The 144,179-nt window shown below is 33.7% G+C and overlaps 2 long non-coding RNA genes and 1 other non-coding gene across 4 annotated transcripts; 2 read left to right on the plus strand and 1 right to left on the minus strand.

Moving 5' to 3' along the window:
• The first annotated feature begins 1,063 nt into the window (after positions 1 to 1,063).
• Positions 1,064 to 37,115, plus strand: LOC140596451 (uncharacterized). Its single transcript, XR_011998422.1, has 3 exons — positions 1,064 to 1,133; positions 10,202 to 10,271; positions 34,879 to 37,115. It is a non-coding gene; the product is annotated as an uncharacterized lncRNA (long non-coding RNA).
• LOC140596450 (uncharacterized) lies at positions 3,889 to 92,018 on the minus strand. 2 transcript variants are annotated; one of them, XR_011998420.1, is made up of 4 exons: positions 91,787 to 92,018; positions 31,661 to 31,762; positions 6,190 to 6,262; positions 3,889 to 4,063 (listed from the first exon to the last, which is right to left on the minus strand). It is a non-coding gene; the product is annotated as an uncharacterized lncRNA (long non-coding RNA). The 2 variants fall into 2 exon arrangements; XR_011998421.1 differs by lacking the exon at positions 6,190 to 6,262 and having other exon boundaries at positions 91,787 to 92,014.
• Positions 92,019 to 141,214: 49,196 nt separating this feature from the next.
• On the plus strand, positions 141,215 to 141,356 carry LOC140596458 (U4 spliceosomal RNA). Its single transcript, XR_011998435.1, has one exon. It is a non-coding gene; the product is annotated as a U4 spliceosomal RNA (small nuclear RNA).
• The last annotated feature ends 2,823 nt before the right edge of the window (positions 141,357 to 144,179 follow it).

A 144,179-nucleotide genomic window follows, 5' to 3' on the forward strand; every position in this document is an offset into this window, starting at 1 on the left:
GGAAAAATGCTTCTTTTTTTAATAAAAGGTGTAAAATACCACTGGTATCCAGTTTGAGCTAATACTAAGATTGGAAACTCATTACCCCTAAAAATGTCAGTTCTGATGAAGCATTTAAAAAAATTCTAAGAATCAAATTCAAAATGTCTTTACTAAGCTGTTTTATGGTAGCGTGTACCATTGGAAGGAAATGTGATGAGTCTTCATGTAAAAATGCTGATTTGAATTAGATTTAGAATGTATGTCATCCTCAATTAGCCTTTCCTTCATCAAAATGATCTCACAAACACGGAGAATGAATCTTTATTTCCTCCTTTGCACATGGGAGGTCATTTGTCAGATTTAATATACTTCTACCTATGTCTTCCTACATGCTTGGAGTTCAAGATGGATGACCATGGACTTCCAGAAAAAGTTTCTAGCTTAAAACTTAAATTTAATTTTAATATAATGCCAAAACCATTCATACTGAGACTGAAAATTAGAATAACATTTACTAAAATAACATTGATTTATTTCCATTTGGAGGAAAATTTTGTCCCCCCTACCATGAAAGTTTATAAACTATTAATTATCTAGGTAATCTAGGGTGAGAAAAAGTACATGGTAGGCATTTTTTTCTTGAAACATTTATATACTTTTAAGACCTAGACTAAATTAATACTACTATATTATATAAATGCACTTATTTTATGGTTGCTTGTTTAAAATTAATTAGTCTAAGGAATTTTATAAATAAATGTCCAACTTTGTACAATTATGGTGACCTTCAATACAGGTATCAATTTAGAGATTATTAAGTCCGACAAAAATGTAGTCTGTTTAGACTGGCGGTATAAGATTTATACTGAATAGTTTTCCAGAGAACGAAACTTATACATCAATTTCTTAAGGTGCTGTTTGCAGAGCCTAATATTTACAAGGACAGTCCCTGAGGAATTTGGCTGTTTACGAGAACTTTTGAGTACCTGCAGTTATAACTAAGAACTTTACTTCTCCTGTGGATATTTATTTACACCTTGGCGAACACTTAAAACTTGTTGTGTTGGTTTGCTTGAAAGGTAAATAACCACCTCCTTTTGCAAGTCCTTATTGAAGACCTTCAAGGAGTTAAGCCTAATACTATCTTCAAGGTAAGACAATAAAACAAAATAATGGTAAAATTTTCATTCCCACTTTTGTAATAAAAATGGTGGCTGCAAAATTTTGTCTTGTAAAATAAATGCTATTGACACCATAAAAGTAGATATAAAATGCTATATACTTCATGCTCATGAAACATTTAGTTCTTTATCAACAAAAAATTAAAACAAATTTTAGCATGTTACAAAAGAATGCTTTGAAAAGTTCACTTGTGTATTCAAAGGAAATAAATAGAAGACTATCTATAGAGTTCCAAAAGGATGAATAGAGTGGCATGTATATAAATTTTTACAACTCTTAAAGATGCTTTATAAATACAAAGGCAAAAACAATTACCTACAGGAAAGTTGATATGGATTACAATTACAATGTTCATAGTAATTGCTTTTCAAAATTTCAGGCAAAATAGTTACAAAAGAACCCTAAAGCTTCTGCCTTAACATGCAATCTATTAAAATGATTGTAAACTGCAGTTGCATGTTAAGTTTCTACTTCTAATTAATGAACAAATGAATATTGTGCCAGTTTCTATTTCAATAGTCATAACATTAACCCTATAACCCAGTTTCCAGAGAGTATAATTGTAATGATTATATCACTTAAATATTATACTAGTTTATAGCTCTTTATGTTTATAATTTTCTAATTTTGTACTCTAATCAATTTGTATAGTCACATGCATCAGCTTCATAGATAAAAGTGTGTTTGGGCAAAATCTGTAGCAGAAGATGAACCTCACACTTTGGGGGAAAAAAAAGATATAATGCCTTATGGTGAATGTTGCAATAGAAATTGGAAGGTACAATTTGAGGATAAGGGACGCCTGGGTGGCTCAGTAGGTTAAGCATCTGACTCTTGATTTCAGCTCAAGGTCATGATAGAAGAGTGCGAGACTGAGCCCCATATCATGCTCTGTGTTGGGTGTGGAGCCTGCTTACTTCTCCCAACCCCCACCCCTGCTTGTATGTACTCTTTCTCTTAAAAAAAAAAAAAATGAAGATAAAGAGTCTTGGCATGGTTTCTTCCATGTATATGTATATGAGCACAATACACAAAACAAAATAACATTGAATTTATTTGATATTAAACAGAATTATTTCCTTTGAATTCTATAAATATCAAAAGAAATATTTTTGGATAATTATATACTTAATGGTGAAATATGCCATTAGATTAAAAAAAATTCTGTGTATTGTTCAATATTGTACTATATAGTCTCTTCTCCTATGGAGCTTCCATAATAACCAAGGGAGAAGGGTAACATAAAATAATAAGATAACTTCAGTAGTGGGAAAGGATACTGTGAAAACAAAACATTGTAACAAGGTAGAGTTTGGATGCAGAGAGCAAACAGAGATGGCCTCTGCGGAAGTTACCATTAAGCCAAGACAGAAAGCAGTCATGAGCAAAAATGTGAAAATCGCTGAATGACATCCCAGGTGCAGGGAATTGAGATATAAAAGTGCTCAGAGAAAGGAGCTGGGTATTTGAGACAGAGGAAGGCCAATGTGGCCAGAAGAGGGCATGGGAAAGAGGAGGTAAAAAAAACATGCTGTGATCAAACAGCAGTGAAGAGGACAATTCTGACTTGCAGTAAACATTTAATATGTGTCAGCACACATGGTTGTAGTGTTTAACATGTGGATTCCAATGGGCCTTATCCTCAAGGTAACACATTTCATTTTTATTCAAACTGAAATGGGAAAAAGAGCGGTCTTTGAGGAATATTCCTGACAGTTCTCTCTGGTAAAATCTATCAGCAGAGGAAACAGTGGGAAATATGGTTCAAGGGAGTTATCCTTTTTTTTTTTTTTTTTGAGATTATTTATCTTAAGCTGTGTATGTATGAAAATGAGGAAATAAATCTAGTGAAGGAAAGTCATGACTCAGTTTCTTCATCATTAAAAGGGGGAAAATAAAATCATGGTTTGTTGTGAGAATTGAACAAAATTTGTGTTTAGTTCCTGACCTAATAATGAGTATTCAAACAGTACCTATTAAGATGGTGATGGAGGAGGAGGAAGGAGAGAAGAAAAAAAAAAAAAAAAAAAAAAGGAAATTAGCATCACCAATCCTCGAGTAAAGGTATTTAAGGCTTATATCTCTCTTTACTAAAAACTAAATGGTTAAGTGTAATTGACTTAAGTTGTGTAAAGTGGCTGCAAAAGATATTTAAAAGAATCCCTTGGGTTAGCAGTCCAGAAAAAGTGCTGACCATCAACAAGAAGAAAAGACAATTCAAAGGACAAATTGTCAAAATTAGTCAAATAACCTCAACATTTTTCAGGACTATGTTTCTCAAGGTGTTTGCTTTATAAATATTGATATCTCACTTTCTTTTATATTTCCATGGCATCAAAGCACAATCACCTATGTTTAGGCTTAACAACATGCATTTTTTCAGATAGAACAAAAATATCTCCGTTGATTATACCTCTCTTAGGTCTTAGAAATGAAAACCTAAACAGAATGTACTTCTGACTGCTTTAATACCTTGAAAAAGAACAAAATATAAAAAAAGGCAATCATTAATACATAGTGATATCTGCAAACTAAATTGCAAAGACTAAATGTTTGGTGTTCCTGTAAGCTGCTAAGATTCTGAACAAAAAATGTAATCATGATGAAATGAATATTGTCAGAGTTTGTCCCTACTAAAAGACCTGCCTTAAAAAAGAATCACAAAAAGACATACATTTCTTTCTTTTTTTTTTTTTTTTAGAGTTTATTTATTTATTCATGAGACACAGAGAGAGAGAAAGAGACAGAGACAGAGACAAAGGCAGAGGGAGAAGCAGGCTCCATGCAGGAAGCCCGGTGTAGGACTCGATCCCGTGACTCCAGGATCAGGCCCTGGGCTGAAGGCAGAGCTAAACCACTGAGCCAGCCATCCGGGCTACCCAGACATACATTTCCGATTCTGGAAAAGAAACAAATTAACTTAAAGAATAGCAAGTACAATTTTTGTTTGTTTGAAGTAGTCATGCTTTGCTCTAATCTGATTTGTGATTTGGCAATATATGACAATAGACAAATTATTTTTTAAGTTAAAATACACAGAGGTGTGAGCCATCGAAAATTCAGCTCCCAGTATTAGAAAATTTGAATGTGACACGCTTATCAACAACCTGTTAAAGACTTCCATTGCAGTCAATGTATAAACATATAGTTGGAGTTTGGGGAAGTAACAATTAGAAATAAGAAGTGAGACAATACTACTGAGAGCTTTAAGATTAGGTTTGATCAAATTGTAAACCTAACTTAATAGTATCCTCAGGTCTACCACCTATCTTTTGGTCATTGCTACTTCACTAACATGTCCTTTTTTCCTTGTATTCTCCTGTTGTTAGGTTTTTCCAAGTAAGACAGAATTGAAGACAGTAGTAAAGCTGAGGCCAGGCGTCTTCCAACAGCTATTCTAGCAAATGAGATCATGGAGGAATGGGTGAGGAGGGGCCATATTCTGTGTTCCAAATTATGAGTTTGGACTCTCAGTGTCAACAGGCAGTTGATTAAACGATAGGATTAGTGACAACTGCAACATCAATTCTGGTAGCTCAGCCCCTTGACTGCAGGGTATGCTTAAATGTATTTCTTTTCTAACCCTTCCAAAAATTTTGTAAACAACCAAATACCCCATTTTAACTTCCATTCCACCCAAAATATCTAGAGTTGTTTCATTGTTGTTTCAATTACTGCAATGAACTGTGATACAACAGTTGTCCTTTTTTAAAAAAATCAATTATCTGGGATCCCTGGGTGGCGCAGCGGTTTAGCGCCTGCCTTTGGCCCAGGGTGCGATCCTAAAGACCCAGGATGGAATCCCACATCAGGCTCCAGGTGCATGGAGCCTGCTTCTCTCTCTGCCTGTGTCTCTGCTTCTCTCTCTCTCTTTCTCTCTCTGTGACTATCATAAATAAATAAAAAATTAAAAAAAAAAAAAATAAAAATCAATTATCTTGTTTTACCCTACATTAACATATTCAACATAATTTATTAAATACCAAAAATGTAGGGAAAAATTCTAAGTGGTTTATATTTATTATCCTTAATACACAGAATGATCCTCTTTAGTAGTTATTACTGTCATTATTTTACTAGTATGAAAGCTAAGACTAAGAACCGTTAAATAGTTTCTCCCAAAGTTGCACAGCTAGTTGCATCTGAAATTCATCCCCAGGTCTATTTGATTCCTAAGGCCACACTTTAACTTATTTGATATACGGATTTTAAGAAAGGCCCAATTATGGAGGTGATAGGACAGGGAAGTTGGGAAGAAGGGCACAATTGATGTAATATAGTGAACAAGTTCGAAAGGCTTAGCCTAACTGTTCCAATTCTACTGCCAATACTTTCCATCATTGCCTTTTAGGTAAGTTAAATATTAATTCACTTTCTACGTCTAAGAAAACACTAATAATTATTTCCCTAGGAGTATTGTAAGAGTTAAAATAGTATACATGCAGTTTTCAGATCAGAAAAGGTACATGTATTGGTTCTTTATTCCTCTCTCTACAGCTCAAGAGCACATATTAGTAAATTATATCATATTTAACAGTAGAGCATAGCATATTGTTAGCAAAATAAGTCCACATTGTTAATCATATCTGTTTTTACAAAACTTATATTAGTGTGTTTCTCTTCTTTTCACAATCACCTGAATACGTTGTTAGCTGAATAAATCAATGTTCCAAACTTGAAAAATTGTGATTGCAAAATAGATTTATTATTGAAATAGAGATATGGCAGAGGGGTTTTAATGAAAGGCAATTTTATTTTTTTATCAAACTAAAAGTAGTTATTAAAATGCAAAAAAATACCAATCATTAATTTCATTGTAGATGAATTAGTATAACTCATTCATAGCATTAGATGTATTATGAATTAACAAGAATGATCTTTAGCTTTAATAATGAATAATCATAGGTACTGAAATTAATAAAAAATATATTGTCTTGACCCTAATTTCCAATGAAAATTTATAGGTTATATTTTAAAGGTAATGTTGTTTTTCCTATAAGAAGGTAGAATAAGGAACTTACATACCATATCAATAGGAGTAACTGTTTGTCTCTCCCCCACCCCAGATATCAACTACATGTTTCCTTTGTTTTGTTCCCTGTAAAAAAAAAAAAAAAAGAAATGCTATTCTGAAAATTAGCTTTATTTTTTGTGTTCATATCTGCCTAATGACTATTATTCAAGGCTTCTTCAGTTTTAGGCTACAGAGGTCAGTGGAAAACAGCTAGGAATTCTGACTTTGGAATCAGGTAAACTTGGATTAGATTTCTCTCTTCAATATGGACTATTTTTAATGACACTAAGAAAATTATTTAAACTCTATGACTCTTAGATTCTTCTCTGTAAGTGGAGATAACAACCTCTGCCTCCAACTATTCTGTGGATTAAATGAGGCCACATACACACACACACACACACACACACACACACACACACACACACACTGTTTATCACTATCTAATTTATAAAGCTTAAAATATTAAGGAGATTCAAATTTTTGCAATACTCTGAAGAAAATTCTTTTGCAACTTCCTCCTTTACTGATTCTTTAGAACAAGGTTCATTCAGGTTTATAAAGAAGTACTTTTACTTTTTAGACTTCCACAATTGGACAATAATGGAACACTTAGGTGGAAGTTCAGGATTTTTTTTTTCTTGTTCTCCTTAACATGCTTAAAAGGGTGCTAATACTTGTTTCGGTAAAATCATGGTGGCTTCTGTTCAGAGACTAAAATGAAATAAAACTTTTTGATTATGTACTCAGGAACATTTGTTCTGGTGGGGTTTTCATATTTAATGGTAATGGTAAAGCAAATGATAGAACCAAATAAAGACTAGAGGCACAATCTAACCTATTACAATAGTACAAAATCTAATAAACTTAGTTTCTCTCAATCATATTGCTAAGCATGCGCTTTCTTTTGCCAATTTATCATACATGCTTTTTGCATGGCAGTGATACCCTACATTCAATGAATATTTGATACATTGCCTCTAATGCTTTTTTGTGGCTCACCTAAATGCGATACACAAGTTCAGATTTCTATTTTCATGTTACAAAATATAAAGGCATTTAAAGATTTTCAATAATTGTCCCTTTCCCTTCTTATATTGTCCATTTCTCCTTATGTTTGTTAATGATATAGTTTAAATCTTTATTCTCCAATGCTATGGCACTGAAGATTAGCAAATGGCTAAGGCATCACCAATATAGGCCCCCAGAAATATCAATCATGGTTAAGGTTAACAATCTATGATAGCTTATTTATTTTGCAATTCCTCATAAGAACAAATCTTTTATGATCACTAAAATGCAGAGATAGGGCAAGACAGGGAGGGGCTAGGAAAAAAAGAAAAAGGGTGCAAAAAGAATGAAGAAAAGACAAATATAAAAAGCTACTTCTTTCCACTGTTCTCCAGAGGACGAACAACAGAGCTTCCAGTCATATATTCATGACCTGACTGGTGAATTTGGGGGCATGGGCAGATACTCTCATTTCCACTCATGTCTTTCTCATCATTTTGGATCTCCCTGCCATGAGATAGGGAGCACCTACCTTTGTACTCTGCCCTGAGTGGATAGGCCTAACATATGACTTCCTCACTCTGGCCTTAAGTGAGCATTTCAAAAAAAAAAAAAAAAAAAAAAAAAGCTGCTTCCTTTCACATCTGGTTCTCAACTAGTATCTTATTTATATATGGGAATGACTCAAGCACTGGAGGACATTATCACTCAGCACTCAGATATTAAGTAACAATAGCATCCCCGAATAACTGAGACAATGTCAAATATTCCTTCCCCACATTTCAAAAGGTTCTTTAGTTGAAAGCTTCATTACCATACTTTGATTCTTTATAAAATGAAAATTATGATGTTAAAATGTAGACACTAATGCCATATTTGGTACGAAAATATTATTTAGGAGCCATAGAAATTATTAACTCATTTAAATCCGTATTAAAAACATACATCCAACTCGAATTTATTGTAATGCTAGTAATTCTACATCCAGCAATCTATTTCCTGTGTCCATCTGTCAGGTGGCTCTAAACTTGAACAGGAATGTTCAACAATACATTTCTAGAGAAGGGTTATTTTCTATATGGTGAATATGTTTTCCATAAAAAATATATCTGATGATATAAAATGTATCAGCTTGAGATACAGAGGAGATATTTTCTAGTCCTTGTCTTCTAAAGTAACTGATCATCAATAAGTCACCTAGTCCCTATACATCTCACTTTATTCATCTACACATTGAATTTACTAGACTGCTTTTTTACATTATTTATCAGACCTAAAAAACAACACATTTAATTTTAAATGTCATATACTTACACATCAGATACATTTCAAATGAGTGAATTTGGAATCTTGCTAAGAAAGAAAGTATTCCAGCATAAAAGAATTCAAGAATACATATATGCTGCAAAGACCAAATGTTTTCTTTGAGGAAACATGAGTGAGAAATCCTGTGTAGTATTTTAATAGAATATATTTAGCTAATTCCTTTAACTTAACACACATCCTGTTTTTTTGAAATGCAAACAATATAAATAAGCTGGTGAGCTCTGTAAATAAGAGAAAAACAAAGCGATGGAGTTTTTCTCTGACCTGAATGAAGCTAGCAAGTGTTTGAATTCACATATTAGTATTGTCCATACTGTACCCTACTCTGTAACAGTGACATAGAAGCTGTAATTAAGAAATGATCTTTAAGAGGAAAAAGTAATGAATCCAGAATGCATTTTGTTTAGTCGATCTAAATGAAGGGGTGGTTGATTATCATGTCCAAAGCAAGCAACCAGGAATACCACTTCTGATTATCAACAAGTGGAACCTCTATAATGATCTCAACACACACACACACACAGCTTTGGATCAAGTGAACATGGTAAATATTTAATATCTATGACTTTTTTTTTTCCAAATAGGCTTACCATTTTACTTTCAATAGAAATTTAGATACAGGTTGCTGACTTAAGAGTTAATAAAGACATAGGCTCCACTAGCAGAATTAATATTCAAATGGCTACATTGTCTCTAAGGCACTTGAATATCAAAAAGGAAGAGGAGATTTTATTGATCTGGGAAATGGCAGCAGGTTATGCTTATTGTATATAATAAAGACTATTGATTTTGTTAAGCAGAAAAATGGCACTTTAAAAAGCCCATTTCATATCAACTGCAACAGAATAGTGCTTTCCACCAGTCTGGAAGTTTTCAGAATCATTTTAATGGAGGAAAAAGTATAATTTGCCAGGGACATCCTTTATACCAACAGAATGAGAGTTCATTGCTATAATGAAGGTTTTCCTCTAATATCTAAATTGAAATTGCAATCTATTCAACTATCTTAAAATTATAGGCAATGCTCTCCCTGCAATAAAAGGACCACATATTAAAGAATAATTTTTTCAGCCTATACACCTAAGGAGCTTGAGAAGGAAGAGGTTTCTTCCTAAGGAAATATGGATATGTTCAAAAGTTGATGATGGCTTGAATAGAAAGCCAATACACTTTACTTCAGTAAGTTTTAATTATTTCAGGGAGTAGTAAAACCTAAAGTGCTAGAGGCCTGGAAGTTACTGCAATCTACCACTAAATCACTGTTTATTGATGTTTTATAATGTGCTGATGGAAATGACAGAGCGTGCTACCACATTTATACAATAACTTGGAAATAAGACTGATAATTTTTGTATAGTTCCACAAACTAGTGAGTATAACTACTTGATATGGTCTACTACAAGGTATTTATTTTGCTTTTGAGTTTTATAATTCACAGATTTATTATGAAATAAGTTGTTGGCAGACAGGCTAGAGTCCAAGTTTCACTTAATTCACCATATATCTAAGACTGATCACAAATTTTGCCAGGGGACAGAGCTAGACTACATTTTCCAAAGTCACTGATGGTAAAGTATGACCATGTGCCTGAGATCTAGCCAATAGACTGTGAAAAGTGATGTATACCAATTTCAGGGCTACCACAGATTTCCCTATGTTCTTATCCATGCTCTGTTTCCTTTCCAGCTGGCTGCCGTAAAGATTACCAAAATAAAATATGAAGACAAATGTTGGAAATGGCCTAACATCTACCTTTGTAAGTTCCTGATTGATAGTGTGGAGGAGAATTGCCTGGCCCTGCTGTCTTTTTTGCTCACTTAGAACTATTATATCAGCAAGAAATAAACTCACAATATTTGAGCTATTATTTTTACCTATTATGTGTAAGAATTGCTATCATTATTTTGACTGATACAGAAGTTTGTACCTTAAATAGAATATATTGTTGTAAAAACAATCAATGTTGAATTATGTCGTGCTTTGAAAGGCAGGCAGCAGACAACAAGATCACATAGTAGACTGGAAAGCTTGAGAGGTTTGCTGTACTTTTGCATAACACCTGGTGTAACTATTGCTACTAACAATTTGAAAGAAGGACAAGTACTTACCAAATCTGTGGCTCTAGAGGAAAATGTTCGTAAGAGTCAAAATGGTATTATCTATCATTCTTTCTTGTTTTTAGCAAAATATTGCAAGAAAGAAATGATTTAAAAAAAGAATTGACCAGATTGCAAACAAAAATGAAAGGGAACAAAGAATAGTCACAAAACTGGAAACTCTCAGGGTTAGAAGAATCAGCAGCTCTGGATTCTAAATAGTAGGATATAAGTCTAAAGAAGATTTGTGACAAATTCCATAAAGACCTCTCAACTTAAAAAGTAAACAGGAATCCACCCCTTGAGCAAAGATCAGATGCTTAGTGGAAATTGGTACCTTCCCATTAAAATCTCTTACCCATGTTTCACCAGGATGAGGAGAGAGAGATAAGCAAAGAAGTCGTATTTAAGAACGAGGCCAAGTAAAATGCTTTGGGTCTGTTCATAGGTCCAGGAACTGCCTTGAAGCAAATTGGTCAAAAGCATTCCAGATACGGGGCGGGGGGGGGGGGGGAGTGTATTTCCTTGACTGTGTGCTGAGAAAGCCTGTGTGGGCAAACCAAATCAAGTTTTGATTTGCAAACTCTCATCAGAAGAAAGCAGATCATGTAAGCTGTGAGGCCCTCAAGGAGAACACATGCCCAGTACCTACGTCAGAAGTGGCTGTTAGGAGGCAATGGATGAGATAGGACCTCCAAGTAGGCAGGAACTAGGGAACAAAAGAGAAAAACTGGTAAGAGAGTTTATACTACAGCAGAATCTGAGTACAACAAAGGAATGTTCTCTGGGAAAGAAAAGGTCTTCACAATGCCAGGAGGCTATGTGTCCAGCACAATTTTATGACTCTTATTATTCCTTGTTTCAAAATGGAACACATATAGTTTACTGTGTATGCACTTTTCCATATTTGTTCCTCAGTTGTGTGTTAGGAGGGAAATGGAGGCAGGTAACTGGTCTAGTTTATGGATCTTCAGCCATGAGGAATTATGGAGATTCTGGATTTTGAGCTGTATGCAGTTATTCACTTTGTATTAACTTCCTCAGAGACTAGGTGATTGATTTTTCTGTGTGGGAAACTAGGCATATATTTTAGTTATCATGAAAGTGGCCAGATAAAGAGAATGCTTGTTGTCACAAAATCTACATTTTTTCCCCTTCAACTTGAATACCCAGCTAGCCCTATTTCTAAGCCAAATGTGCAGGTATAGACCTGTGACTGACCTCTTAGCCTTAAGGAGCAGGAACGAAAGTGATGTGTACCACTGCAGGGCCTGGCCCATAAAACTACCCTAAAATCCTCTTTTTTTTTTTTTTTCCAATCTGGTAATTGGCAAATTGGTAGATGACCATCATTTTTTAGAAGTCAAAGATGACAGATCATCTCCCGTCTGGGTTTCTTCATAGTTTTGTGGGAAAGAGTCTCTCTCTTATGACTTCTGCATCTGCCCAAGATTTTAACGATCATGATAAACTTCTAATGTTTTTAAAAATTAAAGATTTATAGACCAGAATTTCTAAGCACTTAATATTAATCTAATGCTCATGTTCCTTGGTTTCCCCTCTACTGAAAAATACTATAAAATAGAAGTATAATAAAACAAATTCTGAAGAAGGATACTAGGACTCCAAGCATAAAACTTCTGATGATTAAACTTCTACTTCAATTAAAGAACTTATAAAAAATAAAACTGATCTAAGTACTGAAATAGATAAGAAATGCTATTTTTTATGTTTTGATGTCTCAATGGTTCAGAATTTGTGTGAAATGCTGAAATTTATATAAAATATGGAGATACGAAAGATTTATATTTTGGCATCCTTTAGATTCTAATTCCTGTTTACCTGCATAAAACACTGAGTAGATTTTCTTCCCCAAATTAAGTTTTTTACATGATTTTGTTATTCCTAATTTAAGCTGGAGAATTATCTTTGCAATCTTAGGAAAACTTCACCTAAAAATCAATTTTATTGCAGTCATAGAAAGTAACAAACATTATTACTTGCTAAAACTCATTTCTTCCTATCAGCCCAGTTTAAGTAGATGAGTTCTATGATTATGCCAGCTAAGTGATTTATGTTCTTCTTGAACTTCTATGGCAATTAGTAATTTTATATTACTTTATATTTTCTGTCATATATTATAGTTTCTTTTAAAGATTTCCTATTATAAAACTCTCATTGAATGTTTTCACTCAGTTCCTTTGTGCTTCATCTTCAAGTCACTACAATATATTAAAATTAGAAATTGTGTTTTGCTCAATAATATATGCTATTGCACCAATTCCTTTATGGGGCCTCTTCCAGGTCCTGTACTATACCAGGGTATCACTGGAGCCAAATCTTCAGGAGTATCTTCCTGACTCATGAATTTCTATCTAATGTAAAGTTTGCCTTTCTGATCCTATTCATAGTTCCCATCTCCTAAATTTGGTAGCCACTGACTCCCTGTGAATCCACCCAGCTTGAATTTCCACTTGACTAAATTTAATATGTAGAAGGAAAGTAAAATTTCAATTTACTAAGGGCCAGGACCATGTACAGTCAATATGAAATTGTTTAAAGTAATATTTGTGTATATAAATGAAACAAATGTAATACATTTTTCCTACTTTTAACAAATCTGTTTTACATGTAATAAGTACAATTCTCAAGAAGTTACATAGCTTAAATAAAGACAAAAAACAAAAACCCATGAGTCCTTCCAGGAAAGCAGCTCTGAAACTAAACCAAAAGAAATAAAAATAGCCTTTTCTTTCTTAGAGTATGAACACAGAATCAGAGTGAAATATATAAAATATTAATAATAATAACTTCTTTGAGAAAAAGGGATATATGAACATTGATCTCTGAAGATCTTATGGTATGTATGGGGTATCAGAAACAAAATTTATATCCATAATCTATACCTTTTTAACATATATCATAGATACATTTTGAGTTAAATACGTATATTAATGTTTTTTCAGACATGTATCACTAGAAACTGCAAGTGCATATTACCTTCAGACAAATATATATGCTCTTTATGCCTCAACATTTGACACTGAGTAATGTACAGAATTGTTGAATCACTATATTCTACACCTAATACTAATAACAGTCTATGTTGAATTATGAAATTAAAAATAATTTTTAAAAGCCCTGAAAAAGTAAAATATAATTAGAAAAAGAGAATAGTTATGCGTTTTCCCCCTAAAATCTTTTGCTAATAAAATTAAGAAACAACTAATGGGTTTCTTTTGTAAAGAAAATTGTGAGGGAAGTAGGTCCACGAAGAGAGGCAAAATAGGAAACTGGGGTTATCAAGAGGCATTCGTCACTCTGGCATCAGTGTTAGTAGATGAAAGCAGTTGATTCCTTTCTAGGTTGGAGGAAAAAGAACATATTGTGCAATTATGTCCTGTGCTGAATATATTGTTGGCATTCAACCAATTAATAATAACAAGAATGAAAACAACTCTGTCTGCGATAAGAATAAGGCTTCCAATATTAGTCACAGTCTGCTTAGCTTTAGGTTGGCTTAGATAAATGTAGTAAAGACAAGGAAAACATCCCACTCCACACTTTTTGGCTAATTTAATCTCTTTGCTAAGTGCTTAGGTAGTACGGTGACAGACATAAAGAAAAATGCATGGATTGATTGCACTGATAGATAAATAGAGTCCATTTTAGCACAAAGAAAAACCTTTATAATTAGATGTGAATACCTGGTTTCTTGCCATCCATCACATATGCAAGTTTAGGAAAGTATTTTTGTAATGAATTAGAAATGAGTAATATTTCATAATACTCATGATGCATTATACACATCCTGCCATAAATGGCTCAGTCTGTACAATCATAAGATTCAGAAATGGTTCACCTCATTTCAAAGGCCTTTCCACATACGTCTCTGCCAAAATTTTTTGAACTTAGTATTTTTCAAACATGTGAATCATCCAAATTTCGCAAATGTTTTGTGCAATTTTCCTAAAGCAACTACTGAAGTCCTATGTAATTTCTTGGCAAACGGAAATCCAATGGTTTGTATTTAGTCAGCCCATAAATTGAGGAGATACAACCTTCATAAAAACGTTCTGGGGCCCTAATTTAACCAAATGATACCTAAGAAAATAAGCAAAGTGAGCATTTTAAATAAAATTTAGTTTAGTGATTAAAGCAACAATATGCATTCTAGTTTATATACAGGTCCTAATACTGAACCCAAGGGGGAAAAAAATCAAAGTAATTCTGTACCATAGCCTCTAATTTTACAAGGAAGATAAAAAACACAAAGAAAAAAAGTAAGAAGGAAAGAGAATGGAGAGGGAGACTAAGAATGGACCAAGATATTTGATTAATTCTGCCCAGATCTGATCAGCACAAGAAACATGGATCAGATACACCAAAAATACCAGAATAATGACTGGAAGAAATAAGGAACAAGCCTATAGTCTAAAACAAGCTTGAGATTTTATTGTTATTCTGGAATAAATAACAAAATTGTAAAATAACTCTGAGTTTATACAAAGTTAGGGGACAGGAGTGGCTATCTTCTCTAGGTCAGGGGTGGCCTCTCAAGTTTTCCTGAAAAATAAGGGAAAGCAGAGAGTAATTTTACCAAAAAGGTTTGTGTGGTTTTATTTTAGGGGAGATGTCTGTTTATTTTGGTTTGTGCTTAATTCTTAAATATTGTCATCCAAAGTTCCAAAGTAAATGAAGCTATGACAAGGACTATAATGATGGAAACCAATACAGTAGATTATCTCTAAGAAAATTTACTTAATATCAACAAGACAGTTTGCTCTCTTTCCCTTAAGCTTCTCGCTAGTATCAGCACAATGAAGCCAATTCTTGAAGTTCTATTTTTAAAATGTTCATTTCTTATAACAAATACAAAAGGGGATTTGCCTATTTTCATTCAATTTCACAAGAATTTGGGGAAGCATTTAAAAGGTGAGTTTTAAGAGATTTTTAAGTATAAATTTCTCTTGATTTTTAGGAAATAACTACTAACATGACAATAAAGACAATTAATAAAGGGTGTATAAAATTATTAATGGATCTGCATTGCTTCATATTCTGAACTCCCTGCTTCAGGTAAACCTTGACAATAAAAATGTACAAAATACATTTGGACAATTAGAAAATAATGAAAAGCATTCAAGAATGACATTTGACAAAGGCAGATAAGGGAATATTGTACTTGAAAAAATGAGCATTTATAGATCAGCTGCCCCTGAAGTGATAAATCATAGATTATTAAGAAAATTGTATACCAGTATATTGAATCACTTGCAATTAGTTTGGGGATAAAAGGAAAATGGACTACACCTAATTAATTATGACAATGAAAGATGTTGATTCAATGGAAGACATTTATAAATTATAAATAAGATAAAAACATAAAATTTAGAAATTAAATTTAGAAAATAAATCTACATTTATGTTTTATATATATTTTATACATATAAAATTTAGAAAATAAATCTACATTTATAACTATATATGTATATATTTTATGCATGTAAACCTAGCAAAGAAGCAATTATAGAAAGACTACTATTGAAAGAAAAATATACAGTAAACAGACAAAAAAATTTGTAGCACAGAATGAGCTATGAAGGAGATGTGGAAGCAATGTGTCATGGAGTTGTAACAGGATGGTACCAATGACTAGGTGTACTCTAGCTATGACTTGAAATAACAGAGCTCAATTTAAAATCTCAGCTTCTTATTTACTAGCTGCAGGACTTTGGGCAAGCTGCTTAATATTTTTGATCTTCACTTTCCTCCCCTGTTGAAGACCTCAAGATCTATACCAAGAGTTGATATGGTAAGGTATTAAAGGCCTAGCTTACAAGGAGAAACTGATGTATGGAATCAATTCAAACCTAAAGTGAGTTAGACTAACTCAATTTCTTCATACATTCTTGGAATTATCTTCCTTGGTTACTGTGATTTCTTTGCTAAATTCCTCAAAATTAGTGCATCAGAAAATATATCCAATTAAATAAGACACACACAATAAAAGAGGATATAAACAATACTCAGCAACTGTTTATCCCAATTATTATAATCAATTATAATTATAACCGTTTTATTTAAAATTGTAAACATAAGGCTAGAAAAAGCCTTCATGTAAAATATAATTTAAAATAATCTCTATAAAATATAAGGTTTTTAAAATTTGTCTTGTTTATGACCATGCCTTAAAAGTTGTTTCTTACAAAGAAAACAAGATTTTTAATTTTTTTTGATACTTAAAAAAGTTCCAAATCAATAGAGAACATAATTCTTTCATGCACTAAAATTGGCCTTTATCAAATGATTATTTTCTTTCTTTGCAATATGTACCCTCTGATTTTAAGACATTTTAGGTTTTAAGTTTTAGAGTAATATAAATATTTACAAAGGGATGGAAAAAGCAAGAATGCATTATACCTATTTTGTTTTGTTTATAATAACATTGCATTAATCAAGGCTTCGTTCAGATAAATTGAAACTGGTTCAATTTCTTCTTGTCAAGGAGAAGAATATAAATGTTGTACAATTGTATAATTGATTTTGTGATTCAAAAGGGGCTCTTTAGTAGAGATAATTTATCAAAGATGACAAAAATGGTAAATGAGTATTTCCTCGGAATTTGGAGAATTTTCTCATTGAAATGTTGAATTTACAAATGTTCAATGATCTAACAATCAAAGATTTTTCTTGTAAAACATGTTCCTCAAAAGCTTTCTTCATATTTACAGTTTTTAATCCAGATCAATTCTTCAACCTTATTTCAATGTTTGGTTTTCTTTCATTAAGAAAAAGAAGACTATGAAGAAAAGATATTGCTATGGTATATTAAATAGAAAGAACATTATTAATAATTAGTTGAGCTTACTATTCATCTTCTAAACCCCAAACCCACTGTCAATTTAGGTTGTAGTTCAAACATTATTTACAAAATAACATTGATGTCAAGAAACTGAAATAATACTGCTGAATTTTATATACGGGTCACATAACTTATAATAATATATTTATCAAAAGCTTTCATATATATACTTTTTTCTGGTTTATCATTCTCATTTATGTTTGTAGCTACATCTATTTTCACTGTGTCTACAATAATAATATTGGGAAAATAATAACCTTCAAGGCATCAGATGAAGTCTCTGGTGATGTCACATTCACTCTGACATTTATACTGACTTCATTTATGACAGACTGAAGGTGATGAACAGGTCCAAGCAAGAGGTCACCTTGTGTCAAGACTGGTATACAATCTGTCAAATGCACTGACTGTGAGTCTGCTAATGAGGAATTAACTAGACGGAATGTTGCTATTTGACTGTTTTCATGCACTCCAAACCTGTTAAACAATGCTAATCAGGTGTTTATTAAGTGAAACCATTATGCCAAACTTGCTGCAAACCTCACCATATGTCAGAGAGGTTGTAACATATTATTCATCCATTTTAAAGCTAGATTAATAAGAGTCATTTACTAAACTTTTCTTTTCTTAGCCTTTGGCTATGCCTTAGAATTAAGGTTATACTTTTATTTCAGTGTTTCTTTAAATGGACACACTTAACTCCACAAAACTATTTTAAGTGAGTGCCTCTTGGTGAAAAGCTCTTTTCATTTATTTTTATATGAAAATCAACTATTTTAATTAGGTAAAAGGACACTTATTTCAATTTGAGCAAAACTGGTCTAACCAACAATGTTTTTTTTTATAATGGAATGACTTGAAATATTTATTTATAAAATTACAAATTTTTGCCTAGAAGTGGGCACATTTTAAGGGTCTTCATCTTACAATTTAGTTAAAAACAAGAAGCAGTTGCAAATAACTTCTGATTGGATATAATTATACTTAAAAATATCTAAGGACTTCTAATTTATTTTATATTTCCTTTATATAAAAAGATATTAATTATGAGCTCCCTGTATATTGATACCTAAAGGAACATTTTGTAACCTAACATGATGGTATCTTCCTCTCTTCTAAGACAAGTGTCAGAATTTATTTAATCCATACAAAACTGCCATCTCTCATAATAGTTATTTCTATACTCTCTGTATGTTAATATGTTTCGCATTTTATAAGAAAATAGCTTTTAATTCATCAGATCTAAGTTTATATGCAGAAACATTAACCTACCGCCCATATGATTTGAACAAGTCGTGTACTCTATCAATTATAAAATTTGGATCAATATATTTGTCCAGCATGAGTTTTGAGATAATCAAATGATATTGGTCTATCATGCAAATTTTAATAGAAAAGTATTTTAAAATTAAAGCTAAAATCAAGGTTCATATTGATATCTAACAAATATTTTATATATGTGAAAATACTTTATAATATCTATGTAATAGCTTCAGTTTTACATCATTATCATATCCCTATCACTATCCTCATTATACCATACATACCATGTGTTTAGATATTTCTATCCAACTAGACCTCAGATGCTAAAAGCAAAAACTGCATTATCTTTAAAAAGTTGTCTTTTTATCAAAAACCATCTATATTATGTACAGAAGGCAATGACATTTTGTTGGTTGTCTACACATACAGGAGATTTAATGTCCAGTTTGCCAGCCTCAGCTGTTGAAGTTTCCTGAAGAAAATTCACTATTTCTCAGAAATTTGTGAAGACCCTTTGAGTTTCAAAATTAGAATTAGATGTCCTTTCTATGGATTACCATAACACTGTACTTCTTTTCAGAACACTTTCAATATCTCACTAAATACAAGTTCTATGAGGATAGGGACTATGAGGTATAGATAGATGTACAGATGTATGCATATGTCATTGTCTCATATATACACATATTTTGACATACATATACACGTATGTGTTTACATATGCTTAGAATAAGGCTGGCACATAGTATGTGTTCAATATGAAAAGTGCTTTAATTTGTTGAAGCAATGGATGAATGTGCAGTTTTTATAGCTGTTAGAAGAAAAATTCATTAAACACTATATAGACTGGAAAAAAAAAAACCTAATATGGACAATCATTTCCTTTTGGCTTAGATCTTAGGAGTCCTTTTGCTTGATAAAGATTGCCAGAGGTACACCCTCCTCTTGCTTCATCTCCCTACAGTAATTTGGGCATGGGAGCAAACCATAGATTATGTAAACTAAGATAGAAGAACAACCTCAGGATAATATACATTTCAGAACAAATATTTTTAGAGACACATGGAGATTTAAAGACAAATGAAAATTTTATTTAGTCTAATCTCTAGTGTATTAGTTACTTATTATGTAAAAACTGCTGTGTAACAACCAACACACCACAGAAATACAAAGGATTACAAGAGTTTATGAAAAATTACCTGCCAAAAAATTGGACAACCTAGAAGAACTGGATATATTCATAGATATATAACCTTCCAAAACTGATTCAGAAAGAGATGGAAAATTACAACAGACCTATTATTAGTTATGAAGTTGAATAAGTAATCAAAAAACTCCCAGGAAATAAAAGCCCAAGACCAGAGAATTCACAGGGGAATTCTACCAAACATTTAAAGAAGAGATAATATCTATTCTTCTTAAACTATTCCATAATACAAGAGGAAAGTTAGTTTCCAAATCTGTTCTACAAGGCCAACATTGCCCTGACACCAAAACCAGGTATAGATACTACAAGAGACAGAGAAACAGAGGAAAAGAAGAAAGAAAAATCTCTGATGAACATAGATGCAAAAATCCTCAAGAAATATTAGCAAACCAAGTCCAACAACACATTAAAAAAAATCATTCACCGCAATGAAGTGGGTGTCATTTCTGGGATTCATTTAATATTCACAAACCAATCAACATGGTATATCATGGTATATCAGATCAACAAAAGGAAGTATAAAAACCATATAATCATTTTAATAATGCAGAAAAAGCATTTAACAATGTACAACATCCCATTCATGATAAAAACTCTCAACAATATAGGCTTAGAGGAAACATGCCTCTACATAATAAAGGCCATATATGAAAAGCTCACAGCAAGCATCAGACTCAATGGGAAAAAAAAAAAAAACAGAGCTTTTCTCTTAAGTCAGGAGAGGACAATGATGTCCAAGTACTTTCCATAGATTTACATTCATGAATAAATTCTAGTCATATATGATAAGCATATGTAATAAACATTAGACATATGTTAAGTAAAACATATTTTTCCACTGCCATATTTTGGTGCTGAGCATCATCCCCTCAATTTCTTGTGCCACCTCTAGGCCAAAGGAATAGCTTAATGAAAAGTTTCTAATTCACTTAGGTTAATATTCATGTTCTTGCCTTGGATTCTGGCCATATACAGCCATGAGCATTTTTGTGCATCTCTTTTCTTACATTATTTAGTAATACCTGTGGCCTTCCATTATATTTGGTTCAACTTGGATTTTGTTTCTCCATCTGATATCAAAGTCATTGTATAGACTTCATGGCTTTGTCAGCAAGATCCATGCTCTTTCTGCTCTGCCTGTCAATGTGCATGCCATATGCTTGTGGGTATGTATACATATGTGCATAAATATGTGTGCATATAAGACAAAAAGTTGAATCTTTCAATATCTCCTAGGTTTTTCCCATATATAATTTCTTCTTCTAAATGTAATATCTTTAGTGTGCGTTGTAATAACAAGATATCTGAATTGAAACATATTAATTATGCAAAATTTCAGTCATTGGAGATAAACCTGAAATGTCTTAATATATGTGAAGAAACCAAGCAACTTCATGCTGATGCATACACTTTTTGTAGCATTGTTATGAATTTGTCCTAGAAACACAGAGATTGGGATATATTTTATTTTGGGTGATTCCCACCCACAAAATTTAAATGAAAACTAATTATATCAACATATTGTAATTTTGCAAATTTGGAAAGATATTACTATGTGAACAGAGGGCCCATAACATTGTTGGAGGCCCAGGCAATTGAAGATTATTGATAAAACTTTGCAACTTTATCACTAATCAGCCTTGCAGTGTGTTAAAGCTTTCTATTTATTAACGTCGTGGCATTATGATATAGTGGGAAATATATGGGATTTGGAGTCAGATACTCTTGAAATACAAATTGTAGTCCCCACACTTGCAAACTGTATGAAGCTCTAACTCTCAAATCCTGTTCCCTTCCATTATAACATGGGTATAGTAATACTATACAATAGGATCTTTGAAAGTTACTTAAAACATATGTAAATCTCATAACATAGTAGTTATCAGATTTATTTTTTTCACTTTAAACTCTTTATAATTCAACAAAATGTTCTATTAGAAGTAAAAAGATAGCTATTTCTAACAAAATGTCTGTGAAAATGTGGAGATTTTTCACAACATGAAAGATTATAGTTCCATATTAGAGACATTCTATTACATCCTATTCCCCTGAGCTCTTAACTCAAATGAAGCACTGAGGACTAATTAATATGATTGTTTTTCATATATTTTGGGGTTCTTCCTTTGTTTTTCTGAATATTTCACAAAGGTAAATATGTTGCTTACACTATAGACCTCTTGGTTATTTATCTTGCATCTGTTTCAAAGTGAATATAAACAAGGCATTCTCTTTGAAGTTAGAAAAACTCAGTGACTACACAGATCCTCTGAGTATAAAACAAGAGAAAGAGGTTTTTGATTGTTAGAAAAGTTGATAAAAATGTAGACAACAAAATGAAAGGATGGTAGAGTTTTATACCCCAAAGCAAAAGTATTGAAAAATATTTCCCTTTACACACGATAACCCCAGGGATATGATAAAGAGATTAACTATATCTAGTCTTCATTCTGATTTACAGCTTCTATTTCCTTAATTGCTATTTTAGTTTGATGTTGAGTTTTTTCAACTTTCAAATGTAGAAACATAACGTTCAGTTCTTTTGTGGGTATAAAAGTGTACCCACTTACTGGTCTTTCGGCTTATCATGTTTTAGAGGAATTAAAATTGATACTAACACATTATGATCTTAATATTTCTGAAGTATTTTTGTACTGTGAGTAGAAACAATATATTTTAGATTTTGATACAGAAGATTCAACACTTTAGACACTCAAGTTTCAAACTGAGTATCAATTTTCCTACCTGCTCATAGAAAGTTTTATCAGCAACACTTAAACATGTCAAAGCTTAAAATGAGAAATACCACAGGAGTTGATCTGAACTATCAATATTAAGGAAATTACTTTTTAAATTAATTGTATATTCATCATGCACAGCAGAGGTCTAGGCACAAAAGTATGAATATTAAGCTAAATAGTATGATCAAGAATAATTTTTAAACATTTTAATGGGTTGGTCACTAAATTTTATATTTATATCAACACAATTGAGAAATTTGTGAGGGCTAATTTGGAAGGGGCAAAAAAAACACCAATTTAAAGTATTTTATTTTCTTGCTAAAAACATGTCTGTTCGAATAGTTTCCATTCGTAATTTTTGAAAAAGCTTCTAGTAATGTAGGTATCAATGCAAAAAATAAATGTTAAAAAAACTGGATGAGAGCCAAATCCATCAAATACTCCCTCCAAAAGATAACTTCCCAGAGTCCATCCCAGATGACAGTGCCTTGAACATCTTTAACTTTTCCATCAGAACCATTTAGCATTACTATGCTTCTGCGCAGCTGGAACATCACTACCATTGTCAGAACCAGGCAAACAAATTTATGATGATGTTCCTGGGAATATGGAACTAATGCAGAGGGGATTTCTCTGTAGTTCTTCATTAACATTTTATTCATTACAACAAGGGAGTTTTAAGAGTTTCCTTTTAAGCAAATTAGGTCACTGGATAAAAAACACACAGCATGGAAACACAGTGTATTACTACATAGAACAAAAGATCTGGTTAATAAATTATGATAATGGGATTAGTCATTTGCTAATGTTGAAAGGCACATTTAAATATTTTGGAACTTATAAAGAGAATAATTTTTTCATGTATTTATATTTTCTTTGTCTATTTGAGGGGGAGGAAGAATTTTTCCTGAGTGTTCATAGAGTTCTTTAGATACTTCGAATTATTTAAGATAAATAAGTAGGCAGAAATTGTGTTTTAATCCTTAACTAAAAATGAAAAGTTGGAGAAAGCAATATAGGTAGATTAAAGAAACAGAATCTAGGAGTCAGTCTTCTCCATGAGAAGAATTTTTCTTTTTCACATAATCATTAAAAAATCCACTAAAGAATTATTTAAGATAAATAAGTAGGCAAAAATTGTGTTTTAATCCTTAACTAAAAATGAAAAGTTGGTGAAAGCAATATAAGTAGATTAAAGAAACAGAAACTAGGAGTCAGTCTTCTCCATGAGAAGAATTTTTCTTTTTCATGTAATCATTAAAAAATATACTAAAGATGGGTTTTTCCCCAAAAACAAACATGTCAGTTCTATGTATATCTCCCTTGATCCACATATACTTTCACTTTCTCATCATTTTTTAATGTACTTTGAAATGTTGAACATCCTAGGTAAGAGCTTTGACATATTTTCTTTTCCAAATCATTTTTAATTCTGTTCTAAAATGTTCTGCTCTCTCCAAAATGGATTCAATATGTAACAAGTAGGCTGAGAGACTTAGGAGAATATAGAGAATGAGGGGTGCTAATTCACATAAAGCACTGTCTTAGCTTGGGTTTCCTTGAAGTAAACTTGGAGATAAGGGTTAAGGAACTTGGGATATATTCAGATCTTGCTCTTAAAGAGAAAATGAGTGAAAAAAGTTTGACAGGACAGGTGATGGAGCTGAGCAAAGGCAGGATGTCCACATAGGAAGTGCAGCTCATAGTAATGCATACTTTGAAGGAGACCCTGCATCTTACACCCCTTTGTCTGTCAATTATTGTTTACAGACTGGGAGTGGTGGTATCCAAGCTCCCATCAGGAGCTGCTCTTGTTCAGCCTGAGGGAAAATTTGCAGAGACAGGGCCAGGTCAAGGTTGCCATTAACAGCCAAAGCTCATAGCAGCTGGGTCCTGGTACATTGGCCATCTGGTACCCTAGGGATCTGAAGAAGACACCAACAATGCAACAACTACCAGCAAAATAGTAACTCAAAATATCTGGTCATATTATGTTTCTATAATGCTTTATAATACACAAAATAATTTTGTGTTCATTATATTAAAAATAGAAACACTATATATATATATTAATAGAAACAGTATAATATGTGTATATATATATATACACATATATATACATACACACAAACTCAGTTCATAGAACACTAAATTTGAAATAGGAATCCTATGTTGGTATTACTGATGTCTACTATGTTTGGCACAGTGGTATCTTCAATTTTTAAGGATGGAAAAATTGAGGCACTGTGAATTCAAATAAAGCTATATAAGTAATAAGTAGAACTAAGGTTTGCATCCAATTATTACAGAAAGATTATGCTTTTCTATAAGTAATATTTGCAAATCATGATTTTATACTTATATACAATATTAGAAATCATATATTTCAAAAAAACTTTAAACATAAATATTCTATTAGTAAAATACTCAGTTATATAATAAAATGCAACCTATACAAAGAAAAAGATTTTAATAATATAAAGGAAACAGGGAATAGTTATATTATACAGTCTGCAGAGGGAGATAGTGAGAAGAATCTCTCTTGGTGAAGTGATGCTGGAAAATTAAGAATTTGCTAAGTGAAATTTTAGAAGGTGAAAGAATAGGCATTCCCAGGGTCTTATACAGTGTCCAACACATAGAAGTACTTTGATATATATTTTTAAATGAGTGAATTACTAATTTTAGATAAGTAGGTAACAACCAAAACTGAGATGACAAATATCATGAAGTATGAAAAGGAATACAAGTGGGGCAAGAAGTGGAGATGAAAATGGAGAGGAAAGCAAGGATCAGATCATGATGTTTTTTGTGAGGATCTTAATGAGTTTCTCTATATTTTGAGGCAATGGAGAGACAATAAAGTTGAATCAGGGAGGGAGTATCTTTTTAGGATTTTGCTTTATATAGGTCAATCTGGTAGCCTTCTGGAGATTAACAGAAAGGGACAATGGGACTGAATTCAGGATGGCAATGAGGAAGTCACTACCACAATCCTGATTCACAATAGCCTGAATGAAAAAGATAGAAGTTGATTTGGAATTGAGTGGATAGCGGTACCCAAGTGGCTCAGTTAGTTAAGCGACTGACACTTGGTTTCAGGTCAGGTCCTGATCTCAGGTCATAAGATCAAGCCCTGTGTCAGGCTCTAGGCTTAGCTTGACATCCTCTTGGGATTCTCTCTCTCCCTCTCCTTCTGCCCATTCCCCTGTTCTCTCTCTCCAAAATAAATAAGTCTAAATAGAAAGGAAGGAAGGAAGGAAAGAAGGAAGGAAGGAAGGAAGGAAGGAAGGAAGGAAGGAAGGAAGGAATAGTTGATAAATATTTGGAATCCAAATGACAAATTTTAGTCCAAATGCAAACTGTCATTGATGGGGCCCCAATGTTGATTACTAATCTGAGTCATTGGTAAGGTGGTATCTATACATTTGTGGATCTCAATTTAGAGGCCATATCAATGTGCCTCATGAATGAGCATGATTGGAGAGGCACAGAGTTGGAGTCAAACATGATGACCTAGGTATAGGAGTTGTACACCCAGATGCATAGTGGTTCTACCATTTGAATTGAATAGTGTATATAATGAAAGAATAAAAGAATGATAATTCCAAATTTGGAGGTCACAGACATTAAACACAGTGATAAATATGTGTGAAAGCAAAAATATTCTGGGAAGAATTGAATACGCAAGTAAACTTAGGCTAAGTGCTATAAGATTAAAGTAACTATTAAAATATGAAGATAAACATTCCTTAATGTCCGATTCTCTAGACAGAGGTGGAAAGCACATAGCCCAGTGCTATACATCTCTCAGACATGGAGCATTGGTCACAGTTCTGTCCCATTTTCCCAGAGTAAGAATTCAGGATCTCTTAATCCAAGGTTTTAGGAAACTATTAGCAATCATTTAGGAAAGGGAGGGAGATTGGATTCATATCTAAATCATTTGTGTATCCTTGTGTATCTTTGTATATCCCACACATGTACACACAGAAATGGAAAATTTGTTATATAAACATATAACATATCTAATATATGTGTAATATATGTACATAATACATATAATAATCATATACCAAAATATCTCTAGAAACAATATACATGCTTAGAATACTCTAGTGCAGAAACACTTCATCATGAAGTCACAGATACTGTACAACAAGATGGATGGAAATTAGTTTGGCAACAATCCAAGAGTTATCATTCCATTGGGATTATGTATTTCTTCAATAATTTTCTCCTTTCCCACTTCCCCTATTGCTTTCCCTACTCCAGCCCTTTCAAATACATGAAAAATAAAGTCACTCATAGAGGAAAAAACCCTACAAAATCATGCAAACATGCAAAACAGATAGCAGGACCTCAGGCACCATCAATTATGCTCTTCCTGTCTCAAATAAATCGGACCTCACTTTCAGGTGAACTAACTTTTGTGAAAAAAAAAAAAATCCCTTGCACTCAGTCTATTCTTGACAACCAGAGCAAATAAAATTTAGAATATTACTAAGATAACGAAAGCTAACACTGCTTTTTGTAATCTCAATTTTCTACTTTCATATAAATGTGCTTTTCATCTTAATTGTCTGGACTGACACAGCCAAAGACAAAGAAGCAACCTCACAGACCAGGGCCCTATCAGCCTTATTAGAAAATGGACTTAATTGTCCAGCACAAAAAAGATTTGTTGAAGGGAAAGGGTGGGACAAAAGTACCCAACACAGTAAGATAAAGTCATATCCAAAAAAAGAAAAAAGTTACACAGTCTTATCATAAACAGAATGAGCCACTTAAGAAACAGAAACACAGAAACACTTTACATGGAGGAGCTGATGGGAGACTAAGCACATTCCCTATTCATATAGTGCCTCCTTCCTTGATTTATACACTAATTTTTAGCCTGGTTATTTCTACAACTTTCATATTTTTTGGTTAAAAACTAAGTGGTCTATACTAAGTTTAAATAACTCAGATAAATTGTAGTCACTTAAATTATATAGAATATATGCTTTAAGAAAACACTTTCTAGGGCAGCCCAGGTGGCTCAGCGGTTTAGCGCCGCCTTCAGCCCAGGGCGTGATCCTGGAGACCTGTGATCCAGTCCCACATAGAGCTCCCTGCATGGAGCCTGCTTCTCCCTTGGCCTATGTCTCTGTCTCTCTCTCTCTCTGTCACTCATGAATATATAAATAATTTTAAAAAAAGAAAAAAAAACACTTTCTACTGATGATGCACACAAAATTTCCAATGTATAATATGATGAGATATTATGAAAGTATTTTATACCAATAACTATATTTAATTAAGAAAAAAATACTCAAATTCTTGTTTTAAACTGAATTTTTATACATCTTAAACAATTATATGAATTCCTTTCAATTCAAAAGGTGAGTGCCCAAACATTGGTTACTAGAAAAAAAAATAAAGATTGTATGTATTTGAGAGAGAGAAAGAGAGCATGAGCTGGGGTTGGGACAGAGGAAGAGAGAGAAACAGACTCCTCACTGAGCGGATGGCTTGAAGCCAGGGCTTGATCCTAGGACCTCAACTCCATGACCTGAGCCAAGTTCAGATGCTTTTAACCAAGTGAGCAAATCAGTGTCCCAAGGTTATTAGAAATTTTAATATTCACTATTTTAATATTCAAATTTTAATGTCCACTATGTGGACATTCAGTGATAGAATCTTCTTCTTTATTTCAGTTTTGTTTAAAGTTTAATAAATTGCAACTAACTCACACAAACAACTCAACACCAAATGAATCCAATTAATTTCACTGAATTATTAAATCTGAAAGTTATAAAACTTATAAAATCATTATGACATTTGATGAAAATACTTGTAATAGTAAATGTTGAACCAATACAGAAGGTGGAAGCCCCAATGGAGAGGAGATAAATTCGCAATATACTTGCTAAGAACATCAGACATCACACTAGTCAATATTTCTAAAATAATATATTTACTGGCGGAAACAATAACGAAGTAATTATTATTTTGTTATATAAAGATGAAGAAATGGGCAGAGTATTAATGCCAATTTGCCAATGTTCACACAGTTGTAAAGTGTTAGGATCTAGGCTGAAATGTAAAATCTGGCTCTAGAGCCTAAACTCTGAAACAATACCAAGAAAAGTACTGAGAAATAATTACATTTATGGGCTGGAGTATCAAGGCTGTCATAATAGGAAAAAGGAGTGCTCAGAGAATGATGGAGATACAGTAGAAGCTCCCTTCATAGAAGTTAGGGTTTTGAAGAAGGCAATAGTGATCATATAAAACAGAGAGGTAAATAGTCATCACTGAATCAACATATTGTTTGTATCCTGTTGTGTACATGGTAGGATTTAGATTATTTTTCTATTTTTCTTTCAAATTACTTTATATAAACCAGAAACTAAGAGTTAACACTGTGACCTCGTCAAAACTATTAACTGGTAATAACAGCCCTAAAGAAATATTCAGGGTACTAAGCCCATGAAAATTATGTATGTCACACACACACACACACACACACACACACACACACTCACACACACACACACACACGTTATACTTTTCTAGTCATCAAAAACTAAAACAAAATTCATCCTATCTTCAGTAATGCCTGAGCACATCTGTATTTACTCATTCAATGGTCCTTCCAATTGCATTTTACATAATCATCAATAATAATGGATTTAAACAGGAGGGGAAATAAAAATACTATTTAAGATCAATAGCATAAGTAATGATGTATGTAAGAAAACATAGAGCGTGTTGGCCCTCCAAGCTATTTACAAGGAACTTACTCTTCTTAGTAAACTTAGTAAAACATAACGTAGATGATATATAGACACTGGCAATCCTAATGTTAACTTTTTGAAAATGTAAACTTAATTCCTTTAAGGCAGTCTGCTAAAATCCATACATTATTTTCAATACTGAATTACAGTTTTTGCAGGTCATTGAAGAAATATGAATTTTAATTTATCATATAAGGGTGTAGTGATGCTGCTAAGTTTCAGGTTTTAAAATTCATATTTAGATAAAAATGAAAGAAATAAAGACATTTTCTTTCTCCTCCTCCCTTGAAACCTACTAAGAGGAATTACATAACACATAAATACCCAATTACACAAACATATTCCATAAAAGACATTGATTGAATCATTAAGGTACCAAAGAATAAGTAAGAACTGTCTAAGGCTTATATGGCACAAACTATGCATCTTTAATGCCAGACAAGTGAATAAAATTGAATAAATGGTACAACAAGACCTGATTGTGGATGAGAAAATTCAATATTATCTTTCAGTTTTTCTTTGTGTCTAGAAAGTTTCAGTCTAGTAGGGAAATGCACAAAAATAGTCAAAAAGTATATTCCTTCATTAAACCACGTTATATGTACTTCATCTTTATTATTTCAATTTGACACAATATTGCAATAACCAATATTATAAAGAGGTATTCAATATACCTGCTTTGTATTTCTTTTTTTATTTAAAGATTTTATTATTTATTTGAGAGGGAGAGAGAATGCACATGCAAGCATGAGCAGAGCGGAGGGAGAGCATGAAATAAACTCTTTGCTGAGAAGGGAGCTCAACATAGGGCTTGATTCCCAGCATCACGACCTGAGCTAAAAGCAGATGCCAAATCAGCTGGGCCACCCAGGCACCCCTGTATTTCTTGGTCATAAGAAAAAGAAATGAAATCAGTCTGTGAAAAAAAAGGCCAGAAAAACCAAACTTTTATTAACTTGGTAACTGACATAAGAAATTCAATTTACTTTTTACTAACTTTGAGTTTATGATGTATCTCAAGAGGAAAAATATGGAAACCTTGGGAATGAGAAATAAACTTGATTCTTAAATTCTACATGCTATTAGCAGGTACCAACCATACTACCACACATTCTAGACAAGAAACTTAAAAGGATAGCTATTCATAAATGAATCTATATTTCTCTTACTAATTAATAAACACCATGCTGTGAGTAACTGGTGATAATGTACTATTAAGAAAAATCAATAAATTTACACTGAGGGTCAAAGTAATTGGTGTTGTGGAATAAAAAATGATGTATTGTGCATTGATCCTTTAGCAATCTTTTAACTAAAAAGAAGAGAAAGCTAATTACTTTAGCAGGTATCTGAAAATGATAAGATTAAAACAAGCTAATTATATGTTCTTGAATAATGACTTACTTTGATGAAAGTAAATTGAGGAAAAGCATACTGTGATTTAGGCAAAGAAATATTAGATTTTACTAATTACAACATAATCCTGATCCATTTAACTGCCCTTAACCTATTTTCAAGAAGCTTAAATAGAAACAGCAAGCATTATTAAACAGAACTATATAGCACATTTCCCCCATACTATGCAAGATAAACTGAAACGCCAAAGACATATGTGTATGTGAGACTAAAATGAAAATCTTACCAGGTAAATTGGCTAAAAAAATGTTCAATAAATTTTTCCTAATAACAATAGTTTAAAAGTAGTTTTATCGCATTAGTGTTCACTTACCTCAAACAACGTTGGAGAAATAAAACCACACAAGCTGATCAAGTCTTGAAGATCCTTTTATGTAAATACCACTTCTGATTAAGTTTTACAGACACATCGCCAAATCACTAATGTTTAGTTCTCATAACACATTTTAATTGACATTTACTCTTGCATAAATATTTTGGAATGAATACCGAAAACTACAGAATCTGACCCCATCTTTGTTTCTCAAAGCTTTGTTCTTTCCATTATTACTTGACTATCCAAAATTTTTCTCCTATCAAAAATCAATATGTGAAGAGAACAATTTGAGTTTATCTCCATTCCTCTCATCTATAACATTCAGCAATAAAAATCTCTAAATTTTAGGATCAATAATGGAATGAGAGTCAGTAGGAGTATTGCATCTGGTATACAGAGGGTACTCATAAATTGTACTGGTTGATGTAATTAGTGGAATTATTACTTTTTAAAGTTACATACCTCCTCTGGTTCTTCATCACAGTCAGCATCCTTCTCACAGTCAGAGAATGTGCAGTGAAGATGGAAGACTGCCTGCCTCATTCACAGGCTCTCCGCTTCACCCTGCAGGGATCACAAGAACAGGGAATGGGCTAAAGGCAACACACAAATCCTCTCCTCTTGTCGAGTTGCATAGAAAATGCATTATCGAATCAAGCAAATGGAGGGGAAAAAACTGTCCTATGTGAAATTTTCATAGCACAACAAAGGAATGTTGCTGTAAGAGATCAGAATATATTTCTTAAAAAATTATCCACTGATCCCAATAGATTAGAACTCATAATCTCCCTTAAAGAAGAGCAAAATTAGAGGAAATGGGTGAACAGAACAGAACAAAACCAAAATCAAAATTAAAGCAAAACCTCAACAGCAAAAGCCTAAGAGGGAAATAAGTCACAAGGGCAGATACTGGGTCACCTGGGTAGCTCAGTCAGTTAAGCATCTGACTCTTGATTTCGGCTCAGGTCCTGATCTCAGGGATGTGGGATGGAGCCTATTTCAGGCTCAGTGCTCAGTGCAGAGTCTGCTTGGGATTCTCTCTCTCCCTCTCATCATGTTTCTGTCTCTCTCTCTAAAATAAAATATTACAAAAAAAAACCCCCAAAATACTGGGAATGGAGTGTGAGAGGATTAATCCTGTATAAAAGACATATTTGAAATGCCAAACTTGATAGAGTAGAAAACCATGGATATACAGCTCACACTTGAGAAATACCAACAGAATTCAAATAACTCCATGGTAAAAATAGATATAAAAATGAGAAAATAATGAAAAAAAGTGAGATCTGCACTCAGGATCTGCATAAGATCCTATGCAGGTAAAGTAATATTCCTTTGAAAAAAATAAGGGGGAAAAAAAGAAGTCTATAATGGAACATTTTTGAGCTGAATAGGGTCCCAAGTGGTGCTCAGACAAAAAGGCCCCAATAACTGTAGCAAAATTAATTAAAGTGATTCCCATTTAGAAACTACTAAGAAAGTAAGGAATTCTAATAGGGAAGAAATATCTATAAATCACTAGATTAGGGCAGCCCCAGTGGCTCAGTGGTTTAGCGTTGCCTTCAGCCCAGGGCCTGATCCTAGAGACCTGGGATCGAGTTCCATGTTGGGCTCCCTGCATGGGGCTTGCTTCTCCCTCTGCCTCTGCCTCTCTCTCTCTCTCTGTCTTTCACAAATAAATAAATAAAATCTTTTAAAAAAAAACCCACTGGATTAAAAAAAATGCCTAAAACAAAACAAAAGCCAACTTCATTGATCTAAGAAAATTCAAGTCTAAAACAATACAAAAAAACCAAACAAAACACCTAAAAACAAAAACAAAAGTTTCATGGTACAAGAACTCTATGTCTAAATGTCCTCAGATATTCTAAGATTCATAGAATATGGTGACATGAACCTTACTGTCACCTCCCCTCTTTGCAACCAACTTTGCCAGCTTTAATTTTCTAGCAATTTTCTCAAGTTTTACTTTAGTACTACTAAAGAATATACGTAATCAAACTAAAAATATTCTTGGCCAAAGTACATCCTATTTATATAATGATTTTTGTATATTAATCCAGGCTATGAAATTTGTAAAAGTTCATGCAGTGGCTTAACTTTGTAATTTGGCAAGAGAAGTTGAACTTTGCTTTCGCCACAGTATAATTTATTTTAGAGGAGTTAAATTATGTCCACTGTATATCTATTACATGTTGTGAATTTAAGGACAGTTCCTGGGAGAAGGTAATCTATGTATGTAAATTGTGAGCTTTTATCAGGAACCAAGAGTTCAACTTGCATAAGGATAAAATGGATCTCTTTGCAAAACAGGAGCTTATCACTAATGAGTGGAACTTGGAACACTGGAATTATTTCTTTCAAAGAAGAGATGAAATGAAGGTAGCTCCCACTTTGGTATGGGGAGTGCTCCTTTATTCATAACATTCAATTAATACTTATTGAGTACTCAGGTTGATATTGGAGATGCCAAGAAAAACATCTCTTGCCCTCTGAGAGTTTATATTCCAGGGATAATATTCATAGAAATTTAAAATGTTGTATGGAGAGGGTGTATACAGCAGAGTTATTCACAGGTTATTATGGGAGTCAGCAGGCGTGGCATCCAAACCATTAGTGAGAGTCCAAGGACCACAGATCATGGAAGCTGGCTTTCTTCCTGTGAACTCTAAACTGTTATTTTTTGTATGTTAAGGTATATGAACTGTCACATGATCAACTTGGAGCAGAGGCAAAGGAAAATTTATTACCTCATACTTTTTCCTAGTCCATTACAAATTTATTCATTAATTGCCTCCTAAAAATACTTTATTCTCTCAAATAAAATCTTTAAAAAAAATGCTTCTCTCTCCTTCTACCCCTTCCCTCCTGCTCATGGCCTGCTTGCACACTTTCTCTCAAATAAATAAATAAAATCATCAAAACAAAAATACAACTTTATTGAGGTATGAATGACATACAAAAACTGTACATATTTAATGTATGCAACTAGGGAATTTCAGAAATAAGTATACATCCATGAAATCACCAATCTCTACCATAAACACAGCGCTTCCAAAATTATTCTTTTGTCCTTTTATTATTTTCTTTGGGTCGAAGTTGTATTTGAGGTCTACAAAGTAACAGAATACATTTCTGGATAATATATTTTTCTTATCTACCTTTCATACTATTTTAAAAACATCCATCTGGAAGGAATAGGTAATATTTTAAGTACCTGTTGAAATTAGACAGAATAGGGCTTTAGTAGTCAGGAGAGTTATATTCTAACCTGAAATTTTGCAGCTGTAGTAGAACAATGCCTGAATAGGAATAGTTATGAGACTCTACAACCAAAATGTTAAGGAAAAGCAATCTTAGACAAAGATAACTATATACAGGCACAGACGGAACGAGTATTCCTTAAAGACAACTTAAAATACTTTGAAATCCATTTTTTTTCACAATAGTTTTTAAACACTGTCTCTTTCGCTGAAGTGCTATAGAAAATATGTTTATCACTGCAGTATTTTGGCTTAGAAAAACTTGGATTGCATCTTTTGTAACATCAGCATTGAAATACTTGAAAATGTCTGAATATAATAAATTTACAATAAATAAAGTACCACCTAAATCTTCCCTAGATTAGCAATGAGGTCTCAAAAACTGTCAGGTAGAGCTTGTATTTCCCTCTTTTACAGACCCCTTCTGATCACCACTCAAGAGGTCTCAGCTAGACACTGTCGTGGTCTCCCAGCATGTGCCAGAGTGATTCTCAGGTGGGAAGCGCACAGCATCTGCCTTGAGAAGTGATGCTTGGAAGAAAAGCAACAACCCTTTGAGAGGGCTTTTATTTTTCACACTCTACATTAGGCAGTGGGTCCAGAAAGGTACGATTTATACCATTTACATGTGGGAATCCAGAATTCTAAATAGGAGTGTTACAGACCACATGGGCAAAATATTATCCAACAGGTTTAGATTTAATATTGGGGTCTTATATTTTATATAGATTCTTCTGGGATCAAATAATTGTTTATACATCTCAATATGATTTACAAACTTTGTTTTGCATAGAATAATACCCAGTATTTAGTTCGTGTCACTTGCGTTTAGCTTTGTTATTTTCTCCCTTTATGATTGATGGTATCTTAGTTGTCAGCTTGGGCCAGCACATCGACACAAAATGAAAATATATATTTGATCATAACTGAGCTATTGACATCACTAGATTATGAGTGTTTTAAAACTTATTGCCATAATACAACACAGGTGACTTTCTTCATCTGCTTTCATTCCTCCGCTTCTGTAATAACAATCAGTTTTTCTGCAGGTGGAAATGCCTTTTAGTTTGCATAATTCTGTACTGCAATATTGCACCATATTGAAATATATGAAACTTTTGTTTAAGATGAATAGGTGATAAAATGTTTTACAAGGTTTATTTTTTCCATTGGCACCATAATGCTTTGTTACAAAAACAAATAATGAAAAACATCATCATTAACACTCAAAAAAGCACCATAAGGTTAACATGTTTGCTTTTACTGTGATATACTGTATATGATTTGACATTATAACGGTAAAAAGCAAATGAAAACCAACATAATGAAGAGTTTTCTCCATTCTCATTGAGAATCCAAACAAAACATAAACCTGCATAGCATCTTAGCTAAAATTGTTTACTTTGTTCTAATTTTCCAGAGTAACTTTGAAAGAGACTAAGAAATATAAGGTTGAATATGTAAGTTTCATTACGCTCCTTATGAATGTTCTTTCAGTTTTTTTCCCATAAAAACCAAGATTTGAAGTATTCATTCACATTTTCAATCTGCACTGTAGAGTTCTATTTTTTGACAACATAAATATTAACTTTAAGAGATTTGAGCTTTTGTTCCCAAGACAAAATAACACAAAGAGCCAAATAGAAATCTGACAATAAATATTCATGGTATAACAGATAATCCAGGTAACCAAACTTTTAGAAATGAATCCGTGACCATGCAATGCCTGCCAGAAACTGGTGCAATCTGTCCTCTTGCAGGACAGCTCCAAAGCTGGGGTCTTATATGTTACCAGAACTCCCACAGGAGTCCACTCCAGTTCCCCTCAATATTAACTTGCTTGACAGCACACATTTTGTCTCCTATTTGTTCCACTATACCACTCCCTAATAGTTTTTCCCAAACTTCATCTCAGGATCTGCTTCTAGGAAACCCAAAATGAGGCAAAAGATAAGAAACTGGAAATAAAGAGATGACTTATGGTGAGATATAAAGCCACAGAATGGACATGGAGACAAAATCATGATCAGTTTCTCATTGCATACAATGGAATTTAGATTTCATTGGGAAGGTGATGATTAATATGGAATGGTGCAGTTAATTGTATTTTAACAATTAAGAAAAATGTATTTTGGGATATAAAAACTGAGAAAATGCTCTCAAATGTCCATCTCTTGTCATGCTACAATTTATTTTTGACTAATCGTGAGCATGATGCAATTGCCTCTTTTCTGCTTGTCCTCTCAGCTACCATTGACACAGCTGGCCTCAATGGTTAGCTGGCCAATGTACCTGTCTATGGTCCAACAATGGTAATTACAGAAGGAAGAGCACTTATCCATACTTTGAAGTGTATTTGTTTTCATTTTTAACTAATATGCCATTTTACCATATGTCAGGATTTGGGAATTTCCCCACATAATCCTCCTTCATTTAATGATTGTTAGGAATATGTTAAGTCTAACAAATGATGAAATTGAGAGAAAGCAAAATTCTAAAACAGGCTTTATTATGGTTCGTTGTTTTTAGGTGGGAAAAAAATCTTTGAAAGGAACTAAATTTTTCATTCAGTGCAGCAAATATACAGAAGGTATGATGTTGGGAAAAAATGAATAAATCTTGATTATACCTTTCGAAGACTTCATAATTGTGTGTCAAGGGGGTAATATAAATTCTAAAATGGAAGAAGATTTCAATATGAGAAGAGTGAAATGAAATTATAGTTATTTATCATACAGAAATGATGAGCTGAAATTTTCTGAACTACTGGCAAAGGTAGAAGTTGTGTAAGAGGCAGAAAGGGAGAAGCACCTGTTGTTCTTGTCTGTTCAAAAGACCAACATGAAGTCCTTGCTCAAGGACACCTGCCTATCCTTCATTCAAGAATTCTGTGAACTGACTCAAGTATATAAAATTAAGAAAAGAGCCCAGAATCTCTAATCTGGTGTCTGAACTCTTTCATTCACCAAAACTAGAAGGTGCTTTTGTTTGTTTGGGTTGCTATATAAATCAAATGAGACTTCAAGTACTTTGCCTGTCACATTTTTTCCTGGGATCCCACTAATTCATTAGCCACAATCAAACACCTCAGTGTCAATTCATTTCCAGAGATGTAATTGTTCATTCCATTTGGTCTGTGACCACCAGGTTTTTCTACTAAGATTAAGAAACCGGGCAGCCCCAGTGGCTCAGGGGCTTAGCGCCGCCTTCGGCCCAGGGTGTGATCCTGGGGACCTGGGATTGAGTCCCACATCGGGTTCCCAGCATGGGATCTGCTTCTCCCTCTGCCTGTGTCTCTGCCTCCCTCTCTCTGTGCCTCTCATGAATAAATAAATAAAATCTTACAAAACAAAAACAAAAACAAAAAAACAGGTCAATTCCGGCTTATCAGGTGATTTTCCTTTGGTATGCAAGAAGAGAGCAAAGAAACTATTCTGGAAGTTATCTCTGCAATCTATGTCTCATAGGAAATTTACCTTTGTTCAATAGCCTGATTAAGAAAAAAATCAAGCTTTTGAATAAAACGCTAGAGTTAGAACCTAGATTCTGGAGTCTGTACAGATGAGTGGATGAGGAAATCTTATAAATATAATTGTAAGTAGTATATATAGTTCTCCTATAGTTAAAAGAAAAAAAAAAAAGGCAGGATGAAGTACAGCTATATCTAATCTTAAGGCAGTGGCTAAGGCTGTACAATGATTGGTGATAAGATAGGGAAGAGATTCATAGAAGTACACTTTGGAATAGCCCAGAATCTGAGATGATCTATTTCTGTTACAAATTCTCAAAGATGTACCAGGGATAATGTATTTTTAAATAATGAAATGGCCAGGATAACCCATACTAAGGATATTATTTACCTTTTTTGTCAGCCTAACTGATGTGGGAAAAAAATAGTTTCAAAAACAAAGCATCCATGGACAAAGAGATTAATATATTAATTCAAATATTTGAGTTCCTATCATGTGCCAGACCCTGTTTCAGGCTCTGATGCAACAAAGAAAGGACTAAAACAGACCAAAACAGCAAAACGGCTTATTCTCATGGAAACTGTTCCAGTGACTAAGGATCTTCATGGTGCAAAAAGCACAAATATTCCCTTACCAAGGATGAGTTCACTAGACTCCCTGCTGAGTTCTAAAATACTGAACAGTTCAGAGTTCCTGATAGAGTTCCACACTGCCAGTTTTTAGCATACTGGTTAAATTGGACCCTTCCAGCAAAGAAAAGACATACTTAGCAGTTCCTCACTGTAAGAGACACTTGTTCTTAATTTAGACTTCCTTTGCCTTGTTCTTTCCAGAAACACTCTTGAATGGTACCCTGCAAACCATAGCATCCAAATTTACTTCCCAGTGTGGATAATAAGATAATTCATTTAGAATTCACTGGCTTTAATATGCACCCAATTATCTAACATAGGACCAAATGGCCTTGTAGGATAGTAGATAGGCCTATTGAAAAATCTAGCTACTGCTAGGCAGAAAAGAAGTATCTTGTGAGGCTGAAGTGCTTTCTTATGACATATGGTATATGTTTTGTGACAGCATACTGGGTCTGGCCCAGACACAGGTAACAAGGAATGAAAGTTTGGGCAATGTTGCTCATGATTACATCTAGAGATGAGCTTTGATATTCAGTTTAGTGCCCAAGGGAGGAATAATCTGGTGGATCCAATAGTGATTCCACTGAACTGGGAAATTCTTGAAACTAGTCTAAAGGTCAATATGTATTCCTCATGCCATTGATAAAACAAAACATAGGGTTATTCTGATGGCTTGGAAAGACTTTATCAAAGAAAATGTTAATGTGAATTTCAAAAGGATATAGATGACAAGGTGTTTTTTGGAATATTTCATTTTATAATAATGAAATAAAAGGTGGTCTGCCACAATTCAGGTACCTTTAATTGATCAAACATTATTTGTACATGTCATCTCTAATTGGCTCTATCTTATTATAGTTTATTTGCCATAATGTTTCCATTGCAGATTCACTCTTGTATTCATTCAATCATTCATTTATTCACCTATTCCACAAACATCTCTGTACCTGATTACCAAGATAAGAGCTTTTTTTTTCTACAAGGACACAAAGATAATGGTCTTCAAACTTCTGAAGTTTAGTATAAAGATGGATAAATTAGAAAACAGTTATGATAAAATTTGGTAAGCAAATATATTACAGGATAGAGCTAGTGGATGCTTTGATGAGTAGCCAGCTGAAATGGAAAATACCATCACGAAGAAGTGATCTTAAGTTGTATTAAGAAAATGTGTTGGAGATAAAGCACAAGAGTCATTGCAGACAATCTCTGTTTAGGGGAAACATGTCCAAGGACTCACAGCAGGAGAACATGGTATACTCTAGAGCTTGCAAAAGCACATACTGGCTAGAGTGGAGGATATAACAGGTAATAATAAATTCATTACTACATAAAGAAATGTACCTATGACATAGTGCTCAAAAAATGAATATGTGGACTAAAGAAGGTAATTATGAAGTCCTGAAGATAGCTTTTCTCCCAGTCTTTAATGTTATTCGTGTGAATTAATGCCATGTCTTCGGGAACCTAAAAAAAAAACCCTAGATGACACCTTAATATAGTCCCTCAAAATCAACACTGCACATTTATCAAATTAAGTCTTATGGAAGAAAATAGAGTTCTGTAGAAATGAGACACACAACAGATAGTTTGGGAAGAGAAAGGAAGACATTAGGAATGATTCATTGAATGAAAGCTCATGAGAATAGGGTTTGTAGAAGTAGTTGGCCGTGGGCTCTGAATGTCTAGAAACCAGGAATAAAGAATGGAATAAGACAAATACAAGATTTTTTAAATTTTATTTGAGCCTGATTGTAACTTGTCTCCAGAACATTGTTGGTAGTTTTGTTTTCCCAGAGCTGTGACAAAAGTCATCTACAGTGGTACGTTACAAAGAGAATTTGCACTAATTCAGGAAAACATTTTGTAATACTACATGATTTCCTAATAAGAAATTTTGCTATTTTGTTTCACACCAGTATTTAATTTTCCTTCAAATAGTATTACATTCTTAATGTCTAATTTCTTAATTCAAGAAATGCACTGATTAGTTAACTTGAGATTTAACTTGAGAACATTATGTTTCAGGGCCTTTATTTATCATTTTACCCCCAATGGATCAATGCATGCTTATCACTTTTATTAACTCACTTCACATTCTCTTTAACAGAAAGAAGGATTTTAGTTGTTAGTAACTGTTTTTCTCTTTAAAAACCACACAGTGATCTTTAAATAAATTAAATTACAAACTTTATCTATTCCCATTTTATCTGCTACAAACTAGTCAACAGAATTAGCCATAGCATTCACACTCCTGTTTCTTCCTGATGCTACAACATCCACATATAAGCAACTGCGTTTTACAACATGGCTTTAGTCAAAAACTAACATTGCTTTTGCAATGTGTATGATTATATGGAGAAATGATAGCTTCTCCAAAACAGACCCCAAAGCATATGTCTCAAACACAAGTTTATTTTTTTTTTCCTCATCTAACCATTCAAAAAGGGCACTTAGGATAAGAAAGCAGGTTTCCTACATGTGTGATTCATGGGTCTATGGATCTAGCACCATCAGAAATTCATTAATAGGCCTAGGAAGGTAATCAAGAAAATTCCCCCTGGCAAGGAAAGTGCCTTACAGTGCCTGACTAGAAGTTCTGCTAGTGACTTCTTTGGATTGCACACTTTCCCCAACAAGTTTTAACTGCATTTTATGGTCCCTGCTTGACAGCTAGCTGTACATTGAGTGTTCAAGAAAAGCATACACTAGGGGCTGAAGGTATAAGGATGGGAGCAGGTAACAAGTCTTTTAGACTAACTCAAACGGAACCATAATTGGACCTAATGGAGAAAAATGTGATGCCAGATACTGAACCAAATTCACAGACTCAATGCAATTTTACATTGTATACTTTGTGAAAGGAGAAGTATTTTCTGTCTGTGGTAAATATAGTATGCACGGATAATTGTAGGTAACTATGGTAGAGATTTCTAAATACCTACCAGGATCAGAATTTCTACTTCTTGGATATGCAGCGAGATAGATTTCCTAGTTACCCTATATTAAGTGTGTTAAGTCACTTAGGTTTTGTGACTTTTAACTGTCACTTTACCTAAAGTAATGTGTACCAATAACAGAAATGGAAATGAGACTCTAAGGAGTTGCAAAAGGTAGGTTAGGAATTAGGTTAAGAATTTGGGTTCAAGTTGGATGAAAGGAAAAATAAAATATTTGACATTCCTTCAGGGAGTTCTATTAGCTAAGTTGTAGAACACTATCTTTAAAATAGCCATTAAAGAGATACCTGAATGGCTCAGCAGTTGAGTGTCTGCTATCAGCTCAGAGCATGATCCCAGGGTTCAAGGGATCGAGTCCCACATCAGGCTCCTCATAGGGAGCCTACATCTCCCTCTGCCTATTTCTCTGCCTCTCTGTGTCTCCCATGAATAAATAAAATCTTAAAAATGAATCAATAAATAAAATGTCCATTAAAGATTTCCTGATCCAATCCCTGATTAATTCTATAGTTTCTCCTTGTCTTACATTATTAGCTATAATCTTACCTTACCAGATTTTGTCTTTCAATTCTTGAATGTGGCATGATCCCGCATCCACCCACCCCATATCAGAGCCTAAACAAATATTTTCTCTGCCTGAAATGCAATACTCTTAATTTTCCCAATCACTACTCAAACTTTAGGTCTTTGCTTAACGTTACTTCTTTTAGCAGTATAGCAACAAGCTCCACATTATTAGATTGGAGCAGACTCCTCTGACGTAAGAGCAGAGAACCTGTTCTGCATTCTTTCATTTGACAAGTACTTACTAACTCTTCTACATATCAGGCATAATATTAGGGGTTTGGGATACTCAGGGATATGATGTAACAGGGTATCCACTCTTCTGGAACTTAAATCAAGGAGGATGCTAAGGTAAGGGTAGAAGAATCAAACTGAAGGATGTTATTCTTGGAGACATAGTGATCTGAAGGCAATTCCAGTGAAAACTTGTAAACTAAATTGGTATTTAAAGTTTTCGCTGAAGAAATATTAATGGGGGGCGGGTGAGAGGATGAAGAACATAAGGAATGTGCTACAGTGCACATAGTAATGTACCTCCTTGGGGCACATCTATTTTGCTTGTCCAGCACCTGAGTTCTTGAGTTTGGATTGATAAAATATGAGATAGTTTAAGTTTTACCCAACACAAATTTATTTTGCTTTAGGGAGGTGACAGGGTAGACAGGGACCTAAGTTTATGACAAAAGTATAGTAGAAGCCTCATAGCTGTTACATTGAAGCTGCCTACTGTGCCCAGGAGTAGGTTGGGGCAAACTACCTCATGACAGGAAATCAATATGCTTTGAGTCCCTCTGGATTTTATATTTTACAGTTCTGTACCCCTTAGAGATATGTGACTAGAATCCATTCTCCAGTGCAGTTGTAGCTCATTAATATCAGTTACTCCTCACTAAGTTACCTTAATAAAGGAGAGGTACTTGCCTCTGTATATCATATTCTCAGAATCTCATTTATTTGGGATCCATGTCTGTCCTTAGACTCCCCGATTTCACATTGCAATGAGGATTAGGTCAAAGAAAATCCTCAGACTTCTATGAAGCTAAAGGAATGGCCTCAAACGGGCTGTTTTGTATCTGGCAAAGTGAGCAGACAACATGGGAAAGCCCCAGTGTTGGTGGAAGGGCTAAGAAGCAGACATGCTATATAGTTCTAGATATCAGAATGAATCTCAAAGAGGCCAGAGGGCAAGGAGCAACAAGTAGTACAAGAGGAGACTGAAAAGATAAACATGGTTATGATCCCAAAAATCTTTGCCTGTGTTAAGGAATTTATTTTCTGAACAATGAAAAGTCACTGAGGGGCTTTAATGGTAAGATTTTATTTTGAAAGTTGCAGTCCAGCTGCAACATAGGTGCTTATATGAAAAGAGAAAATGCCCAGGGTTTAGAGATAATCTAAGCAAATATTAGGTAAGACTATATAGTAAAGGAAGTGGTGATAGACATGTATAAATTTAGGAGATATTTAAATGGTAAAATTGACAAGACTTGCTGAGAGATTGGATAGAACAATGGGAGAGGTATGTGGCAGGTAATAATTCCAGCTTGATGTTTTGTGTTATCGCTCGCCGTTTTCAAGAACACACACACACACACACAAAAAACAGTGTTGGGATGAAAATCATGATTTTTGTTTTGAAGTTTGGTTTGAGGTCTCTTTGAAAAATCCAAGTAGAAATATCTATTAACAGGAAATATAGGTTTCTAGAGCTCAGGGGTGATCTGTTGGATGGGACTATGGCTTTGGAAGCCATAAGCATGGATGAAGTTGCCCCGAGAGAATCTAGAAGAAAATATGGGATAGAATCAAGTCTTACAGATTTCTATTATATATCGGTCAAGAGACAGAAGGAATTCACAAAGAAATGTATAGGTAGTGACTACAAACAATTAGGGAAACCTAGAGAGTGTTGTGACAAAATAACCAAGAAAAGAGCATGTTTTACAAAAAAAAAGTGTTGAAGTCTGAGTAATGGACATTGATTTGGAGTCATGAAAGTTAATTACCTAGAGAGGCCTTAGTGAGAACTGATTCAATGGAGTTGATATAGAAGCCAGTTTTGGGCAGCCCTGGTGGCCCAGCGGTTTAGTGCCACCTTCAGCCCAGGGTGTGATCCTGGAGACCTGAGATCGAGTCCCACATCAGGCTCCCTGCATGGAGCCTGCTTCTCCCTCTGCCTCTCTCTCTCTCTCTCTGTCATGAATAAATAAAACCTTTTTTAAAAAGCCAGTTTTGTTAGAGACTGGGTAAATGAAAGCAACAGTGAGTGCAGCCAATTCTTCAGAGTAGTTTGGTTATGAAGGGAAGGAAAAAGGAAGTTGGAACAATATAATAAGAGTACAAGATATATATTTTTACACCACAAAGGTAACTGATAATGTGAAGTTTTAAACAGGGAGGAGGAGATGAAAGAACTTTTAAAAGTTCATTAGAAGTCTGAGAGTAACTTTCTATTTCATTTGCAAGAAGCTTGGATAGCCCTAGGCCCTAGTTCCTTTCTGCCTTTGGTTTCTTAGAGAGCTGGCTCAGTTGCAGTAAGCAAGTTTGCAGAGAGCAGTGGCCTTGGCCTGACTTCATCATTCCTGGCAGACAAGGGCCCTGAATATACACACCCTTTAGTGGTGTTTCTAGGTTTGGAGACTCCTTGAAGATATATTTCTTTTACTCAAGTATCGCCCAATCTCTCAGGCTAATGTATAAATATGTAAAGCAACCAGGTGAGTTTAGGGAAGCTGGTTCAAGATTTATTCATGAGAGACACAGAGAAAGAGAGAGGCAGAGACACAGGCAGAGAGAGAAGCAGGCTCTTCCAAAGGGAGCCCAATGTGAGACTTGCTATCTGGACTCCAAGACCAGGCCCTGACTAAAGGCAGATGCTCAACCATTGAGCCACCCAGGCATCCCGGAAGCTGGTTATTTCTTGAAGAGCCCCACTCCATTGTATGTCCCATCTCCAGCTGGTTAAGGTAGGCCTCATCTGCCGGAACCTTGATCATGACACATGTCAAACACCTTTGCCTGGTCTATACTACCCGATAATGAAAATTGAGAGGACTGTATGTGTGCTGTTATTTCTCTGCTTTTAAGTTTCTCTCCCTAAGAAATCCTATGTTTTACCTGTGCCACTAAAGTTGTATATCTGTAACCCTTTTGGAGTAGTATTTCAGAATTTCTCTGTGTCAGATGAAGTGGTCAAATCATCTGCCTTACAGATCAGCTGCTGTTGCTCTACATTTTATTTTTGTTTTACTTTTCACCATAATATGTTGTAGAATTTTTAGCCATTTTATGTATATTTTTCTGCCATAGTTAGAGTAGTAATTTTCAAATTTCCCTCAAGTTTGTGAACAATGAAAATCCTATACCAGAAACCCAGATATGAAGGATAATGCATAAGAAGGCAGAGAAAGAAAGCTAAAAAAAAAAAAAAAAAAAAAAACAAACAAACCCAAAAACCAAACCAAAACAAACCAAAACAAAAAAACCCAATACAAGAAAAATCCATACTTGCAATGGTCTTGCTGAGAGGGAAGCACTCTACATTCTATTATATCCCAATAGACAAATACCCATAAGATATCTCAAAACTCCCATTACAACTACACACACAACTGAGTCTCAAAGTCTTTCTGAAAAATGAAAAAGATGGAAATTCTTAATTTTTAACTAAAAAACAAACAATTCAAGCAAGCATTCTGTTCTATCTCCCACTTGTTGCATATAAATTCTTCATGGAAGAAATTCTAAGAAATCCCAGAACTGTTTAACCACGTCCACAACACAATTTACAGATCTTCGCAAACATTGTACTTAAGGTAAGGCTCCAGCTACTGTATATTTTCCTTTCTTCTGGGTCAGCAAATCATCTTGGTTGCTTCTATTTAGCTCTAGAAGTCTACTCTCCTGGTTGTTAATAGCAAACATACATAAGCAATCATGCAAGATTCATGAAAACTCAGAGAAAACACTTGACTTTTTTTTTTTTTTTTTTTTTTATTCCCCGTTACCAGAAGCTCTAGAAAGGTTGGTATATGGCATGTGCTTGGAGTAACGTAGAATTTGTGTGTCAAAGCAATAGTTGTAGCCACTGCTGGTTTCCAAAGTCATAGACACTGACTGGATAACATGAATTCTTTAATATGTCTCAAATATCCAAATACCAGCAATAAAATATGTTGCTTTTGATCAAATGCCAACTACATATTTGGGGATTTGTTATGAAAGCTGTTAATTGGTATATGATCAGACATAAATTGCTTTTAAAATAATCTGACATTTCTGTCATAAATCATCATGTCACATTCAGCTCTATCATGGTAGTTTATAAGAAGAGAACATAAACATGACACAATTTGTCAATAGAATCCAATACGGTAGAGTACCATATGATATGCCATAAGATTGAAGAAAAAAGATCAACAACCTCAGATTTGAGGCTGACGGCCAATTGCCATAGGAACTTAACCTGACTTTTCTGTGACAATAGCTAAAATATTCTTAAAGTGGAATCAAATACAAACATATTTTATAAAGTATTTTAATTCCTTCTGTGGAAATAATTAGAATGCTTTCCCCTTCTCCCTAAACTAAGTAAACTGAATCACATGTATCTTATTATTAGAAATATTATAAAATAGACCAAGAAAAAAGTGTCTACAGAAACTAAACATTTTCTGCCAGATACTGGATGAAAGAAAAAAAAAAGGTGTTTCTCAAGGACATCTTGATTTTATCTAATTTCATAAGCATGCTCATGGGGATGTAGGGAGGTCAAATTATCACACTGAATTATGGAAAGAATTATCTCAATCCTTTCATAGTAGGATGCAAAATGCTGTATGTTTTATCTATTCATTTGGATTTAATGGATATATTATTCTTCCTTTCTTTTTCTGGCTTAAATGAAGAGCTAACCCCAAATTATATAAAGAATACTAGATCATGAATGCACCAGATGTCTGATGCAATATGTAAAACCTGTCACATGAAGTAAGAGAAAAGTTATTTTTAAACGAATATTTGAGTATATAACTCCTATTCATCTCTTTTTTCAGACTATACACAGACTTTTATATAAATTATAAAAGGCGGTTCCATAGATGAAAGCTGTTTGTAATTTGTAGAGGCCATTTTCTTGTCAACTTGGTAGTCTTTCTCATAGCAGTTTCATTATTAGGCAAACCAATTAAGTGTGCTCAGAGTAAGCTACATATGCTAAGTACACAATTTGTATAAAATTCTAATCTGTTCATTACCTTTATACCAGTGATTTTTTTCTCCCTGACTTGAAGTAGTAGGTTCATTTTTTTTTAATAAGAATTTTGTGTTAAAAATGGCATGTTGAAATGCCTGACATGAGAATTCTCAAACTGTCTTAACTAGATTTTGGCATTTAATAAGCTGTAAACTGCTGAAGCTATTTGCAGATGAAGTCTCATTTTTGTCCATCAGCAGGGGGCTGGAAGCATAATTAATTGAGTGAAAGTTAAAAGACGGACAGCACGGTTACATTTATGCAAATATTGCAGCAGAACATCTAACGGAAGAGAAAAATAGCTTGCAACCAATTGGTTTGGTTTTGGACCAAAATCCACAGGGTCCATTTAAACATTGCAGATTGTGCATCTGACAATTAAGACCTAGTGTTTCTTAATGCTAGTTGTGATGGTAAGAATAGTAGGCAAAAAGTCAAAGTCCAGAGAGACAATTCTATTTCTGCTCTCTTTTTTACCTCTCATGAATGTTAAAATATCCTTGCAAAAAAAAAAACAAAAAATCAAAAATCAAATGATGCATGTGTGTGCAACCATATGCCAGGCTCTGCTGTTTGTTTCTTTTATTCATATCCCAGGCATATGTACTCTTGCACACCAAAGGTTCCATTTAATTAAAGTTAGTTAAAAGCTTAGACCACAGAGATCAGGACAGCTGCTTGAGATATTAACCTGGGTGCCGTCGGGGGACAGCATAAGCCTTTGCTAGTATTCTGTCTCCTATTACATATTTTGGTGGGGTTTTTCCCCAGTAGCTCTTTGCCTCAGAAGACCACTGACTTTTCCTTAAATGTTTGGGAAACATTAGCTTCCCCAATGATCACAGGAAATTTCAAATTGAAATTTTACATACTCCTCATCTGTATGTTTTTCCTCATGACTGTAAGGATCTGCATGACTACCTTAGTGATTGATTTTTGACTAGTTCCTTTGTGTGTGCTTTTGATTTTTGGCTATTCAGCAAAATATTGCTTCCCATAGAGAAATTTCTTAAATAATATTTTCTTCTTCTCATACTTCTGTTCTTAGAATTAAAGCCTCAACTAGACCCGCTTTTTTTAATGCTACAGTAGACTTATTAACAAAAATGGTTCTGTGTTACAGAATTGTGTCTCTTTTTAAAGTATTATAAAAAGACAACATTTAGAAACTTTAGTATTATTTCTAATTGAAGTTAAGCCTATTTCCAATCCTGTTATTTGAAGCTTTAGGATATAAAGTTTAATCCTAAAAATAGAATACAATATTTTTTGATGCCTGCAGGAGATAAAGATTTTAAAAACAAATCAAAACAAAAACAAGATAGATGTCCATGGCATATTCTCAGTGATTGATTGTAAAAGGTTTCTGAAGAATCTATACTTAAAGGTGTGTAAAAACATTAAAAGAAAGCATAGAAAACTAGCTTGAAGTAAATGAACTTACATGGAGACCTTCCATATTCAATTGAATGTCCTATATTACTTTTGTTTCATAAAATTTTATTCCTTATTATAAAGTGCATTGCTGTATAATTCTGTTTCCTTGCTTCAAGTCAAGATGCTAAGCCCATGATGAAAATGCTTTTTGTATACTGTCATTTTTGTATTGTCATTTTCTTCATAAACAGTTTTTAATCTTCAGTTTAATTTCAAATGTAGAATATAATTACATAATTTCCACTACCAAACACTTCATATTTCTAAAAATATGGCACCCCTTTATAAGTATTAGCTATTGTATACATTGATTTTTACAGTCCAAATCCTGAAAAAAAGTTTTCAAATTTATATTCTAGAGTGATAACTGAAATTTTTGAGCTGTATTTCTCTTTAGATGTTCATAAAGGTTGCAAAATTTAGTAACATACTTAGCAATATCAAGTGCATTACACGCAAAAAATAGATTTTAACATGAATTATATAAGAAACAGAGAGAGAGACACACATACACTCTTATACAAAGAACAGATCCAATTCCGAGAAGTTTTGTTTGCTTTATTTCATTGACGGGAGAATCAAGGAAGTCTTTCTAAAGTGAACCCTTTTAAGGAACATATTTGTCCAAACAAAAGTGATTTTTTATTATCCTAGTTATTATGGCTTTATATACCTTTTTAAATGAACTTCTCTTAAAAGTGAAGTATAAATATTTGTATGTGTGTTGGTAGTGGTAGTGGAATTTTTGTTTTGTTTTGTTTTGTTTTTTAGGCTTCCCATAATTTAATTTTTGTTCTGGCAGGTAAGAATAGTTTTAGATATATTGAGAAACTCCTGATTTATCATTCTAAAATTTCAATTGTCTAATAATTTGGAAGATCTCCTTTCATATAATACAGTTTAGTCCTCTATAATGTGAATCATTCTATAACGGAAGGAATAAGTTGCCTTTGTTGTTCTTTGGCTGCGAAAGAAAAAACCCTGTTTCCAAGAAATAAATTTTCTGGTTCATCTGAAAATGTTAGGAAGGAACTTCTACTTTTTTGGCTATTAACATTTTATTTTTACTTCTATATACTCTAATTACATAGGGATTCTTTTTCCTGGATATAAAAGAGAGGACAGTAAATTGAAATTAAGTTAAATACATTCAGAAAACATTTATCTTAAAAATAAAAAAGCAACTATTTGAAAAGAAAAAAAAAAAGTCATTTGTCCGGTAGTCAGTTCAAATGACCTGACAAACTATTTATGCTAAACTAAGAACCATGCCTTGTTTCTTGTTTTCAAAGATTTCAAAGAGATAAATTTACAAAGGTGTATAGTTTTAGAGTCTGAGTAATTAGTCAGTATATATTTTACCCTTGATTAATAAATAGAAAAGTTTCTAGCCTAAGGAAAAGAAAAGCAAAAAGAATCAACCAACATCTGTCTTTTAGTATATATCCCTCTGGGATAAGTACCAGTTAAAACTACTAAAAAAGAATGGCAATAAAATTTCTGCTGGTTGCGAGTTAGTCAAGCTTGTAACCCCTCTTTTCTTGGAAACCTCATGAAAAAAGGAACATGATAAACACTAAACCACTTCTAACAAAGTTGTTTGCCAAATTTACTCCACCAAGGTAGAATATGAAATGTTATAGACAGCATGTTGTGATGGGATTAAATATTACACTTATGGGAACAATTAGATTTCTGTATTTACTTTATTGAAGCTAGAGTGTTTCCAGAAGTATATCTGAAAAGGACCAAGTGCTAAGTGAGATTTTTGCTTGCTTTTCTACTTCTATTATTTGGTCATCTCTAATTAATTATATCAAACTGACATGAATAGGGGATGGATTATAACACCTAAGGATAAAAATATGTATTATGATTTATGTAAGTCTCCAATTTTGTTTTATCAGTAAGATAAAGAGGGTGTAGACATTGAAATTCATTCTATAATATCTTAAAGTATTTATAATATCTTAGATTAAAAATGGTCTATGCTTCAGAAGGAATAAATCCTTTTTATTGGAATGTTAGTCAATGCCTCTAAAAATAGTATCCTTGACTTCTGGTAGAAACATGTGTAATGAATGAGAGAAGAGCAAATATATTTTCATATTGGTCAGTTTCTTGGTAGATAGGAGAAATCTAGTCTCAAAAATAAGAGTTCTCATATATTTAACATAGCAAACAGCGTATAAAGTATTTTGTTTTCATTTTCTACTTAATAGTAATTTAACAAATTAGAAAACAGAAACACAAAGAGGTTAATTGTTGAGGTTTAAGGTAGTATACCAAGGAGAAGGAAGAGGCAGGATTTTAATTCAGATATTGGACCTCAAATTTCAAGCTCTTAAGTATAATAAAAGCTACCAATGGCATTTTTCCAGTGGGAAATTAGTCCTTTTGCTCATGTAGGCCATTTCCTATGTTTCAGATATTTCTAAGCATTTTCTTATTCTTCTTCCTGATTGAATAAAGTTATATACTGAGAATGTCAGCAATTAGAGTATTGTTTGAATTCTGGCCATGACACTCAGTTGAATCATAGAGTGAATGATTAATATTACTTTTCATAGAGATTATGACATTTTAGGAAAACTAAAGTGTATAGTGATGGATTAGATTCTCTTGAAACATAAGCATGTTTTCCTCTTCCAGGTACTTGATCAATGTGAGGTGGGCAGACAAAATTATATGATGTAGGCCTTCATTGAGCTTGTAGTCTAATGAAAGAAGGCCAAAAGCACTATTCAAACCCATGCATCCCAAAAGACGGGGACCGAAATCCAGAGTAGTAGACTCTCCAATCACAAGATAACTTGCTCAGAAGTAGATCCTAAAAACAACAGATCCCAGCTCTGGTGGAAACAAATTTAGTTACACTTTATACCAATATGCAACTCATGCTCTCAAGGAACTGAAAGAAGGGGAAGAGTTCATGATACAGAAATACTGAGATTTCAGACAAGCAGGTAAATCAGAAATCATGGAGTCAGGCTATAGGGGAACACAAAACCAAGGCAGGACAAGGACTAAAAAGTAAAAATGTGCAGACACAGCAGAAATAGAAAAAGAGCTCATGCTACCCATTTTAGTGAAATACTGGTGATTTCCTACTTGATGGTTTGAGGTTAAGTATCATCTCCAAGCAACTTGGTTTTCCTTTAACTAGAAACCAATTTTAGCTATGAACATCTGGAGCTAACAAGTAATATAAAGCAAATGCATACAAATAGTCAAAAAAGAAACAGGAAAATATTTTGAAAAGAGGTTCATATTGATTAATGCTATAGTTACATTTTTTCCTTCCCACCAAAAAATGTTATCTGCATTATTTGTAAAATTTAAGTGGAAAAGGTCATGAGTAATAGTAACATAATATGATTATCAAAATCCTGGATCAAATCCTACTGGATTTTAAAATATAATTATGGATTATTATTTTAACTATACTGTGGAATATTAGCAAATTTACTACTGAAAAAAATAAAATTATTCAAGATAGGTATGAATTACACTCTATCTCAATGTTGTCATGCCCTAAAAAGTTAAATCCAGAGAGAAAACCAATATCTTCACTTAATACAATTATTGTCCCAAGTTTGAAATTATATATGTGTTGATTATATATATATACATATATATTGATTACACTTGGAACTTATTTGAAAATGCAAGTTGGGATTTCACTAAGGCATTGGATTCAGTCAACATTTTTTTTTTTTAACTTAGAGGAAACAGATGGTTTCTAGCCTAAGTAAAGTCCTTCAGTTTCCATTCTCCTTCATTTCTAACCTCATTACTTAAGAAAGTCCATCTCTGGAAGCCCCAGTTTCAAACTATCTCCACATGAAGAAACTGTTCACTAGTGAAATGCTAACATGAGACTGATATCAGGATAGCAAGCAAGCCAAAGGAGTTATCACAATTTCATATATTGTTTTTTCTGAAAAGAATCTTGGATGAGGGAACAAACTCATGAATGAACTGGGGATACCTGGGATTCAAACTCATCTTTCCCTATTTGTAAGGCTCTATCGTGGGATCCTGACTGGAGCCAAAGAAAGCAACATCTTCAGCTTACTTCCGCAGAAGTCCAAACAATTTTGAGAGAATATTCAGCAAAGTAAAGGGAAAAATGCAAGAGAAATTTCTAATTGGATCCAGATAATAGAACTGAGACACGTTAAGCAGTAGTGCACATATATTAACATGTATACATATACATAACATCAAGTCAAAGATTAAATATGCTTTTTGCAAATGCCTTTCGTTTTAACAGCTCCTCACTAAATTGGATTACTTTCACTAACTGTATTGTGAAGAACGCATCGTTGAGAGCTCCTAAACCAAGTCTTCATATAAGACATACTGTAATTTCAGACCTACCTCCGTTAGGCATGAAGTTAAATGTGGTAGAATGATTCAAACTCTCGTGTTTAATACTTACTCTAACTGAATAAGATCATCTTTCTAGACTTACCCTTTCTATATAGACTAGATATGTCCTAAATTGCTAAATAATTCAGTCGAATTTAACAGCTTTAATGAAGTAAAAGCAAATGCTTCATTCTAGTTTCTATGATTAGAGTGCTTTGCTTTCGAACAAAATAGAAAATTACACTCAGTCCATTTATAGACAACCAATCTACTGCTGCTTGTGGAAAAGCAGTAAAAGGTTCAACATGAAAACAGCAACACATCTGGTGCTAAGCTCTAATGCCTAAGTGAGCATGCAAGAAATTATTATACGAGGGAAATATACAATATATTCACAGTAAGTGCAGTATATCAAAGGCCACTGGTGTAAAAGGTTGAGCAGGTAAATGATTAAGATGACTCTGTATTCACTATCAGCTTGTTTGTTTAGAAATCCCTCACCTACTTTCTACAACTTCTGTTGAATAATCTGGAGACCAACTAATAATTCCATGATACTATAATACTAGTTTCAATTTTCTAACTGGCTTATCTAGCTTAAATGTCTTCTTCAGGTTTACATAAGAATGCTAATGTTCTGATTCCAAAAGGCGCTGTGATGGGAAGATTCTCACCCTCTCAGCACTTGCTGATATTCCCCAAAGAAGTAATGATACGATAAAACAGAATAAGGGATAGAAAATTGTAATGAATTTATTAAACCATGTGTTATTACATCATCTGACAGAACTATTGCTTAATAAACACTTTAAGAACAAATACTGACCAAATGCTATTAGGTAGCTCACCTGACCCTATAACTATGTACTCTATATATTATATAACCTTGATTATCCAAGGAGGACATATTTTTATCAGTCTTATTTTGCACACAGAGAAACTGAAACTGAATCATAGCCAATTTCCAAAGCTATTCAGGTTATAAAAAGCAGACCAAACTATTACCTACTGCACTAATTCTTGTTAAATTCTATTGACACCCTGAGTTTTGTATTTGCTTCTATTCTACAGGAGGCATGAAATGGTGGGTTTAGAAATTGTTTGAAAGTATATATATTGAAGAGATGAATGTGACTAGTTCTAGAGCAGCACTATCCAATAAAACTTGCTGCAAATAATGGAAAAATTTGGCACTGCCTGATAATGGTAGCCACATGTAGCTACTGAGAACTTAAATTTTCATGTGAATTTCATAATGTAGGAAGAAGTGAAAGAAATATTCCTAAGAATTATATTATTTATATAGTACAAGGGGTGCACACATTCATAAAGGTAGTTTATGATGCCACATTTGGATCTGAAGAGTAACTTCAAAAGTAACTTCAAAACTCATATAACTAGACAAGGTAATATGAGTATTATCCCTATTCTTTGGCTATGTTACATTTAGGTTGCCTAAAAAAGAAATTTTCTTCCTTATCCTTTATTACTTCATTTACTATGTTATTACTGTATTTAAGAAAGGAATCCATTTCATGTATAGTATCATGTAATTCCATCCTTTTATATTCTATGTGGAAATAATTCATGCACGTGGTAAGACAATATTCTATTATAATAGACAACAATAAAATTATCTTCTTCCATTATTTTCCATGGCAAATAACAACTTACTTTGTTCTATTTAAAAGCTTACTTGTAGGGATCCCTGGGTGGCGCAGCGGTTTAGCACCTGCCTTTGGCCCAGGGCGCGATCCTGGAGACAGGGGATTGAATCCCACATCGGGCTCCTGGTGCATGGAGTCTGCTTCTCCCTCTGCCTATGTCTCTGCCTCTCTCTCTCTCTCTCTCTCTGTGACTATCATAAAAAAATAATTTAAAAAAATAAATAAAAGCTTACTTGTAGCCTTACTTTTTGGTAGTTCTGTTTTATTTAGTTTCTAGGATTCAAATTAAACAGGGCATATGTCTGTAAATAAATGGCTAATATAACTTATCTGTGCAGTTTTAACATTAGTTTAGGTATGAATATTAAAGTTTTGAGTAACAACGGTAAGAAAGACATAATATCCAATGACAACTTTTAATCTATCCCTAAGTGAACATGATTTACAGTGACTAGAAGAAAACAAAGGAAACCATTTGGAAAAAAATCTATAAGAGTTAGATAACTTGAACCCCAGCTGCTGAACCAAAAAATGTTACTCACTCATAAGCATAAAAATTGTGATAGTTAATAATAAGATTTAAAATCAATATAAAAACTGGGGTACCTAGGTGACTCAGCTGGTTAAACAACTGCTTTTGGCTCAGTTCATGATCCCAGAGTCCTGGGATTGGCTTGCTTTGGCTCCCTGCTCAGTGGGGAGGCCACTTCTCCCTCTCTCCCAACCCCAATCATGCTCTATCTCAAATAAATAAAATCTTTTAAAAAATCTATATAAAAATGTTTACTTTTCTCCATCCTGTGAACATAAGGCAGTGTCCTAAAATCATAGCTGCTGAGGTCAAATAAGATGACAGAAATTTAGAAACAAAGTAAAATCACCAAAAGCATTTGAAAAGTATTGAAATACCTACTAGCCCAAATTAGAGTATTCTGACTTTATTCCATCGTTTTCATGAAAAAAAGAATTGAGAAAGACAATAAAAACTACAAATACCAAAAAGCCTGACTCAGTATAATTATAAGGGTATACAAAAATCTACATAAACATTTTATGAACAATTTAAAACACACAAGAGAAAATAGGAGTTATACTTTGTTGATACTTATGTCTTCCAAATTCCAACTGAGCCAACTGCCAACAAGACGCAGGTGCATAAAAGATGAACAGGTGAAAGAAATAAAATGTTATTGTAGAGAAAATATTATCTTTGTCCATTATGCATTTACCTTAGGACACATTAGCACATCTGTTATATATTTACTACAGATACAGGTTTAGATGAACAACTTTAAAGTTATAATTCCAAGTCCATCTTTTTTCTTCCTCAGATCTATGTATCGCATTGAAGGTATAGTGTCTGAGTTAGAAATACATTGGAGATTTTACTAGGAATCTGGTTCATTTAAGACTTCATTCTAAGAGTCTTGAATTGAACATTTGGAATAGACAACAGTATTATGTGGTTTTGAAATAATGTCATGGGTTTGAATCCACCCACTCATCACTCTTATTGATAGCATCCTAAGGGATTTTTACCAACCCTAAAGAGGAATGCTATGTGAACATACTAGACTCAGGGCTACTGGGTACCCAGCAAGCCTTGAAAGAAATTAGCAAGGAGATCTAAATTTAAAGAATTACAACATTTGGCTTACTATTAAAAAATTTTTGTTCTTATCCTCAAGTACTCAACAACTTTATTTTGTCGGAAAAATATATGGAATGGTAAAAATTAATGAAAATTTACATTATTTATGTAGTACAATTGAAAAGAGGCTAGATTTTGAATCTAAATGTAAAGACTTTTTGGATCTCTCACCTTTGGGCTCCTTGACCTTGGGAAAGTCATATACTTTCTCTAGAGCTCTGAATTAATTGATTCGTAAGAAGTGCTCCAGCTTTTGCTATGTGTGTGTGTGTATACACATGCACATCTACATACATGTATACATATAAGTTTTAGGATTCCCATCTCATGTATTTTAACTGAAATTACATTTTTATAGTAAGATAGATATTTAGGTCTATACTGACCAAGTTTTATGCAAGAAACATTAAGTTTAAAATTTATCTCACTTGAAATCATGATTTCACTTATACATGAGTGGGATTTCTGCATAACAGATTTTTAAGAAATTCTCCCATTTGACATTCATTTCAATTTCTAAATCATTTAAACTGTTTTTTTATGCATTCTTCCAGAACATTATTTATTTATTACATCACATGGACTTAACCAATGCTGATACCATGCTTTCTTATGTAGCCAATTCCCTACCCATTATCTTCCAATGGATAGGTAGGAATTATTTTTTCCGATTATACTATTTGGTTTGATTTTACTTTTTAACCACAAGGTTCCAGATAACCCCAAACTTGGCCACATTCTAAGCCCCTATAAAATATTTCATAGTGTTTATACCAGACGAAGTAATTTTCTGCCACAGATACCAGAACAGTAATTATAATAATCACAACAGCTTCCTGACCTTGACACTATCTACAGTTCTTTAGCCCATACTTGAGTATCTGACCTAACAAGAGACAATAAGCTCAGTCCAGAACCAATATACCCAAGACAAAGAAAGGACTAGCTGAGCATCACAGAAAAAGATCTCTCAAGGTGAGAGATGCAAAACTCCCATGCTGTGGCTGCTATTTTTGTTGTTTAAAAAAAGTGTGTACTGAACCAATTTGTAGGGACAGAAAAGATGGAGGGAATGAACATAGACTTTTGGTGATACCCAAGGGCCTGGTTTATGATTTTATTGACCCTGAGAGCTGTATTCCTGGTCTTGATTGTGAATTGTCCTTGTGCTTTTATTTCGATCAGAATGAGAGGGGATATTGGAGGAATGAGAAAAGGATCTGTGTATAATAAGACATTTACACGTATCTATAATTTTGTGTATATGTAAAAAATAAGTAAAACTATGTTGTACAATTTTGGTCCAGTTAGAAATGTGTGCTGCTGGAGGAGTTGAATTTAAAGCCAAACTTTATAAAATTGTATAGGATATTTTAAACAAAATGTATAAGTATTAATACCAAGAAGCAGAAATAGAATTCAAAATAATTCTTCAAAGTACCAGATTATTGTCATATTTTCACAAGATGTCCGTCTAAGAAATTGATGGAAAATTCTCCAATCAGCAAAAAATTTCCCATTGGTAGATTTCTGAACTATAACCACTTCCAATAACTAGTCTCCAAAGACAAAAACACGGGATTTTACTTTTGGAAGGAAAGTAGAGGCTGAATTATTTCTTTTTACATATGAATTTCAGAAACTTAACTTTAGAAAAAAAAAAAAAAAGATGTAATGGTGACATTTAGTAGCCACATACAAAATTATCTGAAGTTAAAGTTGTAAATCTGTATTTTGAAATTACTAAAGTACTAAAGAGAACATTACTATTGTTTTGGCAGGACAGGTTATTTCCCACATACAGATTGATGGAAGAGGAAGCAGATTTTGACATTACACCAAAATAGCTTGTGCAAGGATATTTTTACAGCATGTTCTCCACAAAAAGACATTTCAAGAAAACAAAAATAGAGGCTATGCATTTGCATGTTTTACTGTATTTCACTTAATACAAGAAGGGTGTGATTTCTGCAACTTTAAGTCATTCTAACCCTTGTCATATACCTGCGGTTCTGTTTTTTTTCTACGTATTAGATATTTGAACAAAGCACATTTTGTGTCATAGATTCAGTATTCCAATGAGATTTCTGATTTCATTAAAAACCACTAGGTTTCAGAAAAAGATCCATGAATTTAATAAGTACGGGAAGTTAGAGCTCACAGAAAGTCTACCGTTCCTAGGCAGTTACCTAGGGGCTAGCCCCAGGCCTGTATTATTGGACTTTGCATTCGTGGACATAGTTGAATGAAGACACTTGAGTGAACATATGGCCCAAGATAAAATAATTACATGTTTTCCCTTGCAATGTGGTATTTTGAATATAGTGAAATTGAGTTAAGTCAATACAGTTCTTTTAATTTTTTTGGCTGGGACCACAATAATATAGAACAGAATCAGTATATCCAAGTATGTATTAGGAAAAATGCCCTACAAAATAATTACCCTAGGCATTATGGTAGAATACAATAGAAATAGGAAGAGCTATTATTTTAAGTACTGATGATGGTCTACCAAGTGGAATTCAGGAGCCACTAATGGAACATGACCAACAACACTATTTTGAAGAAAGATGCATACATTCCTGTTGCTGAAACTCTGCTCATTTTCATATCATTCCTTCACCCCTTGAATCTGTGGCTCAGTGGTTCCTGCAACTGTAAAATATTCCCGTATATTTCAAACAAATTTATGACAATCAGAGTCTACTTTTCCTGCCTACAAATTAGATATTAACCAATCTTAATCCTTCTTAGGGCTCATGAGTGTTCAATTTTTCTGTTGATTCTGCCAAATATATTTATACTGGAAACTCAGATAGAGAAAATTTTTTTTTTTAAAAAAGGAAGAGGCACTAGTAATTCCTCATTCTTTGGGCTGACATTTGCCATATTAGCAGTTATGAGGGTCACAGGAATTCTTGCGTCACTGCCTTTATACTCCATTTTAGAGTTTCAAACTGAAGAAGATATTGTTAGAAATCTGTTTATTTCTCTTGGTTAACATGTTTTATAAGATGTTAAGCTGCATCAGTGCTTTGGGATATGGAAGTTTAAGAGTTAAAAATAGTTCCTGGGAAACCAAAATCTCACGTATACTTGTTGACACCAACATTTTACTTATTAATCCAGATATTGATTATATATATATACAATACATAAGAATATGTGTCTATATATATTAAACACATATATACACATATTAAATTATTAGAACTTTGGAAAACTAACATCTGATAAGTATATAGGTACATATGAAGATTACTTCTATCATTTTTTAAAAAGTACATATAAACTGATGTCAAGGACATACATAGAAGAACATCATACTATGAAATCTAAATCCTAGGGCTTGAGAAAAGAGGTTATAGATGGTGGAACTTATATTTTTTACCTCTATGGAATTATCATTTCTTTAAAACTGGAAAGAAAAACAATCATTGTTAAAACAACTTTATGTTTTCTAATTAATTCTTCTTTCAGAAGTTCAGTATGCTCTCTTAAAATTTGGTCTTCAACTTAAGATGGATGTAAGGGTTATTGCCAAGTTCTGACATCATTTACCTCAACCAATTTTTCTTTATCAACTTTAAGAAACCTTATCAAAAATCAATAGAGATCAGAATACATCTACATGAAGTTAGAGCAAATGAAATCCTAAATTCCTATTCAGTCTTGTCCCAATACAAACTTGTACTCAACTGTAAAGGTTTCTCTCAGAGAAATCAACACTTTGCTTTTCTTCTCAAGAGTGAGAACTGTAATTTTTCGTTCAGAAAGATGATTAAAATAACTTTTTTTGCAGAACAAATGAAGTGATCTTCCAATTATATTTCATTCTGCTAGCAATGCATATATATACATAGCCTAAATGAAAATATCGTCAAATTAAACTCATTTGGGCTATCTCAAATAGGAGAGGACTTCTCACAAAAGGACAAATTCGAAGACATGAAAGGGAAAACCAGAGCATAAATTGCTACATGTCAAACCGAAAAACTCAGAAGTGCAAAAGTAACATGAGCTACATATTGAACTTTTACAATGACTACTGACCTTTTTATATAATACTGTCTCTGTTATTTTGGGGAAGCCTAAGCAGTGGTAACAAACCAAACTCAACTGACTCAGTGACCCAACTGATGATCATCCTTGGTTTCATAACAGAACAAGCATATGTCCCAATTGATAGCGATTCCAGTGCCCTTGTGTCTCCCTTTTTGTATCTCTACTATTCCTACTATCATTCTCCCCCATTCAGGTGGAAGGGGGAGAAAAAGGTATGAGGAGGCAGAGTCACTACTTAAATATCTTAACCTAGAAAAGTCACATACTACTTACTTTCACAATTCTTTTGTTCCTTGAAATGCCCACACCAAACCACAAAGGCAGAAGGAACACGTCTAGAACTATGCCCAATATAAAGAGACTATTTCTATGGATAAGCAATTTACAGACTCAGCCATCTTAGACACATTAAAAAATATTTTTCTCAAAATTTTTGAAGTTAGCTTTGAACGTATCACAAGAATCCTAAATTTATCACTGCAAGATCAGTTTAAAATATGGCCAAATTCTAGTAAGGCTTAATGACAGAAGAATTAAACACATGCTTGTGACCCACTTTATATCGTGCTGCACACTTCACTCTTTCAAGGATTGAAGTCTTTCCTGCTCTTATCTGTTCCAAGGACAATTACTAACGTGCAATCTAATATGTCCCCTTATTAGCTAAAACACTTATGTTTTGACATTAAGAAAGCTAAAATGTATTGACTTATAATTTAAATGGCAAAACATTACCATAATATAGGGGAGAAAAATCAGCCATATATTTCTAATGTAAAAAGTTGTATACTAGAGAGATATCCAAGATGAGCAGAATCAAGAAATTTTAGCATCTGGGGATGCCTGGCTGGCTCAGCGGTTGAGCATCTCCCTTCAGCTCAGGGTGTGATCCTGGGATCTGGGATTGAGTCCCACATTGGGCTCCTTGCTGGAAGCCTGCTTCTCCCTATGTCTGTATCTCTGCGCCTCTCTCTCTCTCTCTCATGAATAAATACAATTTTTAAAAAAGTAAAAAAGAATTTTAGCATCTGAAATATCTCCCTACTTTTTTTGATGTGCTTCATGCACCAAAATATTGTGAAGTTTGTGAACAGAACTGTCTTTACTCATGTAACTTGAGGAATATTCCCTTTGTGAGCACTTTAAAATCTACCTGATAAAAGAAAACTGCAATGGATATTTCAAAAACTGTTTAATTAGAGAAACCACAACAGATATTATAGGCATTTAAGACTTGAGGTCTCCTGCTGTACTCTATTTTGTAAGAGTATAGTTTTCCTGATTTATTGACAGCTGCCATGGATGGTTCTTTATTTTCAACTCATCCCAACCCTGGTCAAACAATACAACCCTCCTGCTTTTTTCAATATTTTCCTAATATCTCAGCTCATTTAATTCTATTGATCCACTGAAGAGTATAATGGCACTGAAACTAGAATTAATAGCACCTCCCTTTCCTAGTGCTAAGAGCTTTCCTATTGAGTCTGTGGACCATCACACGAAATCATAAAAGTAGACAAAAAAAGTAGAGTGACCTTTATCGGCTACTATTGTACTGAAAAATTCAGCAAACCTCAGAACATCATTTTCAATTTTATGGCACTGTTTTCTTAAATAATAAGAGAAGGGGGAAAAAAGGAACAACTGACCCCTGTTCAGCATTTACTTAAGCAGAATTGGCATTAATAGAGTATTCTGTCAAAAATTCAAGCTCAAGAAAATGTATGGCTTTGTCCACAGCAGCAGCTATCTTAGCAGATTGCACTGTCACTGCTTCACACAAAGCGCATTGCAACACCATTAGTGGACATAAATAATGCACAAGCTCTTATGCAGTACTCAGCTAAGTGCATGGAAACCTTGGGCTCCTGTTGTCAGAAATTCAATGGATTAGTACCTAGATTTATTTTAAGTCTGTAAAGCAGTTTGTTCTTGACAGCGTTCAAAGTAGAAAGAGTGCTATCCTGAATGTGCATCTTAATACTGTCATTCTTGTCTTGTAAGAGTAGATGATATATGGGCTGCAATATTTCGTTTTAATATTTAAAGTTTTCACTGTGCAGATGCAAAGAAATATATTAATAGTTATCTGCTGTTACTTTATTGATCTGGAAAAGAACAAAGATAACCTGCAAAGTTTCACAGTGAGACTAGTAAAATGGAGGCATTACAATCACATTTGGTAAAACAGATACACAAATTATAAACGTCATACATTGTCTTTAGAAAAATAAATGCACATGGAGATTTCTTCTTTCTAAACATTGTATCTTCAAAATCCCATTTAAGGAAAATTTTAGCACACTTTAATCTAATTAGTCACAATTACAGTTCTATAGTTCTTTCAACTGCATAACAGTATTGTTTCTTTTGTAAAGGCTCAGTGATTTTGCTGAGCGAGAACTATACTAAAGTTTCACTCTAAATTGTTTCCCCATAACTTCGGAGATTGAGGGCAGTTTCTGTCTGTAAATATATTCAGGATTTAGGTCCGATAATCTCCCAGGCACTCAAAGGATATGAGACACTAGTGTAGATGAAGAACACTTTTCTATTGATATTGGGGATGTAACAGAAGAACGAGATCTCCCACATGAAGGTCAATCTTTCTCAAGTCTACGAAGACATAAAAGCTTATTTTAAAATACTAACAGTTACCTTTTCACACAGCCTACACGGTCCATGAATTTTAATACGATTTGTTGAAATGTCACTCAATGAATTAAGTGTTCATTATCAAGCCTTAAGATTTTAAAGTTAAATATGTAGCTAATGACTATTTATAATTATACACATTAAACACATTAAGCTACATGTATGATGTCATGTCAGGCAATTCACATTTGACCTCCATCTAACAATTTCATTAAAATTTGATTATTTTTTTAAACACCAGATTCCCAGGATTATGAACACTTTTCTATTTATAAAGTTTATTGTTCAATAAAAAGGAGAGGTGTTTATGTTTCATTATTTCAGAAGATATCCAAACATACTGTCAGAAGCATTGTGATTTGCTGCTCATAAAGACAAGATGGCAAAAAATCAGTAAATAAAACCAATTAATACAGGATTTACAGATGCATTGAACATATACTTAAGTGCAATGATCATATTCCTCAGAATGAAAAGGACTTAGAGGATTTCATACCGAAGAGCTAAAAATACTCAACCTAGTGAGTTCTTTTACTCCAATGCAGTTTACATAGCTAAGTTCAAAGACCAAATAATTTGCATATTCTCATCAATAGGTGGCGCTTTTCCCCTTTGATTGTCTTGATCACAGAATTCTGGTAAAGTGTAACTTTTTATCAAGTGTTATAAATTTTCAATACTACCTATGAAATACTGAATACTCCAACTAGTTGAACACTAATTTTTAATTTTTACCAGTTTACAAGGATTCACATTATTTCAGGCTTTTAAAAATTATCTCTTGAGGTATCAAATTTTGCTACCAATAATTATATCTAACGAGAGGACTCTTATTTTCACTCTTAAGATGTTCATAAACTGTCCCTCAGTTTCCCTAATGCTTAAATTATTCCCTATTTGTCCAAATAGAAAACCTCTGAAAAGTAGCATTATGGTTATGGTATACCTGATATACAGGGCCTCTTAAAATATCATTCTCATGATAAATGTTACAATTTAACATATTTGTCAAAAAGGAAACACATTACAAAATGTATCTTAAATATGTAGCAAAGAGTAAATGTAAGCAGAAACTTTCAGCAAGAGAGACTTGAAAAGATATCTATAGATAGTGTAAAGAAATCAAATTCTTTTTTTTTATTTTTATTTATTTATGATAGTCACAGAGAGAGGCAGACAGAGACAGAGACATAGGCAGAGGGAAAAGCAGGCTCCAAGCACCAGGAGCCGGACGTGGGATTCGATCCCGGGTCTCCAGGATCGCGCCCTGGGCCAAAGGCAGGCGCCAAACCGCTGCGCCACCCAGGGATCCCAAGAAATCAAATTCTTATATAAATGGAGTCTTAAACTAAACTTCAGATTTACAGGCCATCTAAAATCTTTGTCAGTAGTAGAGGATAGTTTTTATACCCTGGAATAGAGAGATTTATAAAAATATTTTTCAGAAGATATATTAAAAAACACAGTCTATGAAAGGTGTTCCTTTTAATACAGAAGAGTATTTAAAGATGACCAAGTGACAAGTAGCCTAAAACATTTTGAGTAAAATGATAACTTCCTGATTAAAATGTTCATGATAAAAAAAGATATTCTATCTTGACTAAAAACCAGTATTTGGGTGAAATAAAAGCACTATATATTCTTAATGCATAATTACAATACCTAGACCTTTTTGTTAACATTGTATTCCTATTTTTATGTATCTGTTCTTATTTAATTCACCTGCTTCCACTACCTTTTTAGTTCAGTGGTATATTTGTTTTGATATATTTACATCAGAAACTCTTAACGTTATGAAGTACTTTGGCAAACGTATAGTCCGTAAGAAAAGTTATTCTCAGTAATCTTCTTTGATGTCATGAAGCTAGATTATATATTTAATGTGAGTTGTATGACAAAATTTGAATTGTTTTCCAAAGAATATATAGAGGACTTCCCCAGAATATCCTCTATGGCAAAAAGAAATGTTTTACAACTAAGTTATACCAGATTAAAGTTCTTTCCTTAAAAAAAAAAAAAAAAAAAAAAAAAAAAAAAAAAAAAAAAACAAAAAAAAAAAAACAAGAAAGAAAGAAAGCTAGCCTATAAGTAATTGGACAGTTTTTCCTTTCGGTAAATTCAGTGATAGTCCCTTCCTGAGCAAGACTGCCCCTAGAACCTTGTGAGCAGCTGTGAATGAAGATCTAGTGACTCCCCTACCACTCGAAAGAACAGTGTGTGGTTACTACAGAATTCCCTTACAACTCTATTTCATCACCTCTTTCTTCCTAAAGGTAGAATTAAAGTTCTTCAGAATTTAGAATTGCCTGTTTTCTCTCTTCTAAAAATTAAAGACTTCTCTAGAAGAAACTACATTCTGGAATTAATGTTCTTTTATGGTAATGATCCAGGAAGTTGTACTGATAGGAGGTACTACTTTAAGTAGCTTAATTAAGTTTCCTATACTTTGAAGCTCTTTTGGGAGAACACATTAGGTCATAGAGCAAAACTTTGGGAGATTTGTTGTTACACACCGGCTGTACGTTAAACAGAACTGCTCTTTGTGTAATTCTGGGTTGTGCTTATATAGAGTCTGACATTAGGTAATAGTATGTGATAGATGAAGTAAAAATTCTATACTCTCCAAATTTAAAAGGATCACTATAACTCTGATAAATGTCAAATATAAATAGTACTATGCTTAAACAGTCTTGAAGAGACAAAAACTGATATGATAGGCACAGCCCTGCATTATCAAGACAGCAGTGATAAAGTACAACACTTAAGTGGTTTTACTAACCGTTTAAGAGCTCTGGCACAGTATAGCCTCTGTATAATGAGGCTTCTAAATGTTCAGCTCACAGAACTTGCATTTGAAGAGATAAAATACTTTACAAACTATTTGGTTAATCTTTACGGTATCTCTGAAGAATTACGAACACCAACAGATTACAGAGTGACAGCACTGAAATATTGAATCAATTGCCAGGCCTCTCAAAGGGAACCTTGAAGATTCTCCTTACAATGAAGTTTTTTGTTGCTTTTAAATACCAATCCTATAAGACCAAGTTAATGTGTTAAACCCTATAAAGAATCAACATGCTGTGATTTGTTGGGCAGAACGAAAAGTAGAAAAGGCTTGGGATCTCAGCATTTTGAATTTAATAGGTTAAATCAATATCTCAATGCCATATTCTATAAATCTACAAAAGCTTATTTTCAAAAAACAGCATTGTGTACCACTGTGACTTTTAGAGGCCTACACTATAGTCGACATTAATGCCAGAGAAGAATTTCAATCTTGCAGCAAATTAGTCTAATCATGTTATTAAATATCCCATTCAAGTGATTTCAGAAGCACATGGTTTGCATTGTATTAACAGCTCCTCAAAGGGCAGACAGCATCATCATCAATAAATAGTTATTGATCACTTACTGTGTATTATTTGAGTTTTTGAAAGATCATAATGTTTCTAATTTGTTAGGCTAATTTTTTCAAAATGTTTCCATGTTGACAAACCAAACTTGCACCATATACATATGGCACATATTTGTCCAGGGGATCAAAAATATATACAAGCCATCTTAACAGATTTAAAGAATTCTTCAATTATTTAGAATAATTAATAGAAAAAGAAAGCATAGAACCAGTTAAGAATTAAACAACAAATATGACAAGTTCTAAAATAGGAATTCTTCCTTTTTTCTCTACCAACGTCCATACAATTAAAAAGCATATTTTTCTATTCTAAACTGTGCTTTGATTCTGCCAATTGTCACCATTTCCAATACCACCCGCTCCAGGCAGGATCTTTATGTACGGTTGTAGACTTCTTTTTTCTTGTACAACTCTACAGAAATCCAATCACTTTGCAGTCTACAAGAATGGCACCACATGGATCTGTGCAGTATGCACACTATACAACTGTACACAGCAGTCCTGCATCCAAGTCAATATCCTCTCATTAGGACTGCCACAGTAGCTTCCTATTGCATCTGCTCCAATTAGGCACCTTCTCCAATCATTGTCCACACTTCAGCTAAAGTGGTCATTTGAAAGTATACAGTACATTATGTTTTCCTATTCGAAACCCTTCAAATGGTCTCCCATTGCCATTTCAAATACAAAGCCCCTTACTTTTTATTTGCGGTATCTCTGCCTTAAAATTTACTTTCCCTGGCAAACTTTTTCAACCAGAAAAACTCAATTCAAATGCCTCCTCCTCATCGCAACAGTATTGTCAGACAATTCACTTTGAGTTAGAAACTCTTTCATTTCTCCCCAGTAATTTTAGGTCTCAACAACTATTTTCATGTATTTCTTGCTACAATTAACTCATCTTAGACCAAAAGTAAATATAAACATATATACATGGTTATTCACTTGTACACACCAGTCATAACACAATGGGTTACCAGTGTTATTTTCTGGATAAGTACAAATTGAGCCCATAGTGGAAATCATTCCATTATTAATGAAACTCTCAATTCTATAGTCTATCAAGGCTTACAGAGTGTTTTTACATTTATGATTTCTTCTATAAATATCTACATTCTATGCATAAAATACAGAAAATGTTATACCCATTTCACAGATCACAAAACCAGGATTCAGTAATGCTAATTTCCTGCTCAAAGTCACACAGATAGTAAGACTGAGTTGTGATTTGAACTTGTGACTCTTTAACCCACATCTAGATCTCTTCCTCTCATAGTAATATTAAAGTTTGAATGGTCACACTAAGATACAGCAGCAGCATGGCATTGTATGTTCAGCCTACAAGTAATGCATTACTCCTATAGAATGAAGCATGCAGTGCTACCATGGTCTTACAAAATATAGATTACATTGTAGAATCCTTGAATCTAGTACTGAATTTGGACACGTTTTTGAAAAGCAAGTGACCTGAAGAACTCATCTATCAATCATGGAAGTAGTCTTCATAACAGTAAAAAGTCCCTGGTATTATACTTAATATAAAAAGTGCACATAGCATTTCTGCCAATTACTTAATCTCATTTAAAATAGTTGTGTATTTGACACCTGTCAAAAACTTAGTTGACAGACTTTTTTTTTCTATTACACCTAAGAATCCAATCAATGTGTCCAATTTACTATTCATCATTTGCATAGCACACTTACAGCTTTATTCCATATTTATCTACTATTTTCTCATCAAAAATGTTCACTGTTCATCAGAAATATAAAGGAGAATTGTTATTTTGACCAAATTTTGTGTATATAATGCATTTATTCAAGTTTAAAAAGAAAGCCTTAATTTTGAAAATCAAAGCGGGAAAATTAAAGTAAAACCAAGGACAGAATTGTCCAAATTTGCCACAGAGTGCACTTTAAGTTAAAAAAAAATCTTTATAATATGAAAAAACACATTTGGGTTCAGCCCCTGTACAAAATGAGTACGGCTGGTCCCTTTTAAAAAAATTACCATTAATGGTACACATAAAACTTCTCTCCTTTCCTTGTTGTCTCACTCCCTCCTCTCCCATTTCCTCCCTCTTTCAACTTACTTTTTATTTGCTATTTAATATGGTTCTAAGAACAATTTAAATTAACATGGATTTTACCTTTCATTTTTACAGTGTCCAATGACAGGCTTAAATGGAAATAGAGTATTCCTCTCTATGCAGAATTACTGACATTACTCAATTCTGGTTTCCTGGGCCCATTGCTGGAGGGCAACAAAGCTATGCAAATAGACAAACCACACTCAGGAGATTTGTAAGGAGAGGCTTGTCCCCACCCTCAAAAACCCACCCTCACCCCTGAGAGGCAAAGGGAGGGGAGTTGTACTTGAGCCCAGGCTTCAGCTCTCACCCTGTTCATATTCTGCTGCCCCACTTCACTTAAAGCACAGATTCAAAGATAAAAGATAAGTATTTCAAAACATAACTGCAGAGATTAAATACTCAACATGAAACCCTTTTGATGGATTGTGCTGGTTTCAAGCCCATGAAGTGATTTTGGTTCTTATTATATTTGGCCACTATTCTGGATACTCTTATCCCCACTAATCTTCCCTCCAAAAAAATTACTATATTTTTATTATATTTATATTATATATTCCTTTAACATATATATTCTTTTAATATATTATATATATATTCTTTTAAGAGGTTTAGTAACTGGCTCAAGTTCTCGCAAGTGGTTACTAACATCAGGATTATTTTCAGGTCCTGTATGAATAAATACATACTTGAATTATTATATCCAATTTAGCATAAATATATTCATCTAGTTTTTCTACCTTTACTTGTATTACACATGCCCAACATATGTGTATGTATATAAGCCTATATGTGCATACACAGGTCTTCTCAAATAAATTTATGTACAAATTAGGTTATATAGTCTGTAAATCTACAGATATATGTATATTTATATGTACACACACAAGTTTCAACAAATACATACACACTACAGAATGGTTCGGTAATTAACTTGTTCCATAGTTTCACAGTCAACTGTAAATATTACTCCTATAAATAAGTTAGGAATATTCTTTGTTTTAGAAAAGTCTTTGCCTTCACAGATGCTATTTTAAAGTTTTATCAATATTCATACTTTTCTATTGCAACTAAATAGGATTAAATTTAAAATTTTTAAAGATTTAAAAATTTAAGCTGTCATCTTTCTATTTAATATTACATATAGCCTTCACATGGTTATATTTCAGTATATGGTAAAATTTGGACGTGCATATATTTATATATTTAAAAATATGTCTAATCTTATCAGAGTCATAGAACATGTATATTCATTCTATAAATTTAAATTCTCAAACATATTCATACGGAAATAAACACCTATTTTTAAGTTATGATTCATATTTGGAACAGATACATTCAATGATATTCCTTTTAATAAATTTTATGCAGGGACAAGAATCAAGCCTTCAAAGAAAAAGGTTAAATGACTTAAGATTTAAGAACTAAAATTTACATTATTATATTTAGAGGGTTACTTGGAAACCTGTGACACTGTAGAAAATTCATACTTTAGGATGGAATTAAAATAGCATCTCTAGTATACCAACTGACTTTAATAGCTAGAGGCAAAATAACATATTTCATGTCTTTGTAAAGAAAAATATAACCACCCAACATGTAGCCTTTGCTTTTCTCCAACTTTACCATAATCCATCAAAAGTGACCTGACATGGACTTGTTCTGTTGGAGTGCTCAGTCAAGGGTAAGTTTTATTCTTGTAAATAAGTTGGTGTGTGTGCATGTGTGTGTGTGTGTGTGTGGTGTTTTTTTTTTTTTATTTTTATTTTTTCTGGTGCAGAGAAGAAGGGGAGAGAACTAATGGAATTCAGTCTTGTACTGCACAACATATCCAAGGATCTGTGTTATTCCTACATTACAATACACACTGTCATGTCTAATTGCTTAATTATATTCTGACAGAATAGAATGTAGAGAGGGACAGGACCTGTTCAGTACGTTCCCACTAATGTCAGCAATCTTGTTTAGAAGTTAACATCCTTCAATTCTGCAAGAATGAAATGTATTCTACTGATAAAGAGTAAAAAATGTTTAATGCAATTTGTGTGTGGATATGTGGTGCTGATTTAGGACATTTTGTCAATAGAAAAAAAAAGCTAGTTATAGTTCAATTGTTCAAGCAGAAAGAAAAACATGAGTTTCAAGCTAAACAAAGTAATTTTGTCATGTCTATATCTAAGTTTCAATTTCTAAAATGCAGAAAAAATCATGCTTAAAAACTGGACTCAAATTTGAAGAAATCATGATTGAAAATAAAGGATAGACTGCTACAGCAAAAAAGCTAATTTGGGAGAAGTTATTAAGTTACTTAAAAATTATTACTTTTTAGAACCCTTTCAGGGTCAGTTCATTTTTCCTAGTATTAAACTGATACACACATTGATATCTTGTGTCAATGTCATTGATACACACACACATTGAATATCTATGTTCCTCCTCTCTTAAACTTGGGAAAAATCTATCAGCCATGACATTCACCTCACCAGTTGGCATATTCACCTGTTTGGATTGAAAGTACCCTTTTGTCATTTGCTCTGTGGCCTTTGCAACTTCATTTCTCTCTAGATTTCCCAAGTATCTTAACTACTGGTGTCAAATACAGTTTCAAAGAAGAAACATTTACAATCTTTTGCAAAGACTTTGTTTAAAGTCATTTGATTTTCTATTAGAAAACAGTAAACAGTATAGAGGATAAATTCTTAGCCTCCATATGAGACTATCTCAACATCTGCCAGATGTGTATGTATATGGTCCTATCCCTTTCTTTTTTCAAGGCTATCCTCATAAAAAGAAAAGTTACCTTATAAAATTAGTCAGCAGCTGATACTATTTTGATTCTATGTTACTGTGATGGAGGTACCATTATTAACCTTATTCTATGTATATAGACACAATCTTAGAGTGAGCCAATTGTCCAAGGATACGTACGTAGTTGGCATATTAAAATCTTAAAATAGAGATGTTCCAATTTCAAAATATTTGATTTCAAATTCAATCTTAAACTCTTTAGTGCTTTATAATTTCTCTTTATTTTCTAATATTCTGCTTCTAGAGAGCTTAATTAAAGCCATTTTTTTTTTTTTTAAGGCACATACCACGCACATTCTCTCTGCGTAACTTACACTACTTTTTACCTGGATTTCTCTCTCCTGCCATTGTCAAGGAATATTTTCTTTAAGTTTCTTTTCATAAACATATTAACGTGGTCTTGCTCTCTTGTTACATATATAGTTCTTAATGTGTTTTGTTTTTTCATAAGAACACACACAGGAGGATATATATAGATATAGATATATCCATATATATATATATATATATGGATATATCTATAAAATATACAGTACACCCCAGTTACATTAATGGATAGATCATACAAACAGAAAAACAATAAGGAAATAGTGGTTTTGAAGGACACATTAGACCAGATCTATTTATCAGATAGATTTATCAGATCAGCATTCTATCCAAAGATAGAATACAGACTTTTTTTCTTCAAGTGCATGAACATTCTCCAGGATAGATCAAATGGTAGGCCATGAAACGTCTCCCAAGTCTTATCAAGAATTTTTTTCTGATCCCAACAATAAAACACTAAAAATTACAAACAAAAATCCGCAAATCTCACAATCACATGGAGGCTACTGAATAACCAGTGGATCAGTGAAGACATGAGGATGTCAAAACATACTTACCAATGAAAATGAAAAGACAATGGTCCAAAATCTTTGTGTCACAAAGAAACCGGTACTAAATGGAAGTTTATAGTAATACATGTCTCTTTCAAGAAAGAAACAAGCACTCTAACCTTACACTTGAAGGAACTAAAATAAAAACAAATTCCAAAATTAATAGAAGGAAAAAAAAATAAAGATCAGAGCAGAAATAAAACAGATCAAAATAGAAAAGAGCTATTTTTTCTTTTTTAATAAATCTGATAAAGTTTTATCAGACTTATTTAGTGAAAAAAAAAGACTTTAAAATTAGAAATGAAGAAAACTATGGGCCAATATTCCTGGATGAACAACAATGCATAAATCCTCAACAAAATATTAGCAAACTGAATTCAACAACACATAAAGAAGATGATTCACCACAATCAAGAGGGATTTATTCCAGGGATGCAAGGATGGTCCTTTATCTACAAAATTTATGTGATAAATCACACTAACAAAATGAAGGATAAAAATCCACATCTCAATAGACACAGAAAAAGGATTTGGTAAAATTCAATATCCACTCATGATCGGAACTCTCAACTAAAAGTGAGTGTAGAGAGAACATAACAACAAAATAAAGGCCACATATGACAAATTCACAGCTGACATCCTACCCAGCGTTGAACAACAGAGAGCCATTCCCCTAAATTAGTAACAAGACAGTCACTTGCTACTTTTATCCAACATATTAGTGAAAGTCCTAGCTGCAGCAATAAGAAATAAAAGGCTTCCAAATTGGTAAGAGAAAGAACTGTCACTATTTGTAGATAACACGATACAGCATAAAAAAAAAATAAATAAAAAAATTTAAAAAGCAACCAACCAAAGGACCTGAACTATATATTAGAATAGATGAATTCAGTACAGTTGTAGGAAATCAATACACAGAAATTTGTGATATTTCTATATAATAAAGTGGCAGAAAGACACTTAAAAAATCCCATTTACTATTGCATCAAAAAGAATATCTAGGAATAATTTTACCAAACAGATGAAAGACCTATATTCTAAAAACCATAGGACATTGATCAAAGAAATTGAAGGTGACATAAATAGATACCATTCACACTCACAGATTAGAAAAACATTATTAAAATGTCCATTCTACCCAAAGCAATCTACAGATTCAATGCATTTCCAATCAAAATGTCAATAGTATTTTCTCAGAACTAAAATAATCCTAAAATCTGTACAGAACCACAAAGGCCATGAATAGCCAAAGTGATCTTGAGAGGAACAAAGCAGGAGGTATCAAAATCCCAGATATCAAGATATGTTGAAAAGCTATAGTAATCAAGCAGTATTGTACTGGCACAAGAGTAGACACACAGATCCACAGACCAGAAGAGAATGCCTGGAAATAAACCTACACTCATGTAGTCAATTAATCCAAGACAAGTGAACAGGAATACATGATGGTGAAAAGACCAACTCTTCAAAAATGCAGTTGGGAAAACTTCACAGCTATATGCAAAAGAATGACACTGGACTACTTTCTTATGCCATACACAAATACACTCCAAATAAAGACCTAAATGTGAGACCTGAAACCATAAAATCCCGAAAAGAAAACTTAGGCAGTAAACTCTTGGATCACCCTTAGCAACATATTTATGGATCTAGTTCTTTGGGCAAGGAAAACAAAAACAAAAATAAGCTATTGGGATTTTACCATGTTAAAAAGCTTTTGCACAACAAAAGAAACCAACAAAATGAAAAGGCAACCTCCTGAATGGGAAAAGACATTTGCAAATGATAGATCTGATAAGTGGTTAAAGTCCCAAATATATAAAGAACTCATGCACCTCAACACAGATACACACATTAAAAAAATGTCAGAAAGGGAGACAGAACATAAAGATTCCTAACTCTGGGAAATGAACTAGGGGTGGTGGAAGGGGAGGAGGGCGGGGGGTGGGGGTGAATGGGTGACGGGCACTAGGGGGGGGGGCACTTGACAGGATGAGCACTGGGTGTCATTCTGTATGTTGGTAAATTGAACACCAATAAAAAATAAATTAAAAAAATAAAAATAATAATAACAAATTGTGCAAAGGACCTAAATAAATGTTTTTCTAAAGATATACAGATGGCCAAAACACAAGAAAAGATGCTCAACATCACTAATCATCAGGGAAACACAAAAACCACAATGATTCATATCACATTTGACAGAATGGCTAGTATCAAAAGGGTAAGAAACAATAATAGTTGACAAGGATGTGGAGAAAAGGAAACTATCATGTAAGTGTTGGGGAAAATAGGAATTGATGCAAATACTGTGAAAACAATATGGTGGTTCCTCAAAAACAAAAATACCATAAAATTCAGCTGAGTATTTACCCAGAAAAATAAAAACATCAACTTAAGAAGATAATGGACCTCTGTGTTCACTGCAGCATTATTCACAATAGCCAAAATACAGAGACAACTTAAGCACCCATCAACAGAAGAATGAATAAAGATGTGATAAACATACATAATGGAATATTACTGAGCCATAAAAAAGAATGCAATCTTGCCATATGTGACAACATGGACAGACCTAGAGGGTACTATGCTAAGTGAAACAGATCAAAGACAAATATTGCATGATTTCGCTTATAAATGGGACCCAGGAAAACCAGAAACAAAACATGAACAATAACAACACTAAAACCAGACACAAGACTGGCTCAGCAGTTGAACATCTGCCTTTGGCTCAGAGCATGATCCCGGGGTCCTGGGATCAAGTCCTGCCTCGGGCTCCTCGCAGAGAGCCTGCTTCTCCCTCTGCCTATGTCTTTGCCTCTCTCTCTGTGTCTCTCATGAATTAAAACAACAACAACAAAACAAAACCAGACTCAAATACAGAGATCAAACTGGGAGTTGCCAGAAAAGAGCAATGGAATAGGCAAAATGGGGAATGGACAAAAATATGTGAAGGAGACTAAGAAGTACAAATTTCCAGTTATAAAATGAGTCACAAAGGTAAGTACAACAACCATGACATACATAGTCAATATTTTAATGTATCGTGACAGATATTAACGATACAGATATTGATATTTACAGTGAGCATTGCATAATGCATCAAATTATAGAATCACTATGTTGTACACATGAAACTACTATAACATTGTATGTTAACTAACCTCCATAAAAATTTAAAATATAGACATATGTTGGTTTTATTCATTTGTACTTATGCACCATGTAGTTTCAAATGTAGGTATAGATAGATATGCATGTTTACAAACACACACACATCCCCAGACACATGCAGAAACACACAGCAGAGAACCCTCAAGATGAAACAGTTTGGCAGACTATTTTTTTTTTAATCATTGCTAATTACTAAGTGAACTGTATCCCTGAAAATAACTGGGCTTTAATCTCTGAATATGTGTGTCTGCATTAGTAGTAAAATCTATTTTACTAAATAAGTCTATTTAGTAAAAGTAAACTTTTAGTGGCCTTCAAAAGTAAATGACATTGCCCAAAATTCAACTATTTGATGAAAATTTACAAAATTTGTAATCTTATTTGAGCAATTTTGAATTCCAATATGCATACCATTTTTATAAAAATCATAAAGTCAACACATTCAACTTTGTAAAAACATGTAACATATGTAAATACACTTACTCTTAGAAAGTCCATTTTATGAGATCCTGCATATATGACAGACTAGGGATGCTTGGACAGTACATATAGATATAAATTGTGTGTTTGCTTACTTCTCTATAAATGGAATTTAGAAATTTTCTAAAAGTGGTAAGATTGTATAGAGTTCTGGTTCTTTTCTACTCTGCTGAAAAATATTTACAAAATGTATATCAAACAGATCCCCCCACAATAAACTGGTACATATTTCTGAGTTATTAGTGGATTTTAGAAAATATGCTTAATGTCTTCTCACTTGCTCAAATGGGGACAGAGCAAGTAACTCCAAGGTCTTAATGATAAAACTAGCAGGAATTTGTACAGCTAGGTTTTCTAATCCACTACTGGTGATCAAGTGAAAGGCAACACATCTAGACTTTTTAAGCTAACCAAGAAGACTTATAGCATTGGTAGATTTAAGAGTCCTTCTTATTAAAAAAAAAAAAAAAAAAAAAAAAGAGTCCTTCTTATTAAACATTAACTTTGGGGCTACCTGAAGGTTCGTTTATTGACTCTAAATCTTCACTGATATTTAAATACAAATATTTTCATTTTAAATAAAAAGTTTACCTTCACATAAAGTCACATTTGCATTGAAAATGTGCTTCATATTTTTTCTAAAATATTTAGAAGATCCATTAATAACTACATTTCTACAAATTACTGAAAAAAAACCTAAATAAATCTACTTGGTATGGTTAAATTAATGAAATAGCAAGAAGTTATATCAACATATTTATTTTAAATTGGAAATGTAATGTAAGTTGTCCCTGAGGTTCAATTAATTTAAACACTGGCATACTGAAAGGTGAGAAATGATACTCTGTATAGAGTGGTCAATCCATTTAATAGCACTGATAAGAGAAATAAGAATATATTGGGAACACTATTAAAGTGACAGATTATACAATATCCATGTCTGGCAATTAAGTATGTCTGAAAAACATATTTTAAAGTTTTTTACTTGAGTATAGTAGACACGCAATGTTACATTAGGTTCAGATACAAAAGTCTAACATTTCTACATGTTATGCTATGCTCACCATGTGTGTAGCTACCATCTGTCACTATACAACATTATTACAATATTATTGACTATATTCCCTATGATGTGCCACTTATTCCTAGGACTTATCCATTCCATTATTGGGAGCCTGTGTCTCCCATTCTCCTTCACCTATTTTGCCCTTTCTGCCCCCATCTCCCACTGCTTTTGATACATTTTAGAGTTTGAATAATAGTTTGAATAATAGTTCTATTTTTAAAGTGTGGTTCTTTTAATGACCTTTTGATTTATACATACAATTGAAGATGCAATTTTATAATGCAATAATACAACCATATTTTAAAATATATTACTAATTCCATACATAGCAACAACTATCCAATATAACTGTACTACTATACCTGTTGTACTATGACTGCTATCATTAGGACGTTTCTAATACATGAACAAGTAATAATTCACCAAAAGTCTTTGTACAAATACAGAACTACTGATTTGTAATTGTTATAGATTGAATGTTTGCATTCCTCCAAAATTCATGTGTTGAAACCTAATCCCCAGTGTAATGGGATTTGAAGTAGGGTCTTTGGGAGGTGATTAGGTCATAAGGACAGAGATCTGATGAATGGGATTCATGCCCTTATAAAAAAGGACTCACAGAATGCATTCTTGGACTCTTGGTGAAAGTAGAAGAGTAGGAGCACTTTCAGCTCACTTCATTTGATGGATACAACTAGGTAACACCAACATCCATGTAAATAACTTAGAAAATAACCCAAAGACTGGAAGAACAGACCCTCCAGTTAGAAAGGTAGCTAATCAGTGAACAGTAGGAAGGGCAGAGACATGGTCTGAGGCTAAGTGGACCACTGGGACCATCTACAGGAGGGAGGGAGAGCAGGAGGGCAAAAAGGGGAGAAAAAAAACCCCAAACCAAGCACCCCAGACACAGAAACCACATTAAGATCAGAGGCACATAATTTTGCAAATTCTCACAATCAGTAAGACTGCACACCTGGAAATTTAAAAATCAGCAGGCTCTACTTTTGGAGAACCAGGAAGGCAAGAGGACCTAAATCCCCACCCTTAGCACAGCAAACAGGTCCTGGGAGATACATGGGGCTTCATTCCACCTATTGGGCTAACAAAAGACACTGCCCTCACATTATCCTGCAGACATGCCCCACCCCACCCCCGCCTCAGTTTTCTAAATTAGCACCAGTTCACCTCTTACAACAGACCTAGAATACCACACCCCATGCTCACATTCTCCTACAAACCTGACCCCTTCAATACATCTTTGGCTGGAGCCCATTCAAAGCAGTGCCACAAGCATGAGAATGTGCAAGCAGCTCAGACAGGGACCAGCACTACTCTAAAGTGATGCTCCTCCCCCCACCCAGGGAGTGTGAAATATAATTTCAGACACCAGTCCTACAGAAGACTCAGCACTGGGCTGGAGCAGATGTCTGGTCCTGATGGCAGGACCTGTCCAACAACAAAAGCTTCTCAGGGGACAATGTAGGGGAAATGCTCTGCAGTTCCATGCTGCTGCATCTCTGACAAACACCTGGTCTGACTCAACTCAACATTAAGGTGACCCCAGACTGGCCTACTAACAAAACAAGACCAAACCATACCTACAACAGGCATTGATCAGTGCAGATGACTGGACTAAAAACAGAGCAGCTCAGCCACTATCGTAGAGTATATGCAACCCACATAGGAGACATCCCTAAAGCATCAGGTTGTGGTGAACAGGGAACATTGCACTGCAGGGCACTACAGGGTCTCTCTTTCATATGGTCACTGCTTTCAAGAGCAAGACATGTAGCAGACTTCCCTAACACACAGAAATAAACACAGATAAAATGAGGAGGCAGATGAGTATGTCCCAAAAGAAAGAACAGTACAAAAAATACGCATGAGTGCTAAACAAAATGGAGATAATATGCCTGATAGAGAATTTCAAGTAATGATCATAAGAAAAAAATTATTGGACTTTAGAGTGTTAAGACCCTAAAAGAGGCAGAAACAAAATAAAAATCATAAGGAACTCTTACTGAGTTAATTATACTCAATAAGTGAAATTTAAAATACCCTATATGGAATAAATAGCAAACTAGAACCAGAAGAATGAATGAGCACTTGGAAAGCAATCAAGCTGAACAGGAGAGAATAAAAAAAAAAAAAAAAAAAACAGACTTTGGGAACTCAGCAACCCCATCAAGCATAATAATATTTATATTATAGGAATCAGAAAGAAGTACAAGAAAAAGGAGCAGAAAGTTTGAATAGTACCTAAAACTTCCCAAATTAGGGCAATGAAACAGAAATTCAAGTTCAGGAGGCATACACACACATACATACACACACACACATCAAACCAAGGAGCACTAAAACTAAGACACATAATAATTAAAACAGCCAAAAGCAGTGATAAAGAATTTTAAAAGCAAGACAAAACAGTTCTATAAGGGAAACCCTATAAGGCTATCAGCTGATTTTCAGCAGGAATGTTGTAGGCCAGGAGAAAGTGGTATGATATATCCAAAGCATGGAAAGAAAAAAAAATCTGCAATCAAGAATACTCTATCCAGAAAGGCTATCATTCAGAATAGAAGATAAAGATTTCCCCAAACAAAAGTTAAAGAAATTTATAACCACTACACCAGCCCTACAAGAAATATTAAAGGGGACTCTTTCAGTGGAAGTGAAAGACCATAAGCAGGAATAAGAAAAGTAGAAAGCACAAAAAGCAGTAAAATTAAATTGCTCTTTACTAATCAGCCAAGGGATTTACAAAATAGGATATGAAGTACGACACCTTATACAAGAAATGTGTGGGAGAGTGGAGAGGAATAAAGAAGGGGTTCACACTTTAGTGACCATCAACTTAATGCAGACTGCTATATGAATAGGATGTTATACGCAGACCTACCGGTAACCACAAATCAAAAACCAGTAACAGCCATGCAAAAAAAGAAAAAGAAAAAGAAATCCAAGTATATCACTAAATAAATGATAGTAAACCATGGGAGAAGAACAAAAGAAGAAAGGAACCAAGAACTACAAAGCAAACCACAGAATAAGAAAAAAAAAAAACAGCAATATATATCTATCAATTATTACTTTGAATTAAATCTACTAAATGTTCCAATCAAGAGATAGAGGGATGGAATGGATAAAAATGATCCATCTGAGTGCTGCCAAAGACACTAATTTTAAACTTTAAAGACACATGCAGATGGAAAGTGAAGGGATGGAAAAGTATTTATCATGCAAATTGAAATGAAAATCAAAGGGTAACCATACTTAACTTTTTTTTTAAAGTCTATTTTATCTGACCTTAGACAAAGAAGGACAATGTATAATCATAAAGGGAACAATCGATAAGATAATTGTCATAAGTATTTATGCACAACACGTGAGCACCCAATACATAAAGCAGCTAATAGCAAAGAAACCAGTGATATAATAAAAGTTGGGGACTTTAATACCCCACTTACATCACTAAATAGATCATTCAAACAGGAGAAAACAAAACAAACAAACAAAAAAAACAAATGACATACTAGACTACTAGATACTTTAAATGACATACTAGACTAGATGGATCTAACTATCCTCAGAACATTATCCTAAAACAGAATATACATTCTATTCAAATGCACATGGAACATTTTTCAGAATAAATCACATAAAAGGCCACAAAACAACTGTCAACAAAGTTAGAAAGATTGAAGTCATACCATGTAGCTATTCTGACCACAATACTATGAAACAAGAAATTTACCACAAAAATAATTAAAAATAAACAAAAATCTGGAAAGCACATAAGTACCTACAGGTTAAATAACAAACTACTAACAATGAAGGGGTCAGCTGAGAAATCAAATAAGACACTTATGAAAGAAATTGAAGAGGACAAACACAAATGACAAACATTCCATATTCATTGATTGGGAGAACAAGGATTTTTTAAATGGCTCAACTTCCCAAAACAATATACATATTTAATGCAACCCCTATCAAAATATCAACAGCATTTTTCACAGAACTAGAATGATCCTAAAGTTTACATGGAACCACTCAGTCCCTTAATAGCCAAAGCACTCTCGAAAAAGCAGAGCAGATCTGGAGATATCACACTCCCAGATATCAAACTATATTACAAATCTGTAGCAATCAAAGCACTGGGATACTGGCACAAACACAGACACATTAGATCAGTGGAAAAATAATAGAGATCCCAGAAATAAATCCACAATAATATGGTTAATTAATCATTAACAAAGGAGACAAAAATATGCAATGGGAAAAATACACTATTTTCAACAAATAGGGTTTGGGAAAACTGGACAGCTACATGCAAAAGAATAAAACTGCATCACTTTTTTACATCACACATAAAAATAAACTGCAAATGAATTAAGGACCTATATTTGAGACCTGAAATAATAAAATCCTAGAAAGCAGCACAAACAGTAATGTCCCTGACACCGGCTGTAGCACATTTTTCTAGAAAGGTTTCCTATGGCAAGGGAAACAAAAACAAGCAAACAAAAAAAGAACACACACAATTGGGGCTATGGAATAAAAGGCTCCTGTACAGTAAGATAAGCAAAACTAAAGACAATGTACTGAATGGGAAAAGATATTTGCCGGTGACCTATCCAATAAAGGGTTAGGATGCAAAATGTATAAAATACTTTTACAACTCAATGCTCACAAAACAAATGATCCAATTTAAAAGAGACAGAAAAATTGAACAGACATTTTCCCAAAGACAACATACAGATATCTAACAGACACCTGAAAAGATGCTCAACACCACTCAGTGAAATGCAATTAAGACCACAATGAGACACCAGAATTTCAACTGGTACACCACCGTGGAAAAATATGGAGGTTCCTCAAAAAATATAAATTGAATTACTATATGATGCAGTAATTCCACGACAGGGTATTTACCCAAAGCATGCAAAAACACTAATTCAAAGAGATATTATGCATCCCCATTTACTGCAGCATTTTTCACGATAGCCAAGCTATGGAAGCAGCCTAAGTATTCATGGAGAAGTGGATGGATAAAGATGTGGTGTGTGTGTACGTATATAAGTATATATATATATATATATATAATATACACATTATACACACACACACACACACACACAATGGATTATTCAGCCATAAGAAAAATGAAATCTTGCCAGTTATAACAGCACTCTGCTTTCTAGGTAAAGTGAAATAAGTCAGAAAGACAATTACCATATGATTTCACTCAATGTGGAATTAAAGAAACAAAAAACAAAGGAAAAAAAGATAAGCCAAAAAACATACCCTTAACTACAGAAAACAAATGGATGGTTACCAGAAGGTAGATAGGTAAGGGGATGGGTAAGTAGGTGATGGGTATTAAGAGTACACTCACCATAATGCACACAGAGCAATGTAAATAATTATTGAAACCTTGTACTGTATACCTGAAAGTAATAGAACACTGTATGTTCATTATACTGGAATTAAAGTTTTAAAAATAAAAAAATAGAGATCCCAGGGAGCTCCTTTGTTCCTTCCATCATGTGAGAACATGGTGAGAAGACAGCCATCTATAAAGTCCATTGACTCTCAGAGACTGAATGACCTGGCACCTTGGTCTTACTTCTCAGTCTCCAGAAGACAAGTACATTTCTCTCCTTTGTACCACCTAGTCTATGATATTCTGTTCCACCAGCCTGAATGGACTAAGAAACTGAGAAGTAGGGGTGCTGCTATAATGAATAGGTAAAATGTAGACACAGTTTTGGAACTGGGTGATGGGCAGAGGCTGGAAGAGTTTGCAGCTGCTTGCTCGAAAAGCCTGCATTGCTGTGAATGGATATTATGGAGAATTTCAATGAAGGCTAAGAAAAAAAGAGAGAGAGAGAGAGAGAGAGCGCGCAGTAGAAAAAAAGCCTTGGTCTTCTTAGACAATGCCTAAGTAATCCTAAATAGAAGGTTGTGGGAAATGTGGACAGAATGGACTATTCTGAGATTTCTGATGGCATGTGGAATGTGTTATTGCAAACTGGAGTAAAAGCCATCCCATGAGACAGTGGCAGAGAACTCTGCTGGATTGTGTTTGCGTTCTATAGTTAAATCCTAATCTACCCTTCAAACTTCTACTCAAGCATCACTCCTGCTAGGAAATCACCCTTGACCATGCCATCTGATGGGAAAGCCCAATTTCTATGTTAGAATAGCATTTACCTCATTTTAATGTACTAGTAACTTACATGTTCCATCTACTGTAAGCTCAAAAATGAAAGTTGGGAAGAAAAGTATGTAAAATAGTTTTTAAAAGACCATGAACTCAACATACTTGCAGTGATGGAAATAAATATTAAATTAAGAATGTATTATGGCTCTATTGGTCTCAAAACAATTATATATGTTCAAAGTAGTCTATCTAGACATCTTTGATGCAGATAAACCAGTCTGTTTTAATACCAAGTTCTTGTCTAGATCATGGAATTTAATAAATCTGTTTTTTTCTTGGCAAGTTCAAGTTAAAGGTACTTATAGGCCAATTCCTTATTTTTAAAAGGCATGTTGGCACCTCAATGACCATAATGAGTTCTACAAAAATAGAACTCTAGATGCCTCTTTAAGTGAAAGTAAAGGAAGGGACTAGAGATCTTTAAGCTGCAATAGGAATAACATGAACATAGCTTCAAATGAATTGAGTCAACATCTATAGGATTGATTAGATTTCATTTCTGAAGCCTTCTAAAACTAAAACCACTTCACAAATGGTTATTAATATTTTTGAACTTTATCAACTAGTTTGGGAAATTACTATTTTTCATATTCCCCCAAGCACAGAACATTGGCTCTTGGGTTAAAGGGTGGACTGAATGACAAGCTTACCTTGGAAGGCAGACTGATCTGGAAGGATTTAAAATATCCTTGCACCTGGAGCCCTGGGTTTACATTCCAGGGCAATGGAGGAAAGTTAAAAATAGATCCTATTTCATTAAAAAAAAATCCTCTGGAGAAGGGAAGAGATGATTTCTTTATATTCCATAGTAAAGGTTTCCCTTTCACTCTCTTAAGATACAGAGGAATAGATGACCCAGCCATCCTATGCAAATTCTGAATTTTACAACTCTGGGGTTCTTCTGTGATTTAACTCCTGTACATGCAGGTAATGGATATTTAGAGGAATTGATGATATGACTGCTTTGTGAGCTCTGTTTGCTTATAGAGAAGTCTGGGCTCCAGTGGGCTAAGGGTTTAGTTGAAAGCAGAAGAACTTGTTAGATCTTTCACATCTATGAAAGATGAATCTTTTACAAATTGTTTAAGCACTTTTAGGTACTGAGTATTTACTATGTTGTCTACTGGGACATATGCTAGGAAATAAAGATGAATAGGCTACAGCTTGGTCTTGAGTTGTCCACACTCTAGCAAGGGAAACACAGATGCAAAGAGCTAAGTGTATCACAATATAATGTGTCTCTATTAGACAAAATGCCCTGAGGCCTTAGATTAATACATTGTTGAAAAATAGTTGAAGTTAAAGCAGAACCTAGAGGACATTCAACAAATATAATGAATTATCTTTTGGTTAAGAAGTTGAATGGGTATAACTTTTTCTACATGTTCTGAGAATCTATGACTAAATGACTCTATGTAAAAGCTAAGAATCATGGCATGCTTGTTAATGGGTCGAATGAAAGCTAACTCATCCATCAAATACTCACTGAATACAATCATGTGTTTGTGATAAACAATAAGGTTAGACAAGGTTTTCTTTTGCCAAAAAACATATTGGCTCCTGCTCTTACTGGCCCTTCAAAGCAGCTTGGATTATGTTTAACACTATTAGAAGATTCATTACACTATAATATGATGGCTTATTTAGTTCTCTTGTTCCACACTAGACTCAACTTTGAGAGTCTGTGTGATTACTTAGCACCAGGAAAGCTGATGGAAATGTTAAGCATATGGCGGGTTGCAGCTGATACCTCTAATTATTCCCCAATATTCATTTTCCTTTTTATATACTAATACATTTACAGATATTTTAACTGGTCACACGGCTTCTCAGCTCAGTACTTTATTTCCTTGCTTCTTTCACAGTTAATTGAATCTATGTAATTAAGCTTTTATCATGGGTTGTGAGTAGAGATCATGGCTGAAATTCCTGAATATTACACTTAACATGAGTGGAAAAACATTTCCCTCTTTTATTCCTACCTACCTGCTGAGTACAGATGTAACCAAACACCTCCTTAACATCTGTAGAGACTGAAGTAAGAGTTCAAATGGACATCTGCATACATGCATAAGTATTTAAGAGATGTATCAAGATAATTTTATTATCCTTCTAACCTGATAATTTCATCTTCCCAACAACCTGGAAGACCAGGTTGAATTCTAGAATTTCCACTCCTCTACGTTCTGTGTCACAACTGGGAATACTTGAAAATATGGCACCCAGCCCAAGGTCCATGACAGAGCAGTATACTATTCCTGCCTCATGTACTATTCTGAAGTGAGATTGGCTGCAGACATACATGGATACCCCAAACCACATGTCCAACACTGTCTATATCCCAGCCGAATGGTCATCCTTTAGGTTAATGGGTACACACACTTGTGTCAAGTTTACCTTTAGAATGACAGTCTTGGCCCCGTAGGCAAGACATTTTTGGAAGGAAATTCTGAGTTCCCAGATATTCTGACTATAGCCTAAAAATAGGAGAAGAGATTTCAGGTACACATATACCCTTGTTCTTGGGCTTACCACCATATGCTGAGAAGCATAGAGTAAATGAGCAGGACCCTGTTGCAGCATGAAAGGCAAGGAAGCAGTCCCTACTGCCCATCTCTAAGGGTGGTACTAAATATAGTGGTCATGAGCCACCATCCACCATTCATGTAAGAGCAGTACTCTATAGCTACACAGTCCAATATAGCAGACACTAGTCCAGACTGAGTGGCTAACCCAAATTGACATGAGTTGCAAATATAAAATATATACCTATTTTTGAAGATATAGTATGAAGAAAAGGTTAAAGGGGTGGGGGAAAAAATGAAAAAAAAAAGGTTAAATATTTCAATAATTGATCCAGATCTCCTGTTGGAGATCTGAAATATATTGGAATAAAATACATTAAAATTAATTTTATCTTATTTTGAATATGGTTAGTAGAGATTTTTAAGTTTCTGATTTGGTTTGCATTATATTTCTGATGCACAATGCTGCTCTAGAGAATGGTGTGGTAATAATAGGAATAAAACCTGGATCTCTGAAAAATTTTGTGGAACAAAATCTACTTGCCAGAAATTTCCTGTTTCTTTTTTACTATTATTTAACTGAGAGACTATCTTGTTCAATTACTGCATTCTTGGAGTTGTTATACCAGTTGAAACTACATACTAATGGAAAATAAGTAACATTTCAATAAATAAGGTAATAGTTCAGTTCACAATGGGATAAATAGATACATAAAAGTATTAAAATACACTTAATTGTATGATCCACATGAGGAGAGATTTTATTGCTATATTTCAGTGTCAACATTCTTTTTCATAATAGGTCTTTATTTTTCAGATGAGTATGACAAATATATTAATGGAGATACACACAAAGTATTAATGTAACATATTAGAGTTTCATGCTATAGTAGGCAGACCTCAGAGAGGGAGAGATTATTTCACATGGAGGTTTCTATAAGGACACTGGGAAGCAATAGCAGGAAATGTTTAACAATAAGGAACAACATGGCTGGGTTTGGCCTACAGATTAGCAAATTTGTAATTTTCTATTATTCAACTCTAATATACTCTAACTTACAAACTTATGTTCTTAGGTGCACTTGCTTAGGTAGCATGGATGTACACAATGTTCTACAAGTAAAATGTATATTATGTGTAAATATTAGGTACCTTATTTGGAGGTTGGTGTTACAGCAACACCCATCAATACTAATAATTAACAACTATTCTGAAAATATTACTTTATTCCTAAATCACCACAGGGTAGTTTTAGAGTTTATCTGTTTTGCTATCTTTATTTGATATCCACAGCATTTCAAAAAGTCATTGAATTTACAAAAGGTGTTTTTTGTGGTTATTCGCTTTAGCAGATTTTATGGTATTTCTTTATATACAATATTTGAAAAAATAAATGTAAAACTTTACATTTTAGACAGTAGTTCTGAAATACCATTTGACCAAAGCATATTACTTTCTAATACTTGAACATTGGAATAGTCTGGTAAATAGATGCACTTAGATCATTCACTTTGTAGTTAATATGGGTCAACTTCATTTTAAAAAATTGCAACCTTTCAAAACCAATTTTTTACACCAAACTTTATACTGAAAAGTTTTAAAGACCATCAAACTTTGTAGATAGTGATGTAAAACTCTTCTTTATACTTACATAAACTATATGACTATAATAAGGCTGCTGAATAGAAAAACTGTACTAATATTCAAAAAAAAAGTATGAATTTCTAACTACTCTTTGGGCTGTTGCAAAATGTAAGATACGCAATGTTGAGTTCAAAAAGAAAACCGCAGAGTTTAGGTTTTATTGTTCAGATAAACTATAAATGAATACTGAAAATTTAAGATTTTTGACAATGTTGAACAAATTTAGTTCTTAAATTTGGAGGATGTCTCTAGACACTTAACCAAGGTACCTGATGTAATTAATCGTTTTAACCTCTTCACTAAATGAGTCTTCATAAAAATCCAATGAAACATGACCCCATAACTAAGTATTTGTTACAGTCTTAAACATATCCCTTGAGAACTGTGAATGACATTATTAAAGATAACGAACCAATGGAGTCCGAATACATACTTAAAAAAATGAGCAAACTCAATACTGGTATTTTTAAAAAGATTGCTGGGTAAAAGTAAGTGAAAACTATAGATGTTTTTAAAAAAAGGACAATTGTGGGATCCCTGGGTGGCGCAGCGGTTTGGCGCCTGCCTTTGGCCCAGGGCGCGGTCCTGGAGACCCAGGATCGAATCCCACGTCGGGCTCCCGGTGCATGGAGCCTGCTTCTCTTTCTGCCTATGTCTCTGCCTCTCTCTCTCTCTCTCTCTGTGACTATCATAAATAAATAAAAATTTGAAAAAAAAAAAAAAAAAGGACAATTGTGGTTGCATTTTTATCACAAGTAGTAAATGTATATAATTTCTTAAAATTTCCTTTCAAAATTCTTTCTGTAGTGTTTTAGTTCTAAAAAACATTATTGTGTCTTAGTAATAATTATAAATTGATAACCTATTCTTTAGGTAAGTGGCAAGATACTATTTAGATCAATTTATTTTTGATTAAGATATTGTCTTCAATCCTGAAAAATATTCTCATTCATATCCTTCTCTCCATGTCTCTAATAGGACTATGCTAGCCTGAAGATGTACAAGTAAGAAAGTGTGGAATAAAATTATCACTGAAGAGTAATAATCCTAGATTCCTAAAAATAGCATTGCGAATTTCACCAATTCTAGATGCACTTTTAATTTCATGAGCTCTTGGGAAATTCCATGGAACTATATAAGAGCTCATTATCTAAATCTGATTTAAAAACTATTTCTAAAATCAAATGTCTAAACAGAAGCCAAAAATTATTCATACACCCTGAAGAAAAAATAAAAATTAAATCTAAGGTGACTTCAATGTGAGCCAAATGGCATAATGAACCTATAAAATGCTTAGTGAAATGCAGTCAGGCTTGTAGATGTGTTTACCAATAAGGAATGTTCTGCTTTCATATTTATTATGATCTTTCACCGATTCAAAACTCTTATATACTGAAACTCAGTAAACATCTCTAATTTACATAAACCACAGCATAAAAAACTAAAAATGGATTAAAACAACAACAACAACAAACAGTAGCTTATTGTGCCAGCCTCAGCAATTAGGAAAGAGAAAGATGTTATTGAGTCTAAGGAATATTTAATAAAAATATTATCAATATATATTTCCTTAAGAGTTAATAATACTGCAGTGGGATTCATAAATGCCATCTACCTTCATTTCACTGTTTGAAATCAATGAACTGAATCTTCTGAGTAAAATTTCAATAACATATTTAAGAGCCAAATAGGCATCATTTTTTACTTCTATTAAGTTGAAAAGGAAAAAGGAAGATCTAGTTTACTTACAGGGAGTTTGTTCTAAGTGAGATTTTACTTTTCAGACTGTTGAGCTAATGATTAACGTCACATACCGTACATCTTCGTCTAGAAACTGTGGTGTCTATTAAATGTAATTACCTTTCCCCATGGCTTTAAATTGACGGCAGATTCAAAATGAAGGTGGCTTCTATTAAATTTAATTACTTCCCCCTGAAGCTTACTTGGCAAAACTGTGACTAGTAATGAAAGTGGATTCTATAAAAAAGCTGCATGGTCAAGGTGTGGCTATTAAATTAGCAACGTTATTAATAAAAAAAAAAAAGTAAAACTACTTGCAATGGGATATTTTAGCATCCATGTATACCTCTGTGATAGTATGACTGGTACATCAACTACTCAGTTTTCTACTCATCTCAACTTTCAACCAATAAATTTCGTATTATCATGATAGTCATGACAATAATAATGTGACAATTTTCAAATAGTTCATCTAATGTTTCCATGTACACAAAATAGGGACCCTTTCATCATTTTAATTCAATTGACATTTTAAATCAACATGATGCAACGAAAGAGGAAACGAATTAGAAAAACAAAGTCTGTTCTTATTAACTTCTTCCTGAGCTGGTTACCTAATCTGAAAGAATACTAGGTCTTATCTACTGGAGATAAATATTAAGAAAATTAGAGGGAAAAGTGTTCTTGTTTTGCAAATCTCTTTGCCTTTTTTTAAAAGGCCATCTATTTTGGATTAGCTTAATATCCAGAAAAATATCCAGAAAGATTCAGAAAAAGTCACCTATCCACTTAGCATACATCATTCATCATTCAACATCCAATTTACTGTATACTAACAATGCACTGGCCATGTATTAGAGGTATAAATGCGTAATATTTATAGGATTCTATAATCAAGTGAGCATTAAAATGTGGAGTCAAATACTCTGTCACTATGGAAAGAATCTGATGACTCCCGAGCAACTCTCTTGACCCATGGGGAACATTAACATCCCTTGCCTCATCATTTGTTAGGAATGTAGTGTAGTATCACTAGTATCCATTTGCTTATCCAGCCGTAACACAGGCGTGCAGGCTTGCTTAGGCATGAAACAGGCACCAGTTTGCCGAGTGCCTCCACTTCAGGAGATGCCAGTCAAGCTCCCTGATTGGTCTCTTGAGAGACAACCTTGCACTATTCTTGAGCTTGGAAGATAGTAAGTAACTTCCATCCTTCTGCCCAGGTGTGAGGCATGCATGCTCTCAGCATCAGAGAAAATGGCAAAGTTCTCCCAAGGAAATTCTGTTCTCTCATTAGGCACCTTTTGTCATACCAATATACTTTATGTTAGGAAATGTTTTTCTATGTTATTTATAGCTTAGTTATGAACTAGTTCTCAGATATTTCCTTTGTATGTTCTGAATTGGTTTCAGGCTCACTTATTTTTGCACCTGTTTTCTATTATAGTCACATAACAGTTTTCCTTTCAATATTCTTTTAAAATAGGATAGTGATGAACACGAAAAACTGTGGAAACATAAACATGACAAAATAACCTAGGCTAGTAAGAGGATCATGGATGCTTCCTAGAAGTAAAACCTGAGGGGAAATGAAAAAGAAGTAATGCATGGGTTTGCCAAGTGAAAAGCATCAGAAAAAGCAGGTTAAACAAAAGGAACAGTATATGCAAAGACTCAGACAGTTACAAAAGACCATCCTTTATTTCTAGAACCTGGATAGAGCACAGCAAGAGCACAGTAATGTGGTGAAAGATATGCAAATAGGCCAATTTTGCAATTGAAATTTAGTATGACGGAGAGATTTTTCCACCCAACACCCTCAGATTTGCTCCAGTAAATCTTCCTCTACACCAACAAAATTTTCAAAATTAAATGACATTTTGAGGACACGGCTTTCATCCTTTTATGTAGAATATTATATCCAATGAGCTTGCTTTTACGGTTAATAATAAAGTTAATATACTGGAAATTCTATATTATTATGTATTCTCTGAATACAGGTAGAATTTGTCTTGTTTACTATTGTAACTTTAATTTATAGCAAAGTGTTTTGAAAATAGTATCAAATAGTTGCACTATGTTTATTGATAGATTTCTGGATAATGAGGATGGGATATATTAAGTATGGAAAGTACAGATTTAACAGATACCTCTGCATTAGTTTTCTCTATGACAAGTGACCACAAATGTTAACCATTTTGTAACTGTTATGTGTATCAAATCACTCTGCAATCGATTTTTTTTAAGATTTTATTTATTTATTCATGAGAGATAGAGAGAGAGAGGCAGAGACATAGGCAGAGGGAGAAGCAGGCTACTCGCAGGGAGCCCGGTTCAGGACTCGATTGAGGGTTCTGGGATCATGCCCTGAGCCAAAGGCGGATGCTCAACCTTTGAGCCACCCAGGCGTCCCAATTCTGCTATAGATCTTAAACTTACACAGAGTTATATGCCAGTTTTATCTCAATAAAGCTAGAAATAATATATATATATGCAAATCCCCACAAAATAAGTGGCTTAAACTATTACCAATTTGTATTACCTTACCTTTCTACAGGTCAGAAGTTCATCTCAGGGGATCACTTGGGTGGCTCAGTGGGTTAAGCATCTGCCTTTGGCTCAGGTCATAATCCTGGGATCCAGCTCCATATCAGGCTCCCTGCTCAGCAGCGAGCCTGCTTCTCCCTCTCTGCCACTTTCCCTGCTTGTGTTACTGCTCTTTCTCTCTTGCTCTCTCTCTCATATAAGAAAATCTTTTAAAAAAAGAAGAAAAGAAAAAAGGGGGGAGGGGAGAGGAGAGGAGAGGGAGAGGAGAGGGAGGGGAGGGGAGAGGGAGGGGAGAGGGAGGGGAGAGGGAGGGGAGAGGGAGGGGACAGGGAGGGGGAGAGGGAGGGGGAGAGGGAGAGAGGGAGAGAGGGAGAGTTCATCTCAGGTATCACCAGCCTAAACTCAACTTATACAGGAATGCTTTTCTTTCTAGGGGAGATTCCATTCTTCTCCTTTTCCAGCTTCCAGTAACCAACTGCATTTCTTGAAAGGAGGACCTCTTCCTCCATCTTCAAAGCCAGCATTGCAGCTCTCTGACCACACTTCCTTGGTCAGGACTCTCTTTGGTTCTCTCTTGCCTCCCTCTTCTGCTTTTAAGAATGCTTGTGATTACATTGGGCCCACCTGAGTAACCCAGTTTATTTTACAGTCAACGGATTAACAAAACTAATTGCATGTTACCTTAATTCCCCCTGGCCATATAACCTAACAAGTTTTAGTTGGCCATTTCAAGTTTTAGAAGTTCCAGGGAATTGGATCTGGACATTTTCGGGGACCTATTATTCCGTCTACCACAACCCAAAATGCTGAAAGCATTTGTTTGCTATGCAATTTGATCCCTAAGTCTGTGAGTAGGAAAAGCAAGTGGAAGGTACATACCAAGGACAAGGCAGGGGGTGAGAACCCTCCCAGTGCCTGGGTCCAGCTCCCAGGTCAACCAGAGGTCATGTTTTTTTGATGCCCTTCTCCAACAGTTGTATGTTATTAATAACTAACAGTCCTGGTTTGATTCCTAATATCTGTACTCAAAGAAAAAAATTACCAGTTTGTTGTTAGATACTTTTGGAAACACAATAAAGGTATAATATTAAAATGTAATCCTTCAATGTTAAGGGTACTACAACCATATCTATCAAAAGAGTGAAGACAATAATTTTGAATAAGTAGAGAAATACCTTGATTTCCCACAAATCACAGAAAATTTAAACACCAGAGAATGAACTCCAAAACAGATGCTACTTAAGTACCCCAACTAAAGCGTACAATTCAGTTTCAGAAGTTATTTTGACGTGATTAATGCATGTTAAATGTAGTTGTCTGTGGTTCATGAGAACTAGACTAGCTTGTTACATTATATACTTAGAAAAACCTTTGTGTAAAACAAGTGAGGTGAGTCAATTTAATTAGGCAAATTGAATCTGATTTAACAATCTGAAAAAGTTCTAAATTTAAATTATTATAAGAAATTGAAAATGCTCCTTAAAAAAGGATTAGGTGAAAAGATAAAACATGCATTGATTAAGATTAAAAGCACAACTTTGGGCTCTCTGTGTTGATGTAGTCTGCTATATTCTGTGCTTTGGATTTTCATTAGATTAAAATTCTGGTTTAAGAAAATAAAAATCCTGGCCTTAGGTTTTGATACGTAACTTGAGAGATTAGCTATTTCATGTTACTTTCCATAGTGAAAGAAGTAACATTCTGAAAAAGTAGTAAAATGGTAGATAAATGTAAATAAAATTCACTGCTAAGTTGACACCGACCAAAACACACAAAAACAGAAAATGGGAAGGTCAATTCCCAGCCCCCAAATTGGGAAATCCAGAACCCCAAAGTCAGATGAGAACCAAATCCAGTTTTTATCTTGAAGATTTACCCTGAGGGTATCTACTAAATGCTGGAGACCCTGAGCTTCTGTGGGGAAGGCTATTTTAAAAATCACAGAGGATAAGAAATAAATCTCTAGACCATATAACATGGAAACTCAAATAGGAGAAATCCACATAAAACCAAAACCTCAAAGGATTGTGTCCTCTGATTAACAAATAATGAGAGATAAAAACTATTTTGCTGAAAATAACAGGAAGACAACACGCCATTTTTCAATACCAGAATGAGGTGGAAATGGACAAATCTCTGGAAAATCTGTAACTACAGGGTGGTTTGTTTTCATACAGATTTGTTTAGGAAATTATGGTTTAGATTCTAAAAGCTTGAGAGAGAATTTTTAAAAAGTCACTGGTATAAGAAAACACATACCCTTTTTGCGAAATTCAACTTTAGCTCAAGTTTCCAAAAATAATTTTTCAGTGGCAATGAGTAGTTCACAGTCAAAAATCACAACACATGAGAGAAAACAAGGCTCTCTGAGTCAAAAACCAACAAAAACAGACAAAATTTCCAAAAACAATTTTGAAATGATTAAGCAGAAAATAAAATTTTATATGCATAATATGTGTTTGTTGAAACAAATCTAAGAAGTCTTGAAAATAAGAGCAGAAAACTACCATATTTAAAAATTACTCAAATAACCCCAAATGAAAAAAAATTAAACTGAAATTCAAAATGCAAGGTTCTCATTAGCAGCTTAATCATACCTAAGAGGAATGTGAGAATCCTGGAGGAACAACTAAAGTATGTAACATGGAACACAGAGTATATATACAGAGAGAATAATCTAAGTCTATACAATAATTTGCTAGAACCAGCTCTGATGGGTTTGCAAGAGCTGCTTGTACACTATCTCTTTCAAAGTCTATTTAGGAACATCATTACCTTTGGCAGCTTGAAACTGACCATGATGGGACTATTCACACCACAGAAATTTGAAAATGCTATTATCAGATCTTGTTATTTTGAAAAGTCAATATTAAATATTTGGCAGCACATCACTAGGTCCATATAAAACCCCAAATCATCAATAGAATAGGGAAAATAATAGTATCTAGAGATAATGGGATGATCATTTTTCAAAATTCTTAAAAGATACCAATTGAATAAGCCTAAAAACTTAGAGATATTAATTATAAACTTGGAATTTTATACTCAGGAAAAATATTAAGAATGAGAGTTAAAAATAGAATCCAAGAAAGAAATATAGTAAGGGAATATGGAAAGTCCAAAGCAGACTAAATTTAAGCAGAAAGTAAAAAACCTCATGTTGAAATTTCACATATGGGGGGATCCCTGGGTGGCTCAGTGGTTCAGGGCCTGCCTTTGTCCCAGGGCGGGATCCTGGAGTCCCGGGATCCAGTCCTGCGTCAGGCTCCTGGCATGGAGCCTGCTTCTCCCTCTACCTGTGTCTCTGCCTCTCTCTCTCTCTCTATGTCTATCATGAATAAATAAATAAAATCTAAAAAAAAAAAGAAATTTCACATATGTAAACAAAAAATAGTCTCTAATAGAGGTGATAAATGGATATTTTTGGTGAAGCTATTTAACTACTCCTTACTTATTTAGTAGTCAAAGATTTTTTCTAAAAATGTCCACCTATACCCAAGGGTGAAATTGGCAAATATCTCCAATGACCTCTAATCAATACAGGTGTTTTGGGGTTTTTCTCTTCTATTTCAGCTATTGAGCTATTTTGGAACAGGTCTCCAATTCAACCTCTCATCTGGCTCAGGCAGTAGGCTAATATCAGCAAAGATGTATTCAGTCCATCACTTACTCTTGGGGGCTAAGACATTTTATTTTTTTTAATTCTAATTGATATCCTCAATCAAGTCAAAAATTTTGTTAGGCTGGCACTAGATTGTAGTTTTGGTGGTCAGTCAGTCATTAATTTATCGTTGTTTCTAGGACATGACCATTTGCTTCCATTGCCTGGAAAGGCAATAGATGACTCAGTTGTGTCATTCAGAAGTTTTTGGTTTAGCTCCTTATCATTCAGCACTACACAGCTTCAGACCTCAGCAAACATCTTGATATATAAAAATACCATGAATTTCGGGCCCATTTAGTTACCAATTTTATCACTCAGAGAATGCAAAATCTCTGCTGATTGCCTGCCCCTCCACAACAACCTTCTGTTAGAGATCAAGTCTAGATTCTTGGTCGACACCTAGGCCCACATTCAGGAAGTGACTACAGAGGAAATGTAGGAAATCCATTCAACTCTCCTAGGACTTTAATTTCTTTTTTGTTGAAAGACTCCACCCACCCCTACCACACCCCTCACCATAGATCTCTGTTTTCTAAAGACTGGTGAACCTTATAAGATTTTGCTCTATTGGGCAGCCTGGGTGGCTCAGCAGTTTAGCACTGCCTTCAGCACAGGGTGTGATCCTGGAGACCCGGAATCGAGTGGGCTCCCTGCATGGAACCTGCTTCTCCCTCTGCCCACCCCACCCCCCTGCCATGTCTCTCATGAATAAATAAATAAATAATCTTAAAAAAAAAAAAAGAAAGATTTTGCTCTGTTTTTCAGAAACTTTCTACATAGTACTTTAACCTTCTGCAGAACCTCAGAATACACAAAATGTCTCGGGGAGCAAAAGATCATATATTTGAGGACACTCAGTTCTCTATTTTCTCCTCTACCCCCATCTGATTGTTGAAAATTTTGTTGGTTTCTCTTTCCCCTACAGAAATTCAGGCTGTACCAGCAGAGATCAATTCTTCTCTCAGAGCACAAGAGGCAACTGTGACCTCACTTTGGAATGAATCTCCCCCCTCTTTGGAATGTTAGTCCATCTAGTTTTCATTGTCTCATATCTATGATGGTTTTAAAATTTGTGTAATGCATAATGATCTTTTAAATTGTTTGCAGCAGAACATTGGGCTGCCATAATAGTACTACAGATAATTAGAAAGCAGAAGTACATGGAATTATTAACATTATTATTTAGAATGTACATATACATTATATACACACTTGTTTTTAAAATATCACAAGTGAACAAATGAGCATGTGAAATATCTAAGTCCCTAAAAACAAACAACAAATAAACCAAAACACCAAATAACTAGTTAAAAAAAGCAAATTTGAGGTTACTGATTCCTAAAATAAAGGAAGGGAAGGTGCTACTTTAGGGTCTGAGGGCCTTTTGGAAGTTGGAAGTACGAAAATGAAGGCAAACTTTTTAAAATGAAGGAAAGCCCTGAAGGGGGAGCTCTCATGCACATACACGTACCACTCATGACAGCCTGCTTAATTAGCAGTGAAAAGGAAGATCACTCCCTGCCTCATGAGGCACTAGCCACCCCTCACAACCAGTGAGAAACATCAACAGCCTCAAACTCTTGTTTTTCTCCAATGAACTTTTTGCTTAAAGCTATCCTCCTCCATCTCCTCCTGACACTGAAGGAAAGTGGACCTTCCCTTTGTTTCTTTGGACTCATTTAAACTTTGCCATTGTTTGCCTATCCCAAACTGCAATTCCAGTTATAAAGTTAGTTATAAAATAACTTGCTATTTTGTTTCTTTGGTTGATGGAAGACAAAGGCAGGCTGTTTGGAGTCTGATTTAAGGTAGGTCTTTTTATGTAAGGGTTTGATCAAGATTGAGAAATATTTTTTAGATAAGGTGGAACTGATGCACTGACTGAAGTAAGGGAGTTTTGAGGAAGTATTTTAGAGAACTCTTGAAGAGTACACAGTCTTTTGAACTCCTTTGAATAATCTGTTGTTATGAGAAGGGTCCTTGAAGAGGACTAGTGGTATTATCAGATAAATAGGTCCTTAGGAAGTTCCTGAAACAATAAAGTTATCTGTGACTTTATATTTTTATTCATGTTTCCTGTCAGACTCATATCAATACCATATCAATAATTATATTAATGGAGACAGTTGAATATTAAAGTCATGTAAATGAAGGCATTCTCCTGGTCCTTAATGTTATTAGATATGACTGGTTTCATTTTCCAAGGAAGAGAAGCCAGTGATGACATTCCAAAGAACTGTTTTTACATGATGATTACATGCATATGAATATAGAATTTAGGAATATGTCAATAAGAAAGAAAGCAATTTTTTCAAGAATTTTTACAATGGGGAGAAGAGATAATAACTAAAAGGATTAGAAGTGTTGAAATAGCTTTTTGTTATTTGTTTTGGCTTGGCATCCTCTCTCTAGAAATTGCACTTATACTTCTTTATTAAAGATATGCTGCATGTAATTTTTTACTCACTGAGGGCATTTCTCCCTCAGGAGAGCAATATAGAAGGCCTTAGCATTACCAGGGATTCTTCACTCTACTTTCACGTAGAATAGACTTAGCAACTTGGAATCATTTACGAGATCTTCCTTAAAATAATGACAACAATAAGTAAACACTGAATTTATAAAATGACATATCTTGAGGAGGGAAGTGGAGAACTCATGGGGAACATGGATTGCTTAACTCTAGTGGTTTAATGAGTCTTTTTAGGGTCCTGGATGAGTGTGGAACTGAAGATGAAAGACCCTTTGCTTTCCCTGGTTTTAAAGTAAAATTTGCCAAATACTTGGGTGTGGCTCCCAAAGGCAGAAAGGAAATTTTTAAGGTTTCAAATAGTAGCCAATTCTACCTTAGGACTTCTTTGGTTGAGAGCCTCTCTGGAAGATGCTTGTAGTGGAAACAGACGAAGCCAAACACAGAGCTGAAATCTTGACTATGACCCAGGTTTAACAACGAGAAGTAAGATCATTCCTCCAGGGGAAAGATTTCCTATAATGTGTGTGCTGGTATCTGGAGGAAGAAAAGTGAATCACAGCTCTCAAATAGCAGCATCTGATGCATTAGCTATAAAACAGAATTAAAACACTCCAGGAGTTGTACAAGACAAACCACGTAGTTATATGAAGAAATTGTTACAATTTCTATTTATCTTTAATTTTCATTGTAAAAATTGTATCCTTTAAGGTGTTTAAGTCTTTAATGCATTAATTGACATGGAGAGCTTTCTCAGGTCCCATTTCATTTCATTGTATTTATAAGGGAAGGTTTGAAGAGTAGGATTTCCACAATGAAGGAGCTATCCTCATGGGTTTGGTGTACTGCTGAATAGTTCATATATATTTCCATAATTAAATAGATTTGTTATTTAATCATCCATTTTTAACTAAACTAACCCATCAAAAATGGACAAGTGAGTTAAACCAGATGTCTACAAAATATGCACTGATGATAGTCCCAGTGTTTAAGTACAGGAGGGCAACAAGGTTATAGGAGGGTTGGTAGTTTATTGCTCAAAGCTCTCTTCATCTACCTCATTCAGAGGCAACACACTTTTGACATAACTACATCTAACAAGAAGTTGTTCAAAATAACTCAAAGTTATCAGGATTTGAAATTGAAAAGTGGGTTGAAAAGTAGATTTACACCCTTAGCTATCAATAGCCTTGTCTCAAGTATATATATTTTCCCTTGGGACATTAGTTATTGAAAATATTAAGCCACTATTATTAGGAAGGCATCTTACTAATTAATATTTTCTAAATATATAATACGTTAGTTTAAAAGTTCATAGATATGCTCTATACATCAATAAATATATATATATACATATATATAATGTAATAGAAGTATGTAATATAAAAATGTGGCTACCACTTCAGAATATTTGGACTCAATTTACAAAAGCATAAAAGTTCTTATTTCCACACAAACATTTTCAGGCTGCAAATGGATATTAAAACTTATTTGAGAAAAATTCAATAGTGAAAGAGGAAAAAAATCCTGGGAGTTTCCAAAGATAGAAAACGGATGTAAGTCCTCAAAGTAATTTCTTACAAAGTCATTAAAACTATCAGAAAAGGTAACTGAAGAAGATGAAGAAGAAGAAGAAGAAGAGGAAGAAGAAGAAGAAGAAGAAGAAGAAGAAGAAGAAGAAGAAGAAGACGACGAAAGAAAGAGAAAGAAAGAAAGAAAGAAAGGAAAGGTAACTGCACCATCTTCAAACTTAGTTTCTTTGCAAATCCTCCTCTTGTTGATATATCTATTTTTGTAGTCACATTGTACAGAAGTGAGAGAAAAAGATGGGTGAACTGATTAAATTCAAGATCACTTAGGTGTGGAAACCTAATTACCATTTGGAATACATAGCCATGAGGTTCAGGGATGTTGTAAGTCTCTAGGTTAGAGGCAAAGACTGGGTAGGGGATCAGAATTATAACAAAGTATTTCCTTTGATTTGCACACAACTGGATTCCATATGCTTTACACTAGTATCCTTAAAACAATTGACATTAATATCCTTTCGCTGTTACCACCACCACCATCAATAACAACAAAACAGGTATGGGATACTGTAAAATGTCTAATGTAAAACAAACACATGACATATATCAGGTTTTAGACTAGGTCTCTCCAGTTTCAATCCTCATGATTTTCAACAATGTCAGTAGCGCCCAAATTATTTTGCAAAGACTTAAGGGTGTTCAGGAAATCCTTTAGGCACTGTTATGATGATGGGAGGCAGGAAGTTTATTATAATTAACATAATTTTACTCTCCAGTCATTTTTACAAGCAAAATCCTCCTCTATATTAGATTCTAATTTTCCCATTACAAATTCTGAAATTAAGGACACTATCTGTTTCTGATGGTGTATAGTAGCTTAATTTTTCTAAGTGCTACTTCTATAGATGCTACAATCTTCTTGCAGAAATTAAATGAATGGGTCCAAAGATATGTGTTAGGCATGAATTTCCTAATATTTAGGAACAAAATGAGAACTTAGAGACAATGATAAGAAAATGATTAACGCATCCATATCTAATGAGGTTTTTCAAGAAATATAAATATCTCAGAAGAAAAAATGCCATTTAAGTTGCTTATTTTTAGCATAAAATAAATAGAACCTGAATAAAATTGCATTAATAAGTATAGGTACCCTGGACTTTTTATACAGTACTTACCTAACATATTCTGATTGGCACTCATAAAAAATTATGAGGATTTTATCTTCTATCTGTATTGAACAGAATTTTTGAGCTAAATTCCATTGAGCAATAAACCTAAAGCAAAAATGTGATCAATGTTTGAATATATCCTTTAAGTTTACTAAACTTAGAAAGGCATAATTCCTCATTTCACACAAACATTATTTAGGCAGCAAGTGGATATTAAAACTGCCAATTTTAGAAATATTCAACAATGGCTGAAAAATACTGGTATTTTCAAAGATAAGATAAGGATTAAATCTCTGAAGCATGCTCTTATGAAGTCATTAAAAGTAACAAAACAGGTGACTCTATCACCCTCAAATGCAGTTCATTTGCAAATCTCCAATAAAATGTTTTTATATAAATCTTTACGTTCTCTTTAAAATTAATATCAGAGAAACTATCTGCTTTTACTAGATTATCTTTTAAAATGGGAGACATAGAAAATCAGTAAATGAGGTTATATTACTAATTAGCATATTGTCTCCACTACCTATAGTACACTACAAAAAAATGTGGCTTCCATTTTATCACATAGATGAAACAGTTATCTTTCAGGGTTTGAAATTTCTGTGATCTTTATGCTTAATAAGCTCAGTAAAAGGCATTCAAATTACATCACTTTTGTCTTGGAAGTTAAATTGGGAAATATTGCATTCTCTGAGATGATAAACTCTGCAGAAGATAAATTATCATGAGAAATAGTTTTAATTGATTTACCATAATAAAAGTTATGTGACTTTGAAGTGCAAATGACACATTAAAATGAATCTACAGTATGTTGATAATAAAGTGGCTTCTTTGTTAATGGAATTACTGACACTGCAGATGCTTTCAGGAGTGATGTCTTCTACTGTTAATCAAGAGACTTCAATGTAAAAATGAATGTGCTGTTTATTTAAATCCCAGCCCATCTTACTTCTTGCCTCAGAGTAGTTCGATACTAAGGTCGGAAAAATGGAGATCCTGGTCATCACAGAGTCAACATTATTTTGGCTGTCCCACTTCTGCTTTTTCCTGAACATCTTGACTGCAATCTCAAGGTCTCCCTATGTGTGTAACTCAGAAAGACTGTCAGAAGAGGCAAATGATAAAGTCCATGATGGAGTTCAGGATGAGATGCCTCTACGAATATGTAGATGAGTAAATTTTTTCTCACATATAAACCTTAACAGTATATGTTCCAAAAGTTTCAAAACAAGAATATTTAAAGGAAATTAGTGAATATTTTAGAGTTTTTATAAAGACAGGAATAAAGCATTTCAAATTTACATGATAGTGCAGTAAAAAACTTTTAGATAAAGTTAACTATGATAGGGAGCTTTAACTACCTTCATCTGGATCATCTGTACTTTGTAACTGATTAAGATCTTCTTTCCAGCTTCTGTTTTAACTCAGCCAAAAGACCCAGGGGGCAAAGCATCTCGTGATGGGAACCGAAACTACCACCTCAAGCTATAATGACTGCCCTGGTATCAGCAAGACCTTATATGATTAGACCCCAAGACAATGATTGACCTGACCTTTACTGTTCCCCACGTGAACCCACTGACCATTGTCCTACATTGTCCTTGTGTAACCTAGATGTATTTTGAGCACTTTAGAGATAGGCTTTGGGACATTAGTCCACTGTCTTGCTGATGTCGACCTCACTGAAATATATTCCTTTCTCATTTCACTACCACTGTCTCTCTACTTTTAGATTTTTCAGCAACAAGTGGTGGCATTTGGTTTGTTTGGGACCCTCAGATGAGGGGCTCTATGAGTCATAGTCTATGACTCTTCTTCTATTATCTTCTACAAAAAAATCCATTTTACTTAAGTGTCAAAGTAGTCTGAGCACTATTCTTGTTTGATTTATTTGCCAATCATTGTGTTAATCATATAACTCATCAGTTACCAGTATATGATCCTACTTAATCAGTAACAGTACATAGAAGTAAAGTTTAGTACTCTCAACCTCGGTTTTGTAACTGAAAAGAAAATTAAAATCTTCTGCTGTTCTCATCTTCCAAGAATTGTGATTTGGCTGAAGAGGTGTGGAATGAGATGAGACAGGAATACAGAAATACACTATGGTTGTTTCAATGAAAGGCTCACTGAGTGTTAACGGAACAGCATAGAATCCGCAAGATTAAACATCAGTTTACTTGCTCCAGGAAATTCTGAAAAAGCATCATTTAGTGATATAAAGAGGGTTACTATCAATAGAAATTATAAATGGGAGAGCCATAAAATCCAACAACGATGTATTTAATACCTACCTCTGACTGCCATTCATGTGATCTTATGTCTCAAGAATTAATACCTCTTATTTAATAAATTCTTTATACTAAATTTAATATAGTGTTCACTCACCCTATATTATTTAAACTGATAGTGTGAATTATAAAATTCTGTTTTAAAGACTCAATTGCAAAAAAGAAGAAAAAACACAAGTTTTGTAAGTAACATAGCTACTTGAGATGATAAAAATTTTACCTCCTTATGTGAGTAGATTCCAAGAGAAGCTGGAGTAAAAAGAGTAATGCTTATTCTATAACAGTAAAATAGCTACAAAGGGAAAACAGTACAAAAATATATTATTGTAATATATTATAATATTAGATATTATATATATATAATTACTTTACATATTACAATATATAAAGACTATGTAACAGTAATTTTCTTAGAGCCATTTTCAAACCAGCAATATAATTTCTAGGAATACAGTATTTCAAACAAACAAATTTCAAAAGCTGGGAAAAGCAAATATTTGATATTTCAATATAGAATTGTTTCTAAGGATATGTTTTTTCCTAAGGATATTATTTTGTAATTTTTAAAAGTCCTGTTAATCTACATTTTGATAATGTAGATTAAACTGATAGAATTTATTCTTCGAAGACTTATTATTTTATCCCAAAAAAACCACTGAGCTCTGGTTTAAAATCACACAGGCAAACATCAGAAGTTTTCGAACATGCATTCATTTACCAATTTGCACCACTCATGCATTCTTTATCCTTTCAACCTGGAAAGCTTCTATCTGATTTTTTTAGTGGCTGTTTAAACAAAAATAGATGTTTATCTCTTTAAAATTTTGCCAGGAAGCTGTCACTTTTCCATTTACTCAAGAGATGTTGTGACAGAATGTGTCAGCTTCTCACACAAATGAAAAGAGATATAGACCTGTATTTACTTTAGCTGAAAAATAAGTAGTCATCAATTCAGAGAAAAGTGTTTTCCCATCTGAAAAGATGAAGTAAATAGGAGTGGTTGGGAGAAGTAAGTATTTCCTAATACATAAAAGGCAGATGTAAACCAAACATACAACGCTGGTCCTCATCCTGGAAGTGCATAATCTCATGGTATGCAGAAGCTGGTGCTTCACTATGTGTCTTTTTCAGTACTTGATTTTTTTTTAAATGATAAATGCTTATGCGGTAAATGTTTAACCTTCCTACGATCTCTCCTATGCAATCTACAAGCCTCAGAAATTTAAATGGAAATATGCAAAAGTCATCTTTAAGACACAGTTTTAAGAATCATAATAGATGCAAAACAAACATAATTGGTAGAGATTGGCCTCAAACTTTGTACTCTAACAAGGTACTTGAATTTATAATAATGATGTCACTAGACACTGAACATTAAACATATGTTCACTATATATATTTTATGATAATATTTTATTTTTATGAATATCCTAGAATGAAATTTTATTAAAAATGATACCCAATGCACTGAAATTAACAATACTGACATTGAACGAAAGAAGATGGGCAAGGATAGGCTTTTGCTCTAAAGTGATTAGAGTTGTGCAGTTAAGTTGAAGGCAACCACCTTTTAATAGATAAGAGGGAGCAGCCCAGATAAGAGAAGAAAATGAAGTTAGGCATTTGGGGTATAACTACCTATCTCTGACTGGATGTTTGAACTCTGTAGATTTAACTACATGATACTTAAATTCTCTGGCTCTGTTTTCCTGTCTGTTAAATGGAGCAAAATGAAATCTATTTAATAGGATTTCTGGGGCATGTGATGGCTCAGTTGGTTAAGCATCTGATTCTTAATTTCAGCTCAGGTCACGATCTCAGGGTCGTGAGACCGAGGCCTGTGTCTGGCTCTGTGCTGGGTATGGAGCCTGCTTAAGATTCTCTCCCTCTGCCCCTTCCTGCTTGTTCACTCTCTCTCTTTCTCTGTCTCTCTAAAAACAAACAAACAAACAAACCAACAAATAGAGTTTGCGTGAGAATTTCTATGAATCTAAAAGGCATTTCTTATATTTAATATATATGAAAATTTCAATTATGCAACTATTTATATTTTCATTTCAATTAATAATTCAGTGAGCGTTTAGGGGTACAACTTGAATGTCTTAATTTCTCTCTCTCCCTTTAATCTAGGAAAGAAAAAAAGAAAGAAAAGGAAGGAAGGAAAGAAGGGAGGGAGGAAGAGAAAGACGGAGGGAAGAAGGGAGGGATGAAGGGAAGAAAATAAGCAAGGTAGCGACCGTTTCCCAAAGTGGTATATATGAATTTTAGGTATCATAAAAGTCATCTCAGGGATACTTGAGATTTCCATATGAATATTTGACTTTCATGTTTCCATTTAAATATTAAACTAAAAATTAATGTTAGCATTAAAACATTGTTCACAATCACTGAAATCTAAGCATTAGTAAATAATTTTAGCATTCCTGTCTTTATGTTCATGATCTCATTAGCCCCATATCACAATATTTTTCATGTTGTTTGTTAATGAGAAAATGACAGGAATATTTAATACAAAAATATAAACTCATTATTAAATGAAAGTAAAGTGATCTATTGATCCACTACAATAAAGTTCTGTAATAGTTAAAATAGAAGTGGTAAAATGATTCATTTAGAGTGAACACATGGAACACATCAGTATGGGCGTGCCAAACATGGGCATGACAACATGGAAGTCACACCATATTCATAGTTTGAATGAGGTTTTAACTTGAACCCCAAATACTTATTTTTCATTACCTTAATTTTATTTTTTTCTAATTTGTATTATTCTGTACTTTTGATTGCATGTAAATTATTTTGTTTCTATTTTCATTACATTTTTATGTATATGGTTCCATAATACTTCTAAAGAAAAAATAATTTTTTGTCAACTCCCACATATTTTCTACCTCTTAGAGCCAACTAATTTCAACTATCAGAGCTATTTTTTTGGTATTTTCCTCCATGTCTATAAAAATATATGTATATTGTCTATTTTTTCTTTCAAATTTTAATTTTTCTCTATTACCTTCTACTACATAAGGTAAGAATTCAGCTCTTTAGTATACTCCCACCTCATTAATTCTCATTCTTTGAGTTGTCAGATATATTAAATAAAATATAGGATAGCCAGCTAAATTTGAATTTAAGGTAAAATAAGGTACAAAAGCTGAACATATTTTAGCATGAAATATTTTAAATCCTGTTTACTTATACAAAAAATTGTTTACCTGAAATTAAAATTTAAGCGATCATCCTGTATTTTATTTGCCACCCCTACTCCTCTTCAATCTTTCAACATTATTATGTAAGCATTTGATGAGGGCATCATTCATTGGGGACATAACTGTGATCCTGTAAACTAGTCATAGATAAGCTATTATATTTGCTGTGATGATTATAACCTTTCTTGCACAACCTTCTGTTTTCTCTGAAATTTTCCTCTTAAATTCTTAATTTGTGTAGATTTTACACCTAGCATATAGGCAAACTTTTCTTAATAGCCTAAATCTTCTTATAGTTCCCTCACATATCTTAAGTATTCATTAAGTATTTCATCACTTAGAAATACTTAGAAATGTTTCTTCTCTACCATTTTGGACACATAACATAAATACAGATGCTTCCTTCATTATTGCTCTGGGGGCTTACTTTCCCATTTTCTTAGATAGACCCTCTTTTTCCTAGATAAACTCTCATGTTATTGGGTGCATGAGATGTACATTTTTTGAGATTTTGCATGTCTGAAATGTTATTTTGCTAACCTTACATTTAATAGACCACCTTGCTATGGAACTGTAGGTTTGAAAGATTTTCATTATAAACTATGAAGGCCCTACTTCATAGCAGAGATCAGAGAAGAATGTACTCTTTAGAGACAAAGCTTGACTTGGTGAGATTTTTGTTTGTCATTGTTACTGCTTTCAACTGAGTGTATTTCCTATCTCTGCACAGCTTGGGCAGCAGGAAGCTAAAACTTAATTCTTTGAGGTCTGAGAAGACAGACACCAAGACAGGCAAATAGCTAGAAATTTATTAGGCATTTCATAGAATCAAAAAGTGTGAACACAAAGTCTATGTATAAATCATACCCAAATACTTACTTGACTGACCACCAAATTATGCTACTGCAGAAGAATACTCTGGAAGATAGAGTAAAAAGGGAGTAGGTTAAAATAAGCAGCAGAACTAAACAAAAATTGAGAATCCTTTGAAAAGGATAACAGAATTGGAGTCACTGTTACATCTTATCTACAATGATCATTTTTAACCCATATTTTATAGTCATGCAAATAAATTGAAATAAGATCTAATAGAATAAAAATTAGCCTATAGAAACTGATTCAAATCAGTCAGCACAGATGGTGGACATAGCAAATGAAACTATCAAAACAGGTTTTACAAGTATATTCAAATAATCAAAGGAAAAGAAAAGCCTAGAGAGGACAGATGATTTTAAAAGAGACAGAATACTATAAAAAATGGAAATGCTAAAGCTGATCAATACAATAACTGAAATAAAATACTTATCAGATTGTTTTGACAGAGACTAAAAATGGCAGAAGAAAGAATTGGTATTCTGCAGACAGATCAAAAGAAATTATTCAATCTGGAAAACAGAGGGAATAGATTTAAGAAAACTAAAAATGAGTCTTGGAGACACATAGGAAAATATCAGGTAGTAAAAAATAAGTGAAATTTGAATCTCAGAGTGAGAGGAGACAGAAAAGGAGGCAGAAATAAAATTGAAAAAATAATGACATAAAGTTTCTCTAAGTAAAAGTAAAACAGGAAAAAATCACTCTTCAGTATAGCTGAAGGGGAGTTATAAAGAGAACATCTTGAAAGCAGGTAGAAATAAACACTTCAGAAACAACAAAAAACCCTTTACTATAGGAGAAAACGATATAAGTAATGGCTGATTCTCATTACAATTATAACACAACATGATATCCTACATATTAAAAAAATAACCTGCCAACCAAAATTTGTTTATCCAGCAAATTTATTTTTTAATGAAATTATACAAAGACATGTTCATATAAACCAAAACTTAAAGGAATTAATCACCAGCAGACCTGCACTATAGGAATTGCTGAAGTTCTTTAAGTTGTAGAAAATCACCCTAGATGGCAAGATGCATATGAATGAAAAGTACTGAAATGCTGGAACTGGTAAGTATGTGGGAAAATACACACACACACACACACACACACACACTTTCATCTTTTTCCCCCTGGAACTGTGACCTGTTAAAAACAAAATTGTAGCATTATATCATCACCACCCATGGATATAATGAATATGAAAACATTATCAATAGACTAAAGGTATAAAAGGAAATAAAGTCATTGCAAGTACACTTCCAATATCTTATCAAAAATAATTCAATAATAACTGTAAAAAGATTGCAATAAGTTAAAGAAGTATATTTTAATTCCCAAACAATCATAAAAACTAACATAATAGATTCAGGTAGAATGTCAGCAAGGAATTAAAAAAGAATATTACAGTTTTTGACTAACACAATATAAGTTAAGAAAGAAAAGATAGAGAAGCAAAAACAAAAGCAAAAACAAAAACAAAAACAAAAAAGCAAACGAAAAAAAAAAACAAAAAAACAAAAAAACAAACGAACTGAAGGCAAAAGGGAAAACAAGTACCAAACTATCAGAGTTTAAAATAAATACAACCATATTATGATTACATTAAATGTAAGTTCACCAGACATTCCAGTCAAAATGCTCAGATTAAAATCAAAAGGCTGAGATGAGGTAAAGACAACCACAATTAGATAAAAAAAAAAAAAACTAGACCAAAAATAATCTGCAGTAATGTGCAAACCATCTTCAAATAATTGCCACCAAAATTGAAAAATATACACTTTTTATAGGTGATATGGGATATTAACCAACATAAATCATATTTTAGTCCGTAAGTAACACAACCACCATGACAACAAACAACAAACAAGGACAATCTATGCTGAACAAACAAGGACAATCTAAGCTGTCTACAGAATAAACAGTTCAAATATATGAACTTAAGTGAGTTGAATGTAAAAATGAAAAACATACCTTAAAAAAAAGAAAGCCTAACAAAAATTGGAGTAAATTGATATCAGAAAAATAAAACTTAAAAACAAGGAATATTACTAGAGACAATAATGCAGAACACTTCATCATGATAAATTAATATATTTCCTAAAGATATAATAATTATAAACATAGATATACATTGTAACTGAGCTTTAAAATACACAAAATAAACACCAACAAAACTAAAAGAACATAAACATAATTATAATCAGAAATTTTAATGCACTTGGTTCAGTAACTGTTAAAAAAAAAAAACTAGACCAAAAAAAAATCTATAGTAATATATAAACCACCTTCAACTAATCGCCACATGAATTGGATGATATACACTCTTTTGAGGTGATATGAGATATTAACCAATATATATCATATTTTAGTCCATAAATAAGCTTTAATCAATTTAAAAGGATCAAAATCATATGGAGTATGTTCCCTGAGCCAAACAGGATTTTTTTTTTTCCAAGCAGGATTAAGTTTGAAATTAGGAATTTGAAGAGTTCTAAATAGTTGGAAATTAAACAGGATATTTCCAAACAACTCATGAGTCAAATAAAAAATAAAAAGGAAAATTAAACAATATCTTGAATGATAATAAAAACTCTGAACATATCCAAATTTGTGGTATAAAACTGAAGCAATTATTAGGGGGTAAGTCACAATTTTAAATGCTCTTATTAGAAAGGAAAAGTAGTCCAAAACCAAAACTCTACGCTTACACCTCAGGAGTATAGAAAAAGAAGAACACTTTAAGATCAAAATAAGTATGGGGAAAGAAAACATAGAGTGAATCTCAATTAAATAGAAAAGGTAAGAAATAAAATCAGTAAAACTTAAAGGTGTTTATTTGAAAACATCAACAAAATTAATATACTTGTAATTATACTAAACGAAGAAATGACAGAAAAGGCCCTGTTGTTTATAAACTACCTACTTTGCGATATTTTGTTATAGCAGCCCTAAGATATTCAACACTGCCGAAGCTATTCATTTTTAAATGAGTCCTGTGCATTATTAAATATGAAAAACAGTGACATAGAATGATGCTTCCTAACCAGTTTTGGGAGCGACCATAAGGGGTCAAACACATTTTCACAGCAGTAACAAAAACTCTTGCAGCTTAGTTCTGGCCAGCTGTTTAATGAGGGCAGCTATAAACTTCAGACTACATAAATGTGGTGCATTAGTCTTCTTCAGGATCTTCGTATATTCATGTCCTCCATAAATCTTCTATTCCAAGCTGTTCAAATTACCTTCCAAAGAGAAAATATGAGTTGTCCAACTTCAAACAGTTCATGGATAATAATGACTGTTGTAAAATGAGTGTTTGAAAGTGACTGGAAAGAATATAGAGAGATTTTTGAGATGAAGTCAAACGTAAAACAGCTCAGTGGTGAATAAAAATTTCCTAACGTGATCTTATTGTGAAAATAAACTTGATGTGGGGAACACAATTAACTAGATATTTTCAATTTTTCTGATTCTATTCAAAAATTTTCTCAGGTATTCTCAACTGATCTAATGACCTCAGAAACCTCCCGAAGATTGTTGAGGAAAAAGAGTGAAGAGAAAGGGAACAGAAGCAGACAGGCTCAGATACTCCACTTCAGGTTTAAACAGGAAATCCAGTTTTATCTATTTATGCACTATTCTGAGATGCATTATAAGGTTATTTCTAAATATAAGTTCTAGGTCAAAACTTTTTGAAAAATACTATGTTTATCATCAAACAAATATTTACCTGAATTCCTAATTTTTAAATATCTAAAAATTAAGAATAAAGTTTATTATTTTCCAATTTTGTTGATGCTAATATATAAGAAATCAAATAACTAATCAGATGTTTCTGATGTCTTTCTAGTTTTCACATCTTTGTGGATTGACTTGATGTAAAAACAAGACATCTGAAGACAGCTTTTGTAATTTCTTTTTCTACTTTATTGTATCATTCAAATTTATGCCCTCTTGGCTAGACCTTTAAATTTTTGTACCTCACTACATTTTATAAATCTCTATTAATTTGAATTTACTGAATATATTTAGAACCTCTTATTGGACTGAAGAATAAAAGTACCAGTTACATTCAAACCAGACAGCCAAAGGAGAGACATAATCATAAGTACATAAAGAATAAAATAAATAGATGCAAATAAAGAAATTGCAATATATTTTAACATGCTATGGATATAAAATGGCTTTTTATTGAGTGGTACAATGATAGCATACATTATCGTATATTTAAATTGTCTTATGTTATCCTTGGTACATTTGCATTAAACAGTCATGAAGTATGTGTCTGAAATTTCTGTAAAAATCAGCAAAATTAAATTGCCAAGAGCATCATAAAGATCAAACTGTGCATCTGCTTTTAATAAATACTGACCCTACTTCTGAGGGTAATATTTTAATGTCTTAAATTTTCCTGAATACATATTTATGTATATACATTAATAAAGACATGATAATAGTTTATTCAAATTAAATAAAAAATTATCAACAATTATTCTGCAATTTTCCATCAGAGAAAAAGAATGTTCAGAGAAAGCTACTTAATAATTGATGTGGTTACTACATTTTCAAATGAATAGAAAAATGAGGTGAGGTCCAACAGAGGAAGTAAAAGAAACATGTAATGGTTAAGCAAGTAGAAAGAAATTGCCTTGATTTTTGGCTTATAATCTTAGACTATGATTATAAGATCAAGCTAGTTCAAAGATCCAAATGGCTATGTCATATAAATGAGTTGTATTGTGTCATGCTCACAGGATTTAAGATGCAGTTCATTCCCTTTACCACACATAGACATGCTCTGAGTCTACCAACCTATCCATTATACTCTCCAGCCTTTTAAGAGATTCAACTTCAGTGGTTTACTTAGAATAGACAGATCTCAGATAGAGAGAACCCATGCCCTGGCCTCACAACTCACAATAGTCAAGGATAATTTGTAAATCTAAACTCTTGAAACTGAATGCATTTTAGGTTAGGGGTAATATATTAGAGATATTCAGAAAATCTAAGTGCTTGTGAAAACTTATTATTGTACGCCAACCTCACTAGAGGTTCCAATTTGCTCTCTAGGTCACCCCAAAGAAATTCTCCCTATGGGATTTTGCCTTTAGAGAGACAAAGTGAATTGATTCTGTTGAAATATTCATTAAATTAAAAGGCTTCATTTACTATTCTAAAAGCAATTAATCAGTTTTCCTCATTCTCCATAGTACAGTACTAGCTACTACTCCACTAAAGCGCATTACTGCTCTAGGGAAAATGCAATGTATTGCAACAAAAATTGATAAGGTCTGTTAAGAAAGTTAGTTACAGACATAACAAAGTTAAATTTTTATAGGAACATAGGAAATTTTGAAACTGCCTGATTAATAAAATTGCTTGTAGATATCAAATGAAAATTTTTAAAAAATAAAGAAAAAGAAAACATGGTTACTATGGATACCTTTGAAGGGTTTAAAATGTATTCACTATAACTGAAATCGAAGTGTAAGGAAAGACAATTTCTAAAAAATGTAAGAGTAAATGTTAATTTTAGTTAGGAAAGTCCCCCTGCAAATATTTGTAACAGTGATAACAGCAAGTCCCCTTGATCATTAAGAGGATGCCAATTTCTCTAAAATGTCTTTATGTTCACATATTTGTGATTATTCTGGTAACAACATGTGAAGCACATCAATCCTAGCTGAATATAGCCCAGGTCAATAGTTACACTATGTTGTAAACGAAAGATATATTCCTTTGACAGTATTTCAGTACAATATATAAATCATTATATGGTTTCAACATCATACATAAAGAAAAATTAATGCATTTTTGTTAATTTAAGCAGAAATTCTAAACATAAGACTGTAATTTAAAATTTTTGAATAAAGAAAAGATATATCTACAGAAATATGTAAATATCTGTGTATATATACGTGTATGTATAAATGTTTATGTACATCCACAGAAATATGCAAATATCTGTATATACATGTGTATTACATAAATGTTTATGTACATCCATGTATTTATATATTTTTGTACGTCTACATATATTTATATTCCTAACAATAGAAGTAGACCAAAGGAAAGCAGAGATGATACAAAGAGAGTTATCTTAAAGTACAAGATACCTAAACTCTATTTGATACTATAATAAAATTTTACTCAACTTATTTTTATTACAAATGGCCAGAATATCACAGATCAGTCCACCACCACAGAGAATAGCTGAACAAATCCCTCAACAGACTGTGTGCTGTCCTGTATTGTCTATTTTCACAAGTACCTAAAAGGCACTTATTCTTCCTTGAAACCGGCAAACATACCTTGTAAATCCAATCAATTTCTTTGAGGTAAGTGAATTAAATGAACCACTAAATTTCATATATTTAGAAACTTTAAATCCTTTGATAAGGTTACTTCCAAAAGACTTCTTAAAATGTGAGTTAACATAGAATTAATCACAGCGGAAAATCTGAGATGATGAGAGAATTGACTTTAGAAAGTAAACAAAATCAGGCACTTCCTAAATAAAATCAGTCTATCAAGAGCTTTCTAAATCAAATGAAAAAGTGGGTGCACAGGTAAATGTTGGGAAGCGGTGAACTTAAAATGGTGGAGTCGAGTCTCTCCACTCGGAACACCTGCATGGAAATCCAAGTTCTGGCATGAACTAGCTGCGCTGCACAATCCTGGGTCATCTATCAAACTCTCAAGACCTCAGTTTTCACAGCTATGAAATAGGGTAATAACAATATCTTTCTTGTGAATGAAACAAAGTGTCTTTAATATGCTACGCACTGTACTTGGCATGCAAGGAGCACACATTAATGCTACCTTTATACCTTTCATGATATTATTCAAGATTTTGTTTTGTTTTGTTTTTTAACACCATATAAGGTACTAAAATAGAAAAAGTCACAGGAGAGCTTTATCACATTGTCTGTACAGGCAAAAATATATGGGCCAGGGTTTGGAAAATAATTGGCAACAGAAGAACCAAAATGTTTTCAAACACAAAGATACTGTACTCAGCTCTCAATTATAATAGCCCAAAGAGTCAACCCAACAGTCACTAACTGAACTATTGTTAATTAAATGCTGACCTACCTATAATGAACGAGGTGGTGTCATGTTCATTATCCTACTTCACTTGATAACAACCTGTGACACGAGCATTATGGTTCTCACCTTTCAAAAAACTGGGGCTCAAAGAGCTTAAGTGACTTGTCAAAGATCATAAATTCAGGAATAGCAAACCTAGGATTTATATAGTTTTTTCTTTTGACTACATCACAATAATTCCAGCTATTATAACAGAGCTAAAAGAAGGTGGCTAGTACTTAGGGCATCCTTTGAAATATTTCATGAAAATAGTATAAAATCGTTTCCCAATTTTGGCACATGCACTTTCCAATGCCTGAAATGTTACTCTTCTCTCAGAGGGGCTGAGACAAGAATGAGACTAGTTAGGCACTTGCCCAGGTGCAAAAGTCAAGGGAGTTCAAAAAAACCTGAGACAAATAACATTCTAATGATATATTTCTAACAACCAAAATCAGTGGAAAAAATCTATGATGAAATATATATCAGAATTTTGAATAGGGACAAGATCAACTAGACCACACAGGAACTGAGATAAAAGGGAAAAATAAATCAGTAACATTGTTTAACTCCTGTTCTTTCACCAAGTCTAGCTTAGACATTATTTACAGTCAAAATCATCAGACTGGTGTAGATGCTGCATCTCCAAGGTCTCATTGAATCCTAGGCTGACCTCTCCAGCCAGACTTATCCACTCTACAACAGTGTACTAGTTATCTATTTCTGTATAACAAAAAAATCAAACGTTAGTAGCTTAACACAACAAAAAAATATTCTCTCTCAGATTCAATGGGTCAGAAATTTGGGAATAGTTTAGCTGACTTCTGACTTAGAGAAAATGTAGCTGTCATCTTGTGAAAGTTTGCCTGGGGCTAGATGATCAACTTCCAAAATGGTTGATTCACATAGCCATTGGCAGACAGCCTCAGGTCCTGACTACATGGATTTCTTAATGGAGTTGCTGGAGTGTTTTCTTGACAGGACTTTTAGCTTCCAATAGAGTGAGCAAACCCAGAGAGAGAGCAAGAATGAAGCTGCTCGACCTTTTACCACCTAATCTCCAATCTCACACCATCACTATTCTATTCTTGAAACATGAGTACAGAGGAGTACAAACTCAAGGCAGAGGTGAATTTGGCTCCACTTCTTAAAGCGAGGAAGATCAAAGAATTTTTGGAAGTATTTTACTTTTTTAAAGATTTTATTTATTTGACAGACAGGAGCACAAGCAGGTGGAGCAGCAGACAGCGGGAGAGGGAGAAGCAGATTTCCTGCTAAGCATAGAGCCCAACCTGGGGCTCGATCCCAGGACCTTGGGATCATGGTCTGAGCTAAAGGCAGATGCTTAACCAACTGAGCCACCCTGGTGCCCCTGAAAGTATTTCAAATGTACCCTAAAGAGTTACCCATTACTTGACTATCTCTGACACTAGACTGTAAACTTTGTGGGCATAGAGACCATGATGAACTATTTGCCATTAGATCTCTAAGACTTCTTCCTAGATCATGCCTGACACATATAACATTCTCAATAATTTTTCAGCCATTGGTAGAATTAATGAAGACACTCATCAACAGTAACAGGTAAAATATTTTGATTTAAAAAGCCATAAAATGGGATGCCTGGGTGGCTCAGTGGTTGAGTGTGTCTGCCTTTGGCTCAGGTCGTGGTTCTGGGGTCCTGGGATTGTCCCTCATCAGGCTCCTTGCAGGAGCCTGCTTCTCTCTCTGCCTATGTCTCTACCTCTCTCTGTCTCTCATGAATAAAAAAATAAAATATATTTTTAAAAAAGCCATAAAATGACATGAGATAGATAAGCTTCCAAAGGAAAATATCATCTGACTCTGATCTTGAGAGATAAAATAGGTATATCAAAAGTTTTGACATCATAAGTAAAAAGAGCTACCTAAGAAACACAAACTTCCACTAATTTTGCACATTAAAAAAAAATTCCTAGAGCTTAGAAGGGATAATCGAGGGAGTAAAAGTCAATTGAAGTACTGTTATTTTGCAATAAGTTTTAATATAGACTTTAAAAAAATCTGATTTCCCTGGAATTAAATTCTTCTAGGGTAGGACTGGGAAATAAATAAATAAATAAATAAATAAATAAATAAATAAATACACACACACACACACACACACACACACACACCTGATATATACGTGGTATATGTCATCTAAATCTATACTTTTTCTATTGTAGCATATTGTTATAAAATATGACCCAGAGAGATTTTCCAAATTTATGAAAACACACTTGCAGTAATAGGAAATTAGAAATTATTTTTCCTCTTTTTTTAAGCTTTTATGATAATTAGTGAATATTCAGAGTTTGCAAATATTATGAACATTTTGTTATAATTTTATGTTTGGTTGTGCTATTTTTAGCATCTATAGTTCATAATGTACATTTATTCAACATTTATCATTTCCATTTTTTAAAATTATGATGAAAAATACCATTGATTCAACATATTTCATATTTGAAAGCATAAATGTGAAATAATTTTAATTTGAATAGTACTGATTTAATAAATGAATCTGTGCTCACAGTAAATGATTTTAAGTTAATAGATCAAAATTTCTCAAAAGTGTGGTCTGTGGACCTCCTGCTACTCCTGGGGTGGCGGTGGGGGGGCATTGGAATTGACTTCCTTTCAGGAAGTCCTTGAAATAAAAAATACTTTCATAATAATTATTCTATGATGTTATTTTCCTTTTCACTATGCTGATATTTGAGCAGATGGTGCCAAAACAGTGATGGCTTAAATTGCTTTCCCCACAGTATAAATCAAGGCAATGACATCAGATTCTGATAGTAGTTATTATTTTCTTCATCACCATGAACTTGTAGGAAAAAAAAATCCAGTTTCACCTAAGAATGTGTTGGTAAACTAGTAAGTGTTCTTAATCTCATTAAATTATACCTTTGGGGTGCTTAGGTAGCTCAGTCGGTTAAACATCTGCCTTTGGCTCAGGTTCCTGGGATCGAGCCCCCACATTAGGCTCCCTGCTCAGTGGGGAGTCTGCTTTTCCCTCTGCTCTTCCCATTTGTGTGCTCTCTCTCTCTGTTAAATAAATAAAATATTTTTTAAATTATACTTTTAATTACATCTTTTTAATATTCTGTTTAACAAAATGAGAACTGTGCTGAAAACACTTTGGCTGCATACCAAAGTATGACTGTTTTGAGGAAAAGCACCTGTTTCTCTCAGTTATGAACTGAATTAGCCATTTTTATCAAAAACATCATCCTTAATTGAAAGAGGAACTGAGAAGTAACCTATGGATATTCAAACTTGGGCATTTGGTAGACAGTTTCTTGACAATAAACAAAAAAAGTCTGTTAGTCATAAAAAACAAATAATAGTATTAATTGCAGATGATAAAATTCAAATTTTCAAGTGAAAATACAAGTTTCAAAAACCTATATCTGCCCTCCTGAGCTTAACAGATTCAGAAGAATTATGATATTGCGGCTGCTAATAACGAATAGTATTTTTATTATATTATGAGATATTTCAACATTTAGGAGATCTGCATAATTCCACAAACCAATTTTTTCCAAAATAACAAAGTGCAGTTAACAAATCATGCTTGGGAAAAAATGTGCTCAAAACATAAAATAGACCCATAACTTCAAAGTAAGTACATAAAGATTATTAAGATGATTTCATATTCCACATAAATTACCATTTATTAAATTTGGTATAGTAGCAAGTAAGAATAGCCACAATTATCTGAAAAGACAATTAAATTAAGTCTCCCTTCTCCAAATATAGATCTTGTGAGGTTGGATTATTGTCATATCCTTCAACCAACCAAGCACCCAACCAACCAACCAGATTTCAATAAATTGAAAGGAAGAGGTGTAAAATCCAGTTGTCTTATATTTAGTCAGATTTTAAAGGGATTTGCCAAACAATGGAACTTTTCTTACTAACTCTTCTGAGAAAATTATTTTTATTAGTGTATATTACTTATGTTAATGTATGGAGGATTTATATTGGTGTTTCAAAATAATAAATACATATATTTGAAATTTCATTTTTAATTTCTTCCATGATAAATATTAATAGATATAAACCACATAAACAATAGTTCTTCAGGGTCTTTAATAGTGTAAAGGAGTTCTCAGACCAATATTTGAGAACTATTTCCATAAATTATTTAAAATAGAGACCAATTAGTTTAAAACAAACAGAACTAAAGGGAAAAAACACACTTCAAAAGACTTGATTTACTTTATAATGATACTGTTAGCTAAAGCAAATTGTACTTCGAGCCACATATGAAAGCAAACCTAGGAGACTGTATAGTCCAGGTCAATGTATATGAAGTAACTCAAGAATAAATACTTGGGGTTTGATGGAATTAATTTACTACCCTTAAGTGTCATCCCTGATTGTAACATTGCATCTCTCTCTAGTGTCTCTTGCTATATAAGAACATATTTGGAGTGCTCTAAATGTGCACAAGAATATTCATGTCTTATTTCAAGTAGATCTAATAAATTGATATAAGAAAAATAATTTTATAACTCAGAAAGAAGTTCATCTTCATAATTCACACTGTCATAAATGATGTGGTACTTATATATTGAATTTTATTGTTTGCAGTTTTGAGCTTGATTCCTCAAAACTTCAAACTGCTTCCTTTGCCCTGGAGCACTGACTTAATAAAAATGTGATCACCATATAGGTAGCAATCTTTTATATGAATGCAGTGACTTTTATATGAATGCATGGCATGAGAGAAACTAATCTGTTTATTACAGAGGGAATTAATTAACAAAAAACAAATGAAAATTACTATAGAGTGAAATATTGTAATATTTGGGTTTACTAATCTATTTGAGAAAATGGAATTGATAATTTTGCTAAAGTTATACCCTTAGCCTTCAGCTAGCCTCTAATTATATCAGAGTGCACTTAAAAGTAAACTGTTTAAACTGTATATTTGTGAGCTACATTGAGCAATATGAATGACTTTGGAAATAAATTTACATAATACATTTTTTTTTTACATAATACATTTTGATATATTTCTGTCCCCCTCTCTTTCTGTCTTCATAAGGCAAAAATTACCTAGCTGAGTGACAAGAATGTATCTCTTAACTGAAAAGTTCACCAACTTCATGGAATTTCCAAAAAATGTATAAAACTATTCTAAAGCATGCACTGAAATAAAGTAAGAAAATGTTTGAACACCTTCTTTGTTAGTAGTGTGCCCGTAGTAAAAAATAAAACAAAATAGTCAAGGTAAACAGTTCAGACATCATGTGTCCTTAATGCATCTTTATATTGAGTACCTAACTCAGAAACTAATCTCGATTTGATTTACCCTGATTTTGATATTATAAATTATGATATACTCTTTAATATTCTCTGAAAAAATAGCATCTAGGTATATTCCAACATTTCAATACACTTTATTTGAGATTTTATAACATTAGTTTTATGATGCTATTTCCTTTTTAATTATCTGAAGCGTTTATTCACGTGTTGTAAATATTTCGATTATAGGTCCATTCCCAAATACTGTTTTTATTTTCTTACCTTCCATAAACATCTCAACCTCAATGCTTAGGTATCTGAAGTATGTCCTATGTATTTATAGTTATCTTGAAAGGAAGAGCAATAAATTGTGATCTCATATAAGGCATTTAGGTACCATAGTCCAAAGCAGTCTGAAGCCATATTTTAACATACACCTACACACACCTGCTTTATCCTGGCTTCCTCTCATCTCCCCCAGATACCACATTCATTCTTTCATGCTTTTGCTTATTTATCCTTTTCCTCCAATGAACTTCCTCTCTGCTCCCATCTTCCATGTCAAGCTGTAAATCCTATTTAACATTTTCTTGTTGATTTCAAGGTGAAGTGATTATTCCTTTCTACATTTTTAAACTACTTTATGATTTACTTATCTATACATAGCCTATATATTAAGGATATTTGAATTATTAAATGTTAGAGGTAAAACTTTATAGTTAAATCCCACTTTTGCTACACAAATACACAAATAGCCATCAATGGCCACAACGGTTCACACCAACCGGTATCCAAGCCTTCCACCAGCACTCTGGCCCACCTCAACACTGACTCAGGGCTTCCACATGTGACTTACTTTGATCAAAGGAGCAGCAGCCACTAAAGTAGTCTCATCATATTGATTCTTGCTATTTCTTATTTCCATAAGAACTTGCCTATTTCGTCTGCTGGAAGGATGTGAGAGCAGAACCAAGTAACTCTATCCTACAGAAAGCTGACTGCCAGATACTTCACCTTCCAACTTGTAACCAGTGCATCCCCAGTCATGTAAATGAGCCCTTGCAAGACCAAAAGATAGTCCAGCATAAATTATTGAACTACTATCTTGTGTGCCAAATAAATGTTTGTTTTGAGCCACTGAGTGTCGACATACTTTGTTACGCAAAATTATTATGCCATTAAAAACTGATACACGGGCGGCCTGGGGGGTTCAGTGGTTTAGCGCCGCCTTCAGCCCGGGTTGTGATCCTGGGGACCTGGGATCGAGTCCCACGTCTGGCTCCCTGCGTGGAGCCTGCTTCTCCCTCTGTCTGTGTCTCTGCCACTCTCTTTTGTGCTCTGTGTATCTCATGAATAAATAAATTAAAAATCTTTAAAAAAAAATGATACACAATCCATAAAACCCAAACACAGTAGCCTCCCAGTACTTTCTTTGCCCATGTTCCAAACTTAACGGGTAATTCTAGATAATGCTTAAAAATGACTCCAATGCATTCCTACACGAGTTGTAAATAATAAGTGAAGGGAGTTGGCTTCTTTGCACACAACTGCAGTAGGCTAAGTAAAGGGCTAAGTAATTTCATTTTATTCCATTTACTCCTTGCCACAAATACGTGAAGTAGTTGCAAAAAAGAAATTATAGGTAATGAAATTGAGGCTTAGAGAAATTTAATCTAGGTAGTACACAAAGTTTGAAAAAGGCTTAATTAACTCATCACTTACCAATCTGATAGCACAGTTTAGTTTGTCTATTATGTCAGAATTATATCATAGGCCCTTTGGAAGGAGGAGAATATCACATGAGTAAATATGTAATCATTTTTAAAAATAATATTGTGATACTCTGTAAACAGAATTTTTAGGACACTCCTCTTCTTTGGAATGCAATTTGGTGATATGCAAGGGAGTAAGCCTATTTGCAAGTACTTTCACACTTTTATATCGCTTCTTATATCATGCTGCAAATATTTGTCTACTGTTCAACGATTTTTTTTAACCAAGCATTTTGTATGTGCCTGGTACTGTGCTAGGTATAAGATATATGGTTGTGGACAAAACCATTAGTATTTATCTTTTCAGTGACAGTAGTTTGAAATCATTCACGTGGGAGTATTCACATTACAGTAATTGGCAGACACTACAAACTAAGGTTTTTCCTTTACTTCTTTTTTCCTTGAGAAATTGTTGCTAAATATTTACCAGAATACTTTTTGTAGCCTTTGACCCACATAAGAAAGGAAATGTACCTATATTGCATTCAAAAGACTGCATATGATGAACATAAATAACTTAATCCTGTTAAATAAAAAAAGACTTCAGATTAAAAACAAAAAGAAAAATATATGTAATAGTTATCATAGATACAAGTTATACATGAGGACACCCCCCCAACACAAGGAAATAGAAAATACATTAAGGAATGTGAAAATATATAACTGGCAAATGAGATATATAGGTAAATATCAAACTAAATATACGTTAAGGCATAATGTGTTAATAGAAAAGAAGACAGTTCCTTCATCCTGAAAAAGGAGGAACTAACTATAAAAACAGGCCTAAACTTTTGTACACCTAATAACAAGCCCCAAAGCAAAACCAAAACTCAAGAAAATTATGAAGAGAAATTCTAAACCCATAATTATGGCACTCATTTTAATAGAATTTGTCATTTATTTGTATATATATATCACAGTAAAAATTGGTAAGCGAATTTTTCACTAATAAAGTGAAAAAGCATTATTAATGGCATATAAAAATCCAACCAAAATGATTCAAGAACGCATCTTGATTCAAGCAAAACTGAAATGTTTAATAAAAAAAAAAATCACACACCAGAGAAAATTAAGAAAAGAGACCTCACAAATAAACAATATTAATAGTGAAAACAGTTCATAATTAGAGAAATTCTCTGAAGGATTTTCTATCAGTAAATTTTAAACTTAATAGGAAATGAACAAATTTGAGAACACTTTAAAAATTATTAAAATTAGCTTAAGAAAATCTTTTTTTTAAATGTTTTTTTTTAAAGATTTTATTTTATTTATTCATGATAGACATAGGGGGAGAGAGAGGCAGAGACATAGGCAGAGGAAGAAGCAGGCTCCATGCTGGGAGCCTGATGTGGGACTTGATCCCGGGACTCCAGGATCACGCCCTGGGCCAAAGGCAGGCGCTAAACCGCTGAGCCACCCAGGGATCCCCAGCTTAAGAAAATCTTAAATGTTAAAAAAAAAATCTTAAATGTTGAATTCAGAATATACTCACTTTCCATCGACACTTACTTAATAGTCAAGGGTTTTTTACAAGCTCTGCTACACTTACAAGTTAAAGTGTAATATTTAAACAAATTGTTCCCCGTTTTATGAAATTAGTATGCATGATACAAAATCAGAGATGGACATTATGTAAATAATAAATGTAAGGCATAAAATTATAACTATAAATACAAAAAATTCTAAGTGTTATCAATACACAAACCCATTGTGTGTTGAAAAATAAATAATATAGCATGACTAGTTTTAGTTTATCTTAAAAATATAACAGTAATTTAATTTAAAAAATCTATTGATGTAATCCATTATATTAACAAATTAAAGAAAAAATATATACAACCATCTCAGAAAATATATTTGAAATAATTTTAAATATATTCAAGATAATTTATTACAAACTATGTGTAAAAAGAACTTCTTTAATCTGACAGAAGGACTCAACAAACAAATGCAGATTATATACTTAAGAGTGGAACAATGTAAGAATTGTCTTTATAGCGGCACCTGGGTGGCTCAGTGGTTAAGTGTCTGCCTTTGGCTCAGGTTGTGATCCCGGGATCCTGGGATCAAGTTCTGCAGGGAGCCTTCTTCTCCCTCTGCCTATATCTCTGCCTCTCTCTTTGTTTTCTCTCATGAATAAATGGATAAAATCTTTAAGGAAAAAAAAAAGAACTGCCTTTATAGTCAAAAAGAAAGAGTTTCTATTTATCAAAAACTGTAAGTCCTAGATAAACTCAGCAAAACAACAAAAATATCTAATATGTAAAATAATTGGAAAAGATGGAAGAAAACTCATTGTTTATAAATAATGCTTATCTTTATAGAAAAATCAATTAGACAAATTAGGAAATTAATTAGAATTCAACAAAATCAGTGGATATAACAATGTATAAAAATAAATTGAATTCCTATGAACCTAAGATAAGGATATACTTTTCTAAAAATAAATACATTTACCCATATCAGCCAACAATACATGGTACTTAGTACAATAATCCAAAGAAGATATATGTCTTTTATGAGGAAAATTTTAAAAATTAATCAAAGTCATAAAAGACCTTAATAGAGAAATATTCTCTAATCAAAAATAGGAAGACATACTATATAAGATATCAATTTATTATAATCACTCTCATCTCAAAATTCCTGAAAAGCTGATTCTATAATACATGGTGATGATGTAAAGGGTAAAAAGAGACAATATAATTTTGAAGAAAAATAACAAAGCATGTGAAAAGTATGTGTGTGTCTGGGAGTTGGGGAAGGGAGCTGAGAAATCACTCTGCCAGATATCAACAGTTTATAGCAGTTTTTATTATTATAAAACTACATAATAGTTGGAACAACTACTATTACCAAGAAGTACTAAAGTCAAGGCATTTTTCTAAGAAACTACATAATTACCCTCAAAGTACATGACCGAAAGGGCAAAAGATGGTATGCAATATTACATATTAAAGAGCAGAACCAGGCATAAATATAATCATTCTAGCTTATATTCTTAACTATTGTGCTGTACTTTCTTTTGTCCTCATTAATTCACTGTAATTTTGGTATAGGAATTGGTGATTGGTAGAAGATAATAGGAACCCCAGAAGTATAACCACCTATACATGATAGGACGGAAATGGTTAACAGCAAGATTGAGATCCATTGTCAAACTTTTCTTTCTCCACAAAAGGGAGAAAGAAGGCAGCCTTACCAAATTTCCTCATAAAAATCTTTAATGAAAGATCTTCTAGCAAATGTGTTACATGGTATGAGCTCATGGGAGAGGAAATGCTATTTTTTCTTTTTTTTTTTTTTAAGATTGTATTTATTTATTCATGAGAGACAGAGAGAGGGAGGCAGAGACATAGGCAGAGGGAGAAGCAGGCTCCCCGCAGGGAGCCTGATGCAGGACTCAATCCCAGGACCCGGGATCACAACCTGAGCTAAAAACAGATGCTCAACCACTGAGCCACCCAGGCACTCAGAAATGGTATTTTCTAGTGTGCCTGGGCTGTCTTATGGACAACCAACTTAGAATCTATGAATGTGGGGGCCATAGCTCCCAAGGAAATGTAACTACTAGAATATAAAATGGAGATGTTTCATGACTAATACGACTCTCATCTCTCTACGTTATGGACTACAAATCTCTGAAATACCTCATATAATCAGGCCAGAGTACATTCTACATATCACTAGCTTGTTTTACTTGGATTTCTTAATTATTGGTGTGCTTAAAATTATTTGTAAAGTTTGATACTAGGTCAGATCTATAATTTGTATAAGCCTCATTTGACACTGTGATCATTTGTTTGCTCACATGCAAACTTGACAAATAGAAGACTTAGTGTTACAGATCAGTGGAAAAATAATGCACTAGTCAATAATAGTTAGTAATCCAAGGGGCCTAAATAAATTCAAAATCCTGTTTCCAGCCATAGGCAAAAATAAATTCTATGCAGATTACAACACCTAAACATGAAGTTAAACTTTAAACTTTTGTACAAAGAACAGGAAAATATCATTATGATCTCAGGGTAGGAAGAAATTCTTGAACAAGGTGTAAAAGGTACAAACCATATTAAAAATCTGGATGCTTTGAAATAAAAATTTCTTAGTTATCAAATCATACAAAAATTTAAAAAGGATCAGAGACAAATATTCACAATGCATAAAAGAATATTATTTGAATTTATATGGAACTCATAAATAATTTAAAGAAAGGTAGGCATTCTATTGGAAAATAAAGTATATGAATTGGCAGTGAAAAATGTATAAAACAAAAAAATAGTAAATATGCAAGATGTTCAGCCTCATATTAATTAGGTAAATATAAGTTAAAATAAAAACATTATTTCAGTTTCATTAGACTGGCAAAATTTAAGAGTCTGACAAAATTGTGTTGATAAATATGCAGAATGGTAGAAAACTTTATGCACTGTTGGTTTGTAGTTGTAAACTGATTTTAAAAATAACCTTGGAGATAATCTGGAAAAAGTTGTAAAGTTTAAAATTTATGTACTCTAGGACTCAGCAATTACTAGGTATACATACTAGGAGTAGCTCTTGTATACAAAAAGACTTATGTATAAATATTCCTTGGAGCATTGCATTTAATATCAAAATGTGGCAATACCCTAAATGTCTACAAACAAAAAATAAATGGGTTGATAAATTGTGGCATATTTATACAATGAAATGCAATATGGAAAATGAAAATGAATGACTAATGCTACATATATCAACATGATTTAATCTCACAGCTTTTTTTTTTTTTTTTGCCAAATTAAAGTTGCAGAAATATATATACTGTATGTTAATATAGAAAACTATGTATATTTTGGGGCTCTTAGATATGTGGCAAAAGTATAAAAATCTCCATGGAATTTATAAATGTTCACTTCAGAATCAGTTTCTATCTGAAGAGGGTAGAGAGGGAATAGAATTGGGTAAGCCTTCACAGAAAACTTTAATTCTACCGATGATATTTTATTTTTAATCTCTATATACAGTATTTTGAGTCTTTATCAACTTATTTTCTACACTTTTTATATGATTTAAATATTTAATAGTCATAATAAAAGTAACAAAGAAGAAGACACTCTTATTTTTTTTTTAATTTATTTATTATAGTCACACAGAGGGAGAGAGAGAGAGAGAGAGGCAGAAACATAGGCAGAGAGAGAAGCAGGCTCCATGCAGGGAGCCTGACGTGGGATTCGATCCCGGGTCTCCAGGATCAGGCCCTGGGCCAAAGGCAGGCGCCAATCCGCTGCGCCACCCAGGGATCCCAAAGACACTCTTAAATATTCAAGTTGACACTGAAGCTGTTGGCTAGGGGGAAGAAGACTCTTGAAATACTCTAGAGGTTTTGTTTGGTTTTAAGATTTATTTATTTATTTTAGAGAGAGTGAGAAAGAGCATGTGCATAAGGATGGGAGACCTGGGGAAAGGACAGAGGGAGAGAATCCCAAGCAGAATCTCCGCTTGAGAGAGGATGTGGGGCTCAATCCCACAAGCCATGAGATCATGACCTGAGCTGAAACCAACAGTCAGATATTTAAACGACTGAGCCACCCAGGCACCCTTAGAGGTTTTATTTTAATGACCACAACGTTGTGAGAGTAGAATTCTTGGCATTCAAAGGGCTGCATCCTCAGGAAAGATAAGAATGACTAAGATGATTATCTTCTCCACATAATAAAGATACAACCGGAGAGCTTTTCTGGTTCAATTAAAGTCTGGATAAGAAAACAAAAATGTTTTCTCTTCCTCTCCTCCTGTCCTTCCCTATTCTCTGTCTCTCTGTCTCTCCCTTTCAAATAAATCAATCTTTAAAAACAAAACATGTTTTGGAACACCTGGGTGGCTCAGCAGTTGAGCGTCTGCTTTGGCTCAGGGCATGATCCTGGAGTCCCAGGATCGAGTCCCACATCGGGCTTCTTACATGGTGGGCCTGCTTCTCCCTTTGCCTATGTCTCTGCCTCTTTCTCTATGTCGCTCATGAATAAATAAACAAAATCTTTTTAAAAATAAAAAAATAAATTTTTTCAGGGGCATCTGAGTGGCTCATTCAGTTAACTGCCTGCCTTAGCTCAGGTCATGATCTCCAGGTCCTGGGATCTAGCCCCACATCGAGCTCCCTGCTCAGCAGAGAGTCAGCTTCTCCCTGTCCTGCTCCTCCCCCTACTCATGCTGAGTCTCTCACTCTCTTAAGTAAATACGTAAAATCTTATTTTTAAAGAAATTCATTATAAAGAAAAGTTTTTCAAAAAAATTGAAATTTCAGGCCTGTATTTCAGGGAAATTGGGCATTTGCATTTGTAACTTGGTGGCTACCTTGCTACTTGCAAGAAACATCGGTGGCAGCCCTTTGTCTCATTTCTGATGTGCAGGTCCCATAGATAATGTACAGGTGCTCTAGAATGGCAGCCTTCTATGCAGGCAGCACCGTAGATGAGTGCAAAATCCAAAATTATGAAACACTTGAGCAAATAAACTACCACTAGTGAGAGGTAAAATACATGAAAAAAATGTCAAAATGTTTCAAATATTATTTCATAGAAATAGTGGGAAACACATTATAAGGAAATTATCCAGAATTCAAACAATAAAAGAGAGATATTTTTATATATTAAAAAGTATGAAAAAATATGGATAAGGAACCCAAAATAATATTATATTTTTGTTCCTTGCTATCTTCCCAGGACTTATAACAAAGCCTAGCACAGAGGTGGATTTCAATAGTGAAAAAAATGAATAAAGGAATGCAATGAATAAATCAGCTCATAAGTCTTTAATTCAGAAGAGATATCTAGGCTGGAAATATAAATGTGGGATTCATGGGACTATAAATGATATTTAAAGTGCCAACATTTACAGTCAGAGTAAAGAATGAAGAACATGCAAAGCAGATTGAGATGAGAACATGAAGAGTTAGGAAGAAACTCACAAGTATGCCATTAATATGGATTTCTCTTTCTAGACAAATTACATGCCTCACTGCCTCCTTCTAAGCACCACACTCTCCCTCCTGCCCCCCACACATATACACTTTCTGAGCAGGGAAGGGTGCACTATCATCACTACTATCATCACTAATGTGGCAAATCTTGCAGTTCTCAGGCTGTTATACAACTGCACTGTTGAGTTCTGTGATGACAGAGGGAAGGAGTTGATTTTTTCTCCAGTTTTGACCCTGAACTGAGAGGATAGAGCTGAAGACAACACTCTGTTATATCATATCTTTTGTAACCTGGCCTAAATAATCATACCTGTGGAAAGGCTGGTTTTTCCCTAATCATGCCATTTGAAAATGTGAAAGTCAATTACCAGCCTTCCCCCATCATCTAACACATGGACCTGACATATTACTGGGAGATTCCCCGAAATAGGAGGGAGAGTGTGATGGACAAGAGGAATCTGGTCTCCTTGGATTACCTCTAGTGAATATTGTTCCATAAGATCAGCTGCCAGAGTTGACTGAGAATTTGGCCTTATTTGCTCAGCAGGTAAGCCAGACATTCTACCAAATGACTTGAAGCAAAACTACAAACGATGGTTTTGAAATCTATTTGTGTATGTGGATTAGTCTCCATACAAATATTGGATAACACCCTAATGAATTTTCTTTCAGAAGTTTAACAAGGGAATGCCTGGGGTGGCTCAGTCCGTTAAGCACCTGACTTGATTTTGGCTCAGGTCACGATCTCAGGGTCATGAGATCAAGCCCCCTCTCCCCCCACCATGACACTCCCCCAGCATGAGCCTCCCTTCCAGCCTCTGCTCCTTGCTCAGTGTGGAATCTCCTTGAGCTTCTCTTTCTCCCTTGCCCTCTGCCCCTCTCCTCTGGACTCTCTAAAATAAAGAAATAATTTTAAAAATACTTTATTTATTTATTTACAGACAGAAAGCACAAGTCAGGGGAGAGTCAGAAGGAGAGGGAGAGAATCTCAAGCATTCTCCCAGCTAAGCATGGACCTTGAAATCATGACCTGAGCCAAAATCAAGAGTCCCACACTTTACTGACTGAGCTAACAGGTATTCCAATAAATAAATCCTTAGGAAAAAAAAGAAGTTCAAAAAGAATGGAGAAAATATCAAGTATGATCTTCCTTTTCTCCTTCTTTTTCTCCCTCCCTCCTTCCTTTTCTTCTCTCACTTCTATCTCTCTCTCTTATTCATTTCTCTGTCTCTCCTTTGTCTCTCTCCTCCCACATAAACACTCATAAGCACCCACAGACACACACTTCCCAATCATCAACTATAGTAGGTATGCACTATGTGCAAGGCATTCAGCAAAGGAACTCAGACAATTCCGTTTTTTTTTTTTTTTTTTTTGAGGGGGGATATAAATGAGAATGTAATGGTGATTTAAATGTAGACTCTGCCCTCAAGAAACTTAAAGTACACTAAATATGATTTCAATACACATAAATAATTCTAGTTAGAATATAATTCCATTTACAATGTGCCATGATTTATTTATGAATTACTAACATTTACCAAATGGTTATTATTTATCAGGCAGTGTTCCAATTATTTTAATATTTATTATCTCATTTAATCCTTACCTCAATTATTTAAGGTAGATAGAAACTATTATTCTTCTATTTTGCCAGCTAAAGTGACTGGACTTAGATGTGTGAGTTGTTTTCCCAAGATTGTTTATCTTATAGATAGCATACTTAGAAGTTTATCCAAATAGGCTGACCCCTTAGCTTTGGGGTCATGGCATGGTCAAAACACCAGCTTCAAGGATCATGAGGTGGTTTGGTAGGAAGAAAGGACACTTGAGTTTAGTTTCAAAAGATGGATTATCCTGCCATATGCTACTACAAATAAGACCATTTGTTAGGTAGAAGCGAGACATGAGCAGCGGAAGGAATGCAGGAGGCAGAGTCCTAAGTTCTTGAAGGGGAATGATAGAGACGTGAGCTCATTTATCAATGAGCTTATTGATAAATAAGCTACACATTAAAAGCCCAGGGGCACAACATCCTGACCTTGTGGCTTCCAAGAACTTGGGGCTGACCAATCAAGAATCACAGGTGTGAAGCCTGCACTCTAGTTTTCCACTTCTGCCCCAGGGTAACCCCTAGATTCATGATAATATATTTGCAATGCAGTTACAACCCCCACCCCCTACCACCCCCTACCACATTGAGAAAGGCTACCAGGACTGACCTTGTAGGATCACAAACTCCCCTTCCCAACTTATAGGAGGAGTTCCTCAAATAATTGAAAGCAGTCTCCATTAGAGACCATCTCACTATGTGTCACAGCTCCTCCTAGCCAAGAAAGACACAACAAATATCTAGTCTCAGAAGCACATAGGGCTGGTTCCACCATGGAATTCACCTGCTCTCTCACTCTGAGAGTGAACTTTTGCTTTAATAAACTGCATTGTGCTTGCTACTTTCCTTATGATTGTCTTTATTCCAGAACAGACCCCTGTAAATCTTCTTGTGGGGAATCCAAGGACTGACACCTCCATTCACACAACACAGACTCTCCCACCAGTAACACACTGAATTAATTTTAATATATTTTACAACTCTATATTTTTCTTATACATATCCACATATGACCACAACAAACTTGAAATATAAATATAAATATGAACTTATTTGTTTCTTTTAAAAATATGTATATACTTTATTCTGTCTATTATTAAGACTTACAACTATTGAGTACTTAATAGTAATAAACACAATCAGTATCCAGACTATTGTCCTTAAATAGCAAGAAACCAAAGCTTCTTGAGTTTGTTATAGATCTAAGACAGGAAATAAAATCTGTAAATACTGTTGCTCCAGAAAACATGGAACACTTTCAAAAACCAGTAAGTTATGCAGAAAAAAAAACAAAAACAAAACAAAAAATCGCACACAAAGAAGCCCATGTTAAGGGACTCACTCTAACCAAAGATAATACAATTTAAGCAGAGGGGTGCCTGGATGGCTCACTCAGTTAAGCATGGGGCTCTTGGTTTCGGCTTAGGTCAAGATCTCAGGGTTGTGGAATCCAGCCCCCTGTAGGGCTCCACAGCACTCAGCAGGGAGTCTGCTTCTCTCTCTCTCTCTGTCCCTCCCTCCACCCCACTCAGGCTTGCTCACTTTCTCTCTCTCCCTCTCTCTCTCAAATAAATAAATATACCTTTAAAAAATAATTTAAGCAAAAAAAAAAGTAATAAATACAAATGATTGAAACACCGATTAATGAAACCTGGAGTTTTAAAATATACATTTTTTAGAAGATAAAGAGAAAGCAAAAAAAAAAAAAAAAAAAAAAACCAAGGCAAAAACAATTCATTGAACCCCACTGGACATAGTAGGGAATTAACTCCTTCTGCTAAGACAAAGCAAATAGAAGTAAAGTTAGACATCTATCCTGTTTTCCAAGTGACGAGCATTTCAGAATAACCTAATAGCACTAGCTGATAAGAGAAAATTATCTTCTTCAGAGAAGGCATGTTGAAACAAGCAAGTAAGTATTTTGTGCCATTTAATGAAATAATTAACTCAGTCAATAAGCATCAGTAGTTACAATCAATAAATGAACGGTTTATAGCAGAGAATTTTACAATAGGAGTGTGACCGTTCACTTTATGTGTCAACTTGACTGGGCCACAGGATCCTTATTTGGTCCTTTGGTCCAACATTATTTTGGGTATGTCTGTAAGAGAGTTTCTGAATGAGATTAACATCTGGATCCATAGGCTGAGTAAAGCAAATTGCTCTCACTAATGTGGGTGGGCCTCATCCAAACAGTTGAAAACTTAAATATAATAAAAAAGCTGAGCCTCCCAGCAACAAGGAAAATTCCTTCTTTCTGCCTGACTGCCTGCCAGTTGAGACATCAGTTTTTATTTTTGTTTTCTTGCCTTTGGATTCATAATGAAATATCAGCCATTCCTGGGTCTCAAGCCAACCAGGATTGAGACTGGAACTACAACCATGGCTCTCCTGGGTCTCCATTTTACTGACTATGGATCTTGTGCCTTGCCAGACTCTGTAATCATGGAAACCAATTTCTTATAATAAATCACTATATAAATATATATATATATGTACATATGTATATATTTGACCATTGAACAACACAGATTTGAACTGTGCAGGTCCACTTATACAAGATTTTTCTTTTATAAATACAATGCAATATTGTAAATGCATTTTTCTTTCTTATGGTCTTATTAATAATATTTTCTTTTTTCTAGCTTACTTTATTTGTAAGAATACAGTACATAACACAACATATAAAATATATGTTAATCAACTGTTCATGCTATCAGTAAGGATTCTGATAGTAGGCTATCAGTAGTTAACTTTCTGGGGATTCCAGGGTTATAAACGGATTTTCACCAGCACAGGGGTTGGCACCCCTAACCCCTACATTGTTGAAGGGTTAAATGTGTGTACTATTGGTTCTGTATCTCTGGAGAACACTGAGTATTTGATACTGAAAGTGGTTCTACAGAAACAGAAGGTTAAGGCTAAATTTTATAAATTCATCCTAGGGTTTCTGGAGCTCTAGTGTGATAAAACTTAAGGATGTTAAGGACTCTCTATCCAGCAGTAAAGAAGACAATGATAGTCCATGGTGTAACCTCGCAATAGAGATTCACAGAACATCACCACTGGATACTTCTTATCAACCAACTATAAAAAGCAAGGATCTAGGTAACTGTGTATATAATAGTTTCAAACATTTGGCAAAATAATGAATATAAGATGGGCTGGTTGTTTCTAATATTACTAGACAAAGTGAAGACTCAACTCAGCTTAAACATTGCACCAATGACCAGAAAGCTATTATGTGTGTCTTGAAGGGGATCTCCTTGGAACTCAAAGGCAGCATAGTCCCCATGTGGGTGTGTTACCCTCACCCATTTATCAAAACATCCAAAAGCTGCTGGTTCTGAGAGGGCCCCAGGATAAGAGAAAGCTCTGCAATAGGTCCAAGCTGCTGTTCAGGGTACTCTGCTATTTGTACCACCTGATCCAGCAGATCCAAAGGCACCTGAAGTGCCAGTAGCCAGTTGGGATGATATGTGAAATAATGAGAAGGGTTATGGAGTGGTGATAAAAATTGAGGCTCAGCCTCAGATTTGAGGATATTTGTATCCAAATATGGATAGTGTTGTCAATGGAAAGCAAGAAGAATAAAGATGGAAGACCAGAAAGAAGAAACAACAGTAATAATAGCATGTTTAAATCAGTTTTGGCATTCATAGATATTGTAACCTGACAAAAGGGAGGCTGAAAAGCTAGGGTGAGGCTTATTTTATTTCACTTATGTTTTCTAAGATTTTATTTATTTATTTGAGAGAGTGAGAGAAAGAGTGTACAAGTGGGGAGAGGGGCAGTGGAAAAGGGAGGGAATCTCAGCAGACTCCACACTGAGTGTGGAACCTGACAGGGGGCTTGATTTCATGATCCCGAGATCATAACCTGAGCTGAAATCAAGTCAGGCTCAACCAAGATAGCCACCCATGTGCCCCAGTGAGGTTTATTTCAGGAGCCTCAGTTGTTAGGTTGAATAATTTGATACCTACTGTCATGTCAATAAGTAGTTGCTTTTTTGTTTGAGTGGCAGAGAATGATGGCTATTTTTCCTTTAACGATGCTCCTCTTCCTTTAGCAACTGAACCCCTATGATTTGGCTACCCAAAATAAAAACATTTCCTAGCCTCTTCTGCAGCTGCATGCCATCATCTGACTCAGTTACTAGGAATGATAGCAAGGCAGAGTTCTTCGTGTAAATTCCAAGAAGCGTCTTCAGAGAAGGAGGCCATGCCCTTCTTTGCCCTCCCCTCCTTGTTGCCTATACATGGATCAGAAGTCAACCTGGACTACCTCTGTTGGACCATGAGATGAAGCCTATACTGCAGGGATGACAAAATAGTGATCTGGAAGTAGTCTGGAAACTTAAAAAACAAAACAAAACAAAACAAAAACAAAAACAAAAACAAAAACAAAAAAACTTTGTGGGCCAGGGCTTTGAAATGCTCTAGCCACTACTGTGTTGAGTTGTGTGTCACTCACAGCCGAAACTAATCCAGAGACAAATTATTTTTTGTCTGTGAGTTGGCATGTTAAACCAGGGAATGAGAGAGTTAAGATTTTGTATGCATAGACAGGACTGGATAAAAGGAGACGCTTTTGAAAAAACACAGATAGGATATCATAAGGCTCTAAAACAAGACCATTGACAATAAGGTTCATTGCCTCAGGGATAGGATGAAGAGCTATATGATTTTGAGCCTAGGCATCTAGAATAATACTGAAGCCTTTAAGTTTGAGAAAACCATGATTGTGCATGTGTGTGCTTGTGTGTGTATGTGTGTGCATTTGACCTGATTAGGATGGCTATTAGAATCTCAGTAATTTTATGTTTTTATAATTTTCCTGTTTCCTTGGAGAAAGGAATCTGTACCTTGACAAGATTTACCCCAATCCACCTACCTCCTCAGTAGAAGAGCAGGAAAACTTGAGCTCTTGGCTACCTAAGTAATTCTGAGTATAACAGAGAACTTTCTTAGTTAAAGGATAAAACTAAGATAGGCCCCAGAGTAGTTTACCAGCCTGCTTATCCTAAATCAGTATTACTCAACACTGGCAATTGGGTCCAAATAATTTTTTGTTGCAGTCATGTTCCTGTACGTGGTAGGATCTTTAGCAGCATCCAGGCCTCTACCCACTAGATGCCTAACACTCTTCCTCTCTCCTTCCCCACAGTTGTGGCAAACAAAAATATCTCCATCACTGCCAAATCCATTCTGAGACCTAAAATCACTGCTTGTACAGAACTACTAGTTGGAGGGTGTAGTAGAAAGAACCTTTTTTTTTTTTTTTTACTTAGTTTGGTTTGGTTCTTTTCTGTTACTCCAGTCTTTCTTCTGCCCTGATCCTGTAACGTGATGCATGAAGTCAAACAAGATACCTATTTATAAAATAAGAACTGCAATCTGATACTTCATCCCTATTGGCATTATATCCAGCAACTATAGGGATGGTGGAGATAACGTATACAAAGATTGAGCATGCCCTTAATAAAGAGTGGCTTTCATCATTGTGTCTTGTAAATGAGGAGGAAAATATACCAAAGTAAACATTTTTTCCTTCTTTGTTTGTTCTGAAACTTTTGAGGGATTTAGTTATCTGTTTCTAAGACCTTCTTTTGACTATGCAATTCCCCACAGTCTGGTGTTAGATCGTGACCTCCCATAGAAAATGAGTATGATTATTTATTTATTTATTTATTTATTTTTGAGTATGATTATTTAACATCTTTTGCGCACAGTTCTATATGGCATCATGGGCACCTGGGCCTCTTCATAACATCAGCTACAGATAGCAATGGTATCAGTCTGCTTTTCATCTCTTTCCAATAACATTCTCCACTACATGCATGATACATTGTTCATTTTTATAACTATTTTTTATACTCAAAAATAGAATTCTATAGTTTCAAAGCAAAATAGGATTCCTGAGTCTCCCACAAAAGATGTGATCAGGGACCCAATTGCACCTTCCCTTGGGTCTAACTTTGAGTCATTACTATGTTGTATGTTTATGAAGTAGTCAGCATCCTCTGCTCAGAATAATTATTGTTTTCTTCAGCTACAGCTAAAGTTGATATAAGGAACACACCCGACAAAAATTACACTGAGGTGTCTGGATTTCTCCAGAGAATTTTAAGAATATCTGCATTGCCATGTTCCAAAGAGGCTCTATAGCGCAACCCTTACTTTACACTAACAATGCCATAAACAATTACTGTAGTCTGGCAGTCACCATTGAAAGATCTCTAGCCATGTTTCAAGGGGATTATGGTCAGTCATTGAAATACATTTTCTCCCCCATAGGTATGTATGGAATTCCATCACTCCAAGTGTTCTGTTTACAGAATTTTGTTCAAGTAGGATAAAATACTAATCTTCTTATGGTGAGGCAGGAAATGTTTGCACACAGGTTTATTCACTATAGCAGAGCACGTACCCAGTGAACTGCCTTGCTCAGCAACTTCCTCTGAGGGTATACAGCAGCTGCTCCTTATCCATGGTTTCACTTTCCACAGCTTCAGCTACCTGCCTTCAACTGGAGACAGGAAGCAGGAGATCCTCCTGATGATATGTCAGAAGGTCACGGTTGCCTAAACCTAATTCACAGAGCCTACAACATCCTCCTCACTTCATCTCATTACATAGGCATTTTATCATTTCACATCATCATAAAAAGTTGAGCACTGTTCAATAAGATATTTTAAGGGAGAGAGAGATCATATTCACATAGCTTTTATTACAGTATATTGTTACAGTTGTTCTATTTTATTATTAGTTATTGTTGTTAATCATGGGTATGTATGTACAGGAAAAAAAGACAGTATCTATAGGGTTCAGTACTATATGATTTCAGGCATCCACTGGGGGTCTTGGAACAGAACCTTTGTGGCTAAGGGAGGGGTAGTATATTAGCGTTTTACCCCACAAATAATCTCTACCGGCCACAGTTCGAGCACAGAGAATCACAATCTGCTAACATCTGGGCAGGTGCTCTCATGACCTTTTCAGTGCTACACAGATTCCCCTAAGGTGACAACTGCATTCAGACAACAGTTAGATCTAGATTTAGTTATGTAACAGGGCCAAGTTCAGCAGTCACTTATGAATTTTACGTATAGATCCATGCATGAGAATAGTTCTAAGAGGGAAGAAAAAGGAAATGGACATTTTTATTCAGAACTAATGCTTCAGTGTCTCTCTAAAACAATTTATCAAAAGAAAAAAAATCTTGTTTGACTTCCTCTTACCCATTCTCTCTCTCTCTCTCTCTCTCTCTCTCTCTCTTTTAAACAAACATATTTGGGGTTTGAACTGAACATATTTCCAGCAAGCATTCCATCCTACTTACCTCCTGAGTGATTCAAAGAATTTTAGACAAACTGTCACATTTCTTTGTACACAACACTTAAAGGAAGTTAATTGAATCAGCAATTTAGATACAGACAACCTATAGCAATATAAATGGTTTTGGCGAAGCCAAGGTAAAAATGAATCACTCAGTGGAAAGGTTGGCAGATAAAATACGGAACACCTTGTTGAGCTTTAATTTCAGATAAACAACACATTTCAAATTTTAGCATAAAGATGTCCCAGATACTGCCCGGCACATACTTAGAATAAAATCATTTTTATCATAAGTTCAAATTTAACTGGAAATCCTGTCAAATTTGCTAAATTTGACAACCCTACTCTATGAAGGGAAGGGGAGAAAAATGTATGTGAAAATCTTGGCAACTTAGAAGGTCAGAGCCACTGTATTTAAACATCTGAAGTTACTTCCTCTATTTTCAAGCCCCATAATATAAAATATTTAGAACAAATAAAAGGAGATGCTTCACTCAGCAGGCAGTCACCTTGTGAAATTCACTGTCACCATAGGTCACTGGGCTGGATAATTTTATGACCAATAATAACATTTGTCTGAATGCATGCTGAGAAAAGGTAATCAAATCTCACACTTTAGGGAATAAGTTGCTCATTGCAGAAATTGGGAGGGAATGACTTCCTGCACAATTGGCCAGGGGTGTTATGAGGGTTATGGTCATTGTCAGAGAGCCTGCCTGCCCCCATGGATCAGGGAGAGGCTGACTAATCAATGAGTGTTGTCACCAAAAATGGATGCAAAATTCACTATTAGTAATGAGGTTGATCATGATGGTAAAAATAATTATGCAATGCTTATTTAAAAGAGACCACTCATGTATTTATAAGGAAAAATAGTTAATTTAAGGTGATTTTACATGATACAAACTAAAGAAACATATTAATTGTTTTTTTTTTTTCTTTTTTAGTCAGGATCATAGAAGGTAGAAAGAAATAGAAACTGTTCACTAGCTCCAGAGAAGGAGATGCCCTCCCTTTTGCACAGGATTTCTGATTTTCTTTATAGCCTCATCACATCCACAAATTAACCTCAGTTTTACAGCATCAATGTAAGGAAAGATTATAATCCAAACTACAGTCATATAAGAAAGATGATGTCACAAAATTTTGATAAAGCAAAGTTGACCTATTCTTTCCAGTTACAAGCACCTCCTTTTGTCTCCTAATGAATCTCCCCCCTTGCCATGCTATCTTGGTTTCTTTTGTCACAAAGAAAAATAGTATAATAAATAAATTCATTCTAAAGTAAAATGAATTTCATTGAGTGGAGTCCTGTAAGGAAAGTCGTACGGAAAGGAGGTGGACAGAGTCAATAATTTACCCAAAGCAATGATGTCTATGGTAGAATGTTAAATCTACCATAGAGCTACAAGTTAAATTCCTTAATGTTCTTCACTTCATAAATAAAACTTTCTAATTTATCTACTTATAAGGCTATTATTACATTTTGAGCCCTCGTGAGATACTCGAGTTGGAATGTGTTGCCTAAGTCTGATAAGTGACATAAGGCAAAGAAAAAACAATGCAATGCAAGAATGATGTGTCCCCACCACTTCTTTGATTCTGACAGGACAAAGATAAACCAAACAGAGCAAAAACAAATACATGACTTTTGATTTTGATTTTTGTTACCAATTAACATTTATCATTGAATAGCAACTAAATAGCAATATATCATTTAAACTGCAAGCGAATTTTCACAGTCATTTATTGAGCTTAAGAGAAAAAAAGTGGAACAAAAAGCAATTAATAGGTTAAATATATACTTTTTCCAAGATCCCAAAGATTAATATAAGCCATAAACAAAATAACTTGAAGAAAAAAAGGAATAACATGCATTATAATAAACAGAATGATTACCTCCAGACACAAGTAAGCAATTTGTCCATTGACTCCATCAAAATAACACAGCACTTGTTGTTGTTGTTGTTCTAAAATTCATCTAGGTAGCTATACACTAGCAATGTTTAGCTACTGAAAACCAGCTAAAATGCAAAGTATTGTATACGACTAAAATCTGAAATAAAATAGATAAACAAGGAAGGAGTTAACTATAAAGAAGTAAATAATTTCCTATTTCTTGTCCCTTAAACACAGACATAATTGATATAATCAAAGAAATTGAAACCATGGTTGAAATCTCAATGACTAGTTGAACACGGTTTGTTGGTGAGACAAAGAGAAATATTTGGATTAAAACATGCAAAGTTAAAAAAATGAAACGTTCCCTGTTAAAATATTTGTACCATACCAAATAAGATGTTTAAATTCAAATTGATCATTTTTTTAGCAAATATACCTGATATGATTTTTTTTCTTCATGTTTCATGGTACATCTATGATGACTGAATCTGATATTTCTGCTGAATTTCTCAGTTTAGTTTCTCTGTTGACCATTAAATCTATTATCTCTCTATATCTAATTTACCAATATATTAAATCTGGAGGACAAATTTTATCCTGATAGATTTATCTGGAAGTTGGCCATGTCTTTTATATAGTATAGTTTTCTCTTTCCTCTTTTAGTTAAATTGTTTTAAAACAGCCTACATGTTTAGAATCTTACAACCAAAATGCTTGAATTAATTAATTTTATGTTTTAAGAACAAAAGTAGCTTCTTCATTAGAACTTCTCCATTTGCATGGTAATAACAAATATTGGATTGGAAAGGAATGTGTAAAATAAGATAGTAGATTTTTTGTCATGTTTTATTACCAAGCTTAAGAAAATTGATTCCTTTTAAAATATTGGCATCTGCTTAAAAGTCACTACATTTGCATAAGGTAAATGCATGAATAATACCAAATACTTTAGTATATGTTACAAACTATGTCAAATAGCTTCAATTCCAAAACCTTTCTTTTTTCTTTTCTTTTTCTTTTTTTTCATTTCCTTAGGTTACAGTTAGAGAAATCTTTTCTTTCATCTTGCTGAAAAATTGGAGGCAAGTTGGGTTTGTTCTCCAAAGGCCGTATAATTTTTCACTGAAGTAAACAAGCCTAATTTTAGAAGCATATATTGTGGTCATTAAAGTGCTCCATATGTAGCTATATTATAAAATATCTAGAGAGAGTGGATTTTGTTTAGTGTCTACAAGTACTTCATTTTATAGATATTTTCCAACCAACACACACAAACATACTTCAACCTTATGGCTGGTAACAGTATCTTGCCATCTGTGTGTTTGTATTTTAAGCAGAACATGCTATGAAAATGTAGTAAAAATATACAACAAAAAAGAAACCTGAAGCCAGTTTTAAGTAGACTACTTCTTGGCTTAGAAAATTAAGAGTGCCAAACATCATCTGTGCTTTTCTAAAATAATATGTTAAAGAAATACAGATGAACACTTCTTTTTTTTTTTTGAACAAAGCAAATTGAGTAAAAATAGATGAAATGGCTGAAGAGTTTCCTTTTTAGGGAAAAGGCCATTATTATTTGTTTTTGAAGATGTAGTCATATATATTCCCTAATATTTTCTTTTTTTATTTTATTTTATTTTATTTTTTTTTTTATTTTTTTTTTCCTAATATTTTCTTTAGTTTAAAATATTTAGTTAGAGCTATTATCCCTATTAAATTTTTTAAAAATCTTCCTGGGTGTAAGAACTATTATGTACTTTGTGGTTGTGTTCAGTATTTATAGGTTCTCCACCACTGTCCCTAAATTTAAGTTCTAGAGCCTAACATGCTTTTCCTACATCAAAGAATGAGAATGTTTACTATTAGTAACTCAATTGGTATCAGGTATTTTCTATATTTTCTTGAGGATTATTTTGTCAGTGGCTAATATCAAATTTCTCAATAGAAATGGAATATTTGGTAAATTATGTACAAATTTTTCTATCATTTAATATACTTAGGTCATTAGAAGAATCACAAAATTTTAGTGAAGTTTCTTTCCATTATTTCTACATATTTCATACATAACATCAGAGGTTCAGATTTTTCATGACATTCCAAAAAACTAATTTTTAAAAATTCCAATTCTATTTATGTACTATGGGTAATTTAATGTTTCCTAATACTACTTACATCTTACTTTACATTTATTCATTAATTTATAAAAATTGGCCATCATAAGATTAAAATATAAGTACTGCCCACACTTCAAATAACAACAAAAAAGCTTTGCGCAGTGGCAATATCATAGCCAATGAGGTTTATCCAAGGCGCGATTATTGCTAATTCAAATAACAACAACAAAAAAAACAATTTAATGCCTACAACATTATTAGAAGATGCTAATATTTATAACATATAGCAATGACCAACAAAACAGAAGACAATAAAATTCCACTTGTCCTGGTTTCAACTATAACAAATAAATGAGCAAGCAGACAACAGATTCAAAACCAGATCTACAAGATAGAGCAACATAAACTGGATTTAATTTCCCACCTGAAAACAAACAAACAAACAAAAAACAACAATGTAAAACAATGATTTTGAACACACTCCTGAACAATGAACCAACCTTGAGAGATAGGACACAAAGTACCTGAGCCCTATGATTGCTTCAGTTTAGGGCCTTCAAAGAATTTCCAGCTAAGAGCAGTAAAGAGGAGCCTAAATGGAGCCATGGGCCTGTCTAAATTGAGATCTTAGGAGATCAAGGGAGTCAGAATGTGTAGGACAGAGAATTAGAGAGGAGAGCATGGCTCAAAGATAGAAATGGGGATGCAAAGCATTCCCCTTGAGATTCAAGTGAATACTATCCAGTCGGCTGTGTTTAACTAAACTGCCTAAGGCCAAGGAAATAATCAACTGAAAAGATTAGAGAAAACAGTTCACAGCAGTCACATGAGGCTGGGAATCCTGTCTTTTCTCACTAGGTGATCAGGAAACTTGATTCACAAAGCATTGACAGTCATCCTAATCATTTTGTCACAGTACTGAAAAAAGCTTATCCTTAGATTAAACACAGCTTTCTTCCCAACTAACAAATCTTACAAACAGGACATAAAATGGTCAACTTGTTTCCAAGTAACTTAATTATGACTAAGACCAATGCTTAAGAATATTAATTGGAACACAAAAATATTCAGCATGCAAAAAATATCCACCACCTAACAAGATGAAATTTACAATGCATGGTTTCCAACCAAATAAAACCAAAACCACAAACCATAGGGAGGAGGAGGAGACCAAGGAAACAACCAATTCAGAATGGACACAGATAACAGACTTCATAAATAAAGGTATAAAACAGACATTGTAAACTCCGTGTGTTCAAAAGTTAAGATGGAAAGTTTGAAAAGACATAAATCACACTTTTCGAGAGGAAAACCAAAATGTTTCCACTGAGAAGTACAGTGGATAAGACTGATGCCAGATTCGACATAGTAAAAAAATAAAGTACAGTAAACTTGAATACACAGCAAGATAAATTACCCAAACTAAAACACAGAGAAAAATAATAATAAAGACATCAAAAAGAGCATCAGTGAATTGTGGAAGAATGTTAAAAGCAGTCTACTGTGCAAATAATTGGAATACCAAACAGAGCAGAGAGAGGGAACAGGAAAGTATTTTTAAAATTAACATTTATATATTCCAAATTTCAGAAAAAAATAAACATACAGATCCAAGAAGCTCAACAAACACCAAGCACAAGAAACATGAAAAAAAAAAGTACATCATAATAAGGTTGCTCCAACCACTGAAAAAAGAAGATATTAAAAGCAACCAGAGAACAAAAATGCATATTACATCAAGATAAGGGTGACAGCAGGTTTCTCAATGTAAACAATGTAAATGAGATGAAAGTAGAGCAGTGGGCAGCAGTGAAAAAAATTTCCCAAAGTCCCTCATTATATACAAACTAAAATCAAATAAATAAAACCCACTTATAAATAACACACTGGAAAAAGAATAAAAAAAGAAATCAAAGGGTGTTTTGAACAGAATGAAAATGAAAAAAAATGTATTAAAATTATGGGATGATGCCACTAACGTAGCACTGAGGGGCAAATTACCACACTAAATGTTTATGTGAGAAAAGAAAATCTCTCAATTCAATCATCTCAGTTTCTGTGTTAAGAAATAAGAAAACAAAGAATAACATAAATCTAAAATAAGCTGACCAAAGAAAAAGCTTAGAATGAAAACCCATGAAATAGAAAATAGAAAATAGAAAACCGGGGGCGGGGGAGGAATCAATGAAATCAAAGCTGTTTATTATGGAAGACAATTTCATAAATTTCTAGTCAGACTGATCTTCAAAAAAAAAAAAAAAAGGTAAAAAAGAGAGAGAGGGAGAGAGAGAGAGAGAGAGAAAAAAAAAAGCCACAAATTATCAATATAAGAAATAGAGAGGTGAGCCAGGTATTAAAAGTATAGTAAGAAAGTATCATCAACAACTCTATGAACGTACATGAAAAGGACAAATCCTATGAACACAAACACTACCAGAGCTCATTCAATAATAATTATATTATGTGACAAGTCCTTCAACTATTAAAAAATTTACTATATAGTTAAAATCTATTCCACAAAGAAAGCTCCATGATGAGAAGGCTTCATCAGTAAGTTCTATAAACATTTAAGAAAGAAATATTGCCAATTCTATACAAAATATTTTCATACACTGGTGGGAATCTAAAATGGTATTACCACTGCAGAAACAGTTTGATAGTTTCTTAACAATCACCATAGAATCTGGCCATTCCATTTCCAGCCATGCCATTCCTTTTTTTTTTTTTTTTTTTTTTTTTTTTAATTCAAGAGAATGAAAACAAGTGTTCATATAAAGACTGGTATGCAAATCTTCATAGTAGCCGATCAAAATGCAATTTTCAAAAACTATAAACAATCCAAATCTTCATCAACAGGTAAATGAATAAACAAATAACGTTATATCCCACAGAATATTATTTTGCCATAAAATAAACTATTGATATGTCATCATACACGGATGAATTTTAAAATAATCAGACAAATGGTAAACCCTATGTGATTCCATTCATATAAAATTCTAGAAAATGCAAACCAATCTATTTTGACAGAAAGCCCATCAGTGAATGTCTGGGGAATGGGAGTGGGGTAAGGAGAAGATGGGGGCCAGGGTGGGTGGAGACAAGATTACAAAAT

The sequence above is a fragment of the Vulpes vulpes genome, unplaced genomic scaffold (assembly GCF_048418805.1).
Source record: "Vulpes vulpes isolate BD-2025 unplaced genomic scaffold, VulVul3 Bu000000635, whole genome shotgun sequence".
Lineage (NCBI taxonomy): Eukaryota > Metazoa > Chordata > Mammalia > Carnivora > Canidae > Vulpes > Vulpes vulpes.